This window comes from Dermacentor andersoni, chromosome 5 (genome assembly GCF_023375885.2).
Source record: "Dermacentor andersoni chromosome 5, qqDerAnde1_hic_scaffold, whole genome shotgun sequence".
Classification (NCBI taxonomy): Eukaryota; Metazoa; Arthropoda; class Arachnida; order Ixodida; family Ixodidae; genus Dermacentor; species Dermacentor andersoni.
In genome coordinates this window covers 106,714,748-106,858,926 of record NC_092818.1, presented here as the reverse complement: position 1 = coordinate 106,858,926, position 144,179 = coordinate 106,714,748, and the positions used below count along the sequence as shown (strand labels likewise).

General features: G+C 44.4%; 1 protein-coding gene across 2 annotated transcripts; it reads right to left on the bottom strand.

Annotated features, from left to right (window-relative positions):
• Positions 1–32,000: 32,000 nt before the first annotated feature.
• LOC126531003 (facilitated trehalose transporter Tret1-like) lies at positions 32,001–110,156 on the bottom strand. Of its 2 annotated transcripts, none has more exons than XM_050178360.3 (3): positions 109,751–110,156; positions 37,619–37,861; positions 32,001–33,382 (listed from the first exon to the last, which is right to left on the bottom strand). In XM_050178360.3, exons 1-3 carry the CDS (start codon positions 109,815–109,817, stop codon positions 32,190–32,192), a joined length of 1,503 nt encoding a protein of 500 aa, XP_050034317.1. In that variant the 5' UTR covers positions 109,818–110,156; the 3' UTR covers positions 32,001–32,189. The 2 variants fall into 2 exon arrangements, with proteins under 2 accessions (XP_050034317.1, XP_050034316.2); XM_050178359.2 differs by lacking the exon at positions 109,751–110,156 and adding an exon at positions 76,617–76,657.
• Between the last annotated feature and the right edge of the window lie 34,023 nt (positions 110,157–144,179).

Here is a 144,179-nt window from a genome sequence, read left to right as displayed (position 1 = left end):
TTTACGGGATGAATAAACTGATTCTGCAAAATGGGTGTTTTGGGAAAAAAAGGTAAGGCTATAGCCCAGTGAAATTTAATTGAAGATCGATGCACTAACTTCACTGGAAAGCGTTGCAACTTCACATCGATTGTTTTCTGGGCTAAAACAAGTTTTTGCGCCCATTTACCGGATGAATAAACTGATTCCCCAAAATGGGTGTTTTGGGAAAAAAGGTAAGGCTATAGCACAGTGAAATTTAATTGAAGACAGACCCACTAACTTCACTGGAAAGCGCTGCAACTTCACATCGATTGCTTTCTGGGCTAAAAGAAGTGTTTGCACCTATTTACGGGATGAATAAACTGATTTCACAAAATGGACGTTTGGGAAATAACGGTAAGGCTATAGCCCAGTGAAATTTAATTGAAGACCGATGCACTAACTTCACTGGAAAGCGCTGCAACTTCACATGTATTGCTTCCTGGGATAAAACAAGTGTTCGCGTCTATTTACGTGATGAATTAACTGATTGCGGAAAATGGGCGTTTTTGAGAAAAAAAGGTAAGGCTATAGCCCAGTGAAATTTAATTGAAGACAGATGCACTAACTTCACTGGAAAGCGCTGCAACTTCAAATCGATTGCTTCCTGGGATAAAACAAGTGTTTGCACCTATTTACGGGATGAATAAACTGATTTCACAAAATGGGCGTCTTGGGAAAAAAAGGTAAGGCTATAGCCCAGTGAAGTTTAATTGAAGACCGATGCACTAACTTCACTGGAAAGCGTTGCGACTTCACATCGATTGTTTTCTGGGCTAAAACAAGTGTTTGCGCCTATTTACGGGATGAATAAACTGATTCCCCAAAATGGGTGTTTTGGGAAAAAAGGTAAGGCTATACCCCAGTGAAATTTAATTGAAGACAGATCCACTAACTTCACTGGAAAGTGCTGCAACTTCACATCGATTGCTTTCTGGGATAAAACAGGTGTTCGCGTCTATTTACGTGATGAATAAACTGATTGCGGAAAATGGGCGTTTTGAGAAAAAAAAGGTAAGTCTATAGCCCAGTGAAACTTAATTGAAGACAGATCCACTAACTTCACTGGAAAGTGCTGCAACTTCAAATCGATTGCTTCCTGGGATAAAACAAGTGTTTGCACCTATTTACGGGATGAATAAACTGATTTCGCAAAATGGGCGTTTTGGGAAAAAAAGTAAGGCTATAGCCCAGTGAAATTTAATTGAAGACCGATGCACTAACTTCACTGGAAAGCGCTGCAACTTCTCATCGATTGCTTTCTGGGCTAAAACAAGTGTTTGCGACCATTTACGGGATGAATAAACTGATTCCCCAAAATGGGTGTTTTGGGAAAAGAAGGTAAGGCTATAGCCCAGTGAAATTTAATTGAAGACAGATGCACTAACTGCACTGGAAAGCGCTGCAACTTCAAATCGATTGCTTCCTGGGATAAAACAAGTATTTGCACCTATTTACGGGATGAATAAACTGATTTCACAAAATGGGCGTCTTGGGAAAAAAAGGTAAGGCTATAGCCCAGTGAAGTTTAATTGAAGACCGATGCACTAACTTCACTGGAAAGCGTTGCGACTTCACATCGATTGTTTTCTGGGCTAAAACAAGTGTTTGCGCCTATTTACGGGATGAATAAACTGATTCCCCAAAATGGGTGTTTTGGGAAAAAAAGCTAAGGCTATAGCCCAGTGAAATTTAATTGAAGACAGATGCACTAACTTCACTGGAAAGCGCTGCAACATCACATCGATTGCTTTCTGGGCTAAAACAAGTGTTTGCACCTATTTACAGGATGAATAAACTGATTTCACGAAATGGGCGTTTTGGGAAAAAAAGGTAAGGTTATAGCCAAGTGAAATTTATTTGAAGACAGATGCACTAACTTCACTGGAAAGCGCTGCAACTTTACATCGATTGCTTCCTGGGATAAAAGAAGTGTTTGCACCTATTTACGGGATGAATAAACTGATGTCACAAAATGGGCGTCTTGGAAAAAAAGCTAAGGCTATAGCCCAGTGAAGTTTAATTGAAGACCGATGTACTAACTTCACTGGAAAGCGTTGCAACTTCACATCGATTGTTTTCTGGGCTAAAACAAGTGTTTGCGCCCATTTACGGGATGAATAAACTGATTCTGCAAAATGGGTGTTTTGGGAAAAAAAGGTAAGGCTATAGCCCAGTGAAATTTAATTGAAGATCGATGCACTAACTTCACTGGAAAGCGTTGCAACTTCACATCGATTGTTTTCTGGGCTAAAACAAGTTTTTGCGCCCATTTACCGGATGAATAAACTGATTCCCCAAAATGGGTGTTTTGGGAAAAAAGGTAAGGCTATAGCCCAGTGAAATTTAATTGAAGACAGACGCACTAACTTCACTGGAAAGCGCTGCAACTTCACATCGACTGCTTTCTGGGCTAAAAGAAGTGTTTGCACCTATTTACGGGATGAATAAACAGATTTCACAAAATGGACGTTTGGGAAATAAAGGTAAGGCTATAGCCCAGTGAAATTTAATTGAAGACCGACGCACTAACTTCACTGGAAAGCGCTGCAACTTCACATGGATTTCTTCCTGGGATAAAACAATTGTTCGCGTCTATTTACGTGATGAATTAACTGATTGCGGAAAATGGGCGTTTTTGGGAAAAAAAGGTAAGGCTATAGCCCAGTGAAATTTAATTGAAGATCGATGCACTAACTTCACTGGAAAGCGTTGCAACTTCACATCGATTGTTTTCTGGGCTAAAACAAGTGTTTGCGCCCATTTACGGGATGAATAAACTGATTCTGCAAAATGGGTGTTTTGGGAAAAAAAGGTAAGGCTATAGCCCAGTGAAATTTAATTGAAGACAGATGCACTAACTTCACTGGAAAGCGCTCCAACTTCACATCGATTCCTTTCTGGGCTAAAGCAAGTGTTTGCGCCCATTTACGGGATGAATAAACTGATTCCCTAAAATGGGTGTTCTGGGAAAAAAAGGTAAGGCTATAGCCCAGTGAAATTTAATTGAAGACAGATCTACTAACTTCACTGGAAGGTGCTGCAACTTCACATCGATTGCTATTTCGGCTAAAAGAAGTGTTTGCACCTATTTACGGGATGAATAAACTGATTTCACAAAATGGGCGTTTTGGGAAAAAAAGGTAAGGCTATAGCCCAGTGCAATTTAGTTGAAGACGGATGCACTAACTTCACTGGAAAGCGTTGCGACTTCACATCGATTGTTTTCTGGGCTAAAACAAGTGTTTGCGCCTATTTACGGGATGAATAAACTGATTCCCCAAAATGGGTGTTTTGGGAAAAAAAGCTAAGGCTATAGCCCAGTGAAATTTAATTGAAGACAGATGCACTAACTTCACTGGAAAGCGCTGCAACATCACATCGATTGCTTTCTGGGCTAAAACAAGTGTTTGCACCTATTTACAGGATGAATAAACTGATTTCACGAAATGGGCGTTTTGGGAAAAAAAGGTAAGGTTATAGCCAAGTGAAATTTATTTGAAGACAGATGCACTAACTTCACTGGAAAGCGCTGCAACTTTACATCGATTGCTTCCTGGGATAAAACAAGTGTTTGCACCTATTTACGGGATGAATAAACTGATGTCACAAAATGGGCGTCTTGGAAAAAAAGGTAAGGCTATAGCCCAGTGAAGTTTAATTGAAGACCGATGTACTAACTTCACTGGAAAGCGTTGCAACTTCACATCGATTGTTTTCTGGGCTAAAACAAGTGTTTGCGCCCATTTACGGGATGAATAAACTGATTCCCCAAAATGGGTGTTTTGGGAAAAAAGGTAAGGCTATAGCCCAGTGAAATTTAATTGAAGACAGACGCACTAACTTCACTGGAAAGCGCTGCAACTTCACATCGACTGCTTTCTGGGCTAAAAGAAGTGTTTGCACCTATTTACGGGATGAATAAACTGATTTCACAAAATGGACGTTTGGGAAATAAAGGTAAGGCTATAGGCCAGTGAAATTTATTTGAAGACCGATGCACTAACTTCACTGGAAAGCGCTGCAACTTCTCATCGATTGCTTCCTGGGATAAAACAAGTGTTCGCGTCTAGTTACGTGATGAATTAACTGATTGCGGAAAATGGGCGTTGTTGAGACAAAAAGGTAAGGCTATAGCCCAGTGAAATTTAATTGAAGACCGACGCACTAACTTCACTGGAAAGCGCTGCAACTTCTCATCGATTGCTTTCTGGGCTAAAACAAGTATTTGCGACCATTTACGGGATGAATAAACTGATTCCCCAAAATGGGTGTTTTGGGAAAAGAAGGTAAGGCTATAGCCCAGTGAAATTTAATTGAAGACAGATGCACTAACTTCACTGGAAAGCGCTGCAACTTCAAATCGATTGCTTCCTGGGATAAAACAAGTGTTTGCACCTATTTACGGGATGAATAAACTGATTTCACAAAATGGGCGTCTTGGGAAAAAAAGGTAAGGCTATAGCCCAGTGAAGTTTAATTGAAGACCGATGCACTAACTTCACTGGAAAGCGTTGCGACTTCACATCGATTGTTTTCTGGGCTAAAACAAGTGTTTGCGCCTATTTACGGGATGAATAAACTGATTCCCCAAAATGGGTGTTTTGGGAAAAAAAGCTAAGGCTATAGCCCAGTGAAATTTAATTGAAGATCGATGCACTAACTTCACTGGAAAGCGTTGCAACTTCACATCGATTGTTTTCTGGGCTAAAACAAGTTTTTGCGCCCATTTACCGGATGAATAAACTGATTCCCCAAAATGGGTGTTTTGGGAAAAAAGGTAAGGCTATAGCCCAGTGAAATTTAATTGAAGACAGACGCACTAACTTCACTGGAAAGCGCTGCAACTTCACATCGACTGCTTTCTGGGCTAAAAGAAGTGTTTGCACCTATTTACGGGATGAATAAACTGATTTCACAAAATGGACGTTTGGGAAATAAAGGTAAGGCTATAGCCCAGTGAAATTTAATTGAAGACCGACGCACTAACTTCACTGGAAAGCGCTGCAACTTCACATGGATTGCTTCCTGGGATAAAACAAGTGTTCGCGTCTATTTACGTGATGAATTAACTGATTGCGGAAAATGGGCGTTTTTGAGACAAAAAGGTAAGGCTATAGCCCAGTGAAATTTAATTGAAGACAGATGCACTAACTTCACTGGAAAGCGCTCCAACTTCACATCGATTCCTTTCTGGGCTAAAGCAAGTGTTTGCGCCCATTTACGGGATGAATAAACTGATTCCCTAAAATGGGTGTTCTGGGAAAAAAAGGTAAGGCTATAGCCCAGTGAAATTTAATTGAAGACAGATCTACTAACTTCACTGGAAGGTGCTGCAACTTCACATCGATTGCTATTTCGGCTAAAAGAAGTGTTTGCACCTATTTACGGGATGAATAAACTGATTTCACAAAATGGGCGTTTTGGGAAAAAAAGGTAAGGCTATAGCCCAGTGCAATTTAGTTGAAGACGGATGCACTAACTTCACTGGAAAGCGTTGCGACTTCACATCGATTGTTTTCTGGGCTAAAACAATTGTTTGCGCCCATTGACGGGATGAATAACCTGATTCCCCAAAATGGGTGTTTTGGGAAAAAAAGGTAACGCTAAGCCCAGTGAAATTTAATTCAACAGAGATCCACTAACTTCACTGGAAAGTGCTGCAACTTCACATCAATTTGCTTTCTGGACTAAAACAAGTGTTTGCGCCCATTTAAGGGATGAATGAACTGATTCCCCAAAATGGGTGTTTTGGGAAAAAAGGTAAGGCTATACCCCAGTGAAATTTATATGAAGACAGATCCACTAACTTCACTGGAAAGTGCTGCAACTTCACATCGATTGCTTTCTGGGATAAAACAGGTGTTCGCGTCTATTTACGTGATGAATAAACTGATTGCGGAAAATGGGCGTTTTGAGAAAAAAAAGGTAAGTCTATAGCCCAGTGAAACTTAATTGAAGACAGATCCACTAACTTCACTGGAAAGTGCTGCAACTTCAAATCGATTGCTTCCTGGGATAAAACAAGTGTTTGCACCTATTTACGGGATGAATAAACTGATTTCGCAAAATGGGCGTTTTGGGAAAAAAAGTAAGGCTATAGCCCAGTGAAATTTAATTGAAGACCGATGCACTAACTTCACTGGAAAGCGCTGCAACTTCTCATCGATTGCTTTCTGGGCTAAAACAAGTGTTTGCGACCATTTACGGGATGAATAAACTGATTCCCCAAAATGGGTGTTTTGGGAAAAGAAGGTAAGGCTATAGCCCAGTGAAATTTAATTGAAGACAGATGCACTAACTTCACTGGAAAGCGCTGCAACTTCAAATCGATTGCTTCCTGGGATAAAACAAGTGTTTGCACCTATTTACGGGATGAATAAACTGATTTCACAAAATGGGCGTCTTGGGAAAAAAAGGTAAGGCTATAGCCCAGTGAAGTTTAATTGAAGACCGATGCACTAACTTCACTGGAAAGCGTTGCGACTTCACATCGATTGTTTTCTGGGCTAAAACAAGTGTTTGCGCCTATTTACGGGATGAATAAACTGATTCCCCAAAATGGGTGTTTTGGGAAAAAAAGGTAAGGCTATAGCCCAGTGAAATTTAATTGAAGATCGATGCACTAACTTCACTGGAAAGCGTTGCAACTTCACATCGATTGTTTTCAGGGTTAAAACAAGTTTTTGCGCCCATTTACCGGATGAATAAACTGATTCCCCAAAATGGGTGTTTTGGGAAAAAAGGTAAGGCTATAGCCCAGTGAAATTTAATTGAAGACAGACGCACTAACTTCACTGGAAAGCGCTGCAACTTCACATCGATTGCTTTCTGGGCTAAAAGAAGTGTTTGCACCTATTTACGGGATGAATAAACTGATTTCACAAAATGGACGTTTGGGAAATAAAGGTAAGGCTATAGCCCAGTGAAATTTAATTGAAGACCGATGCACTAACTTCACTGGAAAGCGCTGCAACTTCACATGGATTGCTTCCTGGGATAAAACAAGTGTTCGCGTCTATTTACGTGATGAATTAACTGATTGCGGAAAATGGGCGTTTTTGAGAAAAAAAGGTAAGGCTATATCCCAGTGAAATTTAATTGAAGACAGATGCACTAACTTCACTGGAAAGTGCTGCAACTTCAAATCGATTGCTTCCTGGGATAAAACAAGTGTTTGCACCTATTTACGGGATGAATAAACTGATTTCGCAAAATGGGCGTTTTGGGAAAAAAAGTAAGGCTATAGCCCAGTGAAATTTAATTGAAGACCGATGCACTAACTTCACTGGAAAGCGCTGCAACTTCTCATCGATTGCTTTCTGGGCTAAAACAAGTGTTTGCGACCATTTACGGGATGAATAAAGTGATTCCCCAAAATGGGTGTTTTGGGAAAAGAAGGTAAGGCTATAGCCCAGTGAAATTTAATTGAAGACAGATGCACTAACTTCACTGGAAAGCGCTGCAACTTCAAATCGATTGCTTCCTGGGATAAAACAAGTGTTTGCACCTATTTACGGGATGAATAAACTGATTTCACAAAATGGGCGTCTTGGGAAAAAAAGGTAAGGCTATAGCCCAGTGAAGTTTAATTGAAGACCGATGCACTAACTTCACTGGAAAGCGTTGCGACTTCACATCGATTGTTTTCTGGGCTAAAACAAGTGTTTGCGCCTATTTACGGGATGAATAAACTGATTCCCCAAAATGGGTGTTCTGGGAAAAAAAGCTAAGGCTATAGCCCAGTGAAATTTAATTGAAGACCGATGCACTAACTTCACTGGAAAGCGCTGCAACTTCACATGGATTGCTTCCTGGGATAAAACAAGTGTTCGCGTCTATTTACGTGATGAATTAACTGATTGCGGAAAATGGGCGTTTTTGAGAAAAAAAGGTAAGGCTATAGCCCAGTGAAATTTAATTGAAGACAGATGCACTAACTTCACTGGAAAGCGCTGCAACTTCAAATCGATTGCTTCCTGGGATAAAACAAGTGTTTGCACCTATTTACGGGATGAATAAACTGATTTCACAAAATGGGCGTCTTGGGAAAAAAAGGTAAGGCTATAGCCCAGTGAAGTTTAATTGAAGACCGATGCACTAACTTCACTGGAAAGCGTTGCGACTTCACATCGATTGTTTTCTGGGCTAAAACAAGTGTTTGCGCCTATTTACGGGATGAATAAACTGATTCCCCAAAATGGGTGTTTTGGGAAAAAAGGTAAGGCTATAGCCCAGTGAAATTTAATTGAAGACAGACGCACTAACTTCACTGGAAAGCGCTGCAACTTCACATCGACTGCTTTCTGGGCTAAAAGAAGTGTTTGCACCTATTTACGGGATGAATAAACTGATTTCACAAAATGGACGTTTGGGAAATAAAGGTAAGGCTATAGCCCAGTGAAATTTAATTGAAGACCGACGCACTAACTTCACTGGAAAGCGCTGCAACTTCTCATCGATTGCTTTCTGGGCTAAAACAAGTGTTTGCGACCATTTACGGGATGAATAAACTGATTCCCCAAAATGGGTGTTTTGGGAAAAGAAGGTAAGGCTATAGCCCAGTGAAATTTAATTGAAGACAGATGCACTAACTTCACTGGAAAGCGCTGCAACTTCAAATCGATTGCTTCCTGGGATAAAACAAGTGTTTGCACCTATTTACGGGATGAATAAACTGATTTCACAAAATGGGCGTCTTGGGAAAAAAAGGTAAGGCTATAGCCCAGTGAAGTTTAATTGAAGACCGATGCACTAACTTCACTGGAAAGCGTTGCGACTTCACATCGATTGTTTTCTGGGCTAAAACAAGTGTTTGCGCCTATTTACGGGATGAATAAACTGATTCCCCAAAATGGGTGTTTTGGGAAAAAAAGCTAAGGCTATAGCCCAGTGAAATTTAATTGAAGATCGATGCACTAACTTCACTGGAAAGCGTTGCAACTTCTCATCGATTGTTTTCTGGGCTAAAACAAGTTTTTGCGCCCATTTACCGGATGAATAAACTGATTCCCCAAAATGGGTGTTTTGGGAAAAAAGGTAAGGCTATAGCCCAGTGAAATTTAATTGAAGACAGACGCACTAACTTCACTGGAAAGCGCTGCAACTTCACATCGACTGCTTTCTGGGCTAAAAGAAGTGTTTGCACCTATTTACGGGATGAATAAACTGATTTCACAAAATGGACGTTTGGGAAATAAAGGTAAGGCTATAGCCCAGTGAAATTTAATTGAAGACCGACGCACTAACTTCACTGGAAAGCGCTGCAACTTCACATGGATTGCTTCCTGGGATAAAACAAGTGTTCGCGTCTATTTACGTGATGAATTAACTGATTGCGGAAAATGGGCGTTTTTGAGACAAAAAGGTAAGGGCCCAGTGAAATTTAATTGCAGACAGATGCACTAACTTCACTGGAAAGCGCTCCAACTTCACATCGATTCCTTTCTGGGCTAAAGCAAGTGTTTGCGCCCATTTACGGGATGAATAAACTGATTCCCTAAAATGGGTGTTCTGGGAAAAAAAGGTAAGGCTATAGCCCAGTGAAATTTAATTGAAGACAGATCTACTAACTTCACTGGAAGGTGCTGCAACTTCACATCGATTGCTATTTCGCCTAAAAGAAGTGTTTGCACCTATTTACGGGATGAATAAACTGATTTCACAAAATGGGCGTTTTGGGAAAAAAAGGTAAGGCTATAGCCCAGTGCAATTTAGTTGAAGACGGATGCACTAACTTCACTGGAAAGCGTTGCGACTTCACATCGATTGTTTTCTGGGCTAAAACAATTGTTTGCGCCCATTGACGGGATGAATAACCTGATTCCCCAAAATGGGTGTTTTGGGAAAAAAAGGTAACGCTAAGCCCAGTGAAATTTAATTCAAGAGAGATCCACTAACTTCACTGGAAAGTGCTGCAACTTCACATCAATTTGCTTTCTGGACTAAAACAAGTGTTTGCGCCCATTTACGGGATGAATGAACTGATTCCCCAAAATGGGTGTTTTGGGAAAAAAGGTAAGGCTATACCCCAGTGAAATTTATATGAAGACAGATCCACTAACTTCACTGGAAAGTGCTGCAACTTCACATCGATTGCTTTCTGGGATAAAACAGGTGTTCGCGTCTATTTACGTGATGAATAAACTGATTGCGGAAAATGGGCGTTTTGAGAAAAAAAAGGTAAGTCTATAGCCCAGTGAAACTTAATTGAAGACAGATCCACTAACTTCACTGGAAAGTGCTGCAACTTCAAATCGATTGCTTCCTGGGATAAAACAAGTGTTTGCACCTATTTACGGGATGAATAAACTGATTTCGCAAAATGGGCGTTTTGGGAAAAAAAGTAAGGCTATAGCCCAGTGAAATTTAATTGAAGACCGATGCACTAACTTCACTGGAAAGCGCTGCAACTTCTCATCGATTGCTTTCTGGGCTAAAACAAGTGTTTGCGACCATTTACGGGATGAATAAACTGATTCCCCAAAATGGGTGTTTTGGGAAAAGAAGGTAAGGCTATAGCCCAGTGAAATTTAATTGAAGACAGATGCACTAACTTCACTGGAAAGCGCTGCAACTTCAAATCGATTGCTTCCTGGGATAAAACAAGTGTTTGCACCTATTTACGGGATGAATAAACTGATTTCACAAAATGGGCGTCTTGGGAAAAAAAGGTAAGGCTATAGCCCAGTGAAGTTTAATTGAAGACAGATGCACTAACTTCACTGGAAAGCGCTGCAACATCACATCGATTGCTTTCTGGGCTAAAACAAGTGTCTGCACCTATTTACGGGATGAATAAACTGATTTCACGAAATGGGCGTTTTGGGAAAAAAAGGTAAGGCTATAGCCTAGTGAAATTTAATTGAAGACAGACCCACTAACTTCACTGGAAAGCGCTGCAACTTCACATCGATTGGTTTCTGGGCTAAAAGAAGTGTTTGCACCTATTTACGGGATGAATAAACTGAATTCACAAAATGGACGTTTGGGAAATAACGGTAAGGCTATAGCCCAGTGAAATTTAATTGAAGACCGATGCACTAACTTCACTGGAAAGCGCTGCAACTTCAAATCGATTGCTTCCTGGGATAAAACAAGTGTTTGGACCTATTTACGGGATGAATAAACTGATTTCACAAAATGGGCGTCTTGGGAAAAAAAGGTAAGGCTATAGCCCAGTGAAGTTTAATTGAAGACCGATGCACTAACTTCACTGGAAAGCGTTGCGACTTCACATCGATTGTTTTCTGGGCTAAAACAAGTGTTTGCGCCTATTTACGGGATGAATAAACTGATTCCCCAAAATGGGTGTTTTGGGAAAAAAAGCTAAGGCTATAGCCCAGTGAAATTTAATTGAAGACAGATGCACTAACTTCACTGGAAAGCGCTGCAACATCACATCGATTGCTTTCTGGGCTAAAACAAGTGTTTGCACCTATTTACAGGATGAATAAACTGATTTCACGAAATGGGCGTTTTGGGAAAAAAAGGTAAGGTTATAGCCCAGTGAAATTTATTTGAAGACAGATGCACTAACTTCACTGGAAAGCGCTGCAACTTTACATCGATTGCTTCCTGGGATAAAACAAGTGTTTGCACCTATTTACGGGATGAATAAACTGATGTCACAAAATGGGCGTCTTGGGAAAAAAAGGTAAGGCTATAGCCCAGTGAAGTTTAATTGAAGACCGATGTACTAACTTCACTGGAAAGCGTTGCAACTTCACATCGATTGTTTTCTGGGCTAAAACAAGTGTTTGCGCCCATTTACGGGATGAATAAACTGATTCTGCAAAATGGGTGTTTTGGGAAAAAAAGGTAAGGCTATAGCCCAGTGAAATTTAATTGAAGATCGATGCACTAACTTCACTGGAAAGCGTTGCAACTTCACATCGATTGTTTTCAGGGTTAAAACAAGTTTTTGCGCCCATTTACCGGATGAATAAACTGATTCCCCAAAATGGGTGTTTTGGGAAAAAAGGTAAGGCTATAGCCCAGTGAAATTTAATTGAAGACAGACGCACTAACTTCACTGGAAAGCGCTGCAACTCCACATCGATTGCTTTCTGGGCTAAAAGAAGTGTTTGCACCTATTTACGGGATGAATAAACTGATTTCACAAAATGGACGTTTGGGAAATAAAGGTAAGGCTATAGCCCAGTGAAATTTAATTGAAGACCGATGCACTAACTTCACTGGAAAGCGCTGCAACTTCACATGGATTGCTTCCTGGGATAAAACAAGTGTTCGCGTCTATTTACGTGATGAATTAACTGATTGCGGAAAATGGGCGTTTTTGAGAAAAAAAGGTAAGGCTATAGCCCAGTGAAATTTAATTGAAGACAGATGCACTAACTTCACTGGAAAGCGCTGCAACTTCAAATCGATTGCTTCCTGGGATAAAACAAGTGTTTGCACCTATTTACGGGATGAATAAACTGATTTCACAAAATGGGCGTCTTGGGAAAAAAAGGTAAGGCTATAGCCCAGTGAAGTTTAATTGAAGACCGATGCACTAACTTCACTGGAAAGCGTTGCGACTTCACATCGATTGTTTTCTGGGCTAAAACAAGTGTTTGCGCCTATTTACGGGATGAATAAACTGATTCCCCAAAATGGATGTTTTGGGAAAAAAAGCTAAGGCTATAGCCCAGTGAAATTTAATTGAAGACAGATGCACTAACTTCACTGGAAAGCGCTGCAACATCACATCGATTGCTTTCTGGGCTAAAACAAGTGTTTGCACCTATTTACAGGAAGAATAAACTGATTTCACGAAATGGGCGTTTTGGGAAAAAAAGGTAAGGTTATAGCCCAGTGAAATTTATTTGAAGACAGATGCACTAACTTCACTGGAAAGCGCTGCAACTTTACATCCATTGCTTCCTGGGATAAAACAAGTGTTTGCACCTATTTACGGGATGAATAAACTGATGTCACAAAATGGGCGTCTTGGGAAAAAAAGGTAAGGCTATAGCCCAGTGAAATTTAATTGAAGATCGATGCACTAACTTCACTGGAAAGCGTTGCAACTTCACATCGATTGTTTTCTGGGTTAAAACAAGTTTTTGCGCCCATTTACCGGATGAATAAACTGATTCCCCAAAATGGGTGTTTTGGGAAAAAAGGTAAGGCTATAGCCCAGTGAAATTTAATTGAAGACAGACGCACTAACTTCACTGGAAAGCGCTGCAACATCACATCGATTGCTTTCTGGGATAAAACAAGCGTTCGCGTCTATTTACGTGATGAATTAACTGATTGCGGAAAATGGGCGTTTTTGAGAAAAAAAGGTAAGGCTATAGCCCAGTGAAATTTAATTGAAGACAGATGCACTAACTTCACTGGAAAGCGCTCCAACTTCACATCGATTGCTTTCTGGGCTAAAGCAAGTGTTTGCGCCCATTTACGGGATGAATAAACTGATTCCCTAAAATGGGTGTTCTGGGAAAAAAAGGTAAGGCTATAGCCCAGTGAAATTTAATTGAAGACAGATCTACTAACTTCACTGGAAGGTGCTGCAACTTCACATCGATTGCTATTTCGGCTAAAAGAAGTGTTTGCACCTATTTACGGGATGAATAAACTGATTTCACAAAATGGGCGTTTTGGGAAAAAAAGGTAAGGCTATAGCCCAGTGCAATTTAGTTGAAGACGGATGCACTAACTTCACTGGAAAGCGTTGCGACTTCACATCGATTGTTTTCTGGGCAAAAACAATTGTTTGCGCCCATTGACGGGATGAATAACCTGATTCCCCAAAATGGGTGTTTTGGGAAAAAAAGGTAACGCTAAGCCCAGTGAAATTTAATTCAAGAGAGATCCACTAACTTCACTGGAAAGTGCTGCAACTTCACATCAATTTGCTTTCTGGACTAAAACAAGTGTTTGCGCCCATTTACGGGATGAATGAACTGATTCCCCAAAATGGGTGTTTTGGGAAAAAAGGTAAGGCTATACCCCAGTGAAATTTAATTGAAGACAGATCCACTAACTTCACTGGAAAGTGCTGCAACTTCACATCAATTACTTTCTCGGCTAAAAGAAGTGTTCGCGTCTATTTACGTGATGAATTAACTGATTGCGGAAAATGGGCGTTTTGGGAAAAAAAGGTAAGGCTATAGCCCAGTGAAATTTATTTGAAGACAGATGCACTAACTTCACTGGAAAGCGCTGCAGCTTCACATCGATTGCTTCCTGGGATAAAACAAGTGTTTGCGCCCATTTACGGGATGAATAATCTGATTCCCCAAAATGGGTGTTTTGGGAAAAAAAGGTAAGGCTATAATAGCCCAGTGAAATTTAATTGAAGACCGATGCACTAACTTCACTCGAAAGCGTTGCAACTTCACATCGATTGTTTTCTGGGCTAAAACAAGAGTTTGCGCCTATTTACGGGATGAATAAACTGATTCCCCAAAATGGGTGTTTTGGGAAAAAAAGCTAAGGCTATAGCCCAGTGAAATTTAATTGAAGACAGATGCACTAACTTCACTGGAAAGCGCTGCAACATCACATCGATTGCTTTCTGGGCTAAAACAAGTGTTTGCACCTATTTACGGGATGAATAAACTGATTTCACGAAATGGGCGTTTTGGGAAAAAAAGGTAAGGTTATAGCCCAGTGAAATTTATTTGAAGACAGATGCACTAACTTCACTGGAAAGCGCTGCAACTTTACATCGATTGCTTCCTGGGATAAAACAAGTGTTTGCACCTATTTACGGGATGAATAAACTGATGTCACAAAATGGGCGTCTTGGGAAAAAAAGGTAAGGCTATAGCCCAGTGAAGTTTAATTGAAGACCGATGTACAAACTTCACTGGAAAGCGTTGCAACTTCACATCGATTGTTTTCTGGGCTAAAACAATTTTTTGCGCCCATTTACTGGATGAATAACCTGATTCCCCAAAATGGGTGTGGGAAAAAAAGTTAACGCTAAACCCAGTGAAATTTAATTCAAGACAGATCCACTAACTTCACTGGAAAGTGCTGCAACTTCACATCAATTTGCTTTCTGGACTAAAACAAGTGTTTGCGCCCATTTACGGGATGAATCAACTGATTCCCCAAAATGGGTGTTTTGGGAAAAAAAGGTAAGGCCAGTGAAATTTAATTGAAGACAGATCCACTAACTTCACTGGAAAGTGCTGCAATTTCACATCAATTACTTTCTCGGCTAAAAGAAGTGTTTACACCTATTTACGGGATGAATAAACTGATTTCACAAAATGGGCGTTTTGGGAAAAAAAGGTAAGGCTATAGCCCAGTGAAATTTATTTGAAGACAGATGCACTAACTTCACTGGAAAGCGCTGCAACTTCACATCGATTGCTTCCTGGGATAAAACAAGTGTTTGCGCCCATTTACGGGATGAATAAACTGATTCCCCAAAATGGGTGTTTTGGGAAAAAAAGTTAAGGCTATAGCCTAGTGAAGTTTAATTGAAGACCGATGCACTAACTTCACTGGGAAGCGCTGTAACTTCACATCGATTGCTTCCTCGGCAAAAACAAGTGTTCGCGCCCTATTTACGGGATGAATAAACTGATTTCGCAATATGGGCGTTTTCGGGAAAAAGGTGAAATTTATATGAAAGGAGATCCAGTATCTTCACTGGAAAGCGCTGCAGCTTCCCATCGATTCCTTTCGCTGCTAAAACAGGTGTTTGTGGCTATTTACGGGATGAATAAACTGATTTCGCAAAATGGGCGTTTTGAGAAAAAAAGGTATGGCTTTAGCCCAATGAAATTTATTTGAAGGCAGATGCACTAACTTCACTGGAAAGCGCTGGAACTTCGCATCAATTTTCCTCGGATAAAACAAGTGGTAGCGCCCATTTACGGGATGAATAATCTGATTCCGCAAAATGGGCGTTTTTGGAAAAAGAGGTAAGACTATAGCCCAGTGAAGTTTGTTTGAAGACAGATCCACTAAATTCACTGGAAATTGCTGCGACTTCACATCGATTGCCTTCTCGGTTGAAAGAACTGTCTGTGCCCTTTTAGGGGATGAATAAACTGATTTCGAAAAATGGGCGTTTTGAGAAAAAAAGCTAAGCCTATAGCCCAGTGACATTTAATTGAAGACAGATTCACTAAATTCACTAGAAAGCGTTGCGACTTCACATCGATATCTTTCTTGGCTAAAACAAGTGTTTCCGCCCATTTACGGGATGATAAACTGATTTTGCAATATGGGCGTTTTGAGAAAAAAAGCTATAGCTATAGCCGAGTGAAATTGTTTTGAAGGCTGATGCACTAACTTCACTGGAAAGCGCTGCAACTTCACATCGAGTGCTTTCTCGGCTAAAACTAGTGTTTGCGCCGATCTACGGGATGAATAAACTGATTGCGCAAAATGGGCGTTTTGAGAAAAAAAGGTAAGGCTGTAGCCTGGTTTGATTTAATATAAGACAGATCCACTAACTTCACTGGAAAGCGCGGCAACTTCACATCGATTGCTTTCGTGGCTAAAACAAGTGTTTCCGCCCTCACATGTTGTGCTGTTTTGCTCTTCGACGGTGACGGGGGTAGCTTCATCGTTTGTTAACGTGTTCAGGCAAAAGTAGTGAGTTAGGACAGTCAAATAATTCTTTCTTAGTTGTTTTTGCGTGATTGCGCCGGCGGAAGGGCTCTGCGTCCGAGGAAAAGACCAGCACTCATCACTTAAAGGTTTCGTCGGCCTCCAAAGAAAATATGTTGTGTGCAGGTGTGAGATTTAGACACGTATGACTGACCTTTTCCTACATCGTTTCCATGCTGAAAGCTCGAAACGCCCATCAAGTAGAATGGGGGGTCATTTGAATATACAGCTCTAACTACAGGCCACCAAAATATTGGGCGCCTTTAAGAACAAAACGACGGCACTTCTATTTTTAAAAGATATGGCGTCACATTATTTTTTCTTGTGCCGGGAGTGTTTTCTAGTCACACAGATGGCGGTAAGCCCCATGAACCGTCGATGTACCGCCATATTTTTCACATGTGGGCTTCTATGGAAGTTTTTCTACCACCTATATTTACCTTGTGCAGACCTCGCAGCCCGCACTGTCAGCTTTGCAGAATGATTATCCACTACCATAGGGATTACCAAGAGCCCGACTGGTACTTATCCACCACCCACAATCGGTTTTTGATCTCGCCCTTGATATCATTGACCACTGGAGGTACTACAATTCCACGGGAACAAAAGGTGCCCACAGCGAAGATGAGGACACACAGATGCAGTTCGAGAATCAATTTCCCGACTTCCACACACCAAGCAATCCCACAGCCTAGCGCCTCTTCTGGTTATGTCAGGATCATTAAGCTGTACGCCGGAATTACCTAGACAGGACGATGATTCCTAACTACGAGGCTCATATCCGACCAGCAGACAGAGTCAATCAATCATTTCAATCAATCAATCATTTTATTTCAGCCCCGCAGGGGCGTCTGCGTAAGCAGGCGTTTGGTGTGTTGCGACACCACGTACCCGAGCTCACGAGGGTTGGACCCTCCCGCGCGTAGCCGTGCGCGGCTTAGCCGTGTCTGGGGAAAAGGGGATCCTGGCGGTTGAGCCGAAGCTGGGTGTATGGACCTTTAAGGCCCCCCGGCGGAGGCAACACACCTCTTCGGCCTCGGCTTCACATAGACGGCGCCTCCAGACTGACCCACCTGGAGGAAATCGGCAGTCGCCTTTTCCTGTCCCCCTCTTCAATCTTTTTCTTTCCTATCTTCTTTCTTTTACTGTCCTATCATCTCTTCTCTTCCGTCACTTCCTAATTTTTCTAGGCGGCTAGGGTTAACCTTGTGTAGTTGCCCTCCCTTGGGTATGTTATATTAGGTTATAGCAGCAATGCACGGCTGGCGTCTGTAGCCTTACACGTTAAGTGCTACAGCGTCCCCCTGTTGGGCTCCATGGTGGGTGGCCGCCATTGCCGCCGAAAATGTCCGAAATATTATGGGAACACCTGCTTTTCCACGTCTGCTTGATCGTCACCCTCAAAAGAGGGGACGCACCGATGAAATCCTAAGCCTCTTCAAACCAAAAGAAATTTTTCCCCGATTCCAAGTTGTTCACAGTGAAAAAACAGAAAAACCAGCTAGAACCGTATCTCCTTTCCTTGTTGCTAAAGGCTTGACTGATGCACTTGGCCCAGGCTATAAGGTCACCAAAATGTCGAGCGGGGACCTCCTCCTTGAAATCCATGATAAAGAACAGCAGAGCAAACTAAACAAACTTGTGGCATTTGGAGATATACCTGTTACCGTTTCACCCCATCGGTCTATGAACACAGCACGCGGTGTAGTATCTGATGCAGATCTCATCGACCTGTCCGAAACAGAGCTGTTAGAGGGCTGGAAAGAGCAAAATGTAACTAACGTACAAAGAATCATAATCCGAAGAGAAAATAAAGAAATTCCTACAAAGCACCTGATCCTCACCTTTGCCACTTGCGATCTGCCACAAACAATAGAAACTGGATACACGAAGATAGCTGTCAGACCATACATCCCTAATCCAAGAAGATGCTTCCAATGTCAAAGATTTGGCCACGGATCGCAGAGCTGCCGTGGTAAACTTACATGTGCGAAATGTGGAGCCCAAGGCCACGCCTCAGATAAATGTGAAGCAACACCTCACTGTGTAAACTGTGAAGGTGAACATCCAGCATACTCCCGATCTTGTCCCAACTGGAAAAAAGAAAAGGAAATAATCACCTTAAAAGTACACGAAAACATCTCTTTCAAAGAAGCACGAAAAAGGTGCTCCCCATTCCACACCACAACGTACGCCGATGCGACGCGTCAGGGGGCAGCGCCGCACCGGCCTGCGCCACCTGCCCGGCCCGCGCACAGCGAGTCGTTGGCTGTGGCATCCCCTGCCCCCGAGGTGGAAGCAGTTAAACCTGCGCCACCCACCAAGACACAGAGGCCGGTTACCCCGGGTACGTCGGGCTTCAAGACCACGCCTCGCCAGGCGAGGTCTGACAAACAAACTAGGAGCCTGCACGTTCGGGCGTCCAGTGCTTCCCAGGAGGCAATGGACACAACACCGGCACGTTTGGTGCCAAAAAACCGGCGTGGCTCTCTTGAGCTCGCCAAAACAAACAAAAAACCCATAACAGGGCCAGACGACGGTCCTGTTACCTAAAATACACCACAACACACCTGAACACAGAACATTTCTCATCCTAATAAAATGGCGGTACAAATTATTGATTGGAATGCCCGTGGCATTCTAAACAACTTAGATGACATAAAAGAAATAATACAAGAGTTTAATCCCAGGCTGTTCTGCGTTCAGGAAACACACTTGAAAACATCAAATACAAACTTCTTAACACAATACACATTATTCCGCAAAGATCGCGACGATGGCCATGCCGCGTCTGGTGGCGTGGCTATTATAGCTCAGAGGTCAGTTGCTTGCCAACACCTCCACCTTCAAACTAATCTTGAGGCAGTAGCGGTTAGGGCGATTCTATTCGACAGGTTGGTTACGGTCTGTTCCCTCTACATACCACCCGAACATCGCTTGCAACTAAGGGATCTTGAAACTCTAGTCAATCAGCTTCCGGAACCATTCATTTTAACAGGTGATGTGAACGCCCATAATACGCTATGGGGCGACTCGCGCTGTGATGCTAGAGGGCGTACTATAGAAGACCTTCTTTTATGTACCGGTGCAGTTCTTCTGAATAAAAAAGAACCCACCTTTTATAGCACTACACACAAATCATATTCTTCAATAGACCTAACCATAGCCTCTCCATCTCTAATGCCGTACCTTGATTGGAAGGTCCTGAAAAACCCGTACGGAAGTGACCACTTTCCTATTCTCTTAAATTTAACAAAACGCGCTGAATGCCCTCCACAGATTCCCCGATGGAAGATCGACTCGTCGGATTGGGAACTGTTTCAGGAGACTACATATCTACAGTACGATGATTTGAGCTCTCTAAACATAGATGATGCTGTGGCATATTTAACACTTTTTATTATTGACGCCACTGAAGAATGCATAAAACAAGCTAACGGACTTGCTAATAAGCATCGTTTACCTTGGTGGAATGACGAATGCAAAGAGGCACGGAAAAAACAAAATAAAGCTTGGAGCCTGCTTCGTGACTCTCCAACTGCGGAGAACCTCATTAATTTCAAGCAGGCAAAATCACAGGGCAGGAGAACACGACGACGTGCTAAGCGAGAAAGCTGGGAAAGGTACATCTCTAGTATCAATACGTACAAGGATGAGGGTAAGGTATGGAACAGGGTGAACAGATTAAAGGGCAGGGAAACACAACCGCTTCCTTTAGTAAACGCTCAAGGCGACACCATGAAAGATCAGGCAGACTTCCTGGGTAAGCATTTTGAAAATATTTCTAGTGCATCACACTATGCGCCAACTTTCCTAAAGTTCAAGGAACGCATAGAGCGAGAGCGCCTTGAACGAAAATGCGCAGCAGATGAACCTTACAACCGTCCGTTTAGTCTCGCTGAACTGAAGGCTGCTCTCAGTTCCTGCGGCAAGTCAGCACCAGGTGGTGACCGCATAATGTATGCAATGATCAAGAATATGCATCCAGAAACATTGAACACACTTCTGTCTCTTTACAACACCATGTGGGTATCTGGGCATATTCCATCCTCATGGAAAGAAGCGATTGTCATCCCAATTCATAAGCAAGGCAAAGACCCCGCATTAGCCAGTAGTTACAGGCCAATAGCACTAACAAGCTGCATGTGTAAATTATATGAAAAAATGGTAAATCGGCGTCTAATCTATTTCCTGGAAAGCAACCGTCTACTTGACCCCCTTCAATGTGGTTTCAGGGAGGGTAGGTCAACAATAGACCACCTTGTTCGCATTGAGGCAAATATTAGAGAGGCTTATATACACAAACAATTTTTTCTCTCTGTATTTCTGGACTTGGAGAAAGCCCATGACACAGCATGGCGATTCGGAATCCTCCGGGACCTATCTGCGATGGGCGTACGCGGCAATATGCTAAATATGATAGAAAACTACTTGACTAACCGCACATTCCGTGTTAGAGTGGGCAATGCCCTGTCCAGGCTATTCACTCAAGAGACTGGTGTGCCACAAGGGGGCGTGCTTAGTTGCACCCTCTTCATTGTGAAAATGAATTCCATCCGCAAAGCCATTCCATCCTCAATGTTTTATTCAATATATGTAGACGATGTGCAACTAGGATTTAAGTCTTGTAACCTTGCTGTCTGCGAGCGTCAAGTCCAACTCGGACTGAACAAGGTCTCAAAATGGGCAAACGAAAATGGCTTCAAGCTAAACCCCTCCAAAAGCTCCTGTGTACTTTTTTCTAGAAAGAGAGGCTTGATACAAGATCCTGATATTGTGCTGCATGGACAACACATACCACTCAACACTGAACATAAATTTTTAGGCATAATACTCGACTCAAAACTAACCTTCATTCCTCATATCAAGTATCTGAAAGCTAAATGCCTCAAAACAATGAACATCCTGAAAATACTGTCACATACAACATGGGGAAGCGACAGGAAATGCCTCATGAACCTCTACAGGAACCTTGTACGATCGCGCTTAGACTACGGTGCCGTTGTGTATCACTCAGCTACACCCAGTGCTCTCAAGATGCTCGACCCTGTGCATCATCTTGGTATCCGCCTCGCCACCGGCGCCTTTAGGACGAGTCCGATTCAAAGCCTCTATGTCGAATCGAATGAATGGTCACTCGATCTGCAGCGGTCATATTCTACATTTAATTATTTTCTGAAAGTACATGCTAACAAAAACCATCCTTGTTATCCCACCATAAACGATATGACCTCTGCAACACTCTTTCACAACAAACCTACAGCCAGAGAGCCATTCTCGATCCGTGTGACAAAGCTGAGCGAGGAGATGGATGTTCATATTCATGAAAATAGACTAATGGCTTCTGCCAAGCCGTTTCCACCGTGGTTGTGGCAAACCATTGACTGTGACACCTCATTTGTGGAGGTAACGAAGCACGCTCCAGAGGCGCACATTCATATGCATTTTCTGGAATTACAATTTAAATACCCTTGTCCAGAGTATTACACAGATGCCTCTAAATCACATGCTGGCGTGTCATACGCAGCCGTCGGCCCATCCTTTTCCGAGTCCGATGTTCTGCACCCTCAAACAAGCATCTTTACAGCAGAGGCGTATGCAGTATGGTCGGCTGCAAAACACATCAAACAGTTAAAGCTACGTAAGGCGGTCATATACACAGACTCATTCAGCGTTGTGAAAACATTGATGTCGTGCTTCAACCACACAAATCCAGTAATTGCAGATCTTTTCTCTCTCCTCTGTACTATTTATGCCTCTGGCCAACATGTAACGATATGCTGGGTGCCTGGACACAGAGGTATTGAAGGTAACGTCCTGGCAGGCCGAATTGCTACCTCCTTAGACACAAAAGCTTGCAACATGTCCGCAGCCGTTCCGGTCTCAGACCTAAAGCCATACATACGGAAACAACTCAGAACCTACTGGCAGCATAAATGGGACTCTGAAATCCTTAATAAACTCCACATAGTTAAGCCACATTTAGGATACTGGCCATCACTGACCAAGTCCAGACGAAGTGATGTCCTATTCTGTCGTCTTAGAATAGGGCACACTTACGGTACGCATAGCTTTTTGTTGAGTGGCGGCGAACGTCCAATATGTAGTAGATGTGGGGAGACACTCAGTGTTCAGCATGTCTTCCTAGAATGCCGCGAAACACAAGTCGAGAGGAAAAAATACTTCCCGTTAGCATACAGTCAGTGTATACCACTTCACCTGGCACTGTTTCTAGGCAGAGAACCGCTATTTCACATGCAATCTACCTTAGCCTTCTTAAACGACGTTGACACGCTCCAAGTTTTCTGTGCAAGAAATTCGTAACACGGCCTCTTGCGAGAAGCCACGGTTGCGATGTGAACCTTTGTTATAGCACATGCCTCGAGGCCCTTGTACTCAAGGGACCAGCTGAGGCTGTTGTGCTATTTGTCAACTACAATCACCTGTCCATTTTTATTCATGTAACGCTATTACACCATTGTTGTACATCCTATACTTACAGCATACCCTACTTCAGCCATTCTCATATTTTTATTACTTGTGTATTTTATGCAACTTATAGCTCTCAGTTTTAGGCCTCTCTACAGCCACGTCACATCAGCCATTAGTCCATTCAGTACTCATCACCACTGCCTTGGCGCTCTTTGGCCACACTTGGCCCTTGCGCCAATAAACACTACATATCATCATCATCATCATCATCATCATTTTATTTCAGTTTCAAAGACACTTGGTGTGTACAGACAAAAAGCCATTCATCAGGCTTGACGAGGTCTGCACCCCCGAATACTGGCAGACAAGGCGCATAACAAAACAGCACGCCAACATAAATAAACCTAACAGTGTACAGAAGTCAGGTGTGTGTGCATTTACGGTCTTAAATCAGCTGCTGTTGGCATAAATGCTAGTAAAAGAAGCATAACAACAAATCATTGTGTAGAAACAAATAATAAAATAAGAAAGAAATACGCTTGAACACACGACAGGGTCACATGAGTACATGAATACTGCATGAGAGTACACACTCGATTGCGAAAGCAAAAAGCACCGATAAATAGAACGTCACAGCAAAGCAAACAAGACAATTAGGTGTGGCATTGTGTTATATTTGGAACTCTGAAATATTAAGCAGCGCAGGTAACTGGTATTTTAACATCTGAGTGCCATACTTTGTACGTGTTCTAGGCACCTTCCAAAGCTCAGGCATTCTCAATGTACGGGCATGCTCAAGCCGGCGTAGTCCAGACAATTAAGTAAGAAATGAATTGTTATTTTTCACTTCCAATTTGTAGCGTTTATTTAACATTATAGGGTAAAACTCATTTACTGCTAATAGATTTAGGGCCTTAAAGATTGGTTCCGTGTGTGTGTCGTATGCAGCATTAACGATGTTGCGAAGGGCTTTCTTTTGAAGTTTATGTAGTTTCTGAGTGTTTGTTTGTGTTGTCGTGCCCCAGACTAAATAGCAGTACGATAATTTAGACAAAAACAGGGATTTGTAAATTAACAATTTTATATTCTGAGGCAAGATGTGGCGATATTTGCACAAAGCCCCTACAGTTTTTGAAAGATTCTTTAATGTTTCATTTACTTGAACTGTCCACGTCATGTGTTCTTCAAAAACGACGCCAAGACTTTTAGCTTTGCGCGATATTGGTATATTTGATGGCCCAATTTTTAGACTGCTGGTTATATTGAGTGCTTTGTGCTGAGGGCGAAATAAAACTGCTTTCGGCTTTGCAGCGTTTAAGTTTAATGAATTAACGACACTCCAAGCGTGAAGTTTATTTAGCACCACGTTGCCTTTTTCTATGAGGCTAGACGGATCACACCCTGTTATGAAAATACTTGTATCGTCTGCGTATATAATAAATTTTGTGTTACTGTCTATGTTTACTATATCGTTCTCATATATGTTGAAGAGTAATGGGCCTAAGATACTGCCTTGAGACACACCGGCACGAATTGGTTTTACATCACATAGAAAACCGTTAACACTGGTTTGCTGCCGACGATGATGAAAATAGGACGTGAGAAGTGTTAGGAAAGTGCCTCTAAAGCCATAGTGTTCCAGTTTCGCAAGTAAAGACTGGTGATTAATTGAATCAAATGCTTGAGAGTAAGCAACCAATATGCCTAGTGTGCATAGTCTATTTTCAAAGGGCTGCGAAATGTGTTCTTTTTGGCTAAGAAGGGCCGTTTCGGTTGAGCAGCCTCTCCTAAAACCGTATTGACATGGCGTGATAATGCTGTGTTTTGTTGTAAAGCTGGACATGCGTTCATATATCAACTTTTCAATGCATCTTGAAAACATGCGAATAATTAAAATTGGCCTGTAATTAGAGAAGTCGTTAATATCACCGCCCTTGAAAATAAATCACTGATACTTTTGATGTCTCAAGTCCTTTGGGGAAAGTGCCAATGGAAAACATAAGGTTGACTACATGTTCTAAAGTCGGTTCGATTATATTGATGGCATATTTTACAGGTTGTACCTGGAAGTCATCGGCATCGGTACACATACTATTCCTCAGGGACATGACTGAACTTACAATTTCGTGCACTGTAGTGGGAAAGAAAAATGCACTATCCATTATTCGTGTTGTTAAGTAGTCAAGGCATTTGGGATCGTGCTTACTCTTGACTAATGATGTGAAGTACTCGTTCAAGGAATCCGCTAAATGGGTATCTGTTAATGTCTCGCCTCCATTGGTGATTGATAAAACTGATTCCTCTTTGGGGTCGCCTTGCAGTACGGTATTTAGTCGTTTCCAGACCAGGTAGGGTTTCCTGCACACTTCGGGAGAAAAAAGATTGGTCATTTATATCCGTTTTGCATCTCGGAGCTGTTTGTTTAGATTGTTTCGGAAACGCTTAAAAACCTGCAAGTCTGTCGGGTGTCTTGTTTTCATGAAACGCTGGTAGAGCTTATCTTTTTCTTTCATACTCTGCAGGTGTTCCCATGTGACCCATAGCTTACGGGCTTTCCGAGTTCGTTTTCTTAACTTACACGGAAAACTTTGGTCATACGCCGCCTTAAAGACCCTTATGAACTCTGAATAGGATCCTTCTGGTTCAGTAGAACCTATGACTTGGCTCCAATTAGCGAGACGCAGATTACAGCAAAATGATTCCAGTGTACAAGAATTTATCTTTGTGTATGTTTTGGCAGGCCGGGGTTTTAATGTATTGGATGGTTTAGCGTACTGCGTTAAAAGAAAAATAGGGAGGTGATCGCTCATGTGAGAGCTGATGACACCAGCACTTAGATGCTTGGAGGTAATATTGGTAATAAAGACGTCAAGTAGGGTAGATGAAGTTGGTTGCACTCGTGTCGGTAGGCTAATTGCGTTGATGTAGTTGGTCGCATGCAGGATTCTACAAAATTCGTTATGATTTGATGATTGTTGAAAGCAGTCGATGTTTATGTCACCTCCAAGGATCACAGTGTCGGCCATATCGTTAAAATAGCTTAGGAAGGTTTCCAGAAATAAAAAGAAATTGGAAACATTCGCGTTGGGTGGACGATACATTACGCTGTACACTCTAGCCCCGCTTTTCATGGTGAGTATCTCGAAGTCGGGGGTAATTTTCGAAAATGCCTGTACGATAACACAGCTGATGTTACATTTAATTAGCATCATAACTCCGCCCCCATTTTTAGAGCCGCGGTTTAAAAAGTAAGAAGTACATCCTGGAATTTGCAACACTTCTGTAGCATCTCGATACCATGTCTCAGTCAGCATCACAACACCAAACTGAAAAGCACTACGAAAAAATAAACATTGTATTTCTTCTTCTTTATTTCTAGCGGACTGGGTATTAATGTGAAGCAGAGAAGATGAATATTTCTTGTTTCGCGACAACGTGCGCAATTCCGAAACCGATAAAAGGTGATTTTCCATGTTGTTGAAATGAAAGGTGTAGACGTGCGTAGCTTACTCTATCTTATCAAGGTCGCTGAGCTTTGTGACACGAAGAACACGTGACGACTCCGTTTTCCTCACGAATATCTTGCCTTCTTTTGTCCAGTCGATAAGCATGCCATGTACAATATACTTCTGGCCTTTGTTGGCGAGTCAGGTTTGCTGTTCTGACGGTACCGCTGACGCAGACAGCAGACTGACCATCAGCTTAGCCCTCCTTTTCCACCCATCCTCACAACTGAATTCCCCAGGTCCCCCACGTTTGGCCAAGGCACCAGCTTTTCTAAAAAAGATGACATTCTATCTTCGATTTTTTCGTTTGCATCAAATATTCCGCACGCGTATCAATAGGTGCAAGGGCCCACCTTACTTATTAAAATAAAACGATGCTGTCAGTGCAGCGGCAGACAATCTGTCAGAGTTGAATTGGTCGGTTTAGCCTTTAGGCGGTTGGCCTGAAGATCTAGATCCGCGCCGCATTAGCATGTGTCGCTTTCTTGCTGGAGAAAGGAAAAATAAATATAATACTGTAAGCAGTTTGCATTATTTACCGTCAGATGACGGCGCCCAAGGACTAGCGGTGTCGGTGTTGCTGTTGTTAGTGTTACTGTCGTTGCCGTTGTTGTGGTTTAACTATGTCACCAGTGTGTATGAAACGTTTCACTTCTTGCCTTTCTCCTCGTGTATTTCACAGCTGCACTACTTTCTGCTTATTCAGAGCCGTCGCCCACCACGGCGTAAAGTGCAACGGATGTGACGCTTGCAGTATAGCATAGCCAGGCCCGGACATGAACGCATGTTCAATTAGAGCGTGGCTTATAAAGAGAGGAGCCAGCGCGCTACACATACTGCTCATCACTGATGCGCATCCGCCTTGATACAATCACTGCAAGTGGCCGATACATCCTCCATCGGGGAACAGACAAAAGAGGCATTTAGATAAATATGCACATTTGGCAGAGCTTATGGCGCTTGATTAAAGTGTTCATTATAATGAAGCTTCTATGGATGCTGGACGGTATAGGCCGACCTTCACGTAGCTGGTGTCGGTGGGATGCCAGGCGAAGGATCACAGGCACTTGCTGGTAGCGTTGGCCCTACTACTGTTTCTAGAGACGACGCTTCAGCGGCTTGAGTGGTTGGTTGAGCTGGTACTGTAGGCGCCGGTGGATGGGAGTTTGCACCCGATAGACTCTCTCCGCAGTCGTCATCACTTTCACCGTTCTATTCATACCCTCTACTAAGCAGATGCCGACGGTATCGCCGCTGCACACGGTGATGTGGAGTTTGTACCAAATAGGAAAGTGGAGCAGTTTCACCGACAACCTTCGCTTTTTGGGAGCAATCCGCAGCATCCTGAAACATCACTTTCGTGCCTCTGTGCAGTATTTCCGAAGGCTTCCCTAGACACCATGATGTTCGTTATCGTGTCCCAAAATCTAAGTGCACGTGCGTTTTCTATTTCGCCCCCGCCGAAATGAGGCTGCCATGGTTGGGACGAAATCCGTGACCTCTAGGAATGCCATAGGCGCAAGGCTACCGTGGCGGGCACAGATGTCTTGATTTGATGGTCGGCCGCTTCCATGGTTTCGCCGGGACCCTGCGGTACGCTTTGATTAATGCGGCTCTGCTTCTACACGCCCTGCGTAGTTTTGTCCGCTTGACATATTTGCATGGTGCTTATTTTTCAGAAATAGCAGCAACGTACTGTACCGTACCTTGAACTTAAGTTTATCCAGTTTTCCCGCAACCGCTGTCGTTAGTAGTAGGGTTTCCTCCCCCCCCACCTCCCTTGCATGGGAACTGCATCTTCTCCTCCCTCCTCTCTACAGTTCTATCTACGTCCTCTCTGGACTCGCACGTCAGTAGAAAGGGAAACTGCAGTTTCTGCAATGCTTCCGATAGGAATCACGGATGAATATAGCTGTCAAGAGACTAAAGTGGCGACGCCCAGGGAGCTTCAGAGGGCATTGTGCACTTTCGACGCGGTGGGGTGAAAACCAGTTTCTCGCGTCGTCTTTCGTCTGACTCGCTCCTGTGATGTATACACACGCTCTGAACCACCCCCTGACGCGGTGTGCCAGACAGCAGCAGCAGTGGGAAAGTGGCAGGAAGAGGCAAAGAAAGCTTTGGTTAAATAAAAAAAAGAAAAAAAGAACGCAGCAGCCTATCTGTATTACAATGTATATGAGACTGTCTTTTCATTTGTTTAAATGTGCATCATTGGCAGGGCGAAGATGTGTTGTTCGCGCTGCGCAGTGCTTCAGAAGTCCTTGCTAGCTAACACATTTAGGAACCACGCTCAAATTTTAGTGCACTCTGCTGGATGCTTCTACAGTCATATTACAAACACTGCAGTCTCTCGCACAGCTATCTACATAATAGTGGCGACGGGTTATTGACTGAGCGTAACGTATTTGATTTAAAGATTTGCTTTACAAGCAGAGAATCAAAATAAATGAAGTATCCACGAAGCGATTTGAAGCGGAGCATTGCAGGTAGCAGCATTACTGTCTATCAGACCAATGCACTTCATTTTAATACGTGGTGCTCCTTCCAGCAAATGACATTATGCATGAGTATTATAGAGACGCCGGCCGTTATAGTAGTACACAAACATGACACACGCCTACAGAGACGTTCTCTTGAGCTTTTGTGCACTGACATCTAGGCAGCTAAAGTGGGGTTTCGCAAACAGGCTGTGTTAGTGTGGAGATTTGAGAACCATCTATGTAGCGTGTCCGAAACTACAGAAGGCGGTTTTGTTGTTTTCAAATAAGAGTGTATTATGGCACGAGAACTTTGAAGAGAGAAATATTTAATTTTCCGCTTACAACCAAGCCACTGACTTAAGTTCGACCACAAAGTGTAGGTGGGGGAATTGCACATATTTCAGCCGCAGTGGTTCTGAGGCTATCATGCTGTGTACTGCCGAGCATGAGATTACGGGTTTGATTGCGAATTTGCATAAGGGCGAAACACAGAAACGAACATTGGAAATGTGCCGGTGAAAGACACGTAGGTGGCCAAATTTATTACGGAACCCTTAACTACGGCGTTCCTGATAAAGCACTGGGACAGTTTCGGGACGTTATACCCCACAATTTAATTTAATTTGCTTGCTAATAGCTGCCAAGAGAGGAGAAACGCAGCTGAGTAATACACACACAAGAAAGATCACTTGGGCGTCGACATTAGAAAATTTTCAGGCATATCTCCGAGTCAGCATACGGAAGACCGGTGTATGTGGTGATCGCTTGACACTACATCAGCTCCTACGCAGTCGAGTTGAGACGACAATACTTTCCATCAGAGTTGCTTTTCTCTCGCGGCTGACGGTGCACCAGCTGCTTGGTGCACTAGCGCTTATCTGCACCATGCCGAGACGATGGACCTGCGTCAGCCTGTGGCGATCCAGACAAGCTCAAAAAGCAGTCAAGAGACTTGATAAAGTAAGTAATGTAGTGTTTGCGCAAGGTTGACGGCGAGATTTCAGCCGGCCAGCCAACTTTTTGTCGAATCGGGATACACTTTCCTGTCCTTTTTCTGCGCTCGCTCTCTTGTCGAGTCGGCTCACAGGCAGCCCACGGGAGTTTCCCGTGAGATACGATCATCAAGGGCGAGTATTCGTGGCAACCTTGTACTACCGGTCCAAAGCAGCATAAAAAAAGCGAAGGAGTAAATGCAGCGAGGTATGAAATACGACACGTTTATTTTATCACTAAGCGAAGGTAAAATAAAACACGTGCGAAGTAACAGCTTTGCAGGTGCGCTCCTTTAATGACATAAAAACTATTGCTTAACAATGGGGCCCGTGGGATCTGTAGCTGTGCCACTGGGCAGTGTATTCACTCACTGAGTTCCGTTATGCTTGAAGTCGCTCGGTGCATTATGTGACACCCTTTCTTTCGGAGGTGGGGGGGGGAGAGGTGATGTATAGCGTAGAAAAATAAGATTGAAATGAAAGAAAATGCTTCAGCAATCTGGTAACAGTGTACCGTTTTCATGATTTACGTAATAAATCATCAACAACTTGCAACATGACTGCATCCTTTAGGTGAGTTGCACTTTTCGAAGCGACGTATGCAGTAACTATGCACACGACCAATTACGAATTGTGCGGGCATCAATTGTTTTAAAGAACCTTTATCCCGCCACACAGAAGCCCTACTTTCCGTTAAAAACGCGCCAGCTATACATATATATACACAACCACGTAATGCTTGTCTGTAAGTATATGAACGATGTTTGAATACTGTACAAGCTGAGCCTAAAGACGCTCAGTGCAGAAAAAAACAGTAATGAACAGAAGAACGCAGAGAAAAATGAGGTATAAACCATGGATTACAGCATAAGATATGATAAAGTATAACGTCATCCGCCTCTCCATATATATCATATTACTCCCTTCAGTACACCTACTGTCCAACATACAAACTCGAGTCAAAATAAAATACTTCGCACAAACAGACATACTAGCTAGTCGAGTACTGTTGCCGAGTAGATTCGCATATATAAGTGCTAACAACACGCGCTCCTCCTTGGACTTCGCTGGAACCAGGCGCACGTCAAAAGCTATATCCAACCCCTTTTACAGGAGCGTAGCGCTCTTCTGACGTACACAGTTGAGTGAATCCTAATTAGAACGCGATTCTAGCTTACTTGAACTTATGAAAACATTGGCGCTTCATAGCTAGTGTTAACAAAAACAAGTTCGCATTAGAAGATAGGCCCTGTTAGGGCGAAAAGAATCACGTACAATAAGCGCACTGATGCTGATTTGTCGCTAATGCCAGGGCTTGTGTCAGCCGTGTTCAATGGCCGGTTGCTAATCGGCTTATAAGATCGCCTTTACAGCCGTATCTCTTCATAGTGCTCTAATGTAATCATTCAGATAACCTCCCTTTCATAATAATAATCACTCTCATAATCACTCATACATGCATCTTCTGCCACATATGATTGAGCAATTGCGCCTCCTACAAAAAGCGAGACGCTTCCTACTACTATTGATGTGCCACTTTGGGTGCTTTGATGATGGCGATCATGCAACTTTCAGCAAATTATCTCCTCGCTGTATGGAGCCAGACGGGTTGTTTCTTGTTTGACAGTGCCGACAAAAAGTATGTCATTGAAGTCAAATTCACAAGTGAAGTTAGAACAATAAGTATTACAGGGAAGGTCATACTTTCTTTTATGTAAACTCATTGGGAACAACGTCCTGGTCAAGGGCACGTATTAAATAAATAAATATAACTATTTGTTGGTGACGCGCTTTTCGGCCATCTGACTCGGTGACGCGCTTTTCGGCCAACCCGCTTACGCAACGTGGTTCGAGACTTCTCAAAAGCCTGCAGCCGTTCCTAAAATGATTGATGGTGCACTAAAACGTGCTCACTGATAAACTACCCTCAACAATGAAGTAACAATTATGCACACAATTTCGTAAATGCAAGCAAGGAAGAATAAATGATAAAACACGTTCATGCCGCTGTTACTCAATCACTCAAAAGTGAAGGTTTTGCACGCGCAAAAGTCACCTAAAAAATTAGGCATTTTTGGCACCTTTGCAGAACACTCGGTTGTGCGCCATATGCGCAGAAGTGTCCCACTGACTGTCCTTTGCAACAGGAATTGGAGTTTCATTTAACTTTTTCAATTCACAGTCATTTCGACATCTTTGTCAAGGGTGTCGAGAGAGGCAGAAGAGTCGGTCTTGCCGAATATGAGCTCTATTTCTTCTAGGCTCTTGCCTTTAGTTTCTGGCACAATAAATATAAACAAAATAAGCGAGCCTGTTAGAAGTCCCGCGAACATCCAGTACGTTCCCGCCTCAGTCATGAGCTTCACTAGATCGTCGTAGCACTTGGTGACCAAGAAGGCTAGTGCAAACAGGAACGCCGTGCAGACACCCGTAGCGAAGCCTCTGCCCCTGAGCGGAATCATTTCTCCCAACAGCACCCAAGGCAGCGGACCGAGACCGATGGCGTACGATACAAAATAGATGGCGATGGCAAGGAGGGGCAACCAACCGAAGGAGTCCAGAAACTCTTGACCACGAGTCGCTTTCAGGTGGAAAGAAATGCCCAGGAGGACGAGACTAGCACTGGATCCCACAGAAGAGACGATGAGGAGCACTTTGCGTCCCAGTCGGTCGATCAGCACTGTGGCGACGAAAAGCACGACGACTTGGAGGGCGCCAACAATGATGGTGCAATCGTCAGCAGCAATGGACGTTCCGGCATCTTCGAATATGTCCTGCGCGTAGAAGAGAATGACGCAGACGGCGGACGCCTGCTGCATGAACATCGACAAAAGCGTGCAGAAGAACGGCTTGTAGAAGTACGGCATAGTTACGTCCAGCAGGGCGAAAGGCTGGTGGTTGGCCAGGTTCGCGTCGAGCGCGCTTAGTTCCTCGGCAATCTTGGGACCCTGATAAAAGTGAAGCGAAGCGATGGCGGCCTTGCGGCGTCCCTTCTGAAGCAGCCAGTGGGGCGACTCGTGCACCCAGAAGAGCGCGAGCGCCATGATGACGCTGGGCGCGAGGCAGAAGGCAGCCAGCCAGCGGTACGAGAGGAACTTGCCCAGGGAGAAAGTGAGCAGGATTCCGACGCAGAGGACCGCATTGGCACCCGTGTTGAGCAAACCGCGTATGTTCGAGGGACTGATCTCGGAGATGAAGACGGCGACGGTCAGGGCGGTTATGCCGACGGCAATGCCTGTCAGCACTCGGCCCACGAACAGCAGCGCCGTGGACGGCGCGAACATGATGCATAGCCAGCCGGCCATGAACCACGCTGCGGCTGCGAAGAGTGCGCCACGTCGACCAATCAGGTTCAGCAGCTGACCTGCATAATCAGGTAACAAGGAGGAGAAGACGAAGGTCAAGAACTTTGCTGCTGTAAGGAGTGTGGGATTCGATGGTGCAGCTGCGAGTGGACGTGTGCGTGTGTTAAGTCTGCAGGGTCACATGATTCTTGACCACATACTTATTTGGGCATTTCCTACAATATGGCGACATACATGGCTTGTATTAGCTCGACCACCGCATTAGCTATTTCGCGCAGCAATGAACATGTTCATGAAATGAATGCAATGTGCTATAATCTTTAGCCTGTACTTTGATGGTCTTGCTGGGGAGCTACGTATGAATCTGTCTCTGTAAAGAACCTGGATTTATGCTTTGTTTAGTGGGCATGTAGTATATTTTTCGAACCATTAGGCCATCCAGAGCATTATGAGGTCTTTTGGAGCGTGCTAGTGCAACAAACCTTGTAGCTGTCGTACTCTGTAGGCGATGTGCGTGTTCAATGTCTTTGCTGTCGTGCACAATAAACTAATTTACATCCTTATCGGTCCTTATGAGTATTCTTGTGTCTATACTTCACGCCCTTAGAGCCCCCAAAATGGGCGTTTTGCATGTGATAGAAACGCTTACTGAGCGTGGAAATCCCAATAGTAGACCCTTAGCAACGTCATATGTTTATGGGCATAATTACAAGATTACGTAATTCAGACAGCCTTATATATCTAAGTTAACAAGATTATGAACTTTTCTCCACGGATAAGCTAACATTTGATTGAATATTTACTTAACAAAGTCAGATATCGCTGTATGCTGGGCATGTTAGAACTCTAATTTGGATAGCATTTTTATCGCCAGTGGACGAGGACAGAAAGGAAACGTCAACAACACAGTGCGCTAACTTCAATTGTTTCCAAGAAAAAAAAAGATATTTAATTTCAAAAACAACTACAACTAAAAAAAATATCAGTGACCAATAGAAGATATAATACAACGTGATATGAGCCATATCTACACGAAATAGGCACAAATATATACTGTAAAGCCAACATGATACCCATGCTAGGTAAGAAAACTTGAACGTTCCATGTCTAAAAACTTCAACTGCTTCTCCGATAGAACAATCGCACGTACGTAGACGCATTTGGTGCTGCAACGTAAAAAAATATATGGGGTTTTACGTGCCAAAACCACTTTCTGATTACGAGGCACACCGTAGTGGAGGGGCTGCGGAAATTTCGACCACCTGGGGTTCTTTAACGTGCCCCTAAATCTAAGTACACGGGTGTTTTCGCATTTCGCCCCCATCGAAATGCGCCCCCATCGTGCTGCAACGTAACGTCTCTAGATTCTACAATAATTTCCGTTATTCTAGCGTTAGCATTGCCTAGAACTGGAAACCAATTAAACTTGGTTGTACACCCGCACAGTTTGCAGTGTGCAACCATACGCCCTTACAAGCATCGCCTCACCGAAAAATCAAGCTCACGCATATGATCCTTTCACGAAAGCTGAATCTATAAGCAGTGTGCTGTGCGCATGTGACGTGTGGGTTACGATGTTTAGTTTGGCAGCCGCTTGGTTCCTGGTCAGCGACCGTCCTTTTTTGTTGTACGTAACTAGCAACTTGTGAGATGCAGAAGGCATCACACGCAAATGTATGTGTCAAAAATATTTTTATACGGTGTCACACGCCATGAATTAATGTTAAACTGTCATCCTCTGCCTCGGAGTTTGTTGCTGGTCGTATTGTACCGCTTAGAATAAATGCCGTGCAGCCACTAATTGATACTCAACCAAGAGCTCCAAATCTTCGGCCTGTTTCACGCTTGCGGGCAAATGATAACCAATGAAAGCTTCTGTGTCAAAGTTGTGGTAAAATTTAGTTGAGTTCACTTAACTGAAGTAACATTTCGAGGAACGCAGCTTTGCCGCTAATTGAAGAACGCTGTCCTCTAAGCGGTTCGAACATTCCGTCAGCTCCTTCGATAGCTGGAAACCGACTGTAGTTGAAGAGGAATGTGCTAAGCATTGTTTTCCCTGCCGCATTCCATTTCCCACCTCTCGAGTTCAGTGCCTCACCGCAATGACTGTCCTGAAAGGTTTCTGCCCTGCATCTAAAGTGCGTACACCTTAAGTAGTTCTTTATTTACGCATGTGGATTTAATGTCCTTCAGAACTATCGGCGAGATCGGCACGTGGAAGAGCATGCGAACAAGTGGCAGCGCTGTTGTTGTTCGCTACCCGAAAGGATACTCGCGGCCTTTTATGATTGATGCAGTGTTCCCGCCACATTGTCACTGACGCAATGCTGGCTTTACAGCGCGAGTAGTGTTATGCTTGGGGCAGGAACAATAGCGAGCAAAAAGAAGTTTATTCACTTGACAGCTATAAAATCTATGCATACTAAATATGCTTCCCTAAATTAGCGAACTATGCCATTTCGTGTTCTTGCCTTGTAGTCACCGGATTTTATGTCCCAATGGGGAAGAAGGGGGGGGGGGGGGAATAAAAATTTTACAGCCCGGTGTTCCTTAACGTGTACGCAAAGCTGAATACGTGAGCGTATTTTTTTTCTTTCAACTAGCTTTGCGCAGCGTAAACGAACCCATGACGCCCTAGCAGAAATGCGCAGCCACTCAGCAACGGTGGTTAACAGGTTCTTTTTTTTTTTCCAGGCATAAGGTGACATAGTGCGACAGTCCCTCCCATTTTTGAGTTGAGAACGTTGTATGACGATGTTTCCAAGAAAAATGCTCTTGAAATGTGTTTCACAACAAATTTGTTTTAAGCTTTTATAAGAAATAAAATGATCCTTCTACTGTCGTTGTCCCAGCCACTGACATATGACACTGAGCTCAATATTACACGACTAAAATGCATACGTAATTTCTGTGGTTACTATTTTCGGACTGTGTTTATGTGTGCGTGCTTACAAAATATTGAATAATGTTTTCGTTCCTTCCTGAAATTTAACTTTTCTAAACAGAGTTCTGGTAATTACGTTACATTAAGCAGTAAAATGTTATTGGCATAGGTTGAGAGCCCGTCAATTAGCACACTCGTTTACGGTCAGGCTTGCAGGCAAGCAAGAAATCCCTCTTTTGTTAACATTTGATCCAGAATACCATATACAAGAAACTCAATTCGAGGCACGATCTTCTTGTTTAATTTACCACTTAGTGCTTCACGACAATGTGCCTTGCAGTACTAGACTAGCGCCTGGTATACTTTAAGGGAAGTGCATTGCGCGCCAAGTGCTGCTTTTGTCGTAGTCTCGCAGAAAGTGCTACGAGATGCGTCGCGAACGCATGTGCTAACGCATGACGATCACGCTCCTGCGGATATTGTAGCCGCTTTTGCGTCAGCTGCGTCAGCGTGTGAGAACGATAAAGCGCAATGAAATCCGTTTAAACCACTGCCATGCAGCAACATCTTGTAGCTCCTAGCCAACAGCGTTGTGCCATTGTACCTTAGCACTGTGTCTACATCAAGCACTGGAATGCGTGCGCTTTTCCTTTCGCAAGAGACTACGTTCTTTTATGTAGCCTTTCGGTCTTTACTCAGTATGCGGTGATAAGCAACACACATAGCTAAATAGGTTGAGGTGGTCGTCCGGAGAAATGAAGTGCTGAGGAGTTTGCGTTCTGAGATGATTATTCTACAGTTCAGACACAATCTTTCATTTAGGCTTATATCTTAAGGATGAAGGGTCCCATACAACATGTGAGATCCAAGAACGCGCAGAAATTAACGCTGCACAGCTGGCTGCAACAGTCTGAAGTTTTGAAGGGATCGCTTTAGGGCCCGCTGCAACGATGTAGCCTGTTGACAACGCATTCTTTATAGTATACTATAATGTGGGAAGAAGATGGGTGCTAACAGTGGGGAAGCCAGGATTTGTTTACGGGTCAACTCTCAGAGGTAGCGCGCCTTATATATAAAATTCTGCATCGCCGGACCTTCCAGATCTTAATGAACGAAGAAGACAAAATCACCGCCACAAAATATTTAGTAAACTTAATGTTTCCCACTCCTTCATGGGAGCCGAATACAATATAAGACTAAAAGCGATAAAAACGCTAGCCTAAAAAATGTCGTATGAGGTGACCGAGACGCCTAGCTCAGGGTGACCGAGACACCTATTATGAGGTCTCTGAGAAACCATGCAGTAGGCTTTCATAACTGTACGATACTAGCCTATGTCTAATAGCTTTCCCATTAAATTGCGCTTTTTGACGGGTTTTCAACATTGCAAAACTGAAAAGCGCATTCTCACCACCGGCGAGTCCACCGAACACAGCTCCAAGGGTGACGAGAGAGCCGAACCAGCGACTGTCAGAGGCGGAGAACTCGATGCTCTTGCGGATGTCCGGCAGAGCGGGCGAGGAGTAGGTGCAAGAGTAGCCGAACGAAATGGACGCCATGTACGCTGTCGCCACAGTGAGGTAGAGTCGCCTCTTGGCGTCCTTCTCCGTGCCGGAACATGCAGTAGGAACGTAGGCATCGTCGGCGTTGGGGACTGCACAAAAGAAAGACAGAACGTCCTGTTGGAAATTCGCTTCACTATAGGCAACTTGTGTTTCGTCTTCATTCTTAACTACATCTGCCACCCGGGTTAACGCGACGTGAACAGACCATGTTGTATCGCTTGTGGTTCATCGTCGTATTTACTAAAGCTGATGCTTTCCTCGCTGGAATAGCTGACAGCCCTACATCTGACACGTGCACCTGTGTCGAGGCACAAAGTTCCTTTGCTTCTGTTCGTGCTATAAATCCAAACGAGACAAAAGTTCACAGGAATGCGGGGAGTTGAAGTAATTCACAGTAGTCGAAAAAAGAATATCTCTGGAGCCGAGATGGACTCGTCCGTCAATCAAATAATAACTTCGTGAAGGATTGGCTCGATAAATAGATCATGACAATTAATCCTAGTAAGTCTAAAATAACATCATTTGCCCACTGTCCTAATCCCCATGTTTTCTCTAGCAGTTTCTAACATACCTATTGACTACGTACCTTCATTTAAGTACCTGTCCTGGCGCGTGTACATTGCTAACATTACTTCATCAGCTAACCAATATCTTGGATTCTGATTCTTGAATGCCATTTGCGCCACGCACCACAGCATGTAAAACTGCTTGAATACACGCCAATGGTTAGAAAAAAACTAGAATATAGATCCGCAGTACGGGATTCAGATCAGTCATACTTCGCGGATGCACTAGAACCCATTTTAAATCGTGTTGCCAGATTTATTCACCCATCATATTCTTCCGAAATCACCGTTTCATCATTAAAAGCTCAGTGTGGAATATCGCCCCTTTCCTCCCGTTGTCGCGCTGCTAGCTGGTTTTTATTCCACAAATTATTTTACATCAACAGCGCACCCAACAAATTTATCGCATCGGTCACCAACTTAAGGTCTCTCGTCCACGTGCCCGCGCCGTAACCTTTAGTGCTTCATTCTAAGGCGAACGCCTCAAGTGGCTCATACCACCAATAGCCATCAAAAAAAAAAAAGGAAACGCGTCGCCCGGTTCAATGGTACAAAAACTATCATGAACAGAAATGGCTCATACAACGGCCGCCCCCCCCCCCCCCCTTCCCAAGCAATCAAAAAGCGCACTGGCTCATCCCTCTCGTAAGGCAGAGGCTACAACCATTCAGCAAAGTGAAACGTGCAGTGCATATATTCAATGCAAGCATGCCTACAACGTGCAGAAACGCGACGTCTATTCGAGTAGTAAAAAAAAAAAAAGAACAGGTGACCTTCTCAATGGCTCATACCCCCGTAAGGCTGAAGCCACCAGCGCTCAGCAAAGGGAAGCGAACCGCGCATACATTCGCTGAAATCACCTATACTGAGCAGCATGCGTTTCGATCCCCTGCTGAGAGAATGCAACGTAAGATCGAAGAGAAACGCCATCGACGCGAGTCCGACCCCGCCATACGAGCGTGCGAAGCCGCAGCTAAGTCTCAAAAACGATCCGAAAAAGCAAAACTGAAAGCAGAAACGCGACGATGCGAGATGGCGCATTACTAAATGTGCAGTAGGCGTTAGCCTTTACACGTTGCTGCCGAAATTTTTTTTTCAGAGCAGCCACCAACTGGAACGGCCTTCTCCACAACATTATCACCCTCATCTGCTCCGATTCGTTTGGTAATTCCATTCATCTCAGTCTCTAATAGTATTTGCGTTTTATCCACCACGAAGTGTGTGCGTGCGTGCGCGTATGCGTGTGTAGCATTTTTGTAACAATTACGTTTATTATTGCCTTCTTCCCTGTAGGCGTTTACGTATAACTACCCCTTATGTAACACCGCTCGTGAGCGGGTCATTAAAGTAACAAAATGAAAAAAAAAATGTCTTCATGACAGAAATATCTTGCTCGATGGCGAAGTCTTTTCGTCGAACCTCTGTTTCAGTGGCAATTTTCGCTACTTTTTGCAACAGTTGGTGCTCTTCAAATATTTTCAAATGCCTCCCGTTGCCGTTGTACCAGAGGCATGCAATTTCTGAGATCATGGGACTCACTTCTTCATACGCTCCTCTATGCTCGTTTCCTTTGAAGCAAATAAACTGAATGTATCAAGAAAATATCGTAAATAACTCCAAGAAAATTAAGCGTCTCAGTCATGAGTCGTTTTTGAATGGAGTCAGTGAATAAATAGTAGCGCAGTTACAAGCCCGTACGTTTACTTAAACACTCCTGGTCAATCCCCGAAGTTGTGGTCAGTGTAACACAATGTTTCACACGTCTACATGTCAACCAAATGCCCTGCTGTCCCCTGCTTGGCCAAAGCCAACAGCCAACTTCTCCAAAGGCGCCTTATTTTTCGTAGTGGTCATGAATGGGTGATGTATTCGTTTTATCTTCCTTTATTGCATTTTATTGGTCGTCTTGAGCCTTCGAGAAACAGGAAGTAGCAGTACCAACACAACTCACGCTTTCCACACCACAAGCTGACTTAAACCCTAAAATAGAGCATCTGTATTGACAGCAAACTGTCTGTCATTCAGTGTGCAAATGATTTATTTAGTTATTTATTTAGTGATCATATTCAGGCGCACCGTACAGCGTTTTCGAGGAATGCGGATATGGCCAATAGTTTGCTGCCTGACTAGGCCTTCGACAACAGCAAACGTATATATATATATATATATATATATATATATATATATATATATATTGCTGGTGTCCAAGGCCTAGTCAGGCAGCAAACTATTATATATATATATATACCATGAACAATCATATAACATATAACTTTATCTAGGGCACATTAAGGCATCCAACCGAGTGAATCCCTAGTGCTCCTAAAGGCATATGCCCATAAATCAGGGGATCATTCTTTCGGTATTAAACAGTTTTTTGTTTAATAAAGAGGAAACCTGAAAGGCTAATGTCTCAGTGTCGTATATAGTTGGTAGGTGCGCATGAGTTTATAATCTTGAGATAGCAAGCGCCCTCAAGGTTTTGGTGGTTCGTAAGTCTTTGTTCAAAAGTTACAACAGCAAGCTTGTACTGGAACTCTTACGGAGAGTATGTTAAGTTTCAGAAGTATGGTATACTGTGTTCTAGAAATATCAGATTACGTATGAACCGCATAGCTCTTTCCTTAGCAGTAATGCCAGATAAGCTTTAGAAGTTATTCGCACACAAGAAAAGAATTCTGAATAGCAGTATAAATATTACAGCTTTTTGATGCACGTAGGAAAACAATTACGGATCACGTTCATTATTGCAATTGCTTTCTGAAGAACTTTGCGGATATCTTCGATAGGAAAGGAACAAAGTAAGCTTTAATGAAACCAAATCCCATAAAAAGGTTATTGACACTGAGACGCTCCGACCACCCCTCCTTCAAATCTTTTCCATTGCAATAAAGTTTCTATCTATTGACATTGCATTCTGCATAAACTGGTTCCCAAATATTAACTTGAGGTTTCCTGGTACCAAATCATTTTTCTGTATAAAAATAAGATATTTTGTTTCATAAATATTTAAATTTAGAATAAATGCTTAAAGTTAGAAGTTAAAGTTAGCCTCGTAAAGCCCTGCAGGTGAGCACAAATTGTAAACTTACAGGGTAGTTATGTAACTAAAATCAAATATCCATGGCTTTCATGACTGTGACGACCACATATCTTGGATGAGATAAAAAACAGGTTAGAATTATTTAGAGAGTGAGAAGTCGTATCGTGTTACACGCCTCTGACGATTTATATGAATTAAAAACATAACATGAAAAAGTCAGAAGTTTTTCTTGGCACAGCAACCGATGACGCTTGACGGACTTGAATAAGACTTCGAGCAGTAGTATTTGTTGTGTTTCAATCAAAGAAATGGCGTGAGAAGACGGCACGCAGTAATAGATTATCCACCTTTGTTCAAATGGTGATTTCCAATAAAAAGTTCATGAAAAGTAAAGACAGGTGCACCAACCATGCTAGAGTACGTCATCAATGCTAATTGAATTAAACGTATTACCTGATGTTCGAAGTCTACACGTATTTTATTCGTGGCGAAGTGTTTATTGGCCCCATGGTAACCGTTTTTATCTTTTTAACATTGTGTAACACGAAAGAAAATCTAGGGCAGTTGTAGTCATTAGCACAGCTTCACGCAATACCAAAAATAACAAAACCAAGGAATTTAATTTGCTGTTATATTAGCAAGTGCGTCCAGTAACGCGTACCACAAATGTCACACAGCCGCCATGGCTCTTTTCATACCTAAATGTGCGCCATCAGGCGTTGCAGTCAGGCTGTCGTACTCGCTAAGCTCTCGGCGCAGGCGTCAGGTTGTGTATTGCCCTCCTGTTATCGATAACGGCTGCCGCAAGCTACACGCAAACTCGCAGATTACGTGAACGGAGGGTTTAGAGCTTTGTTAGCGAGCGCTTCTAACCGGTTGAAGCAAGCATATATGGCAATTTGTATGTTTGGTTTAATAGGGAGCCGGGCAATAGATGCCCATCATGGAGCCATCGGTAAGGAGTACTCGTCAACCAAGGTAGGAAATGACCCGCCACAAAATGCCACGTGGTCCGCACGTTGCGCTGCTACGATATAGCGTTACGAATATCAAGAAATAGTGCGAGAGACTGCAAATATTGAAGAAGTAAAAATGCACAGTGCACCTAAGATCTTACGAGTCCCTGACAGCGTAATATGAAGGCGCCAGTGCTTGCGATAACTCGCAAGAGCAGAGATGCAACTCTACCCAGTAGCCTTGGGGGAGCGCCGATTTCTGTGTCGGCCTTGCGCTATTTAGCACGGCAACTGGTCGCGATAACGGCAGCTCGACGCAAGGGGCATCCTCAGTAGGATCCTTTCGTAGCAAATTAAGTTGTTGGGCGAGCTTGTACATGTTGATGAGCCGGAAAAATAGCACGAAGAAACAACGAAGACAAGGAAGACACCAGAAAAAGCACTTGTAATGTCTTTTTTCTTGTCTAGTCCTGTCTTCTTCCTAGTCTTCGTTCTTCTTTCATGCCCTTCTTACTATTGATGTAGGCCCTTCTACTTTACAGCGCTAAAGATAAACATGACGGGGAACCAATGCCTGGCTAAACATTGTGTTATCGATGTCCTTAAGCATCTTCCTGTCCGTAGACATATTGTATAGCACGTTTAACTTGCTTTCTGTTCAACAGCTGTCAGTTGTTAACGTTGAGAAGGCTTGGTTTGTAGAGTAGGATGAATTTCTCTTGAACTGCAAAATATGCATTTTGAGAAACTCATATGAGCTCCCTTTATAGGGGACTTCTGTTATTTTGAACTCAAAGTAGACTTTGCTTTCGTACAAACTTCGCACACTTCGCGGATTTACAAAAACTGATTTGTTTTCTTAGTATACTGCTCTTCGAGAAGTCGATTAAATCGCTTTCGCTTTATTGTCTCCTACTGCCCTTCGGTCAGCTCCATTTATAAAGTAACTACCGTAGAAAGGCAGCCGTACCGCATTATTTCCCTTGACGAGGACACATTTTGTACAACGGCGAAAGTTTCTGTTGAATCAGTATAAACTTATCTTAGTTCAATGCTTGCTCAGCGGTGGGATTAGGTTTGCTGAATAATGTCCTTCCATTTCACACATAAGCACGTTGGCGAAGCACCCCCAAGGGTACAGGAAATTCGAGAAGCGACAAACACCGCTCTCACGTTCTGTAATCCTGATGTTATCCGAGCTTCTTCTCACATTACAGAGCCTGAAAAACGTGCAAGGTGAAGGGCATAGCACTCCGAGGTTCGGCTCCGGGGCCACCGTACCACTGTGTTCTATAGCTGGCCGTTGTGTGCTCCTAACCTTCCGAGTTTAGTTCTGGGCAGCAGCCTCTGTTCCTCCACTCCTTTCTCGGAGCGCGTGTTCTGGAATGGTGCCAGCGCCCCAGTGTCTGGCGCTTCTAGAGACGGCGTCGCCAGACTCTCGGGCGCTCACCGCTGCTTGCGACACCGCAGCGACGAGCATAAGCTGTGCATGCCAGCCGCGTTATTTCGTTGCAGGTCACTAGTTTCATTCGGCGTGTGGGTCGTATGCCTCAGGACCTTTGGTGACGTACTGACGAGCGTGCGCTCTTATCGCCCCGATTTATTCATAAGTTCGTAGTTGCGTTGCTTGCGGATAGAGCCTATAACTGCAGTAGAATGAATAATTGGGTTAGCTGGCAGTTCATTGTTGGAAAAATTGAGGGCTGTGACAGTAAACCATGAAGGAAGAGAGCACCTAGAGCGCTAACTCACTACTGCTGTGAGGGAGTAAGTGAGTTCTTCGATGCGTCTTCTTTTTTAGCATCTTGCCATCACAGCGCTCCAGTTTCCCAATGAGCCGCTCACTTTTCCATTCCTTTCTAAGCGGCACTGCAACAGCCCTGGGGGCTTTCAGCAAGGTTTCACACTTGCTAGTGGCAGGTAAGTGAACCTGGCTTAGAATAGGATTGACGGTGTGCAGAACACCTACTCAAGTATTTATATGCATTAGTCCTCCGATGAAAAAAAAAATGGCAGAAAAATAATACACGGGAACTAGCGTCTCGGGAGGCCAGTGTCTAATCGCTGTACCCACCACCAATAAACTTGGGCAGATTCTTGTAAGAGATAAATCTTTAAAAGTAACGAGAAATGGTGGGGTGAGAACAGATCGACGGCGCATGTCGGAGCAGACGCTGCGTTCAGAGATGAGAGATGACGCGGACTCCTATACAAAGACTGTACACTCAATGCACCCGGCTATTTGAATCACACTCCTGCATTTGTTGAGCCCGCGCTGGGCATATAAATGCCATAGCTTTAATAATAACTGTCAGAGCTGACGGAAAAGTCATGGTCGGGGAAGTCGTACTGAAGAAAGGCGTAGCGAAATGTTTATGCAGGTGCGGTGGTACGCAAGATAATGGTTTGTCAGAATTGTCAGAGGCGAGAGGAAAAATTGACAATTACGAACACAAAATACTACTTTCGTTAAGTTAACTTCAACAAACTTTCATTTTCATCATTTACCCATCCCTTGTAGATTCAGATGATTGAAACCAGCTTCCAATTGATTTTTGATTTCCACTTGTTGCGATCCTATTATCTTCATGTATCTTACACTATAATGATGATGATGATTTATTGGCATCTCTTTTCTAACAGGGCGGCGACAGTCACCTAGGCTGTTTGAGCTAGACAGGTATGCTATACATGATTTTTAATCTAGCATTATTGTATTTATATCCTAACTCTTTCATTCTCTTCCTTGCTTTACCTACATCTACCTTGCTCCGCTACTTATGCCTGTCCGGTCACATCAACCTCTTCCCTGATTTTCTTTCCGCTAATACTGTAAACCTCTCTTGCATTTCTTGACTGCTGACCTGTTGATGCTTCCATCCATTTTAAAACCCAAGCTCTTCAGGAGGGTGTACGTTACGTATAGCTCTCACTGGGTGAATACTGTCGCATTTCATTAGGATGTGCTTAGCGGCATCCGCACCTGTGCTCCAGCAGACACATGCTTCATCTTGACGTAGTAGTTCTGCGGAAACCCGCAAGGAGGAGAGAAGTAAAGAATAAAGGGAAAATCAGACATCCACCCGTTCGTAGCAATTGCTACAAAGGAAACCCATACGGGTTCCTCGAAAGAAAAGCCTCATAGTTGAAGAAAAATTCGTCCTGTCCGGGTCGCATCAACGTCTTGGCTGATTTTTTTACGCCACTACCGTAAACCTCTCTTGCTTATCTCAACTGCTGACACACAATACATCTCCACGTGAACGGCTGCCTACACACATACGTTTTTTTTTTCCTTTGGCACTCCTAGTGCTAGCGCACTAAAACAACTTTACAAAGGCAAGGGTAAGTACGAGACTTTCAAATCGTGCTAGTGTTACTTGTTTGCGCGGCGGTCTATAAACTGCGCAGTTGCGCGAACACCAAAACAATCGGCATTCTATTTATCCCTAGCGGGAGATAGGTGCGCCGGGCTCGCAGTCGTTACAATGCGTTCTGCATATGCAGCTTCGTTCAGGAGCATCGTTATGACGCTTTATTGTTACGCTGCCTGGCACTTGTTGACTTCGCGTCCCGCATCGTTCTTTCGCTGTTGCTGCTACTACTACTGTCACTTTGTGTTCGCTTTGAAGAACGATGTGCGAATGCCAGTTTACCTTCTCAAACGTTAGTGATAGCGTGGAAGTACGGATAAACGATACAAAACCTCGAATCAAACAAAAACCTCGAAGCAAAAATCGGCACGGTCTCTGGACAAGCATACGTACTCAAATGCTTTGCAACAAAGCAACAGTTGGCTTTCTCCGGGATGGTTACTCGAGTTGGAATTCATCTGTATCTGCAACTATTGCATAAGCCTTTGTTTAAGACACGCTAATATACGCATGCTTGCTCTACCTTCGGGCTTAGTCAGCGCGGTAGACGCCCGAATGGAGGCTTCCCATAGTGCATCACATTTAGTTGTATTGCCTATAATAAACCGCTTCACTGAAACTGCGCTTCGCATGGACTGCAACACGAACGTTGTATCAGAACATTTTTTTTTAATTTTTGCAATTAGCGTGCCCTAATTCAGAGCCCGGCATTTTCACTAAGCGCTGGACCAAACTTCTCGCACTTGCGACACCCTTGAGCAAGCCACTGCACGCAACTTGTTGTCGACGTGTCCTTACCTGCCCACACAGGGAAACAGCTTCCTTGCTGGACTGCGGAGCTCAGTCGTTGCATTAAAGGATTGCATCTTTACATGAGGGACTTATGCCCAATGGAGCGCCGTCTGCGACAGTTTGCTCTTATGCCCGATCAGGACAAAAACAATAGACTTAATCCACCCTACGGGAAGCCCTGGAAAAGTTGGCTTTCATTTACATATTTATTGATACATTATTCAAGCTCTTTTCCTTCTCTCTGATTCGGCTACAGTAATTGTTAGATGGTCGATCTCTCCGAATTTGCATTGAAATTGCAAGAATGAATGGAATGTTGCCACCCTTCAAACAGAAGTGCGCTCAGCGGCCCGTCAAATGCATATGAACATAACTTTTCCTTTTTCCAAACTATTGACCGCCGTCCATATACTCAAAATTTTAATTCAGAGCCATTCCGCTTTGTGAATGTGGGTGACCAGCGGAGTGTACATATAGGGATAAATATGTGGATAACAGATATGCTGATTGGAAATAAAAGACACATCCCACGATAAATTTTGCTGGTTCACAATGTTTTTTTCTTCTATTAAATTGCATACTCAATGCTTTTCTTAAAATTTTTAACCTTCTTTTGTTTCTTATTTTTGGATTTGTTCTTTGATCACCAAGGTGAGTACTGCTTTACGATCGCTATGAAATATGGCAAGTGGCTCTGTGATGACACTGAAAATGTTCTTGGCCAATGTGAGGTCTATACACGACCGATGACGCATCGCGGGCACACTGATGTTCATGTAACATTGAATGCCGAACCTTTCCAAGAGAAACGCCACGAACCACTTTTCTTCTGACCAAGGCACGTCTTTGTTGATATCATCCGCAATTACGATGGGAGTGGAGTCGTTAGGGGTGATCCAACCAAACTTGCATATACGTTTGGCGTTTGTGCCACTATCTTCGTCCGTATTACGTGCCGCCCGCCGTCGCCGCGCACATACCCGCTTCTGTTCACGACGGTGTTCTTGGTAGGCATGCTGTTCTTCCGCAGTCCTAACCGCACGCTGCCTACCCATTGCACGGGTGGAAGAGAACGGAGATAAGGAAACGTGGTTTGCCTATAGAGCCCATGACGTCAAACCACAATCCATAGTAAAGTGTCTATTGCGGTTTTACTTCTTTTAAAAAATATTTCTTTATCACAATACACTTTGACACTTCTCGCATTTAAACAGAACTGGGGCTCAGCCGGCGATACGCTTTTGCTTTATGCTTTAGTTCTTTCAGCACTGGGGTGGCCGCTATCTTTTTTGCTTACGCACACAAACCGCCATAACCTAGCGTATAACAGCTCCGCCGTAATATAAGCTGTGAACCGCTGTAAGAGTCGCGCGGCGTGCCACCGCATGCGTTTTGCTAAGCAGTTTCCTCACATTTTATCAGCCTACAGCCGACAGACTGAGTTGCAACGAGCGTTATCATGCTAAACGCGTTTCGTAGCCTTGCCAATTCGTATCTGAAGTTACGAGAACACGCTATTGCGCGACGCTTATCAGATCGCTCTCGTTATCGCGAGGGCACCTCGACGCTGAATGCGGGGATTCTCGCGCGTTGGCTCGTCACATTTCGTAGTCGTTTTCCGTTGGAACGACACACGCTATATGAGCTCGGGACTGTCTGTGCTCGCGGTTCTGGACTTCGGCATACCGGCTCGTTTTCCGGCACGCAAGGCGACGCCGCAGCCTTCCTTTTATGTATGGGTCATTGACCTCCAGGAACTTAACACTGCCAGAAACCGCAGAGCAGAAACAGCTCCATGACAACAAATTTTCACGTGCGGGCTGTGTAGCGATTCGCAGATATAGTTCAGTATTTGTGGAATGGGAACGAATCTGAACTTAAACTAAGATTATGTCTCTGAATTTTGGCCGCTTTTCAGTTCTATTTTTTATTGTGTCACGGAGTCTATGCCGCCATTCGCTAATACCAGATTGACAGTTCGCGCTGTGCGACGTATGTAACGCATGCTATCAGTGAAATGAACTAGCAACCGACACTTCCAACAACCTTTCAAGTGCCCTTTTTTAATTTGTCACGTTTAAACAATGAACCTTGTAAGAACGAGAAATGTCGCTGTCGCCAACGCTTCGACAAGGGGAATTGTCTTCGTCAGGGAAGCAACGGGCTCAAAACGCTGACTCGGGCGACATTTCTTGTTCTCCCACTGCATACCATTTCAAGACTGCATATTTCTGTAAGCATTTGTAATATTTAAACGAGTCGTTCCAAAGCGTCACACTTATGCGACGATGTATTTTTAAGGCACGCCACAATGCTAAAATTTCACTCCCATTGGTATATTGCTTGACACATTAATGCGGTACTGAATTTCTGTGATGCTGTAGCACAGATGCTCCAATTGCTCGTCGTCCTACATACGCTAGATATCAATTGTTCACAAGCGCCTGCCATGCACCGAACGCTTACAAAGGTTTCGGGCGCACTCTGAAAAGGAGCCTTACTCGTCGGCATTCTTGCAGGACAAACATTTTTATACATCTTGCTGAGCTCGACGACTTGTTGCTGGCACCAAGAAGCAACAAGAAATTGAATTCTTATTTCTCTTTGCTTTTAGTGGCTGTCGTGGGAAGTTCGACACATCGCTGCGCGGTTACTGAACTTATACGGAACACTTTGACTACATGTGCGTCAGCGAAAGTTAGAAGCCTACGCTTGCAAGAGCATGTCTGGGTATTCATTTCTGCTATGCAGCACCTGTGAGATGCACACTGGTAGAACTCGCTGCCTTAGTTCAATGATATTTAAACTCCCAGAAAAACTGCGGCCATGCGTTCTTCTATATTTATTTTTTATAAAAGTCCTACGCATGGATTCAGGCCTCAGAACTTCCAAATACAAAAAAAAGTATTGTACAACGAGAGTTTTTGTTTTTTTCGAAAATGGAAGGACAGTGTAACTGTTCGTTACAACAATGAACATATTCTCAATAGAATTTCGAAGTTTCTATTTACCAATCCGTCTGATCGTGCAATTTGTTCGTATCATATCTTGTGTGATAAATCTAACCAATGTTTTAGGTAAACTGCAGTATAGGTATAAAGTAAATTGAGATCTGCCACAAAATATTAGACACCATATCTCGCTGGTGGAATTGAAGTCATCGAATACTGCGTTGCTAATTTTGCTACATCACAGTACTCCCTCCCAACCCTTGCATCCCGCTTGACATACAGCATCTCATTGTGTCATACCACACTTATGTCTTTTACAGGGCTTCTAATACTATCGCGCATGACGACACTCGTTGCTAAAAATGCCTTTGAGTGTGTCATCTCACTTATATAAGTCATCCTAATGCAACGATAGATTACCACACTTCAGAACAGTACTCTTCCCGCATCCAATGAAACACTGGAATGCCATATACCAGGTCTTACAGCCTCATGCCAGTTAGTTTACCGCGAAAGGGTAACCCGTTATTTTTCTGTGAGCTTGTTCTGATTTCTCTGTTCTTTTGCCGATTCTCATACTAGACCAAATTGGTTGTCTTTCTCTGCTGTTATTCGTGTATGCCATGACGACACAATTGGTTGCTCCCTCCCCCTTCCCCCTTCCCCTCCCGCTCCTTTTTTTATGCAATGCTCATGGGCAGTTAAGAAGGAATAAAAACAACAGATAAGAACTTAGAACTTGGTAATATTGCTCACTAGTCGCATGGTCTTAAGTTGAGGCGTATGTCGCAACCGTAGCATCGAGAAGGTCAAAACGCATGATAGACTTGTACACTGCGTGTATATAAGGGTAAAAAAATGCATATATTCCTTAAGATTGTGCCGTGACTTAGAACCGTCGATGGTTAAACCATACTTTAGGTATCCTAGGATTGAATCTTAGAATCCTGATATGATATGAAAAGTGGAAAGTTTAACTTCCCACTTTTCTTTTTCCATTTTTGTTTGATTGTCGTGAAGTGGACATATGGTACACTGTGTTCCCAAAATAAATTTTCATTACTGTACTACTGCTAGTGCTAAGATAATTGTTGTAACTGCCATTTCCTGCTGATTGCTTGCCTAGATTGTTCTCTTTTTTCCATTCGTGTCTTCTCGCTCTCAAAGTGTATGTTTTAAAGCGTATCCCTTCACACAACTTTAAAGTTTCTTCACGCGTTAAGTGTTATCTTTCAGTTCGCTCCTATTTTAGGTATAAACTAGTTAATTACGTGTTCTTAACTGCCAGTATTATGTTAATTAACTGTCATGTGAAAACTTGCATTTTTGTTTCTAAACTCAGCTTCTTTCTTATATTACCATCCTTGGGCAATTGTTTTCTTTTTTCTTCCTTTCTTCAATTAACTGTTCTGCCTAAATGCGTACTCATATACATGTCTACTGTGTCGCCCAACTGCCACGCTCTCAAATGAGAGTAGCACTATAGTAAATAAAATAAAATAAAATAAAATAAAATAAAATAAAATAAAATAAAATCAAAGATAAACCTACTACAGAATAGCTACTACCTAATACAAAACTACACGGCACGCTGAACAAACCTATCACAGGACAGCTACTACCTAACACAAATCTACCCAGCATGTTGAACAAGATTACTCTAAGATTGCGACCCCTGCTATCATCACTGTTGCGCTGTCAATAAAGGAGACTAGGATGGAAAGGATGTCAAACTTTGTCCGGTGATCGTCGAAGCCTGCCACGTTGCTCCGTCGGCGAGCGCGTCTCGAGTAGGTCTGAAATCCATGGCAGCTAAGGATTAACAGCACTATGCTGCGCGCATCCCGCGTCGACTCGTCTAAATAGCGGCTTTCGAGACTGCGTCAACGATCGCTCTTGCTCTACGCTACGACAAAAGAGGGCGCAACGCTGGGCTAAGTAGTTCAACTAGAGATCGCACCTGCCAACCAACCCACGGCACCCGGCAGATGAGTCATGGACCTCACGCTACACAGAGAGAAACAGTGAAATGAACTACCGACCGGCACTTCCAAGAGCCTTTCAAGTGTTGTTTACCTTTTTAAATATTAGAACAAGGAGTGTCACTGTAGCCGACGCTTCGAGAAGAAGGAATTGTCTTCGCGAGGTAAACAACGGGCTGCCGAATACAGTTTTCCTTCTCGCAACGCTGATTCCGGCGATGTCTCGTGCTCTACCACTGTTCATCATGTCAAGCCTTCATCTTCTGTAATATACAAGTCAGTTATATATTTATGATACAAGTCGCTGGAAAGCGTAACGCCTATGCGATAATGTATTTTTACGGCGCGTCACCACCCGAAAGTTTAACTCCAATTACTATAGTGCTTAACATATTACGCTACTGAATTTTTATGATGAAGAACAGAAGCGTCCATAGCTCGTCGATCTGCAGTTACAGATTACTTGATAACAAGTGCCTGCCATGCAGCGAGGGCTTTCAAAAGCCTCGTGCGCGCTCTGAACACGAAACTTACTGCTCGGCATACCTGGGGGGCAAAATTTTCGACTAATCTTGCTTAGCCCCGCGACCTGCTGCTGGAACGAAGAAGGAAGAAAAAGAATGGAATACTGATTTATCTTTGCTTTAGCTGGCTGTCCTTGGAAGTTCTACACATCGCTGCATTGGCTACGCATGGCTACGTTGGCGTCAAGCATACGCTTCGAAGCATATGTGTTGGTATTCGTTTCTGCTATACACTACCTGTGAGATGCACACTGGTAGAACAAGTAGACTTTCTTCAATGATTTTTTTGCGATAACAATTATCTGGACGTCGTTCCAGGCGCATTTCTGCCGTCGCCGTGACGTTCCGTATAAAGTCCAAGGACGATAATATCGTAGTCGCACGCAGTATGCTGTATGTGCGAGTGAACGCGTGCGAGAGTGAACCGGCGAACGCGGCTCAATCTTGCCTGAGCGACGAGGAATGCGGAACCCGTAAGCGTGCTCCTTCCTCTCGCGCAATATATGCACGAGGGGGGCGTTCTTCTGTGGCGGTGGCTGCTGCTTACGGCGTCGTATCTTGAAAGCGATTTGCCTCACGGCCAAAGTTCTCACCCGCGCGGGTGTGATCTTCAAAGCAATCTGCGATGTTTCCAGAGTGCGCGTAGTGCCGGTAGTTTCGTATGCGCTCTGATTTGAACGTTCTGTTCGCACTGAAGCGAGATATACACACAGGAGGGAGGAATCGCTGCTGCTGGCGCGATTCCTAACTCCAGCATTCTGACAGCGAGTTTCCGCGCCCACAGAGCAAGATACGTTCGCGTTTACCTCTCCGCGTGACACCGCCTTGTTATTTTAGTTAAAACACGTAGGCAGGCTAGTTGGTTTGAATCCAGAAGCACACACGCAGAGACAGCTGTCTCTCTCTCTGTCTTTCTTTCTACGTCCTCGTTAAGTCGCACTGAAACATTACACCACTGTTAATTTATTTAGTAAGCAAATGTTTACAAGTTTATACGGCCGATAAAGATACTATCCTTTCTTCGTATAGCTATTTATTAATTTGCTATCGCAATCAGCGCTTCGCCTTTCAGGCGAAACGGCGACTTTTATTTTTCGCACTCACCGGCAAACTCCGGCCCACGTTTTCTAAATTAATTGAAAAGAAAAAAAGAAGGCATACGCGTGCAGTCACGCCTCAGAACTTTCAATAATTTCAATTACAAGAAAAAGAAAGAAATAAAACAAAATAATTCTTGAACAAGAGTTATTTTTAAAAAGTAAAAGCACAGTGTCTTTTTTTCTTTACAAGAATGAACGCATTGTCAATGTAATTGCTAACTTGATGTTTCCCACTCCATCGGACCGTGTCATTTGATCATATCTTCGACAAGACAACATATGCTAAATTTAACTCTCGTTCTAGTTCAATGGAAATTTACTAATAGAGCAAATTGAAATCTGTCGCTGAATTTTAGACGCCATATCTCGCTGGCATAATTGTAGTCATAAAAAAACTGCATTGCTAGTCTTACGAGCAGTCTATTGCCAGTCTAAAAATTGTTTTTATTTGTTGGCAAACATACGTCTGTCATCACAGAGTCGTCGCGTCCTTTGGAGGATTTTATCACTGTGAGACTCAACTGGATAACACGGTTTTGTGCCTTCTGGAGTAACCTTACCTTGCCGCCAAAACACAAATGGTCTACCCATTTTACTACAATCATTCAAGACTGTGCTTTAACAGCCTGTTCATTATTTGGTCCTCTGGCTCTAGACAGCGAGGTTGATACCTTTTTACTAAACTGTAGTAGTAACTGAACTTATTTTCAAATTTTATTCGTACGTAATGTCGTATTCTTGATACCATTGTTGCATGCAATCACATAGTGCTCGGGCCTAAGCACTCCCACTATTGTGATTCAAATAAACATAACCTGAACTCATTTGCTCAGAACGAAGCACTCAATAAAAACGCTGACGTATTCCTGGACAACATCAACATGGCCGTAGTACTCCATCATCTGGTGCCTCTATTTGCACATTTGTCGCGGTGTGATCTTGTATTGTATAAACGTTCCCCGGATGCATCTGATGTGCTAGTTATTCTCGAGTACCCAAGCTAAACAGTCACTCCGCCTCTCCGTGATTCCATGGCGGAGGCGACAACCGTTTGTCACGCACGTATGACCACGATGATTCATTCGGTCTGGGATACAATATTCGGTGTGTCGTTGCGTCGCATCATACAAACTCTGCCAGAGCTTCAAAAAGCCGTCTATGAAACCTGATTGTCTTCGCTCTCTTGAGGTACCGTACGAGTGCATTTACTAAGTTATTTTTCAACTCACTCGACCCTTTCCTTCTGTTCAATTGGCTAAGTATGTGTCTATCGATGAGGTTGCCAAATACGCCTAACGGTAAGCTACCACTCAAAGCTTCCCGGCCACTTGCTCAACTGATGTCTCAGGCTTTCTTCAACACGACGCTCACATTCAATATGGCAATCGTCGAGTACTTCTCGCTGATTTAGTTCACCGCTATCTCTCCAACGCCATCGCAGACGCGGCTAGTTCGTGCTAGACACAACTAAAACACACAAATACATTTATGAAGTCTCAGTCACACACTAGCCGACACGCAATCGATGAACATTTCCGCTGATCATGGGGATAGGAAGGTGACCCTGTCTTTGGTGACATTCGTGCGCAACTTGTCGCTCCTCGAGACCTCTTTTGGTCATAACTTGATCTATTTGTCGATTGGAGCATACTACTCATGCATGTTTCCTCTGAATATATTTTCAGATTTAGATGCGATCTCTGATAACACTTTAGATACTCGTGGTGGCGTTGTCTTGACTGATCCCAAAAGGAAAAATGCTCGTGCCCACTTATCCGCTAAATCATCATCATGATCATCGTCATGATCATCATCATCCTATTTTATGCCCACTGCAGGACGAAGGCCTCTCCCTGCCATCTCCAATTACCCCTGTCCTGCGCCAACCGGTTCCATTTAGCGCCTGCGAATTTCTTAATTTCATCACTCCACCTATTCTGCCGTCCTCGACTGCACTTCCCTTCTCTTGGCACCCATTCCGTAACACTAATGGTCCACCGGTTATTTAACCTACGCACTACATGACCTGCCAAGCTTCATTTTTTTTTCTCTTAGTGTCAATTAGAATATCGCCTATCGCCATTTGCTGTCTGATCCACACCACTATCTTTCTGTCTTTCTGAATAACGTTCTGCGTTCCATCGCTCGCCTTAAGAGCCGCACCAAAACTATGTATGCGACACCCACACCTGGATCATCCGTTCATCACCAGAACCAGTTTAGCTTGTCAGCTGCCCTTCTTTCGCCCTGCACATACATCCGTGTTGTGAGCCTGGACTTTACTATACCTATACCTGACGCCTACATCGAACGAATGCAGCATATCACTCCCTTGTGTTTTTGGCGCTTAGCACATCTCCATTGCCTACAACTGAACTTCAAAACATTGTAAAAAATAGACAACAATCCAACCTTCAAGTTTATAGACGATTACAACCGTAGATCATATGCATGTGTTATCACCCATTTACAGGCTTTTGCACCGGGTTTAAATCACTGGAGTATAACTTAGAAGTTGCCGTATATCTTACTTATGCGTCGAACTTCTAGAAACTTCTCGTGAGAGTATAATGGCGTTTTCAGCATAGTGAAGAAAGAATATAAAGTTCATACGAAGTAATACTGTAGTCGATCTTAATAGTCTTGGAACACAATGTATTAAAATGTAATTTGAATCCATAGCGTTGGTGGTCCGGCGATTAACTGATTTTTGCACACAGATTATAACGCTATACCTAAGGGCATGCAAGAACCATCCAGCTTCAGATTTACACAATGATTTTTTTTCTTTGGGGCATGTCCTGACGCTAGAGTTCCACTCCAATTGGTATAATGCTTAATATATTGAGACGGTACTTCATTTCCTTGACGTAAGACCACAGACGCGTCCTATGACGTGAGAGCACAGACGCGTCAGTAGCTCGCCTATCTGCCGTCCTTACAGACCAACTGAGTGCAGGCGACTGTCACATACCAAACGCTTACAAAGGCCTCGTGCGCACCCAAAACACGAAGCCTATTGCTCCGCATACTTGGAGGTCGAAATATTAATTAATCTTGCTGAGCGCGACGAGCTGCTGCTGGCACCAAGAAGGAACAAAAAATCAAATACCAATTTCCCTTCGCTTTACCAGGCTGTCCTTGAAAGTCCTACACACTGCTGCGCTGTTAATGAACTTCTACTAAACGCGTTGGCTACTAGTGCGTCAGAGAAAGTTCCAAGCATACGCCTCCAAGCACATGCGTTGGTTTTCATTCCTGCTATACACCACCTGTACGAGGCGCACAGGCTCATCCCGCCGACTTGCTTCATTGATTTTTGAACTCAGAAAAACTGCGGCACACGTTTTCGATATATGTTAAAAGAAAGGCACGCGCATCGAGTCAGGCATCAGAACTTCCAATTGCAAAAATCTAAATAAGAACGAAGTAAAATCATTGTTGTACAAAAGGTCCTTTTCTGAAATAAAAGGACAGTGTCACTCTCCTTTACAAGAATTTCAAACTTTCAATTTATTAATCCGTCTGATCGCGTCATTCGATCATATCTTGGACAAGACATTGCGCGCTAAATCTTGACCCCGTTCTAACTGCTCTGGAATATACGTATGGAGCAAATTGAAATCTCTCGCAGGACGTAAGACACCATATCTCGCTGGCGGAATTCAAGTGACAATTATAGAGGTTGGACTGCGCTATATTTCGACGAGACACACAGAACAAAAAGACACACCGCAGAGCGCTTCAGAGTGTTTCTCTTCTGTGTGTCTCGTCAAAATGCTGCGCAATCCAGCCTCCAATATGATATACCAACACGCCCAGTCTTCAACATCGTGAAGTGATAAAAAACTGCATTGCTAGTTTTACGAGCAGTCTATTACCAGTTTATAAATTGTTTTTATTTGTTGGCAAACGGACGTCTGTCATCATGGAGTCATCGCGTCCTTTGGGGAATTTTATCACTGCGAGATTTAACTGGACAACACGGCTTTGTGCCTTCTGGAGTAACCTTACCTTGCCGCCAAAACACAAATGGTCTACCCAGTTTACGACAGTCATTCAAGACTGTGCTTTGACAACCTGTTCATTATTTGGTCCTCTGGTTCTAGTCAGTGAAGTTCATACCTTTTTACTAAACTGTACTAGTAAGTGAAATTATACTCGAATTTTATTCGTACGTAATGTCGTATTCTTGCTACCTTTGTTGTATGCAATCACAGAGTGCTCGGTCCTAAGCACTCCCGCTTTTGTGATTCAAATAAGCACACCCTGAACTCATTTGCTCAGAAAGAAGCAGTTAATAAAAACGGTGACATCCTGGACAACATCAACATGGACGTAGTGCCCCCCCCCCCCCCCATCTTCTGGTGCCTCTATTCATACATTTGTGAGGGTGTGATTTTGTATTGTGTAAACGTCCCCCGGATGCATCTGATGTGCTAGTTATTCTCGAGTACCCAAGATAAACAGTCACTCCACCACTCCTTCATTACCTGGCGGAGGCGACAGCCGTTTGTCACGCGCGTATGACCACGATTATTCATTCGGGTTGGCATACAATATTCGGTGTGTCGTTGCGTCGGCCCATACAAACTCTGCCAGAGCTTCAAAAGCCGTCCATGAAACATGATTGCCTTCGCCCTCTTAAGGTACTGTACGAGTGCTTTCATCAAGTTATTTTTCAACTCACTCGACCCTTTCCTTCTGTTCATTTTGGCAAAGTATGTGTATATCGATGTGGTTGCCTAATACGACCAACGGTAAGCTACCACTCAAAGCTTCCCGGTAACTTGCTCAACTGATGTCGCAGGCTTTCTTCAACACGACGCTCACATTCAATATGGCAGTCCTCGAGTGCTCCTCGCGGACTTAGTTCACCGCTATCTCTTCAATGCCGTCGCAGACACTACTAGTTCGTGCTAGACACAACCGAAACACACAAAGACCTTTATGAAGTCTCTGTCACACATTAGGCGACACGTAGCCGATGTACATTCCGCTGATCATGGGGATAGGAAGGTGACCCTGTCTTCGCTGGCCTTCGTGCGGAACTTGTCCCTCATCGAGACCTCTTTTGGTCATAACTTGATCTTTTTGTCGATTGGAGCATACTACTCACGCTTGTTTCCTCTGAATATACTTTCGGATTTAGATGAGATCTCTGATAACACTTTAGATGCTCGTGGTGGTGTTGTCTTGACTGATCATAGAAGGAAAAATTGCTCGTGCCCACCTATCTGCTTAATAATAATAATAATAATAATAATAATAATAATAATAATAATAATAATATATGCCCACTGCAGAACGAAGGCCTCTTTCTGCAATCTCCAATTACCCTGTTCTGCGCCAACCGATTCCATTTAGCGCCTGCGAATTTCTTAATTTCATCACCCCACCTATTCTGCCGTCCTCGACTGCAGTTCCCTTCTCTTGGCACCCATTCTGTAACACTAATGGTCCACCGGTTATTTAATCTACGCATTACATGACCTGCAAAGCTTCATTTCCTTCTGTTAGTGTCAATTAGAATATCGCCTGTCCTCATTTGCTGTCTGATCCACACCGCTCTCTTTCCGTCTTTCTGCCTTACCTTCTTCGTTCTATCGCTCCACTTAAGAGTAGCACGAAAACTATTTATACGACAGCCACACCTGGATCACCCGCTCATCACCAGAATCAGTTTCGCTTGTCAGCTGCCCTTCTTTCGCCCTGCACATACGTCCGTGTTGCGAGCCTGGACTTTACTATACGTATACGTGACCCCTACATCGAAAGAATGCAGCATATCACTCCCTTGTGTTTTTGGCGTTTAGCACATCTCTACTGCCTACAACTCAACTCTAAAACATTGTAGAAGATAGACAGCAATCCAACTTTCAAGTTCATTGACAGATCACCGCTGTAGATTCCATTCATGCGTTTGGTATTTCCCATTTGTAGGATATTGCACCGGGTGTAAATCACTCGAGTATAACTTAGAAGTTGTCGGATATCTTACTTATGCGTGCATCTTCTAGAAGCTTCTCGTTCGAGTATAATGACGTTTTCAGTATAGCCAAGAAAGCTAATATAAGCCTCATACGAAGTAATCCTGTAGTCGATCTTAAATATCTTGGAAAACTATGTATTAAAATGTAATTTGAATCTATTGCGTTGCTGGCCTGGAGAAGACCTGATTTTTGCCCACCGATTATAACGCTATACCTAAGGGCATGCAAGAACAATCCAGCTTGAGATTTACACGGTGACTTTTTCTTTAAGCCATGTCCTGACGCTAGAATTCCACTCCCATTGGTATAATGCTTAATATATTGAGACGGTACTTGATTTCTTTGACGTAAGACCACAGACGCGTCCTATGACGTGAGAGCACAGACGCGTCAGTAGCTCGCCTATCTGCAGTCCTTACAGACCAATTGAGTGCAGGCGACTGTCACATACCAAACGCTTACAAAAGCCTCGTGCGCACCAAAAACACGAGGCCTATTGCTCCGCATACTTGGAGGTCGAAATAATAATTTATCTTGCTGAGCGCGACGAGCTGCTGCTGGCACCAAGAGGAAACAAAACATCGAATACCGATTTCCCTTCGCTTTACCTAGCTGTCCTTGAAAGTCCTACACACTGCTGCGCTGTTAATGAACTTCTACTAAACGCGTTGGCTACTAGTGCGTCAGAGAAAGTTCCAAGCATACTCTTCCAAGTGCATGCTTTGGTATTCATCCTGCTGTACACCACCTGTAAGAGGCGCCCTGGCTGATGCCGCCGACTTTCTTCATTGATTTTTGAACTCAGAAGAAACGGCGGCCCACGTTTACGATATATGTTCATCGAGTCAGGCCTCAGAACTTCCAAGTACAAAAACAAAGTAAAAATAATATAAAATAATTGTTGAACGAAAGTTCCTTTTCCAAAATGAAAGGACAGTGTCACTCTTTACAAGAATGTCAAACTTTCAATTTCCTAATTCATCTGATCGCGCCATTCGATCATATCTTCGAGAAGAAAGTGCGTGCTAAATCTAGACCAGGTTCTAACTACCCTGGAGTATATGTATGGAGCAAATTGAAATCTGTCGCAGGACGTAAGACACCGTTTCTCTTCTGTTGTCTCGTCGAAATGTAGCGCAGTCCAACCTCCAATATGTTATACCAACACGCCCAGTCTTAAACCTTGTGAAGTTAAACCTTGCTAGTCTTAAACCTTGCTAGTCTTACGAGCAGTGTATTACCAGTCTAAATATTCTTTTTATTTGTTGGCAAACAGTCGTGTGTCATCACGGCGTCATCGCGTCCTTTGGGGGATTGTATCATTGCGAGACTCAACTCGACGACTGGGCGACACGGCTTTGTGCCTTCAGGAGTAACCTTACCCTGCCGTCATAACACCAATGGTCTACCCAGTTTACGACAGTCATACAAGACTGTGCTTTGACAGCCTGTTCATTATTTGGTCCTCCGACTCTAGACAGTGAAGTTGATACCTTTTTACTAAACTGTACTAGTAAGGGAACTTATTTTGGCATTTTATTCGTCCGTAATGTCGTATTCTCGCTACCATTGTCGTATGTAATTTACGCAGAGTGCTCGGTCCTAAGCACTCTCAGCAATGTGATGCAAATAAACATGACCTGAACTCATTTCCCGAGAAGGAAGCGCTGAATAAAACACTGACGTTATCCCGGAGAACATCAACAAGGGCCGTACTAGACGCGGTAAGGCTAAAAGCAGAGCAATTCAGGCTGCTGCTTGCAGACAAATATGCAACCTTAGAAGAGAGAGATGAACATGACATAGAGGTTATGAATGAAACCGTAACTAAGCTGGATTCAGAGGCAGCAATCGAAGTGGGATGTAAGGCACTAAGGCAACCGCTAGGCAAGCTCTCCCAAGTAACAAGGGACCTGATAAAGAAACGACAAAGAAGGAACGTGTCCAATTCAAGAGATGAGATAGAATTCGCGGAATAGTCAAAACTGATCCCGAAGTAGAAAACAAGGGATGTTCGATATTTTAACGTGAGAAAGCCGTAAAAAATGGACGCAGCATGATACCACTGAGAAGGATACTTAGCGTAGGACAAACCATGATGTATGCACTGAAAGATAAGCGGGGTAATATGATCAGCAACCTCGAAGGTATAGTAAAAGCAGCGGAAGAATTCTGTACTGTTCTGTGCAGTACCCATAGGAGCCGCGATCCCTCCATTCGAAGCAGTAATGAACAGGTTGCATAGACTCCTTCTATAACTAGCGATGAGGTTAGAAGGGCATTGCAAGACGTGGAACGGGGAATAACCTCAGGGTGAGATGGAATAACAGTCGATTTAATCAAAGATGGAAGATACAATTTTTGAAGAACTGGCGGCTCTATATACGAAGTGTCTATCGACTTCAAGGGTCCCAGAGAACTGGAAGAATGCAAACATTATACTAATTCACAAAAAGGGAGACGTTAAATAATTCAAGAAATAATAGGCCCAGTAGGTTACTCCCAGTATTAAATAAAATATTCACCAATATAATTTCCAATAGAATAAGGACAACACTGGACTTTAGTCAACCAAGGGAACAGGCTGGCTTCAGGAAGGAATACGCTACAATGGTCTACATCCATGTCATAGACCACGAGAGAGAGAAAGAGAGAGAGAGAGAGAGAGATAGAAAGAGAGAGAGAAATAGAAGACAGGAAAGGCAGGGAGGTTAACCAGATGCACGTCCGGTTTGCTACCGTGCACTGGGGTAAGGAGGTATGGGGATGAAGAGAGAGAGAGAGAGGAGAGAGAGAGAGCACAGTTTCGCGCACCGTGAAAGGTTCGCACCGAGTCTGCACACGGTTCAGTAGCTTTAGCAGCAGTCATCTAGGCATTACGTAATGAAGGAGTACAGGCCGCTTACTCAAGTATCTTGGAAAATATCTACGCAGATTCCGCAGCTATTCTAATTCTATGCAAGAAAAGTAGGAAGATACCTATAAAGAAAGGGATCATACAAGGAGACACAATCGCTCCAATGCCATTCACTACTTGCTTGGAAGGAGTATTGAAGCTACTAAACTGGTAAGGCTGAGGAATAATGATCAACGGCGAATATCTTAGCAACCTTAGGCTTGCAGATGAGATTTCCCTGTTCAGCAACACTGGAGACGAGCTACAACAAATGATTGAGGACCTTAACAGAGAGAGTGTTAGAGAGGCATTGAAGATTAATATGCAGAAGACAAAGATAATGATGAATAGATTGACAAGGGAACAAGAGTTCAGGATCGCCAGGTAGCCTCTAGAGTTTGTGAAGGAGTTTACGTTTACGTTTACCTAGGTCATTTACTCACAGGGAACCATGGTCATGAGGAGGAAATTCACAGAAGAATAAAAATGGGTTGGAGCGCATACGGCAGACATTGCCAGCTCCTGACCGGAAGTTTACTATTATCATTAAAAATTAAGGTACCATCAGTGCATTTTACCGTTGTTGACATATGGGACCGAAACTTGGAGACTGGCAAAGCTTAAGAACAAGTTAAGGACCGGGCAAAGAGCGATGGAACGAAGAATACTAGGCATAACGTTAAAAGACTGGAAGAGAGCGGCTTGGATCAGAGAGCAAACGGGTATAGGCGATAGTCTAATAAACATTAAGAGAAAAAAATGGATCTAGGGAGGTCATGTAATGGGTAGGATAGATAACCGGTGGACCATTATGGTTACAGAACGGGTGCCGAGGGAAGCGCAGTCGAGGATGGCAGAATACTAGGTGGGGCGATTAAATTAGGAAACTCGCGGGCGCTAGTTAGAATAGGTTGGCGAAAGAAAGGGTAATTGGACATCGAAGGCCATCGCAGAGGCCTTCGTCCATAAGATAGGCTGCTGCTGTTGATGATGATGGTGGCGATGATGAGTATGACCTCTCCATTGTCTACAACTAAACTTTCTAGTGCATAGGCGCATTAGCACTATTGGTCCCATTAACGCGTCTGTTATTCCTTCTTCGAACAATCTTGCACCGCGTGTAAATCACTCTAGTATAACTTAGACATTGCCGGATATAATAATGATTCGTCGATCTTCTAGAAACTTCTCTTCCGAGTAGTAATGACGTTTTCAGTATAGTGAAGAAAGATAATATAGAGCTTACAGGGAGTAATCGTGCAAGCGATTATGAAAAATTTGCAAAACACATGTATTAAAATTTGATTTGAAAACATAGCGTCGGCAGTCCGGCAAAGGCCTGATACACCGACTATAACACTATACCTAAAGGCATGTAAGAACCATCAAGTGTCACACATATACGATGATGTTTTATTTATGGCACGTCCTGACGCTAACGTTTTACTCCTGTTAATATAATGCTTACTATATTAGTACGGCACTGAATTTATATGATGTATGAGCACATACGCACCAATGGCTCACCGATCTGCAGTCAATAGAGATATTTTATCACAAGGTCCTGCCTTGCACCAAACGCGTTCAGAAGTATCGTGCGCCTTCTGAACATGTATATTACTGCTCGGCTTACTTGAAGGGCAAAATATCCATTAATCTTGCAGAGCGCGAGCACGTGCTGCAGGCAGGAACAAGAAACAAAAAATCGAATAGATTTCGCTTTCCTTTAAGTGGCTGTCCTTGAAAGTCCTACACATTGCTGCACGGTTAATAAGCTTATACTAAACACTTCGGATACATGTGCGTCAGAGAAAGTTACAAGCATACGCTTCCAGGCAAATGTATTGGTATTCTTTTCTGCTATACACCACCTGTAAGATGCACACTGGTACAAGCCACCGACTTTCTTCAACAACAAAAACTTCGGCCCACGTTTTCTATATATTATTACGATATCATCGAGCGATGCTCAGGAGACGAGCCGCCGCGGGAACGACGATGAAGTTGGTCGGTGCGCTTGGCGCGAGCGAGTGTCGGCCTGGCTGCCTGGCTCCAGTGTAAATAGCCTGTAAATAGCCTCTTCTGTCTATCCGACAAGAGAGAGAGAGACAACTTCATGTAGTCGCCTGCAGAACGACACCATGACTACATGGCGCCGTGAGGCGGGCCCTGACGTCTTCTCAGCGGGTGGTCTCTACTCAACTCCAGCGCGTGTTACTCCCGCGGTCGGTCGCCCTGAGGGGCAACGTTCCGTCGGTTTCGCTCGGCCTTTGTCTTTCAAGAGCCGCCTGGGCCTGGGCTTGGGCCATAGACCTGGGCCGTCCAGTAGGTCTATCCGACAAGAAATATCCGACAAGAGAATTTCACAGGGAGAGATAGGAAACTCTCCTGTCGGATATTTCTATGCGCCCAAGGCTGTCAGAACGATTACATAGTTTTCAACTATGTCTTTTGTTATCGCACTGCTCGTTAGAGCTCCGCTGTCATCCTATATAATTTTTTGTAACACCCTAACGGTAAGCGTGTTACAGTGCGACAAGAAAGAAACCCCTAAGGGTGTAAATACTTTTATAGTGTAATACTCTTTCCGCATCCAGTGAAACATTGGAATGCCCTACCAGAGACCTCATGTCAGTAAATCTCGCGCGAAACACTAAACCGGCGTTTTTTAGAAACCTGTGCTGCTTTTCTTTTTCTTTTGCTGATTCTCGTGATTGATCACAGCGTTTATCTTTCTCTGCTGTTATTCTTGTTTGATGTCATACCGACACAAATATTCACGCCACCCCCCTCCCTTTTTCAACAGCGGAGCGTTTCTAAGTCGAGCATTCGCCTTCCGGCGTCTGGTGTCACGCAGGGGGGCAGGGGGCAGAGCCGGCGACCTGGAAGCGGGGAACAGAGGGGTATAGGAACAGATGTACCGCCGGCGCGCGACCTTTCGCCCCGTGGATTCCACTCGGCGCGAGTGGGAGCTTCCACGACAACGGCAGCGTCAATGTCACGCAAATCCCGAGCTTCGAGAGTGAGAAGCACAAGGGAAGCGCCAGCGGAGGGAAGCCGCTACCGCCGAGGATCGAGAACGGGAAGCGCAAGCCAAGCGCCGGTGGAGGCAAGCCAACCCCCACTTTCAAGAGAAGCCGACCCAAGCCAAGCGCCAGCAGAGGCAAGCTGACCCCCAACTTCGAGAGTAGGAGGCCGAGCAGAGACGTCGACGCAGATTCTTCCCACGGTGGGTGCCGATAGACGGTGCAAGAGAGAATCCCTCGACCGTGCGTGCGGCCACAGCTGCAATGTGTATGATAGATTGTGGTTTGATGACAACTTCACGCAACTGAAGAGTGTGCGCAATCCGGAACCGAAGCTCTAATCTAGCAAAACGACGGCAACGAGACAAGCGACATTTACGAAAATCGCGCTAAACACCAGTTTAGGGCTATTTTGACAGCTTTCACTGCGTGGAACTGGCTTCACTTTTTTATGTAATGCTTATGGTCGTTGAAGTTGGAATGAAAAAAAATTTCCCCGGCGGTTACGATACTACCTAATATAAATTTTGAGCGAGAATGCTTAGGTGTTTTAGGTTCGCGGTATATTGGGCAAATAATTTGATATTGAACTACAGGGTCCTCTGGGTGGCGGTGCTGAGCCTCTGGTTGGACATCTCGTTTGGCAGCAGCGGTAGACGAAGCACTTCCACCGGGTGCGTCACTCATTGCTGAGAAATAAAGTGTGAACACGGGACCGCGTGGGTAGCGCGGAGCACATTCTCTTGCGGCGGCGGTGCCGCAGCGAAGTATCTCAAGCGCAATGGGTCCTAAGCCTACGCCAGCGCTTTGTTCCCGCTCTGGCCGCATGCCTGGCGGCCGGCGGCCCTCCGCTTTCCTCCTCGCGCCTCCTTGCTCTCGCCGCCTTTTTCATTCCCCGCTTCGCGTCACATTCACTCTCATCTTTCGCGGTGCTCGTTCGCTCAGTTACACCGAGGAAGGACGCCGAGGAACACCAACGGTCGCCGTACTAACGGGCGCTAAGAGCAACGCCCCCACCCCCAAAAAAAATATCACCGACGATTACGACACTCCGTCGTGCGAAATTTGAGCGCAGCTCTATACGTGGTTCTATTTCGCTATGTATTGGCTGGCGCGGACAATCGGTGTCGTGCGGCACGTTGCAAATGGAGCGAATGGAACGTGGCTACCTCGCTAATCTGCAGATGGCAAGAGCCAGCGCGTGGGTGACGCGTGCGCGCGATTCACAGCAGCCGACGCTGACAGACCTCCCAGACAACGCGCGCTACTCTGGCGAGATCTCGTAGCCATCGTCGCCGCTCTGCGCTTTTCTTCTCACCGTTTCGCCGTACCCTCCTCCACTTTCCACCTCATGGTGCCGTTGCACCCTCCTCTCCGTTTTCCTCCTCGCGTATTTCATCCCCCCCCCCTCCCATTGCGCTCCCCATTCGCTTTCATCTTTCACTGTGCTCGTTCGCTCGGTTACGCCGCCGTCCCCGCCAACGCCAACGGTCACCGCACAGACGGGCGCCTAAAAACTGTGCTCTAGAAAAAAACGAAAAACTCAATAATATTTTTCACTTGTGTGGTCTTAAATTTAGGCGCATGTACTGTAGCGTCGGCAAGAGCAAAACTCATGACAGACTTCTAAATTACGTGTCTGCAAGGAAAGAAAGGGAGGTATTCTTTAAGATGGTCATGATTCAGAACCATCAATGGCTGAATGTAATTACTTTTGTGTCATAGGATTAAATCTTCGAATCCTGATATAATACTAATATAGGACAGAAATTACTCGCGAACGCTCTGCGTAAGAATTTCGTGCAGCATATCCAGCTTTTCTGGATATCATGGTTTAGTTCGCGTGGCTACCACCACAAGGCGTATTGACGCAACAATTTCCAAGTCATAACGTCAACTATCAAAAATAAAAGAATTAAAGGCTATCTCTGCGCACTGAACTTCACCACAGAGCTTGTCCCGCCGGCGTTATCAATATTCAGAGTAACCGCTCGGCGGCTTGAAATATGTCATCCTTACATCCGTTTAGTCACAACACGGCGAACACAGCAATGATTGATTCCAGGCTTTTAGAGGCTTGCAAATGGCAGCCATGTTTCGGCATTGCTTTTTTTTGTAGAATGGCAATAACGTGCTAGGATAAGCGTCAGAAACACTCCGCAGCAGCTTTTCTTTATTGGGAACTCATTCTCTGTTTGTTGATAAGATTTGGCTGCTGAACGTCATGAAGCGCTTGTTAGAGCTACAGTTGTGGAAGGCTCTTGATTTTGACTTATCGGTTTTGTTAAGATGCCCCCAAATACTTCCCAAGAAATTGTCCTATTCGCCTTCATGAGCTACCGCAGGAGCTGTAAATAGAGAAAAGATGTGTCTATTTATTAATTAAGGTGGACAGAGGAAGTTGGTTTTGAACTATGAGGCATGCGGCACGGCACAAGAATTTTGAAAACTGTCTCCGTGCCGTCATCGGTTAGCATGTTATGGCTGAAGCTACTGACGTCACATTTACTGGGCACCGTGCCAGGTACGCCTTTGGGCATTGCATATAAGTTACTTGGAGTTAGTCGTCGAAATACTGCACGTCACTGCTATCCATGTACGTGAAGGAAAACTGCAGTTTTAGATGATTGTGCAGTAATACTGGCGGTATTTGTCTGTTCTCCATATTGTGTCGGTGATGCTGTTTCCCCTTTATCATAAAGACGCTATGTACAGGGTCGCCCGCTCTTAGCACAAACACGGCGCAGCGTGGCCGGTCTCCGCGGAGCGCCAGCGCACATGGCGCGGCCGCACATCGGAGCTAAGCGGCGCAGGCGCACTGGGCGCTTGGAGGCGGGGCTTCGTGTCATGTGTCGTCTGCTAAAGCACGCCGTGCTGCCGTGCTTTAGCAGATGACGCGAAGCCCCGCCTCCAAGCTCCCTGTGCGACTGCGCCGCTTAATTTCGATGCGCGGCCTCGCCGTGTGCGCTGGCGCTCCGCGGAGACCGGCCACGCTGCGCCGTGTTCGTACTAAGAGCGGGCGACAATGTACACTAGCAGAAATCGAAAGCCAAAAAAGGCTGCCCACATCCTCAAAGGCATATGGATTCTAAGTGGTTGGATCCACTGCATTTTTTATAAGTAGTACTAGGAAGTCTCTTGATCCTGAAATAAACCAGGCATTTTAAAAGTTTGTCCAAATATGACTCGCAGCATGGCGCTTCTTTTCTGTATATGTAAACCATCTATCATATTTCGTGTTTCAAGAATAGCGGCAAAACATGCGTATGACGCTTGTATAGTCCTTTGCAGTGGTAGAACAAGTAATTCGCCGCGAACACAGCACTTAAACGACACAGATTGAAATAATGTCAGCATACGTCCTAAAACATGGCCCCCTTTTTAGAGTGGTTAAACCTTGCTGCTATATTTGGTTGTCCCATAGCACGGGGAAATCATGCGCGTAACGTTTTCAAGCGCTTGTACGAAGGTTTACATTAACCCAAGCCGTGAGGGACCGCTCTTCAGAACTTTGATATTGCAAGCCTTAATGAACACGCTCTACAGGTTTGCAATATATATATATATATATATATATATATATATATATTTGTGCAAGCCTGAATGACGTGTTTAATTTGCATGTAGGCAGTCAAACAAGTGTTGTTGCCAGCTTACACGAAACGTATCATTTCTTTTCCAGATTACAAAGTCTTCAGGCTCAAGCGCTCCGGATCTGTCTAGGCCTGCCTCAGAGTGCTTCAACAATGTCTACGATAGCAATCGCTAGCGGACACCTTGTCAAGACCCACATTGAAACGGAAGTGCTCAGGACCCATATAAGGCATCTAGCCAGGACTCCTCGTCACCACTCAGCCTCTCTACCAGCGGATAGACCACACACATCTTTCAGCAAAACGATAACCGCATATGATGAATCATTGCCAGCTTGTTCCACTCCGGCCGCGAGACCTTCGATTCCTCCATGGTGCCTCGCTCAGCCAAAAATCATCCTCACAGTACCTGGCATCGCAAAAAAAGCTCATCAATCATCACCAGCCCTTAAACAGCTCACGTTACTATATTTATACGAGAACTATCGTGACTCTACGCGTATTTACACTGATGGATCTGTCCTTCCAAACACCTCCGCGGCGGCAATCGTCATACCAGCGAAAGTTACAAAAATCAAATTTAAGACGACCCACGCGACAACATCGACGGCAGCAGAGCTCGCAGCGCTCTTTACTGCCCTTCATCACATTGGTGATGAACCGCCACACAAGTGGACGGTATTCTGCGATTCGAAGGCGGCACTGCAGTCTCTACTGTCACCTTTACGACGCGGACCGCACGAACAACTAATATTTCATATTACAGAGATGTTACACCATATAAGTGATGCAGGCCATGAAATAACCTTCCAGTGGCTTCCAAGTCACTGCTGAATTATCGGCAATGGACGGGAGTATCAAGCTGCCCACTCAGCCCATACTGAGGAGCACCACGTCCCAATTCCACTTTCTAGAACTGACGCAGCACGGAAGCTCCGCCTACTTGCTCGGCAGTGCACCGCGTCGCAATGGAATGAGCCACATTTAAGAAATACGCGACTGTACTCACTTGATCCCAAATTAAGTCTCCGAGCGCCATCACAGCTTCGCCGTGGAGACGCCATGCTTTTATATCGACTGTGATTGGTCGTTGCCTTTACCAAAGCCTATGCATTCCGCATAGGGATTACCGACACGGCAACATGTGACCACTGCGGCCACGAAGAATCGATTGACCATATTTTGTGCACCTGCCCGCAGTACAGTCCACAGAGCGAATGCCTTCGGCACGAACTTGACGAGCTGGACGACCAACCGCTATCGGAAAAAAGAATTTTACACCATCGAAAGGACCTACCGTCACAGAAGAAGGCCGTGCAAGCACTGTTGCGCTTTTTGCGATCTACCAGCCTTTGTGAACGCTTTTAACTGGAACGCCTCTTGTGTGTGTGTGCCTCCGTGTGTGCGTGTTTTTTGTTTTGTTTTTAACATTTTCCTCTCTGTCCTCTTTCTAACCCCTATCTCCCATCCCCAGTGTAGGGTAGCGAACTGGAGACTGATATCTGGTTAACCTCCCTGCCTTTCCTCTTTATATATATATCTCTCTCTTTTCCAGACAAATAACTGTGGTGCTTTCAACCTTGCTCATACCAATGTGATCAGCTTTAGGTTATTCTTCACTTGGCACTGACAGGGAATTGAACTCTCAAGCTTTGGGCTGCACAAGGTCGTGGGATCGAATCCCTGCCACGGTGGCCGCGTTTCGATGGGGGCGAAATGCGAAAACACCCGTATACTTAGATTTAGCTGCACGTTAAGAAACCCCAGGTGGTCGAAATTTCCACAGTCATCCACTACAGCGTTCCTCATAATCAAAAAGTGGTTTTGGCACGTGAAACCCCCCAATTTCTTTCTTTTTAAGTTTTGGGCTAGCTGATTCTCAATGTTTTGAATTCCGAGTCATTCCAGCGAGCGAGTGCCATTTCTCTTAGTTACAGTGTCGATAATGTCTGCTTTAGAGCGTAGCCCGATCCTGGGTTGAGCGTCACCGTCCCTCGCCGTAACCGCGCGAACGCGCTCGTGCCACAGCTCGCACGTTCGTCGTCGTCTTCTACAGCCGACTCCGATGACGCACATCATGCCAGCGTTCCCATACTGCCCGTCCCTCTGCAGAGGCGCTGATGGCACTGGCCCACTGCCAGTCGGTGCGGTGATTTCGGCTTGAAATTCTATGCTTGATCATTTCGCGAAATGAAAACATGTGTAAACAGCTACGCTGAAAGTCTAGCTTAGCCCAACGTAGCCCCTTGTACTTCAAGTGTAATATGTTTCAGGAAGGTTGTTCTTGTCTACGCTTTATGAAACGAGGTCATTTTCGCTGCCCAATATTTTGATGCAGGCGGTCGTCAAATGAAATGGCGAATAATTTAAGTGGTAGAGCCGAATATTTTGTTCGTTTACTAGGCAGTGATCCCTCTGTGAACTTTACTGAGTTCTGCAGAGAAAGCAAAGGGTAGCACTAGCTTGTAATTTTTACATTTGCCTTCGCCCCATTCGCGCTCTGCTAATATATAAAACGAACAACCTAGGTTTGTTCTTTTATTTATCTGCAGCAATTATAGAGGACTCTATAAGCATGGTTAGATCACTGTATGTTAGTTGCATTCAGTGTTTTAAGTGCAGTCCATACCAGCTGGAACGATTATTTTACGTAGAACAAAGACATATGTATGCTTGTAGTTATGTTATCCTGGTCCGGGAAATAAAATCTTATTATAAAATTGAAGACTTCAGAAATGAGCAACACATTGCTACATTTTGGGAAGGAAAAATGCAAAGTACCATGTGTATTTTTTAGCTGTAACAAATTAAAAAAAAGCTTGCCTATGGCAGATAGCACATGTAAACCTTTAACTAATTCACTTGATGAGGCGCGCACTATACTTGTATGAGAAATCAGAATATTAGATTGCAATATGAATGTAAGTGCACTTAATTTCCTTTTTAATATAAATAGCGGTAAATAGCGCATTGTGAGAAATTCTCACGGTGGAACCAGTTTCGAGATAATTTTTAAGGTGTGTGATGAAATATATGGTCGTTCGAATTACTTTTCTTGCTTCAATGCATAAAAGAGCGTTTCTTAAAGGAGCACTAAAGACAAACATCAAGTTACGCTAAAACGATAGATAAGTGCTTGAAAATCTCTAAGGCGTCAATATATCGCCAACAGAGCCTTAATAATCGAGAAAGTGAGGTAAATGCAGGACATAATTAGAAACACCCCTTGCACATTCAAGTACTTGCCCGATGACGAAAGTACTCCTCAGTTAAATTCTGTCATTAGTATTCTATTATTGGTTGCAAAAAAGCATGCTTGCGTTGTATTACCAGACCAAATAAAATGCCATTTGCCCAGTTCTATTCCATTTTTAGAAAATATAACTCACTGAAATAATCCTTTACAACGACGCGGGTGGTCAAGAGGTTTCGTTATTGTTCGGCTCTGCGCCGCTAACGCTTTCGCGTTTGAGTAGTTTTGTTATCGCGTAGTACTGCTCTGGTTTGGCTGGCTCACGAAACTCGCACAAACTGCAAATAGCAGAGAATTCAACTTCCGAGTGATGTCGTGGGATGCCCGAACGGTCTACGGCACTTGACCAAAAAGCAGCTGCAGCGGAGATTCCACCTCTCTGGAGGGATGGATGGATGTTGTGAGCGTCCCCTTTGAAACATGGCGGTGAGTTACGGCACCAAGCTCTCGCTATTATGCTGCCTAATGTACTACCTAGGCTAAAAAAGAAAAAAGAAAGAGAAAAAGAACCCACGATGAATTCCCAAATTTTCTGACCCCCTTTTGCGAACTTTGTTTTTGTACGTCTCCGTTTTTTGTCGTTGCCCTACTTTTCTTCCACCAATCTTCTAATTGCCCCTTACTAATCTCTATTGCAGACATGGTTACTTTGCCCTTGCTCTCGTTGAATCCAAGGGCTTCAAGGAGGCCAGTGGTGCCTAAATCAACCACTGGGCAGATATATTCACATTCCAATAAAAAATTCTCCATCGCTTCGCTAGCTTTACCGCAGCAAGCACAGGCTTCTTCCTCCTTTTGTTCCAAGGCATACTTATCTCGCTTCGAAAAGTAATTTGCTTCCCTTTGAGTTATCATAAATTGTTTCTTTCCTGATTTCGTTTTTTCCTCTTATGTAGTTACTCATGGCAGGTTTCTTTTCCATTGCATGAGATTATTTCAGCCTCTGACTTTCCGCCTGACGTTCTTTGTTGCTGTATTGCTCACCCTACAGGCCGCATACTTGCTGGTAAGCTTCCTAGTCCTTTTCCTCCACTGTGAAGCAATGTTTTTCTGTACGAATACCTCAGCACTCTCCCAGCCCATTTAATTTCTTCCATAGTCCTCAGTCGTTCTCCGTAATAAATTTTACTGTGAGCTTCCCTCACTTCAAAACTTGTCCAGCCCACATCACTCTGCCCAGCTTCATTTGTAGTATTCCCGTGAGCGCCCAATGCAAGGCAGGCGCTCCACTGACCTTTGGTTGCCATCGAGTCCTGATTGTACCCCTGATTTCAAGCAAACAACATTTCCAAAAGTAAGTCCTGGAACCAGTACACCTTTCCAAATACCCCGAAGTCCCCTGTACCTATCGTATCCCCACAGCGCTCTGTGCTGCATTATGGCTGCATTTCTCTTCCCCTTTACTGTTATTGTTTTTTGTATTTCCATATATCTATTGCCTTCGTTTATCCATACACCAAGGTATTTATATTCTTTTACCCGAGGTATTTCCTGGCCCTGTATTACCACTGTCTGTTCACTGTTTTCATTGAATACCATAACACTTGATTTTCTAACGCTAAATTTCAAACCTAAATTCTCGCCTTCCTGTCCGCAGATATTAGCCATATATTGCAAATCATGTTGCTTGTTAGCCAGCAACACAATGTCTTCCGAATAAAATATACCTGGAAGCTGCTGCTCTACAACTGTACCCGCCTGTTTGTATGAGAGATTAAATCTGATATTACTTCCTTCCAGCCCACTCTCCATCCTCACCATGTACATCATAAATAGCAGTGGGGATAAAGGGCATCCCTGCCTCACTCCCTTGTTGATATTGACTTTCTCCTCGCTCCTCATCCCTTCCCATACAACGCAAACGGTATTTTCTAGGTAAATATCTCTAAAAAGCTGTAGCCAATCGTCGCCTAAGCCTTCCCATTCCAGAATATCCCCCAAAATCTTGCTGTCTATGTTATCATACTCTCCTGTAATGTCTAAAAAGGCCGCATATAATGGTCTGCTTTCAACTCTTGATATTTCAACACACTGAATAAAAACATAACCACGCCTGCCTATTAAGAAGCCAATCTGAAGTACTCCCAACATGCCATTGTTCTCTGCCCATACTTGCAGCTTTCATTTGATTGCCTGCATTGCTTACCAGTATATTTCCGATGTAATGGTCAACGGTCTATACGAATCAATGCTATCTTTCTCTCCCTAACCTTTATAAATTAAATTCATTAATTAAAATTAAATTAAAGTGTTTACTTAGTCATTTGCCAAGTTCTTCCTCGACTCTTGTGACTATATTTGTTTTTTGTTCAGCGTTCAAATTTGGCCTGGGCATTTTGCACTTCTAGCTTTCTTTCCCAACTACATATCCCATTTTTAAAAAGACGCGATTTTGGTCCCTCCCTATGCTACTATACCATTCCTAGTCAATGACCATTTCTCTCAACTTATCATAAGTTCCTTCTGTTATCATACAGTAATCAAAGGTCGATTGCCAGTTCCCCACTTCCCACGTGATCTGCCCTTTACACTTAGGCCCTGTGTTCACGTTAACGAGGTTATGCTGCTCACAAAGATCTAGCACTGACTTCCTGTTGTTGTCGGTATAGCCATCTAGCCTGTATGTGGGCATTCATGTCACCTAATATGATAATTTCACCATCGTTCCCGAAACACTTAATATCAGCACTTATGCATTCCACTAATTCTTGATTCTTCTCTGTGCAGTTATTTCCGGTCCACAAATACGTTACGCGCAGCCAAGTTCTTTTTCCCTACTCATTGTATCTGATAACGAAAGATGCTCTTGATATTTTGAATTTACTCTTTTCGATTTGGCTCCCTGATCGATGAGCATTGTGACTCGATCCCCCATCCTTTCTTTCCGACTTAGTTCTGTTGCACCCTTCCTAAACTGTCTTGGCTCGGTACCGCCGTCTGTCGTGCGCCGTTTTACTCACCGACGGCAGCACAGGGTGGTGATGACGTATGCAGCGTCTCCACTCCCCCGGTTTGGTGGCGGGAGATATGAATTCAGAAAAAGGTCTTTGGACCGTTCAGATGCAATGTTTTCGTAAACTAAGTATTTTCTTGGCACGAAACAAGAGTTGCGAAGTTTCTGGAATTGTATTTACGTAGTCCACGTCGATTTAGTATTTGTCTTTAGTGTCCCTTTAAAGAGAATGTAAATGGAACAACAGTGCATTTTTCTCACAAATGGAACAACAATTTGTTCTTTTGTCCACTGGGCATTAGATTGCTCGTCGAATAATGCCTGCCTGATCGAGTAATTGAGTTCAAAGTTTAGAATTGTGTTACCTACCACAGGTGATTTTCTTAAAATTGGCACAGCTAAGGAAAAGTAGCCTCTATATTACTTGAAAAGCAACAATGAAAAAGCAAAACGAAAACTGAAATGAAAGCTTGAGGCTTTTGTTTCTTCTCTCTAGTGGGAGACTGTGGAACTCAGTCCTATGTGAGACTGCCTCCATGATTGGCGCGCGTACACGCAAATTTCGAAGGCCATGTCTGTGGGTTAAAAAATATATCAGGGAGCACAGTATTGAATCGCTACCAGCATTACATGGCGCGATAGTCGACAGTGGCCGATAACCACTCGGCCACTGTTTCCGACCAATCAGCAATGGCACGCTTTAGTTTATTAAGATACTTCGTGCATTTGCGCGTCTGTGTTTGCAAAATTGCTTTTGGGCACAGTGTTATTTCATGTGTGGATAGTCAAGACAGGCGTCACTCGAAAGCGGAGTCTTTGAACTGCAGACAAAATACCGGCCGTTACGACAGCCGCGGTAATTTTGTAACCACGACCGCTTTGCTCTCAAAAACAAAGTACAAATCGACTATTGCTGAATCTTTAACCACTCCGGGAAAAAAATTCTGGCATTGCACCCATAAACAGTGCATTTGTTGCGCGTGTCTTGTCTTCCAGAACCTCGCTGTCACCTGCCTTTTTCAATAATCGACCTATGCTTTTAATTATTCGCAGAAAGCCCACTCGTTTCACTGGGAACGCGCTAGCTTCGCGCCGCGGCCGCTTGGGGTGCTAGTTGGTACGTGTCCATAAAAGCTGGATATGCACTTGCACGATGCAAAAGGGTGTTTTTTTCGGCCTTTGCGCACGATATTGAGGACAATCTGGAGTTGGAGTCTAAGAATCAGGGTGTCTACAACAAAGTGTTTGTTTTCATCAAAAAAATTATACCTTTCACACACATTTACCGCGAAAACGCTTAATACGCTTACACAAGATTGACCAGTACATGCAATTAATGACCAAAACATGTCTGTATTGACAGAGGCACGGGTTGCTCATAGCCTCACACTTCAAGCGTGTTTCAGTCGTATGCATGTGGTCCCGAGAGACTGAAAGGAAGACAGGCGCAATGAAAAGATAATCATTCAGAAGAAGCTCAGTAAACCCCTATCCTTATCTAGGTTTCACGTACATAGCTGTAGCGATTAAGTAGACTTATGCAGGAATTCTGCCTGCCGAAACATGCTAAAAGATATAAAACAATATTTGTGGGCAGCACTAATCACCCGCTGCAATCGGAGAAATTCTTTCCCTGACAGAAGAGAATTAAATATCTTTACAGAATAATTCAAGATAGCTTAAGTATTAATTAATTTAAATAATGACAGCATATTCGGAGAACTAGACTGAGGGTACCTAAAGCTACCCAACGCGCTAAAGAAAACAAGCTTGCGGCCACTACTGTGAATTCACTGCTGTGCTGTCAATAGAGTCTACAATAGGATTGGAATGGTGTCAAACTTTGTCCGGCGATCATCGAAGTCTTCCACGTTGCTCCTTCGGAGAACTCGTCCCGAGCAGGTTTCGGATCCATGGCAGGGATTAGCAGCGTTATACTGCGCTCATCGCGCGTCGACTCGGCTAAATAACGGCTCTTCATGACTGCGTTACCGATTGCTTTTGCTCCGCGCTAAGACAAAAGCGGGGGCAACCCGGAGCCAGGCAGTTGAACTAGAGATCGCACCTGCCAACCGACCCGCGGCGCCCGGCAAGTGACGCACGGACCGCACGCTGTTCGAGCATTTCTTACGGTGGGTGTGGGCCGACCTTAGTGAGGGAGAACAGTCGGAAGAGGACGAAGCACGGCCGAGGGAACAAGACACGTCGGAGGGGTGCGGAGGGAACGTCGAGAGGATTGTGAAAGGGAGAGCGGATGCCGGCTTAACATAGGGAACGTCAGTAGAAGGCAGCCGAAAGAGGTAGGAGGAGGAGGGGCGAACGCTTAAAACAGCTGATGCCAACTCGGCGGCGTGGCTCGTTGCGTAAGCGTTAGCCGCCTTCAATCATTAACGTTCTCTCGCTCTCTCTTTCTTCCTCTCCCGTTTTTCCTCCTCTCCTAGCGTACGCGATTCGCGCGGCGTCACACCACTCTTTCGGTGACGTAAGCGGCGAGTTTTTCAGCGCAGGCGCTTCGGCCACGTGACACGGAGACACGTGGCTCCCGGCTCGAGCCCACGACGGGAGTGCGCCGTTCGCTTCGCTGCGACGTGCAGGAGCGAGTGCCGAGCTGGCACGTTTTCATCGTTGCCTCGGCAGGCAGCGTGCGCGCTGTGCCCGCTGGGGCTAAAGAGACGGCAGTGGCGCTTGTTCGATGCTATGTGGACGATTTCTTTTAGTCGGCCTTGAAGTCGTCCACTTGTTCTCCTTTTCTCTATCTACCTCTCTCCGTGCGATCGCGGGATTTTTGAACTGTTGCTGGAACGCGCCGTGTGCGTCGTTGACCGTACTGCTCGTTCGGCGCCCTCAGTTCAGTTCGTTGTTAAATTTGTAATGCTGGCACAATGCGGACGTGCTTCACTCCTCGCTTCCGCGCTCTGAGTAGTGTTGAGCCTGTGGCTGCAAGTAAGGCGAGGGATGCTCTTGCAGTAATGAAGAATGGAATGGCGAAATTGTATCAAGTAGCATTGACGGAGAGCTTCACGCCTACTATTTGAAAAAGTTGATTTTTTGAACTAGTTCCTGACAATTTCCTGCGCCTTAATCAGGAGGACTTGTATCAATGACAAGCTTTCTCGCTCTGCTGTGTATCACAAAACACTCATTGTTAGTCTTGGGTAACAAATACTAATTTCCATCGAGTCATTGCCTTTGCTCATCGAAGGCGTTGAACGAAGACAATGAGTACAGTAGTATTCTACACTATGAATGTTGTGCATGGTAAAAAATGCAATAGCGAATACTTTGATAATGGTTCTAAGCATGAAGAAAGAAACTTATTTTGCGAAATGTTTACGTTCAGCACACAATCAACAAGAAAACTTCATGACTTGTTACGTTTAGGACTGTTTTGCTTATTTAACAATTTCTGCTGCGCCAAAAGCAAGCGAGGCATTTTTATACCTGTGTGTGCACAAAGCCCACCCGCAGAGAAGGTTGGGAGCAGGAAATAGAGCAGCGAACATCTGTGTTTAGATTCACGTTTTGCGGGCTCACATGACTTCAGGATCACTGAGTTCCGGCTGAACTTGCGTTACGTTGCTGAGGCTTTGTGCCATAGTGTTCGAGGTTTCTAAACAGCCCAACATGTGGCTTAGTATGACAAACACAACTGCCAAACCGTTGTGACCAATGTGCACTTCATTTATTTGTTTTATCCGGCTTCGGGAAAGTAAAAGCTGGTGTTCAAAAGTGCCAGTGCACGACTTTAAGATCTCCTCTGCACGTGGGAAACGTGACTACTGCATGATATCAGAAAAGCAATATTTTTTTTTATTCTGTCTGCCTTCTTCATGCACCACGACATTCGGCGCACATTCTTTACTCAGAAGCGAAATGAATTAATCAAGAAGCCAGAATGTTGATGAAGAAAAGAAAAAAAAATAAAAGCTGTGGACGCGCCAATAATTTTTCACACGCAAAAAGACAATCCCGTCTTTGTCACTAGCAATAAACAGATCGCACGTGCTACTGGCCGGCCTGTGCTCGTAGGAAATGTGCGGTAAGAAATGCGTTCCGCGTAGAGCTTCCACGCATGCCGATTTGCATAGTTAGTGTCTGCTTAAGAACACGGTGATATTTGGATAGTTTGCGTTGGAAAGGCAGAGGGGTGGGGAAAACACGTCACAATATAGGAAATGCGAGTCTCATTGACTTTTTTGTATGTAATTACCTGGAATCCGAGAGGCAACTCAGTGAAATGTGGCGCCAGAAATGCAGCATGTCTACCGGGGTGAGGGGGCATGCTAGTATACAGCAAAGTCTCTGAAAGGCTATCCACATTGTATAGTATGTAGATTTCAACCATTGTCGCGGTGTGAATCCATGGCTTGACACGGGTTGCGCTCGCACAGAAGCCGCGAAACCCTGCTGTACAGAGGTTTACATCGAAGCTGTTAGCTTCTCGGTGTTCGGTATTTCTCGTGCCCGCGTCCGTTAGAAAGAAAGGGTGGGCCGATCTGGGGGGAAGTGCAGCCAGGAGTAGTGGCAGAGGCATCAAGCACTCAGCAAAGTAAAGTGAAAAGCGCATATATTCTTTAGAATAACCCATACAGCATACAGAACAGCATTCGTTTCAATAAAGAACAAGCAGAGAACAAGCATAGGAACCACATAATTGATGATAAGGCGCACCTGAGAACAATGGGAAGCACGTAGCACTCCCGCATACGTACGCTTCCTGGTAAAGATCACTGTTGCGCATGCTACCCCACCAACGGCAGCTTGCGGGTGGGTTGTGACGTCCCTATAGCCTTTCGTATGCAAAAACCTGTCTAGCAACTGATTTCATTATGCCACGCCATGAAGGGGGGGGGGGGGGGTAGAGGCGGAACTGGTTTAATTTTGGCCGCTTCCGGTCACTTAGCGTACACCTAAATGTAAGTACATAAGCGTTTTTGCATTTCGTTTCCATTGAAGTGCAGCCGCCGTAGCCGCGGTCATAAACACGACTCTTACCTCAGCAGCACAGCACCATAGCCACTGGGCTACTACCGCACCCTCGGCCCCTTCCCTGGTACAAAGCAGCCAACAGGAGATAATCTCTGGTTAACCTTCCTGTCTTTCCTTTGCATCTCTCTCTCTCTCTCTCTCTCTCTCCTGTTTGATCAGTCTTCCCCCACGTGCCCACTGTGCACGCGAACACGTTGCACGTGAAGGCGGCAACGTCAGTTGTTGAGAACATATCCACACTCGTGAAGGCGGAGTTTTCAAGCGATCTTCAAATGACTACTACAGCAAGACGAAAACACTTATAAACGGGAAATTACTTAGGAGTTGAGCAGACATTTCGCAGATTCCGCTAACAGCCAAGAAGAGGGTGTGACAAGAATTTTAAATATGACATTTAGCTAAAAAAAGAAGAAATCTTGCAATGACATTGAGTAGGAGCGAACTGACGGCAGCACGGTGTGGATGTTCATAATGACGTTCGTGCAATCTCTTGCAGATTCTCAGAATATTTGGAATGGAATGTCATATAAAGGCTCAATTTGGAACCGTCGGGGTCCTAAAGGGACTTACAACCATTTCATAGTACCTATTTCTTTTTTTTTTAGTGCAATTGAAAGCTTACTGGTCAGCGTGTCTAATCGCGAAGTGGTAACGCGGAAAACGCCGCGGAACATATCAATTGTTCGGTCTACAGCGAGGATGTAGTCTTTCACTGGGTGCATGCTGAAAACGGTGATAGCTGAGCGCTATAGCGATTATACGCCGACATTAGTGGGAGGCAGACGACAAGTGCGGCCGTAGCCATGAGAAGTATTATTTTCCTTATCAAGTCGATGTTCCTGCGATTCATGTTTACGAAGTGTTAAAGTATTTCTGCGTTAAGAACTACGTGCTTTCGTGGTTTCCTGTTCAACTGCTTCGGTATTTAACCAGTCAGAACGAAACCAATCGGATCGAAAAGGATACGAAACTTTCACACGTGATACGCAGCTCAGCGTGTTGCCGCAGCGCGTGCGTTTTTGATTTCCGAAGCATATAATGAAGAACTATAGTCTAATTATATACCAACTGTAATTTTTAGTAATAATTATGCTGTACCTAATAACAGTTGACTTACATACAGTAAACTCATGGTATACATCCGAAGTACCAAGATTTCACCAGGAGGCCTCGCCGCTTACAGGTTCTTGAGACTTTGTTTGCCAATTTACAAATATAATTTCTACTTAAATAGCGAACTGTGTGCTGGATTCTATCACAACAAATCATGGTCATTTCATTTCCATCAACGTCTCCCAACACATTCTGGCCAGTTGTCAATCCCTTTAAGGGAATCGCTTGCAGCTGACGCTGTTCTTGGCGTATGCATATTAAGGAGTTTGCGGAAACCTGAAACGTTCGCTCTGAGACTACAAAAAGGTAGCTGGCCACCATCTAGCCATATTGCTGCCCGCTTTAAGTAAGCAAAATAAGAGATGCATAGGCACTCTAAACTTTTCTTCTTCTTAATTGATTGCCTAAACAAATGAAAATCGCGGCTCAACTCCCCGAAACCGCAAAGTGGGTTTATGATTGTACACACTGTACGATATGTGCGTACGGAAATTGTATTTCGAGCGAGGGCGCTCATGCATAGTCGGAGAGGGCATATTCTAGAGCTCCTCTGTGACCGAAGACACCTCGCGCGGCGCAGTAGGAACAAAACTATTTGCTTCAAAAATGTGCTCTGAGAGATAAGCTTTCACAATCAACGCCTTCTTTTTTTTTTATCTCTCTCTCTCTCTGTGTTTATATGTTCTGCTTGTGATGGCGTCGTTCCTCACGTCAGCAGACGTCGCCTTAGTCCCAGCAACGTGAACGTCACCAGGGGGTGATCGCTCATGTTCTAGCAGCCCTCTCTAGCAGCTGTCAGTGGCTCTCGATTGAAGACCACGGGACTGTGCCTCAAGCTAAATGTTAGGCAGAAGAAGACATGAACGCGCAAACGACAAGACGAAAGTGTAGCTCGCGAACTCGGCCTCGCTCCCGTTTTCTAGCGCGCCAACTACGACTTCGCCGACGGCTACGCTCTTCTCTACCGATCGTGATTGACGTTTGCTAAGGCTACAAATGCGAATGACATATTACAGGACACCATACACTACAAACGCCACTGTTTGTGCATTCGACACTTACGGTCGCATTCCATAGCAAGGCCCGGCTTTAGCAAACACAGAAAGAGAAGAACGGAAATAGGAATGTTGTTGCTAATAGACGAAACTGGCTCAAAGTAACTGAACCCAAACGAGAAAGCAAACGACAAAGAAAGAAGGGTGGAAAGACGAGCACGAAGTAGTCGTCGGATACCTTATTCGGCGTGATCATATAGTTTGAAGTTCAAAGTTTATTTCGTTCTCCTGCACAAAGGGAAAGAGCTCCCCCAAGCATAGACAAAGCAAAGCGTAGTCAAAGGAAAAAAGGGATAAGGTAAAAAAAAAAACAGACAAGAAACACGAGCACGCTGCTAAGCTGCGGAGGAAATGCGATAGGACAACATGGCAAAATACATCGTATAGACATGTCGGTACGTGGATAGTTAAGGACAACATGTGCATGTCGTCAAAAGTGCATGCCTAATTGACATCTGCTTAACATGTACTAGCGCTTTAATTAGTTATCAACGAAACGGCCGCATAAAAAAACGTTCCACTTAGGAAAGTTATGTGCTTCATGTGCGAAAAACGTTGGAAGCAATGCAGGCAAACAGTAAATTTCGGTTCTTTCCTACGCGAAGAAACTACAAATGGTAATTGGTTAATTGGGCGCCCTGTTGCTGTTTTAAATATTCCTTAGTTACAGGCTTGAAAAGCGCTTCTCATGCTCTATAGAAAAGATTAGCAGCGCTGCCGGTTTCTTACATTATCTCACTTTTAAATGTGAACTTTTGAAGTAGAATGAACTGAGCCATATTAGGTGTGCTAACAAAGTCAGGATAGCTTTGAGCGGTAGCTGTGTCGAGAGCGTGCAAACGAGCTTTGTGAAAACTCAAATGGCGTATTAGGCATCGGGAATCGTTTGTTTATCCAGTCGCAGTGAACGTGCTGTGGAGTTAACACTGATAATGAGATGTGCAGTAGCCAGTAGAGTCCTGTCAACATCCGTTTGCATGAAAATACAAAAAGAATAACTGAGTATCTGTTTCCTAAGAGAACAGAAGACTAGACACATCATGCACCAAACAACTAGAATTAAGCATATATTTTCATTGAATGGAGCACTGACAAGGGCGTGGGATCGCAACAGAGGGTGATGAATAAAATTCGCTGAACAATATCAGTTTCGCGTAAAACAGGCTGCGCTGTATGCACGTTCTTGATGACTGCAAGCGCAGCACAGTTTGATTACGTTAAAATTGTGCTTCCAATTCAAAAGAGTTACATAAGCCACAAGATAAAAAAAAAAAGAGTTCGAGACCTCGGGTTAGGGATTTCGCTAAGAGCCTCCACTGTAATACACCGATTAACATGGCCCAGCAACTCGATGTATGTGAAACAACGAATGTTTATTTTCCTCCGGTAGCAAATGACTCCATGCTATTAACTATCGTATTAAGCTATGTACCAACTCGGTGCCAAACTGCTGGGTTCAGGACATTCTTCAACAAAGTTGATAGGCCAAATAAAATTCAGCCATTTAGCTCGAATAACATTTATTGCAACTCGCTTTAAAAATCATTCACGGCCCTGCGAATACTCTGTGCTGCCTCATTAGTCGCGCTTCATGTGCCCTGCAGTGTTTACATATAAGCAGAAATCATTGTTGCCAAATGTGCACTTCATGTAGCGCGTACTCTGTCACTTTTGCCTGCGGGGGAAGATAAGCACCCCCTACACACTTGCACTTATCGGGCACTCGTGTGTGGAATTCTCAGGCTGCCTTTCCATAGACAAAGGCAGGAAGTCGTTGACCGAGTGAGCGGCGGCCTACTAACTCACGGTGAAGCCCTAAGGCTTATGTGAATAAACTTATCCAGCGCAAGAAGGTGCTACATACAACAACGCCTCCTATCAGAATCCATCTCATCGATGATTCCGCGTGCCGACAGCGATGTTTGGTGACAATGTGGAGTCTGAAAGGCTTGCGCAAACTCAATCGCTTTCGAGCCAATCTTTGCTTTCGCATCGTTCGAGAAAACGTGTTTTCCGTGGTCACGTAGCCTGCGTCTAGGGTTGATTACGGCGCAGATTGGACATGAAGGCGAGGTGATACAGGTTGTCGACTGCACCGCCAAGCAAGGATGGCGTTTAGACGCAGCATGCGCATACAGTGCTGTAGGCTGCATCATGGGCTGCATATTCTAAAGGCAACGTTCCAGACGCTCTTACGGAAGAAATAGCGACAGAAATCAAGATCAAGTGGTCACTAATGGACGTGATGTCGTTCCCTTTAGAACATTTCTACTGTAGAACTTCGTAGAGTATTATGTGCTAGCTACACATTACGTAATGAATCCAATAAAGGTGCATAATGTGAGAACATGTGGCAAACTGGACATGTTCCGCCAGATACCTTTACATGTACGTGCACTTCTTGTTGTTTCTTTTTTGTCACCTGTTCGTGCTGCAGATTTTCGGGTAAGGGGTATAGCGCCTAAACGGGTTGCTCACACTCTTTCTATCAACTGGACTTTGTGTTGGCACGAGTTTATGGCTACACAGTTTTAGTGAGCGACAGCGTTATATGAGCTGTCTCCAGAGTATCTCATGTAACTAGTATGGTTATCGTAACAATAGCCATGTGTCTTTACCCCAGTAAGATCAAAAGCTTCAGATTGTGTTCAAATAGCTATGCCAGAGACCATTTTGAAGAAAAGGAAAGATGTGGGACTACGGGAAAGATGTAATGTCGCCGAATGTCGCTGACATGCTCGTTACGTTTTCCGTAGTAGCGCGGCACCAACGTCAAACCTTTGTGGCACCATGGAAGCTCTACATACATCTTTGGCCGCACGTTAAACGGCGACAAGCGTTTTCTAAATGAAATGTCTGTAAGGCCCATCTATACGAGCGATCAAACGCTTGTTTCCTGGGCTTATACAACGTGTTTCAGCTAACTTGGGCCAAGTATTAAAAAAACAAACATAGCCGCTACACGTGTGCATTGGCGCAGTATTGTTTGGAACCACATGGAGCTGGTAATGATATTTGAAGCTGGCGAATTAACAAAGATTGCCTAATGAAGTTTCTTAAATTGTAATTCTAGCGAAAAATCTTCAATGCAAAAGTTGTGGCGCTTGTTCAGAAACATCGTATTATTTCCTTTAGGCTAAGATATCTGCCCTGCTTCATTTTTTTTCGAGCCTTTGTTTAAAGTGCGCGCAATAATTAAAGAAAAATACTACACGACTGCCAGCTAACGCTCGCCGCTTTTAGTGCTTCAAATGTAAGTTGAACGAATTAGCAAAAGCTGCTCCGCGCACAGAGATCAATTGAACAGGCTGTCAGTGACTGCGACGGACATTGATTGACAAAAGGGGGGTACAGTTTGAAGAAAAAAATTCAACAAAAATGCGGCCGCCACATGCGAATGCGATATGGGATCGGAGGCAGCGTGGTTTTTATCTCCGTCGTTCATTACACTATCAGCATATCAACCTCGGCCCCTCCATCGTGTTCCTTCATTGGTCCGAAAGGAAAAAAAAAAAAAGAGAATGCCTGCGCTGCGTCAAATGCTGGCTCCGGTCCCATATCGCATTCGCACGTGGCAGCATCTTTCTCGTGGAAGCGCACGCCGCCTGCGGCACACGCTCACCTGAAATTGTATCTGCATTTATTTCACGGAAGGGCCGAGGGGGAGGGAGGAGGTGCCGGCAACGCATGGTGAAACGGATAGTGTTACGTCTCTTAGAACTTGTTGGTCGCATAATTGAGGAACTGTGAATAAAAAATTGCACTGGCACTTACGTCTTTTTAGGTGCATTCACTGCGAAAGCAGTATGACTATTCCGCGCGATATACTTTTCGCTTGGTCATTTTTCGAATTGGGCAAAGTCAATTTTGGAAATCGGCCAAGCCGGTTTTGAAAGTGGGCCAACTGAATTTTCGAATTGGGTGAAATTATTTTTTGTTTTGTTTTTTGGTGTGGGCTACGGTGTCCGTGTAACGGCGTGGCTGTTCACAGTCTGATTTGGCAGTGCGAGCCGCCGCAGGTCCAGCTCCGGGAACGCGACTTCTTCATTTGGTCACGTGGGTTTTGGTACCATTGGATTTCATCACCGGACGCCGGATTTTCCGCCTCATTTTGCATATAAGGCCATCGCATTAAAAGACGAACGATAAACCACAGAGTAAAAGCAGCTATCGAAAGTTTAGGAATCGCGAATACATATTCGTCGGTGTTATAGAACGAAAGGCCATGGGGATTCGCCTAGCAGCCCCAAACGTGGTAGAAGTTGAGCGCACTCAAGTGGATTGCTCAAACGGATGAGGCGATCGTTTCACAGTTCTTTGAACTGACGTCGCCAGCGAGAAGAACCGAGATAAATATACGTGTCAGGCTGCAGCGGAGGCGTGGAACCGCTGCGAACAGGTTTAAACCAGCGAAGACGCGCTGGCGCGGCGCGGAGTGAACGTAGCACGCCGCCGCACTGACGTTCCAACGGTGATTGCAACGCGTGCGAGCAGCCACCGGCAATGATATACGCGAGTCTCACATGTACTGCGCTCCGACTCGGAGCCCCGGCCTCTCTCTCTCTCTCTCTCTCTCTCTCTCTCTCTCTCTCTCTCGTTTGCAGCCTCCACTCATCTCCTGACTTTAACCCCGAATAGCTATACGTGACGGGTTCGACGCATGCAGCGCTAACCGGCTGCCACTGCGAAAGCTGATCCCGTCAACGGGCTTTAAGTTGCACAAAAGCTATCGGCCAGCGATGGAACTGGCGCTCGGTTTTGCGAATGTCTGTCGCGAGTGCTGAGGACTTAAAACGAGGATTGGATTGTTTGAGGGACTAATTGAGTTTAAAACTTATTGCTCGCTGTAAGCCCCTTCCTTTTGCAAACCGGTGGCACTGCTGGCAGGTAAGGCTATATTATATAGCTTCTGAAGAATTCGACGAAACCACTTCTAATGTTTTCTGCTGTAAACAGAAAAAATATACGCTAAACTTTTTTTGGAGTCCTGTGTATGCACAGGTCTGAAAAATATTTTTAACAAATGGAACGCCTTGTCATTTCGTTGCTTAATGGAAGGAATGTATACAGGCACATAAAAAGAAGTGTATAAGATTGGCAAATTATTCATTTAAAAAATTAATATATGAGGTTTTAGGCGCCAAAAGCACGATTTGATTATTAGGCACGCCTCAGTGGAGGACTCCGTAATAATTTGGACCACCCAGGTGTTCTTTATAGTGCAGTTAAATCTAAGTGCATGGGTGTGTTCGCAATTAGCCCTCCCCCCCACCCCTCGAAGATTTATTTCACATATTTTTAGCAGACTTAAAATTAACGGTATCCTGACACATTAACCATGCGATTTTTTTTGCGCACCGCATTATTATCAGAAACAACTAGTGCGTCTGTATTATCAATACAGGCTGAATTTCATTGCCATTTTTCTGTCGTAACATTCTGTATGCCTGTTTGTTGCTCAGCGCACTGTTTGGATGAATCCTACATGATATACGGAACACATAAAAGTGGCCTATCGTATCATATGTTAGCATTATCTTGACCTGAATCGAATTAGGCAAGCAATATTTTCTACTATAGGTTATTAATAATTATACATCCATGTAGTATCATACGTGCCCCAACCTCGCAAGAAAAAAGAAAAAACAGAAGTTTCTCACAGCCTAGAGAAGCGGATACTCGAGGACATTCAATATTTCCTAATATTCGGAATGCATCTTTGCAGGTGTAATTCGGGAGCTGCACATCTCACCACCCAATATAAGCAGTATTAATGAAACCAGTTCTTTTTTTGAACTCTCAGAAAGTGCTTTATGGTAGGTTGTTCTAGCAAATAACCGTGATAAGAAAATCTTGCTTCAGATTATTCGCTCTGGCATGCCTAAGATATTCTGTGAAAATTTCTAGTTACTTGTTTGATATACAACTATTTACCAAATAACATTTCAGATAATTACATTGTGGTCAAGGAACCTTCACCTTGAAAATACAACACCCAAACGTAATGACATAAATATGACGACATAAAGCTAGAAACGAGAAAATGGCACGCAATAGACAAACTAGCTGAATTTGAAATGCTACAAGGACCTACAGAGTTTTATCACTCATGAAGGTAGGAAGAAGTCAGAAATTTCCTCATTTTGGTGTGGACTACAGAACACACCGTGTCGGGATGCACAACATTAGTTCTGGGTTCCAGGAATATTTGTTTGGGTGATGTGCAGCAGCTGCATTTTCTCACCAGCTGGACTACTGATCCTAATAGTTTGCAAATGTATTGAGAAATCCTTCTCTGGGCCTGCCATTTTATCTGTTTCCCTATATATTTATTTTACCACCTCTATATAGAGTGAGAGACCTAACGTTAACCAAGCCGTTAACAAAAGAGAGGAACAAAACATGGTGCAAGATATGATTATAAGACCTATGGTGTTGGGCCGTGTAAACTCTGGCGACCGACCACTGTAGGTCTTACAATCATATCTTCCAGCGTGTGTCTTCCTTTCTTTCTTTCGTTCTTTCCTTCTTTCCTTCTTTCTTTCTTTCCTTCTTTCCTTATTTCCTTCTCTCCCCCTTTCTTTCCTTCTCTCTCTTTTTTTCCTTCTTTCCTTCTTTCCTTCCTTCCTTCTCTCATTCTTTCTTTCCTTCTTTCCTTCATTCTTTCTTTCCTTCTTTCTTTCTTTCCTTCCTTCTTTCTTTCTCTCCTTCCTTCTTTCTTTCCTTCTTTCTTTCTTTCATTCTTTCCTTCTTTCTTTCTTTCTTTCCTTCTTTCCTTCTTTTTTTCTTTCCTTCTTTCCTTCTTTCCTTCTTTCCTTCCTTCCTTCTCTCATTCTTTCTTTCCTTCTTTCCTTCATTCTTTCTTTCCTTCTTTCGTTCTTTCCTTCTTTCCTTCTTTCTTTCTTTCCTTCTTTCTTTCTTTCCTTCTTTCTTTCTTTCCTTCTTTCCTTCTTTCTTTCTTTCCTTGTTTCCTTCATTCTTTCTTTCCTTCTTTCTTTCTTTCCTTCTTTCTTTCTTTCCTTCTTTCCTTCATTCTTTCTTTCCTTCTTTCTTTCATTCCCTCTTTCTTTCTTTCTTTCCTTCTTTCTTTCTTTCTCTCTTTGGCTAAGGTTATTGGGCACCCAGTATATACACAAACCCGCCGTGAGGACTAAGCGGCTATAGCCGTCTGCTGCTCAGCATGAGGTCGCTGGTTCGAATAACGGCCTATTTACATCGGGGCAAAATTCAGAAAACTCGTTCACTCCCACTCTTAGGCGTATGCTCCTTAGTATCCCCTCCACCCTCGGTGGTCCAAATCAATTTACAATCCACCACTGCGACTGTCTCTATCCAGTGTGAAGTTTAGCGAAGCTCCAGAATTTATTTATGGCGCAGCCGTTAAGAGCTACTTTCCCCACTATCGTGTCCGCGTGTAGAAAAAATCCCGAGTATAGTGCAATGGCGGTCCAACCGGCGACGGAGGTGACGCAGGTGTTAAGCACTCCCCATACGTGGGCCGATCTCAAAGATAGTGCAATAGCGGGCTGAGCCGCGACGGAGGTGCAATTCGCCATTAAGGGGCCCACTTCCACAGCTTCGCTGCTTAACCTTCTTCACAGAGTGGAAGGGCACTGAGTTTTTGATTATGCATACATACACGTATTAAATGTATAAAAGGAATCAAGCGGAAGCGACAATCGCTGTTAAATTTGAAAGTGAACCAAGTGTCGCTGGAATAGTTCAAACTACTCAAGTAATCATGCCAACATTGCGATCTTCGAGCAAATTTGCGGTCTCTTTTTGCGTCATTAAACTGTACGCATCACCACTTTTTGCACAAATAAAAGCAACAAAAGATGCGGCTTCTCATGATGACTGTTGACGGTAATGCATTTATCATTGAATCAATATAGCGACACGTGATGTCACAGTCAAAACGAGTCATGCATGAGGCGAGAACTGTATCGGGACTCCTCCCTCGCGCGTCCTTAAAACACTCGGCGCCGTCTAGCGGCGCCGCCGCAAAGCCTGCGCACCGGTGCTTTGTGAACGTTGAGAGCAGCCGGGCTTCACTCTCGCGCTTCTTTCTAAACACGCAGCGCCATAGTGGCTGCCGAGTACTTCACGCGTGGCTTTCCAACACGAGAAGCGTGGTGCGCTGGTGCATGCGAACGTTGAGAACTGTTCCCTAGCATTACGTACACCCAGCGGTCCATACACAATGAGCGAAGTTGGCGAGAGGTTCATTGAAGAGCAGCACGTACCCAGTGCATTCATGGCGAAGTTCGCTAAAGCGCTGGCGTGAAAGACGTTCGTTGAAAAGCGGCGCATAATCAGCGCGTTTGTGGCGCCGCCTGCTAAACCTAGGTTGCTATCCGTGAGGAACCCGTGGGTCGAGGGTTCGATTGTGCCCATCATCGGATAAATTTAGAGGATCGTTCTTGTAATTCTAGAGTGGGCGCATACCCAGTGACCCAAATTGACGAATGCACATTTGATGCCAAAGTGGCATCGAATAGGTTAATTTAAGACCAGTACAGACCGACTTCCACATACGCAGTGCTCCAAGTGACGTCGAAGAGTTTCATTGAAGAGCGGCACTTGCCCAGTCCCCCATCTAGGATGACCCATGTCGGTGGCAAAGAGGTTCGTTGAAGAGCTGCACATATGGGCCCATTACCCAAAAATGCTCAGTGACTAAGTTGGTCCGACGGTTGGCTTCGAACTCTGTTCCCTCAGCAAAGCAGCCCGATGCTTCAGCCATTCGACCATAGACTACACAGTGACCCATGTTGTCGGTTAAGCGGTTAAATAAAAACATGGATAGTTAGCCCCCGGAATACCCAATTAGTCACACGAGCATCAAAACTTTAATCATTGCTGTACTATTGTAGTTCTTGTTTGAGTCGTCACAGAATCAAGAAGATGCAGTTCTTGCTACTTTAACATTACATTTTGTGTTGCTACTAAACTTTCCCTGTTTAGATAGGTGCACGCCTCATAAAAAAAAAAAAGCATTTTCCTTGTTCTCTTTTAGTTAATAACGTAGGTAGCTGCTGCCACTGTATTAATTACATTGTTTTGGTTCGAAATCCCAGAGTTTCTTGTACGCAAGTGCAACTGTTTGTTTATTGTGTCTCGCTTACAAACATTCAAACACCTCTGCGTTCGCAGTAGCGTTCCGAACTCCAGTTATGAGAGGTGACAGTTAGGGGAATTGTGAACGATGCATCTTCGTGGAAACAGCGTAAACTGTGTACACAGGGCGGAGAAAGGAAGGGCCCACCATGGCGCCGGCTGCCTTTTAATGTATAGTGTGTAAAATTTGCCCTGTTTTCAGGTACGTGGTTAGTTCACACGCTTGCCCCTATGCTCTCACCTTATGATGATCTCTGGTGGTATACATATAAAACAACGCGGCTTCAGAAACTACGGAATCTGGTCCCCCGAGTGACTCACTTGGTTGGAACGTTTGCTTACGGGCCTCGTAAGCGGGTTTTCCACATGTGCGAAAAATGTGACTGTGGAAAGAGTGAGATGTCACTGGGCGCTGTTAGGAAGTGGCACGCATATGGGATAGGACGGGGCTGCATTCCGTATTATAAAGATGGGAAATATAATAAAAGCGTAGGTTGAGTATTGCTCAATTAGAGATCATTTAGTCCTGAGCAAAATATATGCCGTATAACCTTGGTGGCGTGCCTGCCACAGAAGGAAATGTAGCCAACGTATATGGGAGGAAGTGTCACACCTGTACGTTCTGTCGCAGAATTTCTGTGCTTTTGATATATAAATATAGGCTGTGCAATCGGCGGCATGCCTTGCACGTGATTAAATGCAGGCAATGACAACAAATGTGCTTCGTCACCGTGACTCGCTTAGAGTGGAACTACCCTTAAAGGTGAGCTGTCGAGTTCGTAATACATTCTTTATTTAGAAAAATCGCCGAAAGGAAACTGCTTGAAGTGAACAATTAGGGTTGCTCACCAACGAAGGACTCATTGAAGTTGCACCATCTTCGCGAAAAGGAATTAAGTATGGAAACATACGAAAATGCGCCGCCCCTTGTGCCTAAACGTATGAGGTTGGGGGGTAGCTGTTAATTAATATCGATCAATAGTGTCCTTGCGTAAGTGAACGGAACATACATACGACTTCATGTATATATATATATATATATATATATATATATATACATGAAGTCGTATGTATGTTATATACGTATGTATATATATATATATATATATATATATATTGATACTGTCAACCCTCATAGAGGGTCATAACAAAGAGGTCAATACAGTTACATACATCAGATATGGACAATATCAATGTACGTAAAGTTGCTTAACACTTGTCAATTCACCGTGAATAAGATGTTCACTTGAATGCTGTTGACACACTTCTAACATTTATCAAAATACGTACAATGAACATCAAGTCGCACATATCACCAGGCATTTCAAATCTAAACCTGACAACGCCCGTAAATACGCCTCAGCAACATTTTCAAAGTCGGTGTCATCTTTTAGGCTAACAATAGAGTTTGGCAATTGGGTCCACATTTCTATCGCATCCGGAAAAAATGACTATCGAGATGTATCACTGTTGGTACGGAAAGGGGGTTAACCGAGGGGCCCGATTTTTATTAGTCATATAGAAGAATATAGAAGAAGCCAACAAACACTGACACCAAGGCCAACATAGGGGATATTACTTGTGCTTTAATAAATGAAATAAAGAAACGATAAATTAACGGAAATTAAAGTGGATGAAAAAACAGCTTGCCGCAGGTGGGAACTGAACCCACAACCTTCGCCGTTGTGGGTTCGATTCCCACCTGCGGCAAGTTGTTTTTTCATCCACTTTAATTTCCGTTAATTTATCGTTTCTTTATTTCATTTATTAAAGCACAAGTAAGTTCCCCTATGTTGTCCTTGGTGTCAGTGTTTGTTGGCTTCTTCTGATATATATATATATATATATATATATATATATATATATATATATATATATATATATATATATATATATATATATATATATATATTTCATAATTTTCGAAATTCCACATATATAATAATTTTATATTGTAAATATTTCTTGTTGGCCTACTGTGCCCTTCTTCAGGTTGAAGTACTGCTTCCAAAACCATGCCACCACGTGATTCACCACGAAAACAGAGCATGAACAGCGAGCCTCCCACTTTAGAACCCTCACTCGGATTCTAGCACTGGCATAAGCTTTCACAAATGAAGCGTTCCGAGAAATATTTTGGTGGCGATATTGGAAGTGCTCACACGTCAGAGACGTGCAGTCCTTGTCAAACCTGTACGGGCCACTTCGCGGATTTGCCATAAATGTAGTTCGGCTGTGTTGTAGAATTTCTGCAGCGTTTCTTACACCGCACATTTCTGTATTGTCAGAACAGTTCGCTTCGATCCTCACGGCATTGGAACTGATAATAAAGCAGAGCAACTGGCGTAAACAGCCTGACGGTTGAAGGCAACGATACCGTAGAGTATGTCACCAGTGCCACTGTAAGGTCAACCTGCCATAGTTTGTGGCGCTTTAGCCACCTTTTAAATGTTCCGTAAATTTATTTCTAGCTTCTGTTCTCTTCGTTACCTGTCTTTTAAAAGGAATGTAATTCACGCCTATGCGCAACCATATGATGAACAATATGTGGGTCATGGTAAAAATATGCGGTAAGAAGCTTCAGCTGGGAGCTAATATTTCCCATATAGACGTTTCTTGCCTCTTGCCTCTTTTTCACTACAGGAGCGTCACGTTCAAAAAATCAAAATGGGCTGTAAACATCTGCGCAACGTTAGTAACCCCGCGCTTTGCATACACTAATAAGGAAATAAAACAAAAGACAACATCACAATCCACCCACAGCTGCGGATGTTTGAGCCCTAAAGAACGCGTACTATTTTTTGTTCTCTTGATTAAGCAACGAAAGGAAACCGATGCTTTCTGAATACACACTAGGATCAGCAGAAACACAATACACGTTCACGAACGTGAGAATAGAATTGTTATGGTAGGTAACAATACCCATCGAATAAATTTTAAAGACAAACAAATTGATATTTAAACAAATAAACATTTGATTTTGGCCACGTTATTGCAGAATGGCACTGTGCGCCGAATCCGAAGCGCTCCATCTCGAGGCTGTGCACGTGCCGCTGCCAGAGGTTGCCGCAGAACGCCGTAAAGACCCACTGCGCTTGTGCAACGCTGCATGCGAACGCTGAAGCACCTTCGAGATAGCGCTGTGTGGTCCTCATATCAGTTGCGAAATAAAGCTGTGCGTGCAAATTCTGAAGTGCTGTAAGCAGAGGTTCCCTGCGTTCGTACGGTGCGGCTCGGCGGACCGATAGACAAGCGGGACATTTGCTGACGTAGCGTTGGCTTCGACGTAAAACGGGGTCGTTCCGTCCTAAGCATCTCAAGTGGGGGGTTCGGCTTCCGCCGATTCTTAGGAGAAAATCGCGCGCGCTTTGTTTAACGTAAAGTGCGGTTCCTCAGAAAACTTATTTAGTGAAAAAAAATTACTATGGCAGGATGCTAAATTCAGCACCTCATGGTGAAATGGCAGTCACAAAAAAATTTCCTAGAAGCGATTTCTTTCTCCAATGTTTTCGATTTTTCAATCCGTTATAGTGGTTGTAGGTTGTTATAGATCTAACTGATATTGTAATGTATATTGTTTCTAAAAAAGAAGGTAGCCACTATATTTCTATATTTCTAAACATTTAATTAAAGATTCAGAGCCTCCCACTATGGGAATAAGAAAGACCGGCGAAGCTGTTCAGCGCATGACACAGAGGTGACCCACAATAGTGAACAAAGGTACGAACATATTTATTGTCCTAATCTGTGGTCACCGCGGTGATATAGGGAAGTATATTCGCGTGTCACCTCTGTTATTAAATTTGTCCGTCACGTAAGACAATCAATGGCTCATACATTCAATGGCTAATACCCCCGTCAACGTTAATTTAATTAATTTAATTATGGGGTTTTACGTGCCAAAACCACTTTCTGATTATGAGGCACGCCGTAGTGGAGGGCTCCGGGAATTTCGACCACCTCGGGTTCTTTAACGTGCACCTAAATCTAAGTACACGGGTGTTTTCGCATTTCGCCCCCATCGAAATGCGGCCGCCGTGGCCGGGATTCGATCCCGCGACCTCGTGCTCAGCAGCCCAACACCATAGCCAGTGAGCAACCACGGCGGGTCCCCGTCAACGTGGCCTCCCCATTACGACGACAGATGCGAAATTCTACGCTGGAATGATAAGCCGCAGTGGAGCCAGCTGTGGAAGGCAACGATGCTCGAGCCATTCCTGATGATGATAGTTTTTTGCACAACGGAGCAAGCTGTGGTAGAAAACGAACGCACAAGCAGTGGCACTTGAGCGTTTGCGTGGTTGGCGCCGAGAATTTTCGAAGAGTCCTTTTTAAAAAAGTTGTACGAAACATTAAAAAAAAACCACCTGTCTTAACCTTGTGCCTGGGGACCTCTTTGGGTCCCACGTGTGACAAGGGTAGCTCAAGGGCGAATTACAGACCCCCAAGACCGCAGGGGTATGTGCCATTGAGCTTGGACCCCTTCTGCACTATCATCAGGATTCGCCCACATGATCTGTTTTTGTCAACAACTCGGATACTCTTTTTTACAGATCCTATCCATAGACAGCTTCGCTGTAAAAAACTTGCATTGTTTCGGTCACCATTAAATTGCGTCTGATCGGCCCCAAGACTAACCTTTCGGATCAAGGTATTTAAGACAAAAATTAAGTGAGAAATGGCGGAAAACTAGAGAAATGGTAAACATTGCTCCATATCGAGACATGCACATTCCACTGGATTTACACATATCAATGTACGGAATAAAGCGCTTTTACTAATGTGATCTAGTGATACATATTTCGAAGAGTTGTGGGGCCGCATTCTTTAACGAAAAAAAAAATATGCATGTAGGCGGGATGCAGGCTTTCCTTTTTATCAAATTTGGTTAAAGTTTTTGCAGTCGTCATGAAGTAACCATAAACCAGTTTAAGTATGGTGAGCAAAAATCGAAAAAAAATCTGACAAGAATGAATGACGACCATTCCACTCTGAAAATGGAATGTAAGCGAAAGCTGACGACAGTCAAAGCCCTCAAACGAAAAGCACAGTGCTTTACCTGCCATTACATCTTTACAGAAGGTTGTAATTTTTTGTGTTGCGAGTCTGGCATCGTTGCTCGTTCGGAGGTGCACGGGCTCGCGATTGTCGTTTTAGTTCAGCGTGGCGGGAACGTTCTTCGTCGGTGGAAGTTTCGCGCCGGCGCTGTTTACATTCTCGTTGCTATTAGAGAGTTTTAGCAGAGCGTTTACGGTTCGCTCCGCTCAGACCGGCCTATCACAACAAGTGCCACGCAGCCGATCAGCAAAACGCTACTGGGAACACTGACGCGCGTGCGCACAGCACACATAGCGGCAGCGGAACGTGGGACGCTGACCACGTTCCGCTAGGAACCTGATTTAGCGGTGAGTCAGGGAGCGTGTAGTTGCTTTCGTAATCGTTTTACCACCAAGCTGAGAGCACGTCAGTGGCATCTCTGGAAGACGCTCTTGTTAGATAAGCGAAATCAATGCATTCTGTGCAGCCACCGGTGCGCGTGAAACGTGTGCGGAGCGGAGCACAAGCAAACGCTCCGCTAAAACTGTCTATTCCCTCCAGCGCTCCTCGTACGCGTGTTCATCGGTTGTACGAACTATATGTGTCTGCCCCATCGATAACGCAGCTGTTTTTAGCGCCGATAGCTGTCCTACTTATATACTGCGATAACCTTGATGTCACGCAATTGTTCACGGTGAGTGTTCTGATCTGCTCCACATTTTGATATCAGCGCCGCCGCACTGCACCCGTATGGTTTTTTTTAATTCGCTAAGTCCGTTTCTGTTGCCGGACGCCGAAAAAACTACGGAATTATAGTCATGTACAGAGTTCGCTGTAAAATGTACAATAACTAAACCTAACAGCGCTTGCACAAAAAGTACTTGTACTCAGCACGTAGTCCACCCATATACGCCGACCCATACCAGTTAAGTTACAGAGAATGACTTCTTTGCCACGATTGTTTCTGTCCGCTCTGTTGCTTTAGTGAGCAGCCAATCGGACACTTCATCTAATTAGCCCCTCTGCATTTTACTTCTTATTTTCATTCCCTCCTTCTCTTGCTTTAGCGTCAGGTTGATGTAACTACTGCTTATGTCACGGACAAGTACGCATGACGCCACTGCGTTCATTGTACCCAAATTGTGGGTGAGTCCTGTAATAAAGCTACCATTCCTGCAACTGCCATACCCTCCCACAGCGACTTGCAGTCGAGCATAGCGCGTAACTTACTTGGAACGTAGCGTTGTCGCATGGGCCTTGGGTGCCCGCCCACTAGAAGGCACGGTACAGCGGTCATCTGGATCGCTCACGGTGGCTGTAGCCAGCTGTGCTCATAATGAAGCGAGGACAAATGCGCGGCGTTTGTGTATTTATTGTATTCCTCGGCGCATTCTGCTGCATCTGAGCGCTACAAAAATAGCGTCGATGGCAAAGGTATACTACGCGTGGTGCTACAGCGGCAAATAGTTTGATAAAGTACGCAGTATCTTCTAGTAATGATTAGTCTAAGGCTGATGCCATTCACGTGCTTACAACGGTTGCGATTATCTTTCCTGATTGCTCTCAACAAGGGCTGCATTAATTATTTTACGATGACTTGAGCGTATGCTGGTGTGGGGACGCTTGTTCTGCCGGCTTTTCCAATTTCGTCTATGACATTGTTTCTCATGTGACGTCATGGACGCAGCTCTCACTGCGCTAAAACTCAAACATGGCGGCCCCCACTACGTCAGTTCAGCGCATTATCACGCGCACAATGCTTTGCTGAACTGACGGTGACTGTTTTTGACCGGTTTATCATTGTTATCGTTTTGGCGTTCGACACAACATGGGCCCGTCGTGCTGTCATGCTGTCACGTTTCTTGATTACACTCCTCGACGTGCTAGTACCCAATCATGGCTGCCGTGATGACGTCTGTGCAAACTGCCTATAGGATAAAGCATAAAATTACAGACAAAGGTAATATCTTGAGTAATGTTTCACGATGGATGCACGTAGCTGAGCAAACGTATCGTTCGAATGTGGGTGATATTTATGCTCGTCTAGTATTTTATGTACATGGAATGGAAAAACTTTATTTCTCTATATCTCAGAGAGATTGGCGGTGGGCCGATGTCTTCATGTTTTGAGTCCTGGCCGCTTCACAAGGTCGGCGCCCCTATTCCAGGACACCGCTGAGTCTTGCTGCCTCGCAGGCGTGCTGCACAATTGCCCGTTGGGCTGCGAGCTCGCTGCTGGTGAGCAGACCCTCCCATTGTTCCGCACTTGGGTTATTTACTTTATGGAATGCGAAATTACGCTTGCATTCCCACGTGATGTGGTATAACGTGGGGGTTGTTCCGCACCACGGACATGTATCCCTGTACTGGGTAGGGAACATTTTGTGTAATGTGTGCAGGTTGAAGAACGTGCCTGCTTGCAGTCTTCGCCAGCTTACTGCCTCATGTTGTGTGAGCGATGTGTGGGGTGGGGGGTATTTAAGTCTCCTTCCTCTGTAGTAGTTAAGTATTTCTGCATACGTCGGCTCCACCGTTAAGGGGGCCTCTAGGGTTTCCGACTGCCCTGCTCGGTGCGTGAGTTCGCGAACTAGGCGGTCCACCCTTGAGTTGCCCTCTATCCCGGTGTGTGCCGGTATCCAGAAGATCCTATGTTTTATCTTTTTGTTAGGAGGCTCTGTTTTGAGGAGGATTCTCAGTGCTTCCTTACTAACTCTGCCTTGTGTGTAGTTCCTGCATGTTGCTTTGGAGTCCGTTAGAATTATCAGAGATTTGTTCCTGCGGTAACCATCAACCGCCGTTAGAGCTACGGCGACTTCCTCCCCCTCCGTTACCGTGCAGTTTCTCAGGGTCGCGCAGCTAATTGGTTCTCCCGTGTGGTTTACCACTGCTGCCGCGACTCTAAACATTCTAGTGTTGCGGTCCCATGGGTATACGGCCGCGTCTGTGTATACTGTGTTTTCTAGTGCGGCTAGGTTTCGTTCCATGAAATCTGCTCGTGCCTGCCTTCTGGCGGCGTGGAGTACAAATATCTTCGTACATTATGTGTAACAGAAAAAGGTTATAAGCCGGCTCTTCAAAAGTTTGTTTGGTTTATTGGCACTGCACGGAAATTCACAGCCCTTATCATGTCCGCGCTTGTTTCATATTTATTGATGTATCATGTCGCACATAGTTGTATGCCATGGGTACTCCCGACATTAAAAAAAAGTAAGCACAAAAATTTTGATTATCAAATAATATAACATCAGTCTATGGTTCTCAGATGATATCGGGTTAACAAATTCTGTAAATAGCCTCCAAACGGAAGTCTAGAGGATGCTTTTATGCGGAGAACTAATGTCCAATCATAGGTACGGGTGAAAAAAAATTGACACATGCCTCTAGCATTTGGAAGCAACGCACTTGCATGTTTATCGAAAGAAAGTTATTACGAAAGTTATTTCGAGAAGAAAATTTGGACTTTAAACACTAAATGCTAGGAAGACGACATTCTGGTTGACATAAATAGGAAGTACTGAAGCTGTTTATATCATGTAATACCTCGAACAGATAAGCGTAGTCACTACGCCTTAAACATTGTCTGCTAAGGAAAGGTAAATCTAATTGGTGATGGAAAGTGTGACGGGTTGATGCCATTAGAAAATTTATGGCGCACTGAGGGTTCGATTTCAGCAGTAGAAATCTATTTGGAGATGCGTCGGAGAGTCCTCTGTCCGAAATTAATTAACCCGATGACGGGGATGAGAAGCCTCCTTATGTAAAAAAAATCAGATAATCATGACAACATTAGAAAGGAACCACGTAAATATTGTTGCTAACAAAGCGTAATTTCATAACTGCATCATCTAAGTAGCACAGGCACGTTTCCCACTTTGAGAGCACGCAACAGGTTTTTTTCAAATGCTCAAATCTTGCGAGGGCGTTGCAAAGCCCGAAAGGCAAGACGCAAAATTCACATACACCATCTGGCGTGACAAAGGCCTTTTTAGGTCGTTCGTCTGGTGTCATGGGGATTTACCAATAGCCGCTGCGTAAGTCGATAGAAGAGAACAACTCCGCGCCTTGCCGACAGTCAAAGACGTCGTCAATTGTCATCAAACGGTTAACATCTCTGCGGGGGATTTTTTTAAGTCGACGGTAACTGACACAAAAACGAATAAATCCATCCTACTTTCTTACAAGAACAACTGGTGATGACCAAGGGCTATTCGAAGGCTGAATGACGCCGCGCTTGAGCATATCGGCTACTTGGTCATTGATAACACGGCGTTCTGTCGCGGACACACGGTATGGTCTTTGTCGCAGTGGCGCTTTGGTACTTTGGTACCTGTGTCGATGCGATGACAAACAGATGGCGTGCTGCCCAAGGAAACATCAAACAGGTCCGCAATAGACATCAGTAAGAGGCGATTGGAGGATTGGTGGAAGAAAAGTAGGGAAACGACAAAAGACGGAGACGTACAAAAGCACAGTTCGCAATAGGGTATCAGAAAATTTGGACGTGGTAGTTCATAGTGCGTTTTTTTTTTTTTCATTGGTGAACTTAGGTAGAATATTAGGCAGCATAGTAGTAAGAGCTTGGTGGCGCAAGCCACCGCCCCGTTCCAAAGGGGACGCTCATAACATCCATCCATCCATCCATCCATGGTGGCAGTCGAAAGAATAACGGAACTTCTTCAGAAGACGTATAAGATGGGGGCGTTGGGAAACAGTCAAAGTGTCGACGATGGAGCTATTTAGAACATCGGTCGAAGTCAGCTCTTGCGCGGGCTTAGGTCACTGCGGCGCCCGCTTAAGTGGGGATATGAGCAGTTGCCATATCAATGAAGGCAGCAGAGTCGACACACTGAACGCGGCCGACGCAATTGGTTAGATACGAGCAGTTTGATGACGCTGTCACAAACTTCTAAAAGAGCAAATGGTGGCGGGGAACATTTGCGTCGAACGAAGATAGCAGGTGGCGTAAAAAGGGTGCTTGTATCAGCGAGGATGTGGCAGGACACCGTGGCAAGGGCAGAGGAGTGCCGTAGTATTGCAACGTCTTCTGCAACAAATACTTCAGCTTCACAAGCGCCAAGAAACGGAGCTTCGCAAAGCATTAGAAATTCCACTTCAGCACCAGAACAGTCGATTACGCCCTTATTAGCGGAAAGAAAGTCCCAACCCAAAATAAGATCGTGGGAACAAGAATTCAGCACCAATACAGTAACATAATATAGAGGATTCTTTGTTTAGTTGTTAACGTAACTTCGTTTTACTTGAGCAAAATGCAGAGCCGACGAAGGCAGGGCGCGATGTTGTGAAATGACATTGACCGTCACCTCGAAGTGCATTGCGCTGTTGACCCCCAGCCGTCCTGTCAAAAACCATAACACTCAAGCACGTGGCCAAGCCCGATATCTGTCGTCACCAGAGGACAACATTTTCAAGTAGCGCTCAAAGCAAGGACCACTGGCGATAGCGTCAATGCGCGTGCCGTTACTTTATCTCATGTGCAGTCAACATCAGCCGCCTTGAGACGTAAGAAAGCCTGATAAGATTACGAAGCGACGCACTAGTGTCACCTATGCCGAACTAAAAATACGTTTCTGGAATTTCTCGGCGAGGTGAATCTGTGCATTTTGGAGATTAGCACTATTCTAAAAGGAAGTAATTAAATTGTGAGATTTTATGTGCCAAAACCGCGATCTGATTATGAGGCACGCCGTGTGGGGGCCTGCGGAATAATTTGTACCACCTGGGGTTCTTTAACGTGCACCTAAGTCTAAGTAGATGGGTGGTTGCGTGTGTTTCCTCCATCGAAATGGGGCCGTCGTGGCCGGGATTCGATACTGCGACCTCGTGCTTGCAGCCCAAGACCAAGGCGGGTTCCCACTATTCAGAAAGAGTCACTCTAAATTATAGGCATGTAATAGGTAATCATGAACACCAGTAGGCATATGGTATTCGCTGGGCTAGTTGATGCCAATAGACTGGTTTGGCCTGCAGCCTAACGTTGAGCAAGGACTACAGAAAAGAAAAAGACCAGCACGATAACAGAGTGGTGTTCTTGTTTGATTTTTGTCATTCATCCGTAACGTTATGCTGGTTGACCCAGTCTGGAAATAAAAGACGAGTCATCATATGAAAGCCTTTTAGTAGCATTAGAAACAGCCACTCTAGACGGAAATGTATGCTTAATAATTGAGGATGCAGTCATGGTATTCGCAGATGGCCCCTCCCTTCGTCGTTCAAAGGCTGCGAAATTTTCCCTTTCGTCATAAGACGGTGAAGACGTAACAGCTGCTGAAGTTTGCAGCGTCTGATATGACGCAAATACATTCTGAATCATCAACAACCACAAAACAACAACACACGAGTCAAGCAAGAGCACCAAGGTTTGCCCAAGCCACGGCTGCGCTCTTAACATGAATCACAAGAGGACAGTGGCGTCGGTTATGGTTCTAAGTGGACAGTGACGTGTCAGTGATGATAAAAATGAAAAAAAAAAGGGGGGGGGGGGTGGGACCACAAAGTATGCAACACAGCTGATCGGACTGTCTCCCCAGAGAAAAAGTCGAGGGCTACGTGAGGCATATCATATCGCCAGACGTCTGGTTGCTGCGGTGTCCTCGCGGAGGGCTTGGCATTCGCGTCTTGTTTTTAATGTGGCATTTTTGTGCTTTTTGCTAGACACAGCGGTGGTGATATTGATAATGACGTCAGTGTACCATGCGATAAAGGGAAGCGTGAGAACCTTTCTGCGACAGCGTGACCTGCTTAATAAATAATTCGGTTTTTAATACTGTTGCTTCTTTAGTGTGCGAGAAAATAATCATCAATAAAGTGACAATGTTGTTCCAGGCCTCTTAGAGGCACGCGATATGAGCGAGAAGGGTGCATGCGCGCTTCTGTACGCCCTGATAAAACATATAATAAACGCATAAATATTGGTCTTTTGCTATAGCTAAAGCAATGTGAATTGAATTTCTTCTAATAAAAAAAATACAAAGCGGTCAAATTTTAGGAGCCATCACAACAGCATGTTTCCCTTAATACACCGAATTAAAAAAAAAACGATAATGTTAGAAAACCTTGTAATTACATGCTGACTAACGTGCATGCCTCTCCAACGCTGCAACGAAAACATCGGCACAGCAATACAAGAAAAACATAATGAAAGAGCGTTTAAAGCGGGCACCTTTACTACGTAAATTTTCAGTTATTTAACATGTGATTTCATTCTCTCGAATATTACGAAATGTATTGTTTTTGTTTTCTTTTGTTATACTGGGCTGCCACGCGGCATATGACAGAATCAAGTTACATTTAGACATGGAGGACCGAGATACTAAAACCGGGACTTATTTCCCAAAGCGGTGTTGCGTGTTGCTGGGTCATCAGAAATATATACCAGTTTTGTCGGCTCTAAATACTCAACCGGTTGCCTTTAACAGAATCGCGATATCTAAGTACGCGGAGCTACAAAGCTTAAAGCGGTGCCTAAATTATCGTACTTTTCAGTTTGTCTATTCTACAACGTAAGCTGTTATGGGCTCATTCTAATAGCCGTTTCGGCTGGCGATGGTGTCGTTTGCTGCCGCCGCCACCGCCGCCGCCGCCGCCGCCGCCGCCGGTGTCTGTAGTAGCTATCACCGGGAATGAGGAAAAAAAAAGAATGACCCATTCCTGCCCTCTGCATGGGAGTCAGCTACTCTACCGCTGAGCCAAGACAGCGCTCGCTATCGCTAGCATGAAGCGGAAAAATGCCTTATAAATGCGTGCTAGCGATCGAAGAAACACGCGATGTGACATGTGCGCCGATATGGGCCCATTTTGCATTGCAGTTGCATATTATTACACGAGGTGGAACGCTATGTTGTAGATGCACAGGTGCGGTATACACAGCAGGTAAAGAACGTTTGAGGAAATATATTGTGCAGAGGATTAAATCAAGCTGGCTAGGTGGCTATGTCTGCGCCGCATTTTAAAGGCAATGGGAATAAATCGTCATCATCATTTATAATGAGTAGCTACCAACTAGCCCAACAAGAAGTGCTTTTAAGACATACTTCTAGTACAATGGGCCTTTCTCTGTTTTATAATGAACAGCTACCAACTAGCCCAACAAGAAGTGCTTTTAAAATAATCATCATTAGCATCGTATCGTGCCACTTGCCTTGCGATTTGAGGTGCGCGCAGCGTAGCACATATATGCATGCCCCCTTTTCATTGAAGTTGCACATTATCGCACCAACTGGCACGCCATGTAGCTGTTGCATTGGTGGCGGTACAAGGTAGATAAAGCGAAAAGAAGACTATGGACATGTGTAAACATCGATGTAATGAAAAACATCTATGGCCTAACTGATTAAATCAAGCAGGCTAGGTGACTGTTTGTGACCGGCTCGTTTCAAAGGAAATGGCATGAAATAATAATCATCATCACTTTTAGCATCATATCGTGCGATTTTACACGTGATGTGACATGCGCGCCACGTAGCGCTGATGGGCCCAAAACTTTGCATTGCAGTTCCGTTATATGCCACCCAGTGTCCAGACATGTAACAGTTGCATATGGCAATGTCATGCTGCATGTAGCTGGACCTGCTTAACGCAAGCAGGCTAGGTGACTATTTGTCACCGCCTCGTTTCGAAGGGAATGTCACTAAACCATGATGGTCATCATCGTCACCCTCAGCAACGTACTGTGACGAGTGCCCCACGTAGTCTGGATACGTGTGCTTACTGTTCGGTACACGGTATGGCACTTCCCCGCAAGGTACGAACCCCTGCTGAAGAAGTGAATCGTAGTGGTACGCGCGCTGCTGCATCTAGGCAACTTCGGGCTCAGCAGACTGCTGTGCAAAAAGTAGTACAAGCCCCAGCACAAGCCGCAGCTCGCCGTCGAAGCCGGGTGGACAGTTCAGATCGTTCTCGTGAAAATGACACAATGAGACTTCGCTGCGAGCACCTTGTAGTGCGTTGAGCCCAAAATGAAGCTCCTATGAAGCCGCTCCTCCAGCTTACTCTTGTGACTGTGTTGCGTGTGGCGCGCAGGCCCGAGACTTTTTTGAACATTATTAGACAAAATAAAAGCTGCGCGCCTGTCGCCCTCGACAGTAGGTCGAAATTTGTTTTGGTTAAATGTAGACAACTTCATTCAAAGTAACAGCTGCTGCCTAAGCTAATCAGCTTTGTTTTTCAGTTTTATTTGAATTAAGTTCGTAATAGTTAACGTTTGTGCTTGAGTAGTATATTAGCAGGCGTCATAATGCCAGCTGAAGCTAACAAGAGATGCCTTCCGCGTTATGTGCATCAAAACAAAATAACGACCGTCGGATACTGCATGCTTAACGTTGCGATAGAATAACTGTATGGCAGTCACCTCTCATAAATTTACGAGGCCCCGGACGGTGCGCCTGGAGACATTCTGCGCGCAGCTGCCACGCGTGCTTTAAGAGTTTTTTAGACAGCACATTATACTGTATTAAGGCTCCCAAAACGCGTCATATTTACAGATGATAGCCTATGACGCATAGCATCCATGCAACTACCATGCTATACAGTTTTCTTATCGAAAATTTGTGTGAATGTATTTTACGGTGCTGTCTAACCAGTTTGCCGTATAGCTTAAATGTTGACATTTTGTAGCTGCAATACTTACGACTTTTTGAATGTAAAGTGGGGTGAGGGCTACATGTTTCTACTTTCTTTATTCATAATGAAGCCCCGCTTTTGAATTCTGTTACTTCCATGTTCTGAGGATGCTGTTAATTAATAGAGAATACCTTACGATGCTTGCTTTCAGTAATTTGGATTACTTAATTTCCTGCGTCTTCCAATATATCACTTGGTTTGAAAAACTTATGATAAAATTATTATAGTATATATAATTATAATATTATGTAATTATATAATTATAACATATATATAATTATAAGCTTTGCGGTGGACTCGAGAAAAGCAAAGTTGCTTGATCTGATACGGGAATTCGTTTAGAAGAAGCTTCCGCGTGTTTGTAGCACATTGCAACAAGGAAAGGCAATGTGAAAATACATAGACGTGCAAACTAATTTCTTGACAGCAGTGCAGTATGACCAGAATACACATTTTCTGCACACATATTCTAACAGGCTAAAGAAGAATAGGGTAACAAAAGAGGAATTTGCTCGCTGTAGCGCTTATGGGGCTATATAATTATACTAAGGGCTGATGTTACTGTTGTGTAGGAAGCAATGAAATCATTTAAGCAGCAGCGATGCCGATTTCAATGTGGGAGGTGTGTAGTTAGACCGTTTATCTCCTGTGTTTCAGAATGTATAGTGCACAATAAATGCCAGTTTTTTCCCCATAAATAAAATATCTACAGTTATCGCGTTTACAACGGAACGTCAGAGTTCTGGAGTGGAAGTTAAAGTCGCATTATCAAATTCTGTGATTAGGAGAACGTTTCGTTTCACTTTGTTGAAAAGGCAAGTTTCGAAAAGTTAATGTGCCCTGAGATTTTCAGTTGCTAACATCAGTAACACCAACATCAGTATCAGTGGTCATGTCGGTTTTCATGGGGCTAAATAATAGCAAATTTTGTGACGCAGACGGAATTGTGATAAAACCGGTGAAGTTTGTGATAGGAGACATAGCAGAGTGTTTATCTCACATATATAACCTTTGCTTATCTCAAGGAACATTTCCGGGGCAAATGCAACTCGCCAAAGTGAGCGTATTGCACAAAAAAGGTAGTAAGAATGATTTTACAAATTTTAGACCAGTATCCATACTACCCGTTTTCTCAAAAGGCTTTGAAAAAATAGTTCTTACTAGAATGACAAATTTTAGCGAACAATGCAATATCATTACCGGCGCGCAGTATGGCTTCCGGAAATATCGATCAACAGAAATGGCACTGTTAGAACAAGAAGAATTTATCCTGCAATCGCTCGAAGATAAAGCAGTAGCCCTTGGAATATACGTAGATTTCACGAAAGCTTTCGATTATTTAAATCACTCTATCCTGCTAAAGAAACTTGATATGTACGGATTCCGCGGAACGGTTCAATCACTACTGACGTCCTACCTTAGTGAGCGCAAGCAGTACGTATATTTAAATGGCTGCTCTTCTAATATATTACCGATTTCTGCCGGCGTACCTCAAGGGAGTATTCTGGGCCCATTTTTGTTTAACTTATATTTGAATGACATTGTTAACGTCGGTCCTATGGTGAAATTTGTCATTTATGCTGATGATGTGACACTGTTATTCTCAGCGGAAAGTACGGATGAGCTGATTCTGAGAGCGAACAGAACGCTTGTGAAATTAGATACATGGGCGCAACTTAACAAATTGAAAATAAACGTTAGTAAAACGAAGGCTGTCATATACCGTGCGAAAAACAAGAAAATTAACATTACCTCAGACATTAAGCTGCAAAACTCAAAGGTAGAACTAGTAAGCGCATTTAAAATACTTGGAGTGTATTTCAGCGAAAATATGACCTGGGACACTCATATCGACCACGTTGTGTCAAAACTGTCTCGCATCGTTGGATTGATATACGCCAACAGATACATTCTACCGTCGAAGGTTAAGCTTCTATTGTACAATGCGTTATTCTACTCACATATTAAATATTGCCAATTAGTTTGGGGGAACACAACAAAAGGTAATTTGCAAAGAATCATAATATTACAGAAAAAAATGTTACGAAATACTGAAAACGTCCCCATGAGTCACGCTTCCCACCCTCTGTGTTTGAAGTACTGTGTAATGAAAATAGACGAGCTATATCCGCATTGCCTGTGTTCACGTTATAAGCTTGAAGTAAAAATTAACAGCTATTCCCTACTACGGTTGGCATCGCTTTCTAAAAGGACCACACCTTATGAGAATCGAAACACACAGCCATGGCTAATCAAAACATGCAGAACCGGATACGGACAACAAATGGTAAACAGAACCCTACCGCATTTGCTAAATTTCTGCCATAACAACGGTTTCACTCCCGAAACAGCATAGAACCAGAAACTGAAATTGTTGTTCTGTGACAAAGCTCCTTTCCCATGACAGAATTTCATGTGTTTTTTTTTCATCTCCGCGCATGTACGCTATACGCATTGCAATGTACCAATGTACTGTTTCATACTACATCAATGTGTACCGTTTTATTTTTCGTTGTTTCCTTCATTATGTCGCGCTTTTTACTTGCAGTTTTTCATGTTTGTACGTTTTCTTCAACATTGGTCTATCACGCAGTTAACAAACTTTTTATTTCCATAGTTACCTATTCTCACTGTTATCGATAAGTTATTGCTGCATTAGTATTTATTATTTGTTTGTGGTTTTTATGTTGCCATGCGAAAAAGTGTTTCTGTTTCTTCTATTTTGTACTACGGGGAGCTGGGAACTAGTCAAGCTGACTTGTCAGCTTTTTTTCCCGCACTCCCTCACTTCATGAGTGAAATAAAGATTATTATTATTATTATTATTATTATTATTATTATTATTATTACTACGTTTTAAGCTTCCCCTCCTGCGGCTGCGGCCCCTGCCGCGGTCCTCCAAGTCCTGGAGAGTTCGAGAAGGACGCTTCGCTTTAATACAGTACCGTGGATGCTTCAGAATACCACAGGGCGACATAAGAACAATAGCTATTTGTGAACGTTGATGTGAATATTCGTCTTAATCTTCCTTTGTCTAATTTCGCATCCGTAGATTCTGTAAAATACTGAGATCGTACCTACATAACCCTGCATAACACAGTCCTTTTACAGCGAAGCTATTATATGGATAGTCAATTCGTCCGCCCACCCGTCTGTCGCCTGTACGGCGAAAACTCCTCCGGCGCAACCCCGTGCGCGTGCGCGAGAAAAAAAAAGACGAAGAGAAGCGCGCGACTGGCTGCGCTAACAGTGACGTCATTGCTTTCCGTTGAAGCCGAGCGCGCACACAGTAGTTTCTCTTCGGTTCCGACATGGGCAGATTACGCGTCATAGGTACTTCTGAGGAGCAGGCAGCGCTCGATCAGCGACGTTGCGAGCAGAACCGGAAATGAGCTCGTCTACGCCATGCCGATGCTGCAGCTCGGGCACAAGAGCAGGCTCGTGCAGCCGAGCGCAAGCAGTAACTGTGTACCGAGGATCTGGCAGCCTACCAAGCCGTTGCTTAATGAACCATCGGGTTAGTCCAGTGATAAAAACTGGGAACGCACGTCTCAGCCTCACTGATTAACCTTCTGTACGGAGTGCTTGGGTGGTGATTTTTTTATTTTTTATTCCAAGGTTATTTAAGTCAAGCTAAACCAGCCCTAGAATACTCCTATGTGTGTGTCATGCATTGCAAGTGTTTCCAGGTAACTGCAGTTTCTGCTCTATTACGACATCTGCACTGCGCCACTGATTCCGAAAACACCATTGATGGTGTTCGCCATGCAGGCACAAGTTCAGAAGCCAGTCGTGGAGACGAATAGAAAAAAAAAACAATGAGAAAGAAAGTATTATGTTTGGGTTGCAAATGAGTTGCAAATGACTGAATCGTGGGCAATTAGCTTCGTCTGTAGACCGTCCAGCCAGCCTATAGGTCAAGATGCTCTAGGGTGCAAACAATGTTCCCGACGCAAGAGATGTTACCGAATACGAAAGCCGTTTCATACTGCCATAAAACGAGAGAAAATTGGGGAAGCTCACCTTTTCCGAACTTGCAGTGGAAGCTATCGGGCGCGCAAGAAGGTCTACGTTCCTCCTTTGGACCCATCGTCGTGATATTCGAGGAGAATATACGAGCGTGGCTTCTAGTGCAAGGGTAGAAATCCGCGGGAATGTAACCTTCTATCCCCAAGCACTTGCCTAAACCGGCCCGCTTTGCCGAAGATCTGAAGTAGCAACAGCAGAAAGAGCAGCGGTGCCAAAGTGCACTGCTTTTCGGCTTGTATAACGCCTGTTGTTCACAGTCTGACCCTGCTACGTGCGCAGCAGTAGACGTTTTCCGCCAGTAAGGGTCACAGTGCTAAAGAGCTTCTAGGACGGGGCTCTCCTGGAGCTTAAGACTCGCGTTATCCCGCCTTCTTCCCCGTTCTCTCGTCCTCTCAAGGTTTCCTCCTCTCCCCCTATCGCTTCGTTGCTTACGCGCGCTGTTGAGCGGCGGACACAAAAGCCGCGAGCGGGCAAGAACCAGTCGGTACGGAGAAGTTTTTGAAGTGGGCGACGATAACAGCCTGAAGAGGTAGCTAGCTCGGCGGTGGATTTCTGTTATTCGTTACAAGACCGATCATGCCGCCGGAGAGAGCGAACGGAGAGAGAGGGCTGTGAAGTCGGTATCTATAGGCTTGACGCTCTGGTCCCTGTTCTCCGCTTTCCCATACCAGACGCATCTACGACAACGTGGCGCAGATATGCTTTTCGTTAAGTGGCTCGTTCTGTTGTGCACTTAAACTGATAAGCAGGGGCAAGAAGCAAGGGGGCGAGGAGGAGGGGTGTGTGCATATGATCACAAGTCACAGAAGCTGGCGCACTAATGCGCGCGATTACTACGCCAAGCAGTGTCGTCAATAGGGAATTTTAGCAAACACGAACTGTTCATTACTGGCAGAACATCGACGTCGCGTGTACCTATGGAGGCCAGCTACAGTATCTGTGCCGTCGCACACAATATATGTACAGGTGCGACGAACGGCACAGGATGGGTTTTGTCTTAGAAATGTCCACAGTGGAATGTTGCGAAGCAATGTTTGAACGCGATTACACTAGGAATATGACACTCTATGCCTATCTAAAAAGCTCTCTTGTGTGAAGATTGGGTTGACCTTATCTACCTGCCGATAAAACTACGGTTAGCCAGTCTAGCTGTATAAACAAACATTTGCGCTATCACGGGACAATGTGCTTGTTGTGTCGTTGGGAACCTTGATTCTATTTCTGGACAGTTGACAGACTTGAGCTTAAAGAGCTATCCCACTCAGATACTAAGTGTTGCATATTAAGCAAGCTTTCAAGGTCTTCGATCAAATTTGCAGCTAAACAATACCTAAAATTAAACTTAGAAGATGGTAGAGGTTATGCACTACACTACAAGGTATGAGTGAGTGAATAGTGAATGTGCGCTAAGTGCAAGTGTGAAGAGACCATTAGTCATCTTCTGTGCCACTGTTCTCGCTTCGATAATCAACGTGAGACTCTCCAGTGTGCCTTGAATAGATTGGATGACAGGCCATTTACGGAAGCGAAGATCTTGGGAGCCTGGCCTCACAGTTCATTATCCCAGAAAGCAGTTCGAGCTCTTTTTGACTACCTGAAGGCAACAGACTTGAGTGCCCGACTATAGACATCCTACACCTAAGTTCTCTCTCTCTCTCTCCCTTGCCCTCCCCACGTGTAGGGTGGCAAACTGGACTATGTCTGGTTAACCTCCCTGCCTTTCCTTCTTCCCTTTTCTCTCTGAGTGAATAGCAGAACTAAAGCTCTCCCGTGTCCCCACCGTAAAGATAGTCATCAGGCTAGAACATCTGCACGCGAATATTTACAAGGAGCTCTCTGGAAATTTGCTTCGCCTGCAATCCACAGAACACTGCTGAAAATGCGTAGTGACCTAGCGTGTGTCTGCCTACGATATACGAATGAAATTTCTGTCAAAGTTACCACTGCACCATTTGTGCTAAAATGTTGGACAAACACCACAATTCACGATCGACATTTAGTGTTTTAGGTTTTTGGCATTGAAACGCCGGTAGATCGAACAAAGTAGAAATTGAAAAGCGCTTTTGATCCACATCTAACTTGACACTCAGCACTGTTAGTTCCCCATGTAGCAGTGGCTTTAATACCACTGTTCTCGGTCATGGTTCTTAAACATGCAGATGGATCTTGAATGTTTCGATATCAAGTGCGGTACTATACAAGTTAGATCGGGAAATAAAGCCTACGTGTAGGTCTGAACGCTAGAACGCAAAAGGTAAGGCTGAGAAAATTGTGCAGGTTTATGAAGCATAAGTGCACGTGACACGCTCTATTTTCTGCAAATTTTTCAAATGTCGGATACCTGAATTGTGAGAAGCGAGACGTGTTGCGGGGTAAACTTACCTTTAATTTGCTTAAGCCTCGCAATATTGCCGGCATGCGCTGCATCATCGACATGTCTTTTCTATCTGTCACAGCTGCTGTCGTTGTGGAAGTGGTTGTGTGTAGTCTATGTTGGATGCTGCTTGCATTTCGGCGCCTCGCGTAGGTGTCTGCTTAGAAGCCAAGCAACCAATTACCGGTTGTGGTTTCAATAAGCACTCGACGTTCAAAAATTCATGCATTCTGAGCCCGTAATTTCTGTCACACTCCCCTCTTAACTAAACATGTTTTGAGAAAAGTGAACAGTTGAAGTGTGAATACCATTGTAGTCGTGCTTACACATTACCTTTTCACTTAGACATTTTTAGGAACCCAACAAAGGAGTTAAAGCATTCCTCACCATGGCCCCTGCGGAAATTTGGGGTGTACATAGAAAGTTGTAGGGGGATGTCTATGGAGCGTTTGACCGCAAGCATTTTTCAGATTGGTTAATTATCAGAGGATATACGAGAAAATTATGCCTAGCGCGGTCATACTGCGATGACGCGACCTTCCTTTCCAACAATATCTCCTTCTGTCTCGACCAGCATCCGCAAAATGAAGTCTTTTCCTTGCCATCTCCCACAGCCGAGCCGAGGGACTACGCCCCGCTTATGTCATGAGTTCCGCAATAATTTTTTTTCTTCTCTTCCTCCTCCTCCTCCTTCTTCTTCTTTTTTTATTAAGGCACAGGGCACTTTCAGTGGCAGTGTTGTGGGTTCTGCATTGGATTAGTTGCCGAACTTGCATGCCATAATCTGTGACTCTGCTTGCAATGCGTCTCGTAAAGGGGCATTTATGCGTGTGATCTTGATTCTAACGGCAGTAAGTGGAGCTTTCCCGAGGCGAAGAGCGCAAGTGCTTTGGTTTGAAATTTCATCTTTTTTCGCGGCCTACTTTGGAGACGCGATGGCCGGTGCGTGGTCCACGCACCATGGTTGTCTGTTTTCAAGTGCCCCGACTTGGTGATGGGCCCTTTAAGGGTTTTAAATATAGCCAGAGAAAGAGAAAAAGGAGTCACGCTGTGTTACGTCATACGCTGAAGTTCTGAGGTAAAAATACACAGCTGAAAACTTAACAGGGCTTATGGTTTTGAATCTTTGACACCTATAGATAGCTTTCACTGACGTAACCTTATAGACGTCATGTTTGTGAACCAGCACGGTGAAAAGCTGAGTTCGTTGGTGTCTCACACGACTCCGAAAACCTCCGACATAAGCGGCAAGGCAGGGGCGTCTCCTGAGATTTCCGTCTTTCATGGAAGGAGGTTACCCGTGGCAGTGAATACGCTGACGTTACCCTAGGTGATCAATCGGGGAACCATCACGGTGAAAAGCTGCATCCGTGACTTCCCGTGCGAGCTACCTATACTTAAGCACGGCTTACCAATTCTATAGCGCCTCTAAACGTCTCCTGCTGCCTGCGGTGAAGGGGAAATCGTGCAATAATTTCCTTGCTAAGGTGTTATTGGCAAGCATGACATGACGTTGCTGTTGTCGAGAGTGGTACGCTCCAAAGTAAAGCCATTCTCCACGTCCCGTTATAACGATGTTTGGAGCCGGGGTGTATGACGCGTTACATTATGGTTGGCAGTTACTTAAGCTAGGAATTAATTGTTTTCTTCAAAAGCAAGTCTACTTGAAACAAGCGTGGTCTACAAGGCAAAGATAAACAAACTGTCTGGCGCGAGTTGTCATGAGCGCACGAAACGAATGTCTTATATTCTATTACACCTTTCTTTGTTTTCTGAAAAACGTTTCTGAGAGAGGTGATGTTCTACAACGTAAACACACGGCCTAAACGCAAGACAACCTGCTGTCTAGATGCTTGTAATCTTGAAGCACTGTGGCAAGAGGATTTGAAATTGGATGATCTTATTACGAGCGGAGTGAAAAAAAGTTTTAGGCGGGTGACAGATGATTCTGTGGTAGCGAGTCGCACAGGCAAGTATGGTGAAATTACTCCTGGTTGATTTGTTAATCTGTAAAACTATTGATTGATATGTAAAACTATTTACATGAAGATTACATTTTGTGTTGCGCCTTGAAAATACGGAATAGAGCGAAACGCATTTTGTACACTTTGAACTCTGTGAAACAGGTCAGCTTTGTTGGCGGAAAGTGATATTCCTTATTCGTAATAGAAAGCGACAAGTAAACAGCCATCGTAACGAAAAAAACTTTTACATTGAAAAAGTAGTTTATAGAAGATTATAAAACGCACACAAAAGAATACATTTGCATAATTCAATAATCTTTAAGTTCTATTCGGAATCGAAAAAAAAAAATGAAATAAGTATCCGTACTTTGTAGTCTTAAGGTATTGCGAAAAAAATAACACTATGTGTGCAATGTGTCTATTTGCCTTATTCGTGGGATGCTCAACATTGGCTGGTTTTCTGTATACGTTGCACGCGAGTGTTTGTCTTACGTGAGACATAACATTTCTGACAACTACAAAAGCTGGTAGATGGTGGCAGTAGAACGTTCCAACAGATTAAGAATGTAGCTCCTTTGTCCACGCAGGCATCCATGTCCAATGACTCAATAGGACGAAAGTGCCGTTCATATCATTTAATAAAAAAAATGAAAGCGTCTCTAAATTTACTAGGGGGATACGGTGTTGGCGCTAGCGATCTCAACCGAGTGAACCCTTTCTTGAGCTGACTTTTGCACAGGAATGAAATATTTATGGAGCTTTACAGGTAACGTTCCTTTCTAATTAATGTTGGTTATAAAGAAACCAATTTCATCAAGGCAAGATTATGCGACTGCAAAGAAAAGAAATTTCACAAGTCTGCCATCCGATATTATGAAACCTTACAACATGGATGATTGCGCTTGTTGCTGTTCTATATTTTGCGGGAAGAGCAAAAGGTAGACGAAGAAACGTAACCAAGAATACACGAGGACGTTATCGGGTTTCCTCGTTTATGACATGTAACGCCACCAGACGCTTGCGCGTAAGAGTATTTTGTAAACATGTTTCAGCAATATACAACCCGGCTCCGATGTTATGATTGGAATATTCTTCATATATTGGAAACCTTGCTGCTTAAGAAAAAATTACATAAAATTAATTATAATTTATGACTACGTGAGCATGGGGATTGCCTGCGATGAGAAAATTTTTTTACGTAGACTAGCGTAGCGCCTTGTCTTTCTGGAGTTCATGGTGTTCCAGAATCAGCAGTAGTCGTTCGATCTAAATTATGTAATAATAACTGCGTTATTTGATTTTAATTAGGTAATATCCACCACGCACTCATGTATCTTCCCCTTAGAAAATGATTAGTCGGCAGCATATATATTGTATCGAATGTTCTGCGTTGTTGTCGGGAATATACAGGCGACGCGCACACGTGATGGCAGCTGCGGAATGTGAAATTTAAGGTCAAAGCTGTCAACCCTGTTGCCCTCTCCCACCTCCCGTTTACTCTGTTCTGATGTTCATTGCTGTAGCATGCACTTTTTCCTGTAACATTGCACCAGATAAACCATCACGCTCGGAGTGAACCAGAAACAATAGAAAGAGAGCCATGTGCATGCCGGGAGCAACTGAAATAGCTGGGTGCAAACGATGGCATGTGTTGACAGACCGCGTGCTTGAATATTGTTGCACTTACCGGCCGTGTTCTCCAGCAACTGCGTTTTGCAGCTCGGGTCGGCCCTCCGTTGGAACGAGAGAAGGATGGCTCGGACATTTCCGAGCGTTAACGCATGCGACCGATTAAAGAAGGCTAGAATCATATGCGAGCCATAAAAGCGAGGAAATAGACATCTTATAAGACGGTTCATTAGTAGAGCCGAGTGGAGGCGTAGAGATACCAAAGATAGACAGGATAAGCTCACGAGCGAGTGGCTTTCTATCCGGGGCTACGTGCAGCAGGGAAGACGCCGACCACAGAGAGCTCACTTGCCCTGAAAGCAGACCTGAACGAAGTCGAGTGTCTGGCGCGGAAAGTTCCGGTTCCTCTTGAAATAAAACAAAATAATAGACGCTTTTCCGTCACGTTTGAGGCCTAAGTGCTCAAGTGCGAAGTTGACACCCAAAGAAACAGGTCGCTAAAACGTGGCTCACGCTCTTACATGTCTCTCGCCTTACAAGGGAGGCTGGACTTCCTTTTAGAATCCGGCTGTACCACTTGTGATAATAACGAGCCAACGGAATTCGTAATAAGACGTGCGAGATGCGGTGAGAAATTAGTAAGTGAAATGTTTCATTAGGCGTAAAAAAATGTGTACATCGTACAGAGTTCCCCGAACAAGACAATAAACGCAGTTAACATATTCGTCTGGAAAAATTCTGAAATGCGGACAATGACAAGAACTTTGCTACCCGTTGAAAAAAAGAAGCATGATGATTGTGCACTGGTATATTGCTAGGCGTCTCAGAAGCAAATCTTTCGTTGCTGACAAACGTCATAACCACTTCTAAAAAGCCACCTCGAGAAACGAGGGAGTGTGCCAGATTTTGAGTTTCCAACTCTTTGTAGTCAGCGAACGTTGGACTGCTATTATGCATCAGTGCAGTTTGCATGACTATACAAATTCAAATGGCGTCATTAAATGAAATTGTCAATTTCAATGTTGATAACACTATAGTATGTGGGAACTGCGTGCGACCGCTAATTACCGTGAATATATTCGTGTGTAGGGGCCCACATGACGTCGACTTCCGGTGGCGTCGAGATGGTGCGTTGAAGAAAGTTGCAAGCGCTGCACATACAAACCCTCTCTCACCATATTTAGATGCCACTCTGGAGTCCATGATAATGGTGGCGTATTCTTGATGCGCGTGGGTGACGATGAGGAATGTGATGCCACTTCTTCGTCTTCAAGTGTGCGAGTGCTGTAAAGGGGTGGGGGGGAGGCGATAAATCTTCCTGCAGGTCTTAATTAACTATACTGGCTGTGTGGGCGTTCCTGTGCTTCCGAATCGCTGTAAAGTGTGGTTGGAAGTGACCCGTAGCGCTTGTGAAGTGTTGTGCCTGGGGGTGCTCCGGGCGCTAGTTTTTTTTTTTCCTTTTCTTTTTTCTTCTTGTTTCGGGGAGGGGGGGGAGGTGTTGAGCAGGAGGGTGTGCTTTCATGTGCGATACCTTGCGAGGAGTATCACATGCCCTAAACTATTTGCCGGTGCGGTGGGGTGAGGGTCATGCGCTCCTGTAGTCTTGTTAAGGGGGATTCCATAGTTTCTCTGGAGGTGGTATAGACTCCAAGAACGTCTAGCCGAAGGGTGGCAGTACCTGGTGGAAATCAGCGGGCTTGTTTTTTATAGGCTTTGCGAAGGAGGGCAACCAGCTTGTCCAGATACCTCGGCGTGAGTGCCAGGTACAGGGCCGTGTAGGCGTCAGTAGTAGTTTTGCACCCTTCCACAACTTCTGTGCATTCTAGTAAGCAAGGTTTTATGTCACCAAGAGTGTTGTACAATGGACAGGTGGGCGAGGGCGACCACCGTGTGTCATCGTGTGTCACCACGCCGGCGTTAGTGCTGACCGCGAGCGAATGAGTCCGATGATCACGCAGGACTGGTATGGTGGGGTACTTTGAGGATTGAATTTGGTTTAGGATGGTCGTATTTAATACGTAATTGCTACAACGTAAACAACAAACATGAAGAGCAGACACGAAACTACAGGACCATGCGCTCGTACTGTCGTTTCGTGTCTCCGCTTCGTCGTCGTTGATTGCACTGTAGTAATTATGAACCAATACCAACTAGCCAAACTTACCGCTCTCATCTTTGATATATGTTGGTTGTATTACTCTCTCCGTCAGTCCGTACGTTAGTACGTAGCGCATAGTGGGCATGAGCAATTGCATCTTCGATTCCGAACACGCTGTGTAATGAAAGCCATTGAAAGTCCAGGTGAAATCATAGCCTGCGTAGCAGCTTGAGGCTGCGTGAAGACCGCTGTAGGCAAATGTGCTGCGGAAATACTCGTTCCAGTACCTGTAGTGCTGACTTGCAGACCGATAGGCCACTTTATGTCGTACTCTGTAAGATATAAGTTTCCGAAAGTATCATAATTGAAGCTTCGGATGTTTGTCCAACCGATGCCTTACGTAACGATGCCATTCTTACTGCGGGCTATACTGTGCCAGCTATCGCATCACTGCGTCGAATTATGAGCGAAACTACAACATTTTGTTAAATACTAAATGACATCTTCATAAAAATATTCTTTCTGTATTATCGATGGTAATTTCGGTTGGTTAGCTTAGTTCTTGCTGGCTCTCGAGCTGCATTAACGATAGAAAATATTAATTGCTGTTTGAGAATAATGAAACAATGTAGGTTTTTCTTGCTTACCAAAGATTCAAAATAGCGGCGAGCACAAATACGTGGCTCGTGCTTGGAGGTCATTCGGTCACGCACAATCAAGGAGATAGAAATGTTTGAAGATATTTCTTGGCTTGAAGGCACAATGTTGTCCTACAAGGCATCTTGAAGCTTTTGCTTTATCAGGTCTGACCTGTCCCATGTTCCAAGAAATAGAATAATGAAGGTCTACTCCTACAAAGCACAGAGTTGACATACTTCGCGTGTCTTGTGATTAGAATTTATCTAAAGTGCTCCAAAGCTTTTTGATGAATGCCGCTAGTTCACCAGGTAGCATGAGATGTTTGTTCTTTTTTGTAATCGTGGCGCTACCGATATACGGTTCTTTTGAAGCCTTTCGCTTGAAGATCACATGAACGTCAGCGAATGCAGCATTCATGCCTTCTTGTACTTAGAAAGGCAAAGTTCGTCAGCCTTTTATCTTAAAGGTTGCTGTACTCCTCACGTAGTGAAAAAAGTGCCTGAGGTTTAATTCTTGTCAGCCTAGTTATCACGAGCGAAATGTCTTTTTGGCTTGGTTTTGCAAAGACTGTGCACAAAGTGTTTCATTAGAGTTACACCACAGTCTTTCACCCACGTTACACACGCTGCCGAATGGGTTGTCAGTGAACTCGGGCTGAAACATGGCCGTCGCACTCGAGCAGCCGAAGGGTGTGGATCGTGAAACGTTCATTGCGGGTGCCGATGCTTGTATCCACGGCTTCGTCTCCTTCGCCTTGTTGTAGTTCGTGTTGCTGAATGACGGCTGCGCTTGCAGTACCTTCGTTCTTGGTACATTTCTACGCTAGATAAGCTTCTCTATAACATGCTAATGTGGCCTCCCTTTGATCCAGTGTTTCAGCAGGCTACTTTGCCTTTGCTTGAGATTTCGCAACCCGACGTCTAGCACTATCTACTGGGTGATTGGAGTCAGCCTGTCGCTTGCGCTGAAGTGCACGCCCAGACGGCCCAACCGGCGCGTTATCCGTGGCAAGACGGAGCGACCAAGCTCCGGTGAAGCAGCCGTTATACATGGTTATACCCTCGCCTAGTCACGTGGTACCGCAGTGGCGAGGTTCCGAGCGAGTGCAGCGGCACAGCTGCATCGCCTGTCCGCAGCGGATCACGTGGCGTGACGTAAGACCTTCCACACTTGCACTCCGGCTGTTCAAGGTCATTGCGACGCGATGAATAACCTTGCGAGACATAGTGTAGTAGAGCTTTCGCTGTACAATAGTGCAAGTGAAGCAGTTCTGACCAGTATCTGAACGTAATCTGCACTTTGGATTAAATATAGCTGCAGAAGACACGCCAACTCCAGGGATTTTAAGGTTTCAAAGAAACACGGCGCTATGAGAGACGTCGCATAGGATTGCTATCTAATAAAAAAAAGCGCAATACTTGATCGATTCTTTGGTCCCTTAACTCGCTTACTGCCACAGCAGCCGGTCTCACACAGTGAAGACCACCATGTTACTTTCGGTTGCATGCCTTTTTCCCCACTACGGGGAACTAGAAAAAACACAGTGGCGACAGGGCGCTTCAGAGGAGGGGGGCAGTCGTATAAAGATGTCATACTTTAAAGCAAGAATTTGGAAAATAAAAATTTATTATAGCATTTCAAAGGTAATTATAATTGTGCTATAGCGCAGGAAGAATAGTGTGGAGTATATAAATAATTGGTGGCCTTTCATTTTTGTGATGTATACGCAACTTCTTTTCTGCATGATGTGGTGAGGCGTCTTGTGGAACTTGAACTACGTCTGTGGGCAATCGTTACGACTCTTAGAGTTCGCCTGTCTGTGTCTGCTAGATTTATTTAGTTAAAATGTATAGCTATATGGAACCTTTTATTCACGGCTGTTTGACCAAGAGGGTTAAGCTAATCCTTTTTATTTGTTCATTGCAATCTTTTTTTATTTTTATTGTTTATTTGTTTTTATTAGGACATATTTTTTCCTGATGATCTTGAAGCATCGTGCTTATTTTTGTGTACCTTGTTTGCTATCGAGTGAGCTGGTATTGTGGTCTGTTTCACGAGTTTGGAGCACTTGTGTAAAACAGCCAGATTTTTTTATTTTGCTTCCGTTAGGACAACGTCTGAGCACCTACCTGCCCAACGCGACTGCATCGTGGCGTTTGAAATGAGCTTGTAGTCAACGTGCAGAGCGATGTCTTCCACTACGTGCCTACCACTGTGGTTACGTTTTGGTTCAGTGGCTAGTGCCCACGGCTCCCAAATGCAGATTGTTTCACGGGCATGTTTTCAACGACCGGTGGAGCTAGTTGCGGAGAAGTTTTCTTTTTCTTCGCGCTATGGAAATGATGAAACTGGAGTTGATAAGGGGGGCTTAACGACAACAAAGAATCGCCGCTGTGTGTCGTCCGTGACGACAACAGTCGTCTTCACCGTAATAGGAGCGGACGGACGGACCGGTCAGACGAACGAACGGGACGGACAAGCGAAAACCAATTGTGGGGTGGTTAGCGCCCCCGACTTCCTGTGTACACTGCTCCAGTTGAATGGGTTCGAAACGCAGTGTTGGGGGTTGTGGACAAGCTTTCTGTTTCTTTGCAAAGTAGCGATGGTGAAGCTGGAGACAACGAGAGGCACTGAGCGTGACAAATATTGGCGCATGTCGTACATGATGACCGCGGTTGTCGTCAGCGTAACAGAATGGACGGACCGTCGGATGGAACGGGAAGGGACCAACAAGGTAAGTCAAATTTCGATCACTTAACTGCTGTCGCAGTTTACTGTACGTTTAGTAAATGACGTGAGCTTTTTCTTTGCTTTCCACCATGCGCGGGAAGGAATCGTGCCTGATCATTTATTTATTTATTTATAAATTTATTTATTTATCTATTTAGTACATACTACAAACCACATTGTGGTCTTTGCAGGACGGGCAGACATTATTAAGTACAACACTAGACATATATATATAGAAGATAAATACATTCATATTCCAAGGATAGTAATTACAATATACACTTTTCTATGATTTGTATTGGAAAGGCTCGTACAATACGTCGCCGTGCTGAAAGGAGGTACAGGCGCACAAAGTCAATTCTTGACCTCAGAGAAGCTCGGCGCATGCAAAAGAAGATAAGACGCCGAATGGATAAGCTAGCGAATCAAAGATGGAAACGCTTTTGCGAGTCACTAGACCCCTGCAAGCCATTGTCCCGTGTGTGGCGTACCCTACGGGGACTTTGCTCAAGACCCCAGCAACGACACCCTTTTAACGCCCTCGCTCTCTATCAAAACCGCCGTGAGAGAGACGTTGCAGAGGAATTTTGCACGCAAATCGCCGGCGGCACAGTTTTAGTCCCTGACATGGCTTTAAGCGACATCCCCGGTCCACGAGATACCAGTATGGAGACTCAATTCTCTATGGAAGAGTTAGAAGCTGCTATGGCGCTCTGTAGGTGTTCGTCTTCACCAGGGCTCGATGGCATAACATATACTGCATTGCGCCACCTAGGCCGAGAAGCACGAAGAGAACTCCTCAGCCTTTTTAATAGTTCATGGCAAGATGGTGTCGTCCCACAGGAGTGGAAACGCAGCCGCCTGGTACCGCTACTAAAAGCAGGAAAGTCGCCGCTCGAACTGGCATCGTATCGGCCCATAACACTTGCCAGCTGCGTCGGGAAACTCATGGAACGCATGATCCTCATGCGTCTCGAATGGTACCTAGAACACCACAAGATTTACCCTGATTTTATGGCGGGATTTCGACGAGGCCGTTCATCGATTGACAGTGTCATCGATTTAGTGTCATCTGTAGAACAGCAAAAATCTTGGAAACGATTATCAGTAGCACTCTTTCTGGACGTGAAAGGCGCTTACGACAACGTTTCCCATCAACCCATTCTAGACGCACTTTTGACAATTGAACTAGGAGGGCGAGTATATCGATGGATCAGAGACTACTTGACACAAAGGTCGATGTTCGTACGTACGGAAGATGGTCCGACTACCGACCACTACATATGCCGAGGAGTTCCCCAAGGTGGGGTTCTAAGCCCTATTCTTTTCAACCTCGCTCTTCTTGGGCTGGCCGAATTCCTACCGGAAACAGTGAGTGTCTCAATCTACGCCGACGACATCTGCATCTGGTCATCAGCGGTCACTCATCTGCAGGTTCGCGCAAGGCTGTAGAAAGCAGCAACACAGGCATCTCACTATCTTCACACACAAGGCCTTACCATCTCAACAGAAAAATGTGCGTTAGTCGCTTTTACACGAAAAACAATGTCTCGTTATCCAGTATGCATTAATGGCCAGCCTATCTCCTACAAGAGAAATCATCGGTTTTTGGGTGTCATTGTGGACCGGGACCTCTCTTGGAGCCCTCATGTTGCCCACTTGAAGAAGAAGCTCACATCTATTGTTCATGTCTTCATGTTTATCGCCGGAAAAACATGGGGATCGTCAGTGGGCTCCATGCTACAGTTATATCGAGCACTTTTTATCGGATTGCTACGTTATAGTTCTCCCGTGCTTGCTAAAACATGCAAGTCAAATCTTCGAGAACTGCAGAGCGTGCAAGCACAGACACTACGTGTTTGCCTAGGACTTCCGCGGAGCGCCTCAACAGCAGGAACCATTATAATGGCTCGAGACCATCCGATCACGACTTATATTAGCATCGACACGCTTAGGGCCCATGTTCGTCATGTTTCACGCATGCAATCAAGTTCTCTTGCCTGCCTGCCAGAACGACGACCACAGGCGTCCTTCTCCAACAAGGTCAGCATCCATCGTGCCTGTCTACCATCGGGCTTCACACCCTCAGCACGTTCAACCTCAGCTTTGAGGTGTTTAGGACAACCTCAAGTGCGTCTCATGGTTCCAGGGATAAGAAAGAAGACCGACCTGCCTGCCTTGGCCCTGAAGCAAGCAGCTCTGGATTGTTTGAACACTTTCTACTTTGACCGAGTCCACATATATCCGGATGGCTCTTCCACTCAGACCAGCTCCACCGGTGCAGTGGTTATACCATCACGATCAATTAGCGTCCGATACAAGATTTCTCACATGACAACATCGACCGGATCGGAGCTTGTTGCCCTCCGAGGTGCCGTTGATTACATTAACAACCAACCCGCTAATCGGTGGGCCATATTCTGCGATTCGAAGGCGGCCTTACAATGTCTTCTGTCATCTCTTCGTCGCGGGTCGTGTGAACAACTAGTGTCGGAGATACGAGAAATGCACCATCGTATGATAGCGAAAGGACATGACGTCGTGTTTCAGTGGCTGCCTGGCCATTGCGGTATCTCCGGCAACGACCTCGCTGACGAAGCTGCTAAGGAAGTACACGAAGGAGCAACCCTTGTTTCTGTACTTTTATCGCGGACCAACGCAGCCCAACACCTAAGCAAGGTAGCACACCGTATGACATTAGAGAAGTGGCACACACCTGAATTCACCCAAGAACGATTGCATTCCCTCGACTCCTCTATGCAACTGCGGCGGTTACCAGGGCTTCTGCGAAATGAGGAAACAATGCTGTGCCGCTTACGCTTGGGCGTCGCATTCACCAATGCATATACGTTTTTTGATTGGAATGACTGATAGCGCCGACTGTAATGCCTGCGGTGCCGAGGGAGCTATAGAACATCTACTGTGCTACTGCCCATCTTTTCAAAACGAAAGACATGACCTCTGCACAGCTCTCAATCAGCTAGATAGAACACCGTTCACCTTGGGACCATCTTGGGACCATGGCCTCGCATATCGCAGCTACAAAAGGCCACAAAAGCTCTGCTGCGATATTTGAAGGCTACTGGATTGAGTCAGCGTCTGTGATCCGGACTGAGTGACCGAACGATATACCCAGTAGCCTTTCTCTTCTTCTTTTAATCTTTCCGTCCCCTTTTCCCTTTCCCCAGTGTAGGGTAGCCAAACGGGCTCAGTCCTGGTTAACCTCCCTACCTTTCCTTTATCATTTGCTCTCTCCCTCTCTTTCTATGATATATTGCTCGCAAAGCGCTTCGTGAAAAAATCAAAACAGAAAGCCGTAATTAATCCGTTCTCACCGGTCGATTACAGAAAGCAGAAGGAGGTGCAAACAGAGCGATGTGAACTAGATAGAAGCATCTCAGTAATATTAGGCAACTGAGCGTTGCAAACCAAACTCAAGGGTGTTTGAGAGTCAAAGACTTGCCGTGATCATTCAAGAGCATAGACAACACATTTATACAGCCACATTCTCTAGTACAACGGAAATACTAAGCTTAAAAAAAAAAGAAAAAAAAGGCCTTACATATTCCACTATGACCCTGATGAGCGAATCGTGTTGTGAAGTTATAGGAAATCTGTGTTATTCACTACACTACGAGCATTGAAATTCATGATACGCAGGGGTTTTTCCTAGGCTGAAAAAGAATTTCCGTAGAAGGTTGGTTCGAATATCTCGAAACATGAACGTTCTGGGATATTGTCTCGAACATCGGCGACTTTCGTTTCTATTCCTGCGCTTGCGCGTGATGACGGGTCGTGGGCGGTGTATTTTTTTTAAAAACTGGAACTATTTGATTTGTTTTCGCTCCAAATATAAGCTATCCTATCGACGTACAATTTGGCGAATGTAAAGAAACTTTGTACCCCTTCTGGCGGTTTTCTTTAGTGCTTTCTCACAGCTTCCTTCTAACTTCTCGAACTTTTCGCGAACAGTCTTCACTTATTGGTATAGCAGTATTCTTCAGCTTGTGGCATTGTTTAAAAATTAACGCTTTGTCTCTTCTATCGGACAACTAAGAATGACCGATTGGTTGTTATTTGCGTACGGTCGACCTAATCTATGTATTCCTTCAATAACTATCGAGTTCAGCTCGAGAAGTTCCTGAAGGATACTTTTATTTATGGCTGTTTCTAGTGATTCGCCGTTTTCATCCTCTGGTCGCGGTAGCCCAAAAATAATCAAGTTAGGTCTCCTGCTGCGGTTCTCTAATTCATCAATTTTTTTTTTCATGCTTCAGAACAACTTCGTTAAGATGTGAAAGCCGGTCTCGGGCATAAAGTGACTTTGTCTTGAAGTTTCAATAAGGCGCCTATACATTTTTTTAAATTTCTGCCAGACGATTTTCTGTGATATCATTAATATCAGCTCTGATTTCCTTATCATGCTTTAGGATCTGAGCAATGGCGGGATCGGGGCTAGTTTCAATGTCCCCTCCTAAAAGCAGTAGCTTGCGGAGGCAACAAAAAAAAAAAGAACATCGACCAAGCAACAGCTTAGCAGAAAAGCAGCCCTAGCAGAAAAGGATCACTGGAACGGCAACACTTGCCGTTATCTTTTCTGACCTGCACAGCAAAAAGCAGAGGATTGTCAGCCAAACGCATTCCTTCGGTGCGTTTGGTTGCGCATTCCACTCGTTCCGCAAGGTGTTGCTACTGGCAAAAGAGTCGTGCCGCTTTCTGAGCATGTTGTCGTTGTGTGATGCGGTGGTCTGATGGGTAGCATCAAAAGCTGATCAGCAGCTCGATGGCAGTTGAAATCTAAATGCTTGTGCGCAGTCGCAGTGACCACGGTGACCACGCAGGTGGCAGAACTGAACAGCGAAAAACAGACGATTGTGAGCGAACCGCATTCTTTCAGGGTCACCGGGCCTAGTATCCTTTTCGTATACAGCAACAGAAACCTGAAGCATGAGCCACAACGATCGATTGAGCACATTGTTCATGCTCTCGGTACCATTTAATAGGTTTTACAGAGAGCGAGGAAGAGATAGAGACTGTTTACCTTGGAAATGTAGAGAGATTTGCGTGACAGCACTCCTATAGAATGCTACTCAAGCAGCAAAATATTCCAATGAGAAATGAACCGACAGGCACACACCATGCACAAAACACATCCCAACCTATACAACATACGGAATTAAGTTATCTCGTTCAGAACATTGCCTTTCTGACAGCTTAAAAGCACCTTCATAGCGCAGGACTAAAAATAAGTTAGTGTACGCCTGCCACCATTGGTGAGTGCCTGCTCAGGTGTGACGTGCATAAACGGTCGCCAATCTTCATTATGAATGCCTATATTTTCTTTGGTTGTTGGCGCATCATGGAAGAACCCACCTTTAAGTTTACATTCATTAAGTGCACACTTCGGGTGCCACGAGCTTTAGGCGGCGTTGTTTTGTTTATTGGAAAAGTTATAATTCATTTTCGGAACACACACACACGCACACACACACACACACACACACACACACACACACACACACACACACAGACACACACATACACACGCACACACGCACACGCACGTACGCACGCACACACACACACACACACACACACACACACACACACACACACACACACACACACACACACACAAACACACGCACACACGCACACGCACACGCAGACACGCACACACACACACACACACACGCACACACGCACACGCACACACGCACACGCACACACGCACACGCACACACACACACACATGCACGCACGCACGCTCCGGTATAGACGGGCCGGGATACAATGATCCTAGGCCGGACGCCAAAGCAACTGCATCACCACGGTAGGTGGTGCATTATTTGAATGCACCACCTAATCACAAGGCGTTGCACACGGCCCATGAGCCCACGTGCACTTGTTCCACAGTGTGTGGAACATTTGTGGCCCCCTCCCTAAGTCCGCAACACAAATCTTTCCTCTATACTGTTGGCATGAGCGTCACGAATAAGCTAATTGCAATGCACTGATGCAATGCACTGCGGTAAACAGCAGCTCCAGTAGTTTGCACCCGTTCACTGCCATGTACCGTTTCACATAGCTACAGCGGCGTTCAAATGAAAACAAATCTTGCGCATTGCTTTTGTAAACATTAATTCGTTTGTATGGTTGGAATTGGTATAGTTGTTCCAGTTATACAACGGAACGAATGTTCACATAAACAATGTGCAAGATTTGTTTTGATTTGAACGCCGCTGTACCCTGCTGAGTAATTTTTGTCACATGGAAGCCCTGTAAGCGGGCACACGTGCCCTTAGTGGCGATGCGGTGACATCGGAAATTTTAAAGCGGAGCAATTTCTGCTTCTTCTCACGACTTTTCGGGCACTGCTGCTGCTGCTGTGGTCTTGCTCGCACGCACCGTTGGGTTTCTCGCAACACCACCAGGTGGCAATCGCCTCCGCGCATCGTGGCCGGAGCCGCCGTAGCAGCGTTTTATAGTTTGTGCGTATGGCACGGGCTGTGCTTGCTTTCCTATATGCAATAAAAATGCAGGTGCTGAGCGTGGGAGGTCGTGTATTGAGCTGTGATGTTGTAAATATTACAATAATTTATAGCCTGAAGAGAGCGCTTGGAGCGGGTGTCCTAGCAGCGTGCTGGCCACGCATGCAGCAGGAGCACCATAATGTAGAGATTTGGAGGAAGTAGCTACGGCGAAATATGCCGAATAAGCGGGCGCGGTTTCTTAGTAATCTCACTCGTTGAGTTTTCTCTAGCCATTTTTTTTTTTCACTATGAGCTACAATGCACATCGACTTCTTCCGCGCGTCAAATGCTTCCTGCAGTTGCGGAAACAGGTTGATGCAGTCCGTCCTTTGCAGTCTGTTGGAACGGAAAGAAAACAAAAACGAAAAACGAAAAAAGAGCAATATTTTTGAACGAGACGAAAACGTAACCGACATGCTATTTGTTATTCTGTTTCTGAGTGAAACCGAAATAGTTTTCTCGTTTTTCGGCTAAAGGGGACAGTCGGCCATCCAAAACAACCGACGTCAGGCAAAGTCAGCCGTAGCACGTATCTCGGGGGTTCACATTAGCGCGCATATTAATCAGGCAGGGATAGCGCGAGCGATAACGAGTCGAGAGCTCTACTAATCTAAGCTCACCGCTCGATTCACTAGCAGATCGGGATCGTTCCAACATTTATGGCTTGCGTGCTTAAGAGCTTATCCTTTCGTTTGCTACGGGTACAACGCTTTCTTCCCGTAGTTTTATCATTCGTTTGTTTTTGTTTAAGGTCGCTTTATCGCAACAGCGGTCTTGCATTTCGGCGAGTACACTCGCTTACGTCCTGCTTCTGACATCATGCTCAGTGCCTTGAGTCAAGGCATTTAGCATTGTCATAATTAGTAATTCTCTTATTCAGAAAATAGGTACTATGTTCTTATCATTACTTTGCTACGCAAAGTTATTCATGCAAGCGAAAACCGTTATAAACCTTTACGGATTATATTTTTCTTCGTTACAGAGCGGAACAGGAACGGAACTTTTTTTCTCTGGAACGAAACTAAAACCAGAACAAAAAACAGTTCGTTCCGACACACTGGTACTTCGTGACTTTTTCGTAACAGATCATTCCTGGCTATTTAGCAGAGACATTTGGTCCCCTCATCAATAAAGCAATAAAGGTCGCTCACTTTTCATAATTTTGTGTATCTAGCATTTAGCAAAATGTGTCCGGTTATAACTTGTTGGGGGGCTAGTTGGCTGTGGATCATCAGGAACGTTTAACAGCTCGAACAGACGAAACGCAAGAAGAGAGCCGCGAAAACTGGCGCTGACCATTCAGTACATTTCTTGAGATGCGCGAAATATGTGCCTTAAATCGGACACACAAAAATAAATAAACAAAGAGATAGAGAAACTACATGTACGTGGCTGGCGCCTAATGAGAATTGCTTTTTCGTCTAAACATTTTCATCTACGGTAGGTAGAACTCCAAAGCTGACCTATACATGTCGAATGTCATTAGAATTCATTAATTTAACCCTAGACTTCCACTTCTCCGACTGTCACCTAACCCAGTCGTGGTTAAAACCTCTTGGATTTAGTACTTACAACCAGCCCGGAAAGAGTCTAGAAAATAACATACTTAGTTGGCTTTAGCGACCAAAATCTCTCCAATTAACCGTTAATATTCCTTATCAGTACATGACGCCTATCGACATTACTGTCGACGGTATTGTATCCCTTGTAAACAAACTTATCTAATCGTCGTGGTGCCGATGGCAATAATACTAAAATACTAAAGAACACCATTATGACTTCTAGCAAAATATTATATCATATCCTCAGAGAGTCACAAACTTCAGGAGAGCTCCCGTCAGATTGCAAGACTGCGGAACCAGTTCCTATAATAAAAAGCAGCGACAGGTATTAACCAGATAACTACTGACCAGTCTCATTCCCATGTATTTGTTGTAAAATGCTGAAGCATATAATTGTCTCTCACATATACAACGGGAATCAAACTGTTTTTTCGCGAATCAGCATAAATTCAGGAAAGCTTTGTCATGTGAGACACAGCGTATAAAATTCACAATTGACTTGCATTTTGCATGGACTGTTGTGTACAGATTGATAGGATTTTCCTGGACTTTTCCAAAACGTTTGATTGCGTAGCCCACTGCCTCCTGATTTCAAAGTTAAACGCACTAAGGTTAGATTCACTGACACTAACTTGGCTCCAGAACATTCTTTATTATCGCGGATAGGTTGAAATCATTGACAATCTTTCTTGTCCCCTATCCTAAGTCATCTCTGGCGTAACACAAGGTAGCGTTCTGTGGCCGCTACTATTTATAATACGCATCAAAGACCTTCCCAATAACTTAGCATCCCGAGCAGACGGCTTTGCAGACGGCTGCATTATTTACCGCCCTATAACCAGCACCGATGACCACCTCCACCTTCAAAACGACCTTCAGCTTATTTGGGATCGGTTTAACACTTGTTTAGTGAGCCTAAATTCATCTAAATGCAAAGTAATATATTGTACTCGTGAACACTCAGTATCATTTCCCTTATCACATAACACATAACCAGATATTTTCAGCTACTTCTTACAAGTACTTGGACATTCATATCGTTCCAAACCTTTCCTGGACCGATCTCCTTGCCACCATATGTGCTAAAGCTTCAAAATCAGTGGGGTGCTTATGCCGAAACCTACGTAATTCACCCTCCGACATCCACAAGCTAGCTTACCAGTTGTTGGTACGCCCGCAGCTCAAATTCGCCTCATCGATTTGGTCCCCTTATCATAACAACATAATCAGCTTATTAAAGTTAGTTCAGAATCGGGCCGTTAGGTTTATCTAACGTAACTACACTTACAATTCCAGCATCTCACAAGCATCTCATAAAGCTTGGTATTTCACTTCAACTATTAAAAACTCTCCGTGATTTTTCCCTCCTATCATTACATCACAAGTACGTTGATGCGGCTAGGAGATCATTACGGCTTGAAGGAACACCTTGCACATCCCGCCGATTACATAATCACCTAAGCTTAACGCGCATCTACGGGAACACTCATGCATTCAATGGGCCAGCGCTTCCTCGTGCCAGTCAGCTATTGAACGCTATTCATGATTTCGTCGTCTCCAAAACAAATCCTGCCCTAAATTCCGCCGGCTCATTGGTTCATATTCCACTCTCGTAACTTCGGCAAATGGCATGATGTCTTTTCTTTTGTTTTCCAGTTTTATGTGTCCTGTACGCTGTCTTGTTTTATTGATGACTTCATTATTTTGCTTATTCATTTTGTAATTTTTATCCTATGACGTTGGAGTGGCTACTTTTGTACATTGTTATTTTGTTTGTAGAATGAACTCTATCGTTTGTCTTTTCCTTGCAATATACACTACCATCTCTTACTTTTGAGCAGTGTTCTAATATTTGTATAAAATGTTGTGTGTACATTATTATACCCTCTACTTTTCATGTACGTATATTATGTTTTCTTATATACCCATTATATATACTCATTTAGTCCTTATCGTGACGCCCCCTTAATCAATGCCTCATACGAGGCCTCTAAGAAAACAATAAACAAACAAATAAATAAATAAATAAATAAATAAATAACAAAAAAATTGCTTTGCCTTTTCTGCCTGCGTCAGGAACACCACGCTCACATATGCGCCTTGAAACGGCAAGCGCTGAAAAGCCAGAAAAAGCAACAATTGTACCATATTTGCATCGCACTTGGCACAGCCACAAAAAGATGGCTAAAAAAAATATGCGTCCAGCTGGTGTTATCCGCTCATGCAGGATCTTTGCAAGCGCGTTAAAAATAAAGGGAAATGGCGCCGGGTTTTTCTACGCAGCAGTCATTTTGTGGAATGTGCAGGGAACACAGCTTATTGTATTTACACTTCCTGCGGCAAGGTGTATATAGGGCAAAGTGGCACATGCATAAGCGAGAGGTTCGAAGAGCACTACTACATTATTCGGAGTCTATTCCTTGGTTGAATTCACGGAAAGGAATAAACTCCGAATTATGAATAGCTTTTTCAGGAAGCGCAGTAACAGGGTGTGGACTTGGAAAAGCCCTAACGGAGAACTAATAAATGAAACATATTTCATAATCTGTGCCGGTCAGAATAGTGCACGATCATAGGGCAGTGATCCTAGGTGAGTGACATTCAAGATGTCTCTCAATTTGGCGCAGTAAGGGCAAAAGCAGACGAATTGAGGCTTTTGCTCGCAAACACTAGTCAGTTTTAGAACAGGAAGATGAAAATAACGTAGAAGTTATGAATGAAACCGTAACCAGGCTTATTTCAGAAGCGGCAACCGAAGTAGGAGGTAAGGCACTGGGATATGTGTAGTGTGCGAGACAGTGCCGTGGTTGGGAGATGAAAAGAAGAGGACGACAAAAAGTGCGCACGTGGAGGTGAATCCTGTGCTAGCTGATAGAAGACGACGTCGAAGAACGTTAAGCACGAGAACGTGCGGTGCAAGAAGATAAAATAAAAGGAAAGGGACCCAATCGGGAGAATCGACGGAGCTGCCAGGGGCCAATCACCGGTGAACCCGGGGCTCCGAGGGTCACGAATCCGGAAGAGGCAAATGGGCCATAGCGGAAGACAAGGGAGACGTGCTGGCAGAACGGCGGAGTTCGGGGAGGTCCAGGAAGCGACGCAGGGCGGAGGTCGGGCCACCGGACCCGGAGACGAAGACGGGCTGTAGGGTTTCGGACCCGAGCTACCAGGACTTCACTGACCGGAGCCTCCTGAAAGCCTGTGCCCGAGCACCGCAACTCCATCTGATCACGGGCTGCTGTCCGATATCTGCGAACTCCTTTGCCCATAGCCAGAGAGAGAGAGAGAGAGAAAAGTAAAGGAAAGGCAGGGAGGTTAACCAGAGATTATCTCCGGTTGGCAACCTTGTATTGGGGGAGGGGCAGGGGCATGCGATAGGTGAGAGAGAGAAGAATAAAAATCAATAACACCTACACACACGCACGTACACACAAACCGTTTCTGTGGGCACTGTCACGCAGCCCGCAAAGGCGTTCCTAGTGTTACGCCTTTGCGGCAGAGCGTAAGCAGCAGGGCTACGGGCCCGAGTTTGCGCCCAGTTGCCTGGCCAGAAAGCCACTTCCATCTGCACGCGCCGCCAAGCCGCTTCGTCCCCTTTCCAAGCCGGAGCTGCTACGCTCTGGTCGCCGGTTCGTCAGTCCACCACATCGACATTTTGTTGAGACGAACGCCGCTTCTTTCGTCGCTTCGCCGCCACCCAATCGACGTCGAACTGCTGCGCGCGCTTACAAGCGTGGCCTGCCGTAAATCGCGTGGTGTTGTACTATTTTAGCTCAAAGTGTATTTTGTTTCTTGCTGTGAATTTTCGATTGAGTGTTTACTTTATATGTTTCTTTTCAGAGTAGTTATAATAAATGTTTTGTGTTCTTCTTGGAATAAGTGACATTGTCGCTAATTGGGTTCTCTGCGGTTCTGATTTGGAGACCCGTTTGACGCATTAGCAAAAAGAACATGCATCACAGATACCAAGGCAACCAGCAGGTAAACTCTCCCAGGTAACAACGGACATACTAAAGAAACGACAAAGCCTGGAATTGCCTAGCTTAAAGGTCAGATAGAGTTTGCCGAACCGTTAACCCTGATAAACGAGAAGAACTATAGGGATACTGTAAATTATAACTTCGGGAGGATTGAGGAAGCAGTAAAAAATGGCCGTAGCATGAAATCATTGAGAAAAAACTAGAAATATGACAGGGCCAGATGTATGCAGTGAATAAAACGTAGGGTAATATCATCAGTAATGTTGATGATATAGTAAAAGCAGCAGAATCCTATACTCTCCTGTACAGTAACGCAACCTTCATTGCAAGAAGTGATCATGAGGATGCGGAGGCATCTACTGTCGATAAAATGAGAGGAGCCTTTCAAGACATGCTCTGTAGAAAAGCGGCAGGAGAATACAAAATAACAGCCGATTTAATCATAGGTGGAGGCGTTATAATGACTGAAAAACTAGTGGCCATGTACGCGCTTTCCCTCAAGGCTTCAAGTGTACTAGAGAGCTGAACGAATGTCAACATTATACTAACTCATTAAAACGGAGATGTTGAGAATCGAAGAATGAAATACCTATTAGATTGCTTTGAGTATTGTATATGATGACTGCGTACGCTCGCTGTGAAAACACCGGCATGAGAAAGTGTTTTGATAACGCCCGAGTAGAACCCCCAGTTCCCCCCCCCCCCCCCGCCTTCCACTCCGGTGCCTTGCGCGGGATGGAAGACAGTGCGCGTCATCCCGCCTTCCACCCTTGCGCACGCGAGATCGAGCCAGCATCGTTGACTCACCCTCGCACGCTTTCACTCTCACTTACAGAATACAGCGCGCAGCGACGATGTTGTCGCACTTTAACATTATACAGAACATCACGGTGGTGACGATGACGGCGGAAATGAGCTTTGGGTGTCCATGTATTTGCTATGACAATAAAATGTTAGGCGTAACGTTAAGAGACAAGAAAAGGGCGGCGTGGATCAGAGAGCCAACGCCGATAGCCGATAATCTAGTATACATTAAGAGAACATGAAGCTGGAGCTAGACAGGCCATGTAATGCGTAGCGCGGATAACCGGTGCCGAGGAAAGTGAAGTCGAAGAATGCGCAAAATTAGTTGGGGTGATGAAATGACGAAATTCGCAGGCGCTAGTTGGAATCAGCTAGCGCAGGACAGGAGTAATTGGAGAGCGCTGGAAGAGCCCTTCGTCCTGAAGAGGACATAAAAAGAGGCTGATCATGACGATTTTGTCTTCAAAGCCATTTCTAGTAATTTGGGCACACATTGTCGAGATTGCGGATGCATATGACGCTTTGACAATACACCGGTGCTTAGCCGCTCCTTTGACAGGATGACTAAATTAACAATCGAGGCAGTCGAGGTATCTAAACTGAAGGACCTATCTGTGAGCATGGCGCCTCTTACACTGACAGTAGGAGAGAAGCAGCTTCTGGGTATTTATGGTTTGGCGAAAAAGTAATTTTGATTAAGCGGCGGCTTGTACATGTGATTGCTGCGTCTGTTTCTTTATTTTCATGTGTCCGATTTATGGCATACGTTTCGTGCAATCCCGGAAATAAAGTAGTTGGAAGTCAGCACCCATTTGTGTTGCAATCTCTTCTTGTCCTTCATTTGGTGGTGCTCTTAAGCGTTCGTCGCGTGCTCAATGAACATAAGTGTTTTTTGACTTCACACAAATGCCGGATATTACAATTAGCCAGCATTGAATCCGAAGAGCTGCTTTTTTTAAAGCTGTCGGAGCTAGTTCTTTTTTCGCGTGGTGACACGACGAGGTCCTCCACCACCCTTAGAATTTTTCCACAAGCTTCTAAACTATATGTGACAATGTTCTCGAGGCGCGTTGACTTCAGATGGGATGTACGTCATGTATCAGGTAACATTAGCCTATTTCTACGGCAGCAAACGACGTCTGTTAAGGTGATTCTTCTGTGTTTCTTGGCGTTCATGTCGCTGAGCTAAGTGCGCCCCTGCTGACGTCATGTTACTTAACTTTGTACTTCTTCATTTTGACGGCTTCCGCCGTGCTTGCGCCGTATTACTTCTCCGTTTATGGGCCTAAAGTTGGACTGCGGAGGCTGCTTGACCGTGTGCCAGGCATCGCATTATCTTTTGTCGTATGTCCTTCTTATCTCTGTTCGGGCTGTGTTCTCGCATCAGTTTTCGCGTCTTGGACGCCACAGACTGCTTGGCGACTTCAAATGCTATTTTTTTTTTTTTTGCCGTATCCAAATTTTCTCAAGCTTGACGTACTCGTTTATACCGTACTTGTAAAAACGTATCGAAGAAACCAGAAAAAGTGTGTGCAAAGTGAAAGATTTTTTTTGTGCGTAGTGACAGAGTATGATGGATTGTTCATAAATGTGTCTAAGCATCATAATCCTATTCCAAGGCATCGCAGGCTCGAATGAACGAAAGTCAAAGTGGTTGTATGATTATTTTTGTATTTTCCAGTGATGTGTCATAATTACAGAGTAACGAAATTTTATTATATTGTTATGTTGCATTTTCCTATAAACATAATTCAATCGACGGAACAAGCTACGGATTAAGGTAAATGATGACGTGGATTAATGCATGTGTTACTGACACGCTCAAGTTGATCATCGGCTAGAGACAATGCAAGAGAAGAAACATTTTTCTTTCGGCTATTGCTGATGGAGTTCCGCCCCACGAACATCCCGCCAAACTGGCAGTGCCCTTATGAAAATAGTGTTGGGCAGTCATACTTAGCTCAATGAAGTTAAATGAAGGCATATTCTGTACGCAAAGAGGTCTATTTACACGAAGGTGAAAGTGCGTGGTTCTTTTCTCTTGCCAGAACTTGATACAACTGGCTCAGACAAGTCCCGCACACAAATTTGCATGCGCCGTAACTGAAGGAGTTATGCGAAACTGAATGTTGCCACTCGCGTAAGAGCAGACGGCATAATAATTTACGTAAGGCTGTTCGAATACCGAAATTTTCGAATCGGGTCGAATACGAATATTGGAGGAAAAACTACTTTCGAATACTGAATCAAAAATCGAGTACTCCCAACGAGCTAGCACGCTCCGCATGCTCCAGACGGGGTCCTACCCCTATAGGGGCTTTCTGAACATGCTCCACCCGGACATTGATCCACTCTGCCCAGATTCTGGCACTGAATTTAGCTCATTAAATCATATGATCTGGCAGTGCCCTGTGTTACAGGATTTAAACCGAGAAGAAGACTGGACGAAGCCCATCACAGACCCGAAACAAGACGTCCAGCTCCTGGCTGCCCAGAGGGCCCGTGAACAAGCGGAAAGGCATGGCCTCTCTGTTCCGACATGTGACTAGCCAACGGCTGGGTAAGGGCCTGCAGGCCCCCGCTTAGCTCCTCAGGACCCCAATAAAGTCGTTTACTACTACTACTACTCACAATTTTCTAGTTTCTTAAAAAATAATTTGATGAAAAACTTTCGTGAAATGCGTTCCGCAACGAAGGACTTGTTCACGTTGATTTATACATACAATGCCGTTATGAACTGGGTGTCAGGGCAACTGAGAAGCTGTTAAGTGAGCAACAAGGCGAAGTACGTTCACATCTGGTGCACAATGACCATGAAACTAACGAAAAAAAAAATCACCGACGATTACGATACTCCCTAATGCGAAATTTGAGCTTTCATTTCGCGATATATTGACTGGCACGGACAATCTGTCTGTTTCAACCACTGTTTCCAAAGTTTTGCTGACGAAGTGAATCGAGCGCGGGATCAGTAGTCGTAATTCACTTTCGGGGACGAACGTACTCGCGTGCTTTCATGGCGCTCAATAATTTTGGGCGTTGAAGCAACGCGTAGGACGAGAACAATGAAAAATAAACGACACATGCGCTGACTAAACTGTTGATCTTTCATTGTCCTCGTAAAGGGAACACCAACTAGTCCAACGTCAGTCCCATATATTCCACTTGATACTATTTGTGTTTTATTGGCTTGGAATTTACCGAGCGAAAACAGCGACCTCTTATCCATGGTCCTGCGAAAACATGAACTGCCAGCTGACAATTACTTGGTTACACAACAAAAAGTTTACACCTGCAGTGCGAGCACAGTCGTTGGTAGTGCGTGACAACTTGAAAAGAATATATGACGAATGTCTTAGAGTCTACACTGGCGGTTCACTTGATATGGAACACGACGCAAGCTCAGCATCATTTGTGATTCCACCACTAAACGTGTCTTAGACTGCTAGACTTGAGTGCGTCGTGGAAGCGTGGCCATTGAAGGAACCTTAAACCATTTCCCGCCATTGTTCCCATTTGGAAACACAACACGTCGTGATCTTATGAAGCCATATACTTACTAAAATTTAAAAAAGTGCTAGTATTTGGTAAAACATCTTTAAAATGCTTAGTGTTATTTCGAAGCAAAGAAAGTTCATTTTTTAGTTTCGTACTTTATGTTACGTGGTGGAAACTTCAGAGCAGTTGTTGCGTGAGCACGGCGATCCGCCGCACGGAGCAGCTCTGCGAAAAAAGGTATGTTTTTAAACTGCCTGGTAAGAATTAATTCTTTACTCTACTTTCTTTTTGAATGTGTTTAATATTAGGACAGGCGAAATAGAGTAGCTGTTTGCGTGGACAGTGCAAAAATGACCGCAAATGTCTGCATGTTCCCATTTGAGAACGTTGGCGCAAAGTGGGCTAGGGGGAGCAGCCGTACTGCAGTTGCGTGTATGTTGGCTTCAACGCGTCTACTTCATCCATATGCCTCGGAAGAAAAGTTCTTTATGCTAGAGGAAGCGGTGGAAATGATTATCGCCGAGGATTCTGCACAAGTAATCGATGCGGACTATATTGTTACGGATGAGGAGGACGGCGAACGTGATATCGCCGTTGTACACGCTCTACCGAATGATGTTGCACGTGAGGTTGAATTCCACACGGCTGATGCCGCCGAATGTGAAGAAGCTCTCCAGGAAGCAGCGTCCCAAAGTACGAAAACAGCATATAAAGATTCTCCTGTCTGGAGGCGAACTACTCACTATACAGGCCAATAGTAGAGACTGAGCAACTGCGAGCTACCCATGCCGAGCTTATGCATAAGGAGCCCTTTGATCTCTTTGCTTGTCTACTGAACACGGAAATTAGAGGCCTCATAACCGACGAATCCAATCATTATGCCTGGCAACAGAACGACCACAGCGTGAACGTAGCTGAAGAACATATACTTCAGTTTGTCGTCATTCTATTTTTGAGTGGTTACCACAAGCTCCCACGCTCTTACCTCTATTGGTAGAAAGCTGCGGACCTCAGCATTCCTTTAGTGGCAAATCCGTGCGAAATTCTGGCTAATAAAGAAGTACATCTATGCGACTGACAATGGAAACCTTGAGAAGAGTGAGAAGATGGCGAAGATAAGACGTCTACTTAGGTTTGTCAATAGCTTCCTTCAGCAGTTCTGAAGTTTTTCAAAGAATCTCAGCGTGGACTAGAAAATCATGCAGTTTTGTGGTCGACACAGCTGTAAAAAGTTCCTACACGGAGAACCAATAACCAATACGCTTTGGTTACGAGGAATGAATCCTTTGCTCTTCATTAGGGCATCCCTTGAACAATGATATCTACTGCGGGAAAAACGACGGCGAAAAGACGAATCTACCGCTTGAAGCACGCGTTGTTTTTGACGCTCTCAAGTGCGTTGGGCGTCAACAAACCATGTTATTATTATGGACAATTTTTTCACATCACATGGTTTACTGCAAGAGCTGAAAGTACGTGGATTCAGAGCAACAGTAACCGTGAGGGAGGTGACGTTGAAGAAATGCCCGCTTCCGGATTCGAAGGAACTAGCCAGTCAAAGCAGATGATCTTTTGATTTTATGTGCGGTGGTGACGTCCTTGGGGGCTGTCAAGGGGAATGACAATAAGTGTGTGTGCGTTGCCACAAATTATTATGACATTCACCTAAGCGCCACAGCCAACCGCTACAGCCAAAAGGAGCGAAAGCGAGCTCCAGTTCCCCAACCGAGAGTAATAGAATAATGCAACAAGCATATGGGTGGTGTCGACCTGCTTGATTGGTCCATCAGCGATTATCATCATTGCCTGCATGGTAAAAATAGGTATTGGCCATTACTGAGAAATCTGCTCGTAAAACTGCGCGTTGCAGCCTGGAGGCTGCACACAGAAATAGGGAGTGAACTGCCGCTTGAACAGCTTCAGTTCACGAGGCTCATCATCCAAGGTCTGCTGGCCCAGAGGCTGGACACCCGAGAACGGCCTGGCCTTTCAGCTGCTCTTCTTTTCCACAGCAATGAAGGTCGCGGTCATCATCTGGTGCCGTTGGGAAACAAGAGCCGGTGCCACCAGGGCACCAAAAACACACGAATGAAGAAAAAAAAAGCGCACGTGGAGTACCACACTTTGCTTCTCGCCCACTGGGAGGAAGAAAGCAGTCCCAGCATACATACGCTTGGGGCCATTGTTCCCAATTGGGAACACAATGTTTTGCACACTACTGATGTCAATGAAATAAATTTTTTTCCATATACAACTCCCACCGCTAGCCAAGCTGAAAGTGTTTTGTTTTTGCTGCGCCTCATCTAGTAGCGGCGTTTGATGTGTTAAGGAAACTACAAGTATTGTCGGGCGTTGAGAGTTGTTATGCTGTCGGGCAGCAAGTCCGCTCTGTAGTTGTGGAAGCAATGATTTGTTTTGGAGAAATGCACGCCTTATCAAAGAACTGTGTAGTCTAGAAGTTATCTTCAATTGCTCCCGTCGATCGCAGGCGTAGCGGGAAATGCGGCTGCTGATAGACTTGCGCGAGGCGCCTTAGAAGAGAGGCCAACAAGGAAGGCTTCCACAGATACCCAACTTATTATAAAACAGGTCGTGGCCAGTAGTTTTCACTGTTTATGCTCACCATTTCACCAGCCTTTTGTGACGAAGGGCTGCGCAGACCAGAGGTCTCCCTGCAGCATCGCTTCGGCCCGGGGTCATCACGTACTCCGACATGACTGCAGAATATCAGGCTCACCACGTCGGCGTTTGTATGAATTGTAATACATTATGCGATGGTGAACAGTATTTATTGGAGTGTCCTAGATTTTCTACAGTGCGCAAACTTTTGTTGGAACGCGCTCCAGCGTCTAGGCTCTCTACAGTATAATGTAAACGACACTGAGCATTCAGGAAGAAGGTGTCTAGACTCGTCCTGAAATGTTTAAGTCATGTGGACATAGCCAATGAGGGTTAGCTCTTGAAGATTAATTTAGGGGCGTTATGTCTTGAGATGACCCGCCCGGCGCGTCATCGTGCGCGGTTTTTATTACAGGGAACGGGCTTGCGTCCAGTTCCGCCTTACTTTGCGAATTGACTCGTTTAAGTAGATGAAACTGTCATTAAAGGCGCATTTTAGCATAGAATTCAATGCCCTTGCTTCTCGCAAAGCAATATCTAAAGCATTAGTGAAATTCCTTTTTCCCGTTCCCCTTCATCGTTCACATTACGTTCAATGTCGCTACCAAGATGTGCTTATAGAGCCCGTTGGGTGTGCTGTTCTACTGGGATAAAAAAAACTTTTCTTTAAACTACATTAAGCAATACTTCCAGTGAAAGTGTGGTTACAAGCAAATAACGTTTTTGTGCCTTGGTCGACCAATGGCCGCCGGTGTCATTGGCCTGAAGTGGTTGATCACTGTTCTGTAGTTTGTCAGGGCATTGCGTTTTTAGGGGACATGCTATAGAGAACGCTAAGAAAGACATGGACACCACACCACATACAGTTCGTTACATTCCAAGTAGCAATTTTGGCGACATGCCTTACGAGATAATTGTGCTGCTTGGCTTGCATACGTTCTGTTAGAGAAGAATGTCGGATAGGCACGGTGAAAGACCGAGATGTACTAGATTCTTCTTTCCAGGAGTCTGCAGCCCATGTAAGGAATATGTAGGCTGGTGGAAGAACCGCCATACTTGGTGGCGACGCTGAATGGAAGTGCATGCTTATCTGCGCTCGAGGTATTTTGGGTTCAGCTGCAGTGTTCTTTCATTTCTGTTTGGGATGTTTGCATGTGCGGTCTTCCATGCAATAAAAAACAAAAGGTTGCGCGATAGCGTGGTGACGAGTGCCTGCGACTCCCAAATGCACACTGCTCAAGTAACATGGCTTCAAATCTCAGTTGTGGTGGTTGTGGCACGTTTTCTTTTCCTTGGCCCTGTAGCGATGGCCAAGCTGTTGACGACCAGGCGACCCGACGACGACAAAAGTCGTTATGTGTCGTCGATGGCGACAAAATCGTGCATAACGTAACGGAATAGACGAACGGATGGATGGGCAGGGTAAACGCAATTTCGCGGGCTTAACTGCAGTTGCAGAGACAATATTTGCGTTTGAGGGTAGCCAACCGGACTCTATTATGGTTAACCTCCCTCCCTTCTGCTTTTCTCTTTTCCTCCTTGATTTTGAAAGCGTCAATTTTACCCTAGAAAAGCCAACGTATCATTTTCCATAGCCTGAGCTTCGTACCTCTATATGTAGATTTACATCGAAAAACACAAAATTCGCCGTAACCCATCTTGAAATGAACTTTCAGTTGCAAATTGTGATAGATCGCGGCCGCGGTCGTGCTGGTCGCTCTTTTGATTGGTGAGAAACCGAAAAGCGTTCGTGTACCTAGATTTCGGTGTATGCGAAAGAACCCAGTCAAATTTAGCCCTGAGTGCCACTCGACGGCGTGCCTCCTAATGAGAACGTGGTTTTGACAACCAGAACAGAAAAATGTGTGTTTTAGCGTTTAATTACCAATAAAAATTACTACATTGATTAACTTATAATTAAAGTAAACTTTATTTATTTATTGGCACGAACGTGCTCTCGACGTTCAGAAATAAAAGCGAACAAGTTGTGATTTTCGTTAGTGTGGAGTAATGTTTCGGCTTTACCGTGTAAGGTGATGATGTTGCGCGGGATGAATTGAGATTTTATACTGGAATCGGTGGGTCGGCAGCTGTTGACTAAACAGATAAATTTAAAGCATAGTATTTAGGCTTGCATACGTCTTAAGCTGATGTGAGGACTCAGCTGCAATTGTCTTGCCCGCTTCTCGACAAACGCGCCCCGTTTTATCAAACGCGCAATGCGGTGGGGGCCAAGTTGTGCGCAGCTTACAACAGATGGCGTTGGTGCTCCTCCGACCTTGTAACCCTAGTGTTTGTGAGAGTAGCGCCATCATTAGAAGCTTTCCGTCACGCGGTTGCTCTCTGCCGCACACTGTATTCTCCGCTTCCTCTTTTCTGTTAGGCGTCTGCTGACACGTGACCCAAAGAAATTTTTGCCGTTGTTTCTTTTTTCACGGAGAAGGACGCCCGTACGTTTACTGAGCAACGCAGCTGCGCACACATTGCGAGGGCTCTCCGCTGTGAGCCCGTCGACTAAACTAGTTCATGTTCACGGACACAGTTTACGTAAATCCCGTGTTGAGCTGCCCGCTGTGCGCCTGTGGCAAATTATTATGTGAAACCGAGACTGGGTTCTAGAAGCTCAACGAATCGCTATACGCCCGCGTTCTTTAGATTTAAAGAGACTGCTTGTTAAGGGCAGTTGTACAGCGAGTTGGGTGAGTTGGCGTCTTCCTGTCGACTGTTACACAAACGTGCCCAAGCTTGACAGGAGCTGTGAGGGGAATAGTGACCCCATGATGATTGGCAATATATTTTCAAGGCATGCGACAGCAATAAACATAAGTTCAAACAGCTACTTCCTTTGGCTTATCCCTCTTACTTCATGCACTCGCCTGCGCATCACTCAGCTTGATCTGCCTTATTAACATGTCATAGGTTTGAGCGATTAATTTTGTGGGGTAGCTGGATGCTACTGACCTACCAACTTCTGCATGGAAACTTTTTTGCACAGTACGTGAACAAAATTTCTCAAGTTGTGAGTAAAGGCTAGATAACAAAATGATATGAGTGGCCCGAATTAAAGCTAAGTAAATGTTTATTAGCTTGGGTCTCCAACTCCAAAAAAGATGATTATGCGTCCATTTCAAGTGAATGCTAAGAAATTGGAGCTAGTCATGCTTCAATATTTCAAACGTAAAACGATGTTTCGAGCCGCAGTCATTAAATGTATTTAATATGTTACGAACTTTATAGGTTGGCGATTCTTCAGGGATATGTAGATAATCATCGTCATACCTGCAAATTTCCGCAAACATTCCACGGATTCGTTCATTTAGTTGTCAATCAGCAGGGCTCAAAAATTATTTTTTGGAACCAAAGGAGCATATGATGACGGGCGTCACTCATCACTTCATATAATTGGACACCTTGGAAGCTGTGGAAAATCGTGTCCAAATGTAATGTATCGAGCAATACAAGAAGGCAGGAAACCAGGAGGGCGTTTCAGACAGCCTCAAACCCAACTAGGGGAAACAAAGCGGAAACAAAGTGGAAAAGGGGACGCGGTTCTACGAACTGTTGGCGCTCTCACCATCCATCTGTTTGAATGAAACACTGAACTTCACATCGCCATCGGAGAGCGATAACGCTGTTCGATATTGGGATTACTGGTAATGCGCTCGAGCACGCAAGAAAGGTAACGCCATTTTTAATTTCAATTTTGTGTTTCGTACAACTTGTAAAGGGAAAAATATATGCACGTAAAGGTTTGTTAAAAACTGTGTTTTGGCGCTCGTCATTTGGTAACAAAATATAAAGTATGCAAAAATAAGACAGTAACAATATACCAGCAGCTAAAGCTTTCTGTCTTGTAAATTGGGTGGAATAGTAATGTCGCCGCATTGATGCTTTCTATTATTTCATGCGGTGACACGCAGGAACTATATGAAGGTGCTGTCACCGTGAAGGCACTTTGATTCGTCTCATGTTGCTTGAAACAGAAAGTCAGAG

What these genes read in the sequence shown, in the direction of transcription:
- LOC126531003 (XM_050178360.3), bottom strand. Translation starts at nt 109,817, where the DNA reads ATGGGTCCAAAGGAGGAACGTAGACCTTCTTGCGCGCCCGATAGCTTC. An exon ending in CCACTGCAAGTTCGGAAAAG is followed by an intron (nt 37,862 to 109,750) that starts GTGAGCTTCCCC and finishes TCTTTTGTGCAG; the next exon opens with TCCCCAACGCCGACGATGCC. An exon ending in GTTCGGTGGACTCGCCGGTG is followed by an intron (nt 33,383 to 37,618) that starts GTGAGAATGCGC and finishes CTGATTATGCAG; the next exon opens with GTCAGCTGCTGAACCTGATT.